Source organism: Calonectris borealis, chromosome 6 (assembly GCF_964195595.1).
Source record: "Calonectris borealis chromosome 6, bCalBor7.hap1.2, whole genome shotgun sequence".
Classification (NCBI taxonomy): domain Eukaryota; kingdom Metazoa; phylum Chordata; class Aves; order Procellariiformes; family Procellariidae; genus Calonectris; species Calonectris borealis.
Genome location: NC_134317.1, coordinates 35,734,587 through 35,878,765, shown reverse-complemented (window position 1 = coordinate 35,878,765; position 144,179 = coordinate 35,734,587). Strand labels below are relative to the sequence as shown.

The 144,179-nt window shown below is 38.2% G+C and overlaps 2 protein-coding genes across 3 annotated transcripts; one reads left to right on the top strand and one right to left on the bottom strand.

Annotated features, from left to right (window-relative positions):
• The first annotated feature begins 11,322 nt into the window (after nt 1-11,322).
• Nucleotides 11,323-64,499, top strand: COL3A1 (collagen type III alpha 1 chain). 2 transcript variants are annotated; one of them, XM_075153682.1, is made up of 51 exons: nt 11,323-11,537; nt 29,551-29,756; nt 31,637-31,675; nt 32,256-32,372; nt 34,557-34,628; nt 37,927-37,992; nt 38,586-38,639; nt 38,861-38,914; nt 39,658-39,711; nt 39,869-39,922; nt 40,367-40,420; nt 40,915-40,959; nt 41,163-41,216; nt 42,206-42,250; nt 42,979-43,032; nt 43,530-43,628; nt 43,751-43,795; nt 43,918-44,016; nt 44,796-44,849; nt 44,985-45,092; nt 46,323-46,376; nt 46,505-46,603; nt 47,756-47,809; nt 48,225-48,323; nt 48,479-48,532; nt 48,666-48,719; nt 49,268-49,321; nt 49,687-49,740; nt 49,939-49,983; nt 50,075-50,173; nt 50,274-50,381; nt 50,957-51,010; nt 52,017-52,070; nt 52,175-52,228; nt 52,837-52,890; nt 53,229-53,336; nt 53,510-53,563; nt 54,087-54,140; nt 55,538-55,699; nt 55,832-55,939; nt 56,742-56,849; nt 57,279-57,332; nt 57,519-57,626; nt 58,261-58,297; nt 58,435-58,532; nt 59,799-59,852; nt 60,103-60,210; nt 60,877-61,156; nt 61,663-61,850; nt 62,039-62,281; nt 63,325-64,499. In XM_075153682.1, the coding sequence occupies exons 1-51, from the start codon at nt 11,459-11,461 to the stop codon at nt 63,469-63,471; spliced, it is 4,353 nt and encodes a 1,450-aa protein (XP_075009783.1). In that variant the 5' UTR covers nt 11,323-11,458; the 3' UTR covers nt 63,472-64,499. The 2 variants fall into 2 exon arrangements, with proteins under 2 accessions (XP_075009783.1, XP_075009782.1); XM_075153681.1 differs by having other exon boundaries at nt 58,261-58,314; nt 58,425-58,532.
• Nucleotides 64,500-71,515: 7,016 nt separating this feature from the next.
• On the bottom strand, nt 71,516-122,066 carry COL5A2 (collagen type V alpha 2 chain). Its single transcript, XM_075153899.1, has 51 exons — nt 121,996-122,066; nt 121,423-121,476; nt 120,552-120,654; nt 117,609-117,719; nt 115,806-115,883; nt 113,678-113,722; nt 113,091-113,144; nt 112,427-112,480; nt 110,906-110,959; nt 108,466-108,519; nt 107,676-107,729; nt 106,419-106,463; nt 105,139-105,192; nt 104,226-104,270; nt 101,058-101,111; nt 99,365-99,463; nt 98,837-98,881; nt 98,632-98,730; nt 98,140-98,193; nt 96,965-97,072; nt 96,420-96,473; nt 95,600-95,698; nt 94,855-94,908; nt 94,252-94,350; nt 94,089-94,142; nt 93,937-93,990; nt 93,386-93,439; nt 92,758-92,811; nt 92,392-92,436; nt 91,843-91,941; nt 90,870-90,977; nt 90,696-90,749; nt 88,868-88,921; nt 88,695-88,748; nt 87,619-87,672; nt 86,682-86,789; nt 86,521-86,574; nt 86,275-86,328; nt 85,040-85,201; nt 84,815-84,922; nt 83,731-83,838; nt 83,521-83,574; nt 83,086-83,193; nt 82,930-82,983; nt 81,507-81,614; nt 80,506-80,559; nt 79,695-79,802; nt 77,414-77,705; nt 76,314-76,501; nt 74,134-74,358; nt 71,516-73,255 (listed from the first exon to the last, which is right to left on the bottom strand). Exons 1-51 carry the CDS (start codon nt 122,064-122,066, stop codon nt 73,109-73,111), a joined length of 4,257 nt encoding a protein of 1,418 aa, XP_075010000.1. The 3' UTR covers nt 71,516-73,108.
• Nucleotides 122,067-144,179: the final 22,113 nt, after the last annotated feature.

Below are 144,179 nucleotides of genomic sequence, written 5' to 3'. Positions count from 1 at the left end.
GTGCAAAGTGTCTAGATTGTGCCTTGCTGGCTGACTGTGGGATTGCTTTATAGCTCTCCGGGGACAGGGGGTGAGGGGTTTGGAGAGCAAGCCCTTCAGCTATCACAGGTCTGAATAGCTCATCTTAAACCTCATTGTTGGAGTTTTTCCTTTTGTCCAACTTGACTCCAGATGTTAGTGGTGCTCTTTGTTAATCAAATTATGTGTAATTAGAGTGAGAACCAGATCAGAAGCTCCAAAAAAGAAAATTAAGTGAGTGAAATGGCCATTTTCCAAATGCTGTTGGGAGCCTTATCTTTATAGAGGTGGCCACAGATTCCTACTGTTGGAAACAGGGGTCCTATATGTAGTCCCAATGGTATAGGGGTCCTATTTCTATCTCCTAGTAGATGCTCTCCTGAGACAAATTGATACTAATTTTTTAAAAAATCTTTTTTGTGCCTGGCAAGGCACAATTTGAATGGGTTTGAACTTGGATTCCCAAGGAGATCAATCCAGCCTAGATACGTAAGTGTAACTTTTGGGAAGTCAAAAATGCTTCAACAGTAAGGAATGTGGTAAGTCTTTCTGTATTGACACCATAGGATTGTGATGTTTATACTATGTTTGACGTATTCAAGGATCTGGCTTATGTGTTATTCAGCTCATTGAAAAGAATACACTGCATTTAAAAATTGCAGAACACAGTCTCTTCTCATTTTCTTCTACATCCAACATAATTTCCCACAGCCATTCCTGAAGTGGTGGGAATAACTCCACAGTGAGAGATTATTATTTCTTTCATGTGCCATTTTTGCCTGACTCTTCCACAGAAAAAGAAAATAGAGCAAGATTCTTGCTTGTTTATGCTTTCTTTCCATTGTTCAGTTCATTAAAAAGACCTTGATGTGTCTATAAATGTCATACTCATATCTACTTTAACACTTGCATAATGAGCATCTCTATGTTTTGGACTTCTGATTTATTCTAAAAAGAATCTTCAAAATTTCCTTTCAGCTTGAAACCTATCAGAATATCAGATCTCGATACCAGTTCCAGAAAGAACCAGATGCAGTGTTTGTTTTTGGGAAGGACTAATAGCTATTTTTCCCTTTTGAGGGGTTATTATCTCTGCACGAATAGATTAAAACTGGCTTGCTCATTGTACTCCAAAATGGCCAATACACTAGGTCCAAAGGAAAAATAATGCACATTGTTAGATTGATAACATTAGAAGTTATTCAAGGTCAAATTCTTTGAATTCTTATGGTTTTAATTATTTTTTACTCTTTGCCTAGCAGAAATTGCAATCGACACTACTTGTGTACTTTTACAAGTACCACATTAGACATATCTCATGAATATTAAAGTATTGCTGCTGACAGCTTTGCAGCTTTCCAAAGATACTGATGAGGTGAATTTCCCTGTCATTTATTTGAAAACAGTGTTTCAATAAGGTTTTTAAAGAAAAGCTCTGAAAAGACACCTCATTCTAACTTGGAAAAGTTTTAAAAAAAAAAAATAGAAAAGACCCCATTTCTCCCTCCTCCCGTGCTTGCATAGAGATGTTTGATTTAAATATATGTTGTTTTTCACCTACATGACCTTTTATTCACAGGTTAACAAAAAAGAGTATGACCAAAATCCAGTGTCAAAATTTTGAATGCTGTCTGTTCATCTTCATTAGAAAGTTGCTTTAAGCTAAAATTCGAAAACCCTCTGATCGCTAAAATGATGGTGCCATAACATGCACACACCTTGTACTACAGGGCATAGCTAAGTAAGCTTGTTCATACTGTTCTTTATCATGAGCCTATGGCGAGCATGTTGAATAATGCCTGTGTGCTCCAACTCTAACTCTTTGCAGAGTCGTGTTCAGATCGTATGTCACTTTGTATAGCTCGCCATCTTACTGGATGGCAAATTCTCCGGGGTCAGGGTAGCTACCTCAGCACAAACAAAAATAATGCTGTAACTGGTGTTTTATTTGTATCATAATGTCATCTGCAGTGAGGGGTAGGTACACTCAGGCTTTACTATGATATATTTTGTGAGATTTTATTTTAAATGGGAGGAACTGACATTCAAAACTTTTTTATGTTAACATTCCCAGGCATCAGTTTTTAGACTATACAATGTAGTTGTTATAAATTCTTACCCAATGTATCATGGAACTTCCATTTTCTTGACGTTTCCTGATGATTTGTGCCCTTGCAGTTGGTTCTGTCGAAGCGCATGACCCCCTGCAGCAGGCAGGAGTCTGGTGTGGCAGGAGGGGGTATCCATCTCGGAGGCAGCTGCTAACATGGAAAGCAGGGGCAGCTCTAACTTGGAGGACAGTCAGGATCTTCTATCCCAGTAGAAATTCATAAACTTTTCTGTGGTCTTTCTTTGTCACTAGGTTTTAACAGTGACATGCAGTAGTGGCATAGCACACACACACTTTTCACCATTTTACAACAGAAGGTGACTATGAAATAGTACAAAGGTCTCGCAACAATGCTGTATCGTGTGACAACCCATTGCAACATGTGGCAAATTCGTTGCTTTTTTTTCCGCTAACATTTCAAGGTGCTGTTGTTCATTCCTGCACCCGTGCAGCAGCCCTCAGTGGGTCTTTCGCTTTCCAGCCCCCAATCCCAGAGTCAGGCACATTGCCACCTGGCTGTGCATGTGAAGGGTGCGTAAGAGAAAGCTGCACGGCTGTTTAAAAGGGAATGATCTTTTTTTCTGTTTTGCGAGGTGGAACAAGTAAATATGCTTGTCAGTATTTTTTTCATAATTAATAACCTACAGGGTGCTTGTTTTGTATCATATTGTTCTTCGAAATCTATGTCGCAGCCAGGCAATGTGCATGCACGCACCTGTAGAAGGCTACTATAAAACTTCATCTTGAGGTCGCCCCAGGCTACAAAGCAATAGAGCAGACACTGATAGAAAGCATCAGGCAAGATCCTTCTTTTTTTGTTGTTTCCCTAAGGCAGTGACCTTGCATCATGAAAATGGAAGGGACTCTCCTTCCTGAGAAGAACAGGCGTGGGGCAAAAAATCAATTACCATTTGTAAGGAATTTTTTTTAATCAGTCAGTGAAATCTGTTAGTTTGTTGATAGCTTTTGTATTGCAATGCCTGATGTAGCTTGGAACATAAACATTAACAGCAGTACAGCTCTATGTAGGTTGTACTCATGCAAATTTTGAGAGATGTTAACTGTTATAAGAATGTTAATTAAATGCATCCTCAGAAATTTGTTCTACACTCTGCATGTATTTATGAAATGTCCGAAATGTCTTTTTTTCTTCAGAAGTGCAGCCAAAAGTGTAGAAAGTCTGAATTTGGTGATCTGCACTATCTGGACATTGGTAGAGGACTAACGAGTCAGTAGCATAAAGCTTCAAAAGGATTTACTGTTTCACTCGCTGGTGGCACAACTCTCGTTCCAAAGGTACAAAGAGTTTGATGGGAACGCCAGTTATGTTTCTGAGGATTAATTGTGAGTGTCATTTGGCTGGCGAGGACCAAATCTGAGCGACATGACAACCTCCATAAACTGTAATTCATTAAATGTGGCACTGGATCAGGACCAGACTCTGCTCATACCTTTATTTTGCATTTTTAGAAAATATTCTCCCTTCTTTATGTTGTAGTTTCCCATTTGTTTAACGTAAAGATGACACTTGATAAAGTTCTCAGAGATCTAGAGATGGTATATGTAAAGCAATTAGTCATTTTGAAATTTCATTACTCTTCCAAAGGAAAATCTTTCCTCCACTTTCTGAGTAGTTAAAATGGTCTTGGGTGATATCTTGGGAGAGGGAAAAATAACAGTATGCGGTGGTTTTGTTCACAATGGCAAAACATAAAGAGGCACAGTAAGGCATCTTATGGGAAAGATAGTACAATAACAACACTGACCTCCTAACCTTTATAAATTAGGAAGTGCAATTTCTAAATCAAAAACAGCACTAGAAGCTCTGGGAATGGAAACAGGCTTAATTCTCTGTTGTGCAAAGAACCCGAGATTTCCATAACAGCAGGTCAGATTTTCAGTCCTGTGTACGTGTCTGCTTGTTTCATAAATGCCTGACAGCTGTGTGTTCTGCTGGCCTTGGGAAGAAGCAGAAGCCAGTGGGGGAGGTGCGGGGTGGGTGGCTGGGGATTGGCGCTCTTTTCATGCCAACGAGATGCAGAGTTGCCCAGGAGAGGGGGGATTTGAATGCTCCTCAGTTCCCACTGGGGGATGTCTTTGCAGTCGAGACCCTCCTCTCCTACAATGCCTATTGAATTGGCTGAACACTGCTACTGCAGTAAACAACGTACTGCTACCATCGGAAAGAATGACCCAGACCGGATCTATAATCTTAAAATAAATACTAATCAGATATAGTGGCATTCACTGAGAGATTCTTTCCACTGCTGCTTCTTTTAATTTTCTGCATGCAAGATTTCTTCGATAGTGTGGGTCCTGGAGCTTGACTGATCTCTAGCAAGAGTTTGGTGGAATATCCCTTTGAGGATGGGGAGTTCAGCTGGGGCTGGGAAGGGGGGGTTACATGTATTTTCACTTAAAGGCATACTCTTAATTCTTTGCTCTTAAATCATGATTATGGGACTCTTCTGTAATCACAATATTAGCCTTGTAGTCTTGTTTTTCAGTATACTCATACCAGGCTATTCACTGTTCTGCCATTTGAAAAAAGGATGTTTAATACTTTAAAATGTGGATTTAATTAATGGGAGAAGACATTTTTCTGAATTTTCCATGTGTGTAGAAAATGATCTGCTGAGAAGAATACATTCTTATATTAAGGAGTAAGAAGATTTCACACCTCAAAGCTGTTTATTAAAAAAAATGTTGTTATATTGTTCCAATTAAAAAAATATTTTTTTTCTATTATATTTATTTCCACTTTTCCATGAGACACAATTGTTAGGAAAGGAGATAGAAAGCATCTCTTGTCTTTAGGAAACAAAGAGTAAATGGATCTCGAATGAGGCATAACATTTTTTGGATTCACAGAATAGTTTAAATCCAATTAATTAGCATAAGTGTTTCAAGTAAAAATACAAAAATAATTATATTATTACCACTCTTTGTGCCACAGAGTTTGCAGAGATGAAGAAGAATGAATGTGTGATATTTTCATTTTGTTTTCCAGATGATTCTTCCTAACTATTTAACTTGGTCACCAGAGCCCACCACAACTTTGTTGTTACTACTTCGGGGTGGTTTTCTGGTATCTTTTTACTCAGAGGATCTAACAAAACTTTCCCAGACTTGCTGTTATAGCCCAAAGAGTTCTTACCAACATACAGTTGATATGTTTGAACTAGGGTTTTCTGTTCTGTAATTAAAACAAAACCTGCAAGCCCATATAGAGCTTAGCCATAAAATGAGTTCAGATCAGTAGTGTAACTACATACCTATTTATAATCTTTTTTTTTATATCTTCTTTATCTGCCATTATACCTGATGTTATTAGTACAGACTTTGAGGCTCTCAAATACCAGGTGGTGATTTAATAACAGGATTCATCTTGAAAGGAAAGGTACTTTTAAAGCTACCTTTGAAAAGCAGAACAGATCAACCCATATATCTAAACTAAGGTCTCGAGTTGTTCTTTTATGCATGACATTGGACAGATTAATTTGTAAGTGCCGCCACTTTCCAATAGCAGATGTATTATGGGCTCTATGACAATATTCTAGAGTTAACAGCATAGAAAAGAATGTGACAAGAGATCATGGATCAGAAGAAATCCCATAAAATAGATGTCGAGAGAATCCTTGCAGTCAGCCTCCCAGGCCACCCACCCACCGGCGCGAGCAGCAGCAGGGCTGGCCCCAGCGTGGTACACATCCCCTCCTTCCAGAAAAGCAGCTGGACGCTGTTTCTCCGTTCTAGGAAATCAGTGTGCTCTTTGGGACACATGGAGCACTTACAGTCCAGAAAAGAACGTCATACCTGCCTCATACCGTCAGCCAGTGAAAACTGGTCTGACACTACAGAAGACTGCTCTTTCTTTTTTTTTTCAGACTGGGATTTCATTTTTAGTGGAAAACTCTTGTATTGCCATGTTCTGTGACCTACTTGCACGTCTCCAGTGGGCTTCACTTAGAATAGTTTTTTTTTCAAAAATTCAATTGTTTTGCCTTGGTAATTTCTTTTGCTTCCAATTATGTTAACACAGATCAAGAGTTAAAACATCTAATCCTGTGTTCTTCTGTTTTCTGTTTTTTCTAAAGGATGAGTCATATGAGTATGGATGGCCTTTTGTTATTCTTTAGTAAACTCAAACAAGAATATTTATTCCCTCATTAGAAAAACAATAAATCAGCAAACAGAAAAATGTGAAACAATAATTTTTAAAAAATGTTGGCTGTATCTTACAGTTATTGTTCAATTTTTTATTTTAAAAAGACAAAAAAAAATTTCATAAAATGGGCTGGATTTCTAGTGCTGAAGCCTAAAACCGGGAACCTTTCTATGCTGAGGTCCCATATGAACCAATGAAGTACAGTACTCTTGAGCCCTTCTGGGAACTACGCGTACTGTCTGGAGCAACAGTGATTTGAGCAGAGACAACAGAGACAGCAACTGGTCCCTGAGCAGAGCCAACAGAATGACTGTTTTGCATGATGCACTCCCACTTTCTACAAAACCCCCGTGGTAGAAAGGATAACCTACTTTTTTTTACGATAATTCATTCTCTGACTGCTGTTCTGATGGATTTAACAGGGTTTTGTTACTTAGAGATATAGCAAAACATGATTTTTTGTGATTGTGTAAAACTAAATATAGACACAAATTAACAACCAAGTTTCTTCTTAAATTTATAAATATTTTCTGCCATTTTATGTTATTTTGATGTCCAACAACCACAAGTTGTAGAGCACAAAATTGTCTTTACAGGACGCTCTCCTGCCACAAAGTCTTGTAGCCATTTCTACTGTAACTACTTCCTTAGGTCGATAGGACTGTGGTATTTTTTTAAAAAGTGAAGGTCTGGGTTTTTTCAGTTATACAGTGGAAATCCTGAATTAGAGACAAGAAGAAAGGATTCCTTGCAAAGTAATTTTGACACCTCAGTGAAAAGGAGGAGCACCCTCACAAAGGCGTTGGGCCAATGTTCTAAATTAACAGATTCCATCATTGGCGACAAGAGTAGGTGCGTGTTCAGTACAGAAGAACCACGCCCTGGCCATAGATTTTGAATTCCCCAGCATTCAGTACACCCAAAGGTCATTAAACTGGTTTGGCTTGTGTCCCTCCTGCTGTGAAGAGAAAATGCTGTGGGTGCTGTCTGCTTCACCCTTATGCAGTCATAATGTTGGCTCTGCCTTAAGAGCCTTCACAGCTGTGCTGTAACACAGTTAGTTCCCAACATGACTCAGATGAAGGATTTTATTTAATCTGCACAGGACTTTTGCAAAAAAGAGAATTTTCATTTGTGAAAACCATTGAAGCTGTGCAAAGCTCAAAACAGAGCGCATGTGAACAAGAGGCTGCGTCTTCCCATTGTCTTAGGAAATAATTTCAGTGAAAATGGAAAGGTGGGAGACGAATGAAACTATTTTATTGACTTGGCCACCTTAATTCCTGTAATTGTCCGTTAAGACATCAGTCATAATTTGCATTACTTCTAGCTCATAAACAGGAATGGTTAAAGAAATGCATGGGTTATTTTTTGTTTAGTGGCTCTAGATTCAGCTTTTCTTGTAGGTCAAATGTTTTAAAAAAGTGGCCTTTAAGAGAAAACAATGTCATAGATGCATTTTAGCAACGTGTGTTGGTTGACTAAGTACAATCTGCGGCAAAAAAAGTTTCTTTACACTTACCTAAACGCAGCCTTTTTTTTTTCTTTCCTCCCTGTGCTTTTGGTCACTATTTGCACTATTTGCAGTGTTTTATTTCTGTGAAACTATACACCCCTTTTTAAATGTTGAGATTCTTACTATCATTAAAATCCACACAGAACAAAAAATAAATATCTTGTTCCTGACATAGGGGTAATTACAACAAAAACTGAAGGTTCTCGGTTCAGATTAAGCTCTCTTGGAAACAAGGGATAGCTGCCAGCCTGTTCTACAGGTCAGAACTTCGGGAACTTTTAAAGTAACACTTAGATCATTTGCTTAAGGACTGACCTTTTGGGGAGGTGGACCAGAGGTCACCTAATGCATATGGAAAAGCGTGTCTCTCATTTGTCTTTCTGAGGCAGAGTGTCACTAACCTCAAGAATCAAACATACACAAGGAATCCCAAATTGCAGGAGCAGCATGAATACTCCAGTCACCTCACTTAAAGGTTGGTCAGTAGTTTTGGTCTACACATCTTTCATGGTATCCGCAGTAAAGCGCAAATACGTTCAATAACTTTTACAAGTAATTATTCCATGTCCCCCCATGCAAAAATGCTTCGATTCTGATATGAGTACTTTTTTCCAGTTTAGTCCAGATGCCAAGATGTTACGTACCTGGGAAGGTGAGTGTTAACTAAGAGCTACTTACTAAATACTCCAAAACTGCCTGCAAGACTCAAGAATCAAGACAGCTAGGTTTCTAGGGGGCCTGTTTCTGCGCAGAGGAATTGTCCACGGATGTTCAAGGAAAGTTGTTGTGCCACAGTCTGTTCAGGCCAGGTAATTAAAACAAAACAAAATGGTGAACACCCAATCAAAAGGAATTGACTCATGATGGTAAATGGCAATTGCCTCGTGGTTTTACACTAGAATTATAAATTCAAATTCTACAACCACTGTCATGTGAAGGTAGCACTAATGAGAAATTCCAGTGTAGCTGAGCATTGCCATTCGTTATTTGCTGAACCACAGCAAATATACTGCAGAACCCAAGGAAGATAAGGTCCATAAGTTATTTTGTTTTTTACAGGATATAAGCATTAAGTGTTATTGGTTATGTTTCTATCCAGAAACCTCAGGATTCATTTCTGTACAAATTCAAGCACACAGATTTATGCTCCAAAGCCTATGGGAAATAGTAGGTCTCATGGATAAATCTGGGTTCATAATCTAGTTAGAGATAAGTTTAATAGCCAAAGTGAACAATCCAGAACTGTTCTTAGAATTTAAATTTTACTCAAACAATCAAGTGGTGTTCTGTAAAAACTGAAGGGAAGCGTTAGTGAAAATAAGGGAGTCACCAAGGGTGTTCTCTTTTTTTGAAAGGATAAACTTAAGAAATTGTCGTGGTTTCTCATACTAAATCCAAAACACAGCACTAGGATGAAATTTAACTCTATCCCAGCTGAAACCAGGACAGTATCAGAAATGTTTGTTGTGGTCAAAAGGGCTGAAAAATTTGTAGAATTCAGTATGAAAGTGGCTTTAAGTCAAAGACCGTGACCACATTTCTCTTATTTTTTCCTTGGCTGTTTAAATGTGAATGCTTACCATGTAACATTCATTAAGTTTCATGTAAATTAAACGATTACAGTGACAAACGTGGAGGCATTAATACAGAAAACAGAGTGGCAATAAAAAACTGATCTGTATGCGATTTTCATAAACGGTTAATTTAGTTTAATTCTCATTCCATAGCTGAGAATGGTTTGGATCCAGTGGTCTGTTTGTACATTTCTATTGAAGAGAGCCAAACAAATCAATCCAGGTATTATTAGATATTGTGGTTCTAATTTATATCCTGAGCATAACTCCAAAAGAGAAGAAAACCTTATAGGCCCGTGCATAAAATTTGAAGCATTTTGTCTTACATTCTAGGATAGCTCAACGGGAGGTGGTTATCTGTTTGTTGATTGTAGCTACTTGAAGTTTATAAACCAAATAACCTAACCTGTTAAATAATATGATACTGGATATGAAAACCAAAACTGTATGAAATAATTCCACCATCCCAACACAGACAATGTGGAAAATTCGGGGGTATTTAATTCATGCACAAAAGTGGTGTATAATTCCTTTGAAACATATCAAGCCATTCATACCTTATGAGCGTATAAGACACAGAAGAAACCTCAGGGTATGTTGAAAGTGGCATCAAATTATTTAAGATCTCTTCACACTTGCTTCAACCTCTTCCACGTCAGGTGACCCCAGCAGAAGAGGACCTTCCAGTTTAAGTGCAAATGTATTTCAGATAAATAGGTTTTGAAACGAGACCCAATACCTATCAGATTAAAAGGTAACCTCAAGCTGCTCTTATTTTGTTATGCATACAGAAATATGGGTCCCTTTTTTGGGATGACAGTTCATGACATTAATGAATTATTGATAGGAGGGATGGTTCCCTGGGTCTCTGTAATCTCAGCAAAACTTAAGAACAAATGAATGAGCACTCCTGCAGTTAATGACCTGACTCAAATTAATTGACTGAGAGTAGCAATTAGTTTGGTCATTGTTTTAGCAGAGATGCACACTGTGACAGCTTTCTGCAATCACTTTGGAGTCTCCCAAACTTGTGCTTAAAGCTACATTCTCAACAAAACTACATTTATAACAAAAACTGCTTAAGCCATCTTATTTGGAAAATAAGTGTGTGTGTTCTGATCTTATTCTCAGTGAAGTTTTGCATGGAATAAAGAAAGAACTAGGCTTAAAAGGCATTAGTAGTATCAAGATTTCTTTTTTTTTTTTTGTCTGCTATACCTTCTTTGAGGAGCAAACAGTAAAGCGAAAGGTGGTACTTGTTCTGCATTCTGTTCAAATGTTGTAATGGCAGCATCAAACTGAATTATTTGCGAAGTTTTAGTTTGGGAGTCTGGTGCTTCTGATTTGGGATCTTGTTTTCTTCACAATTTTTTTTTTATTTTGCTTTCTACCCAGGTCACACAAAATCATGGTGTGAGGCAGAGATGGTGAGAAAAGCTCTGGAACCAAAGTGTTGCAATTTTCAGGCCTCCCTTTCATTAACTCTGCTCATCAGCAGAAATACCCAGGTTTGCTCCTCCACTTCTGGGATTATTTCAGTTTGTGCAGCCACATCAGGTACTTACCTTTTATCTTTGTTAGGGAGCACTAAAAATTAAAAATCCTTTTTGGGCTGTACCCATTGACTCCTAATTAACATGAAAAAATGCTTTACCACAGAGGCTTTACCATAGGACTTCTTTTTCACATGCATATATCTCACTTACAGCGCACACTAACTATTCATATACAGTCTCAGTGTGCATTTCGTATGCACACAAAAGTTCCAGATGTGCTGTGTATCTTGTTTAGTTGACTTTATTCTTCTGTAAAGCCAAGAGAAATATTAATCATTCATTTACTGTTAGGGGATGGGTCGTCTTCTCATGTTTCAGTAAAGGGGGTGGAAAAGTAAAGTAAGCCAATTTTTTTCCTATTTAAGGCCAAAGCTGGGGAATGCTTGTGGCTGAGTTCTGTACATGGCCCGGTGCTGGAAGGGCAGGGAACAACCGATGTTGCTATTTTGAATAGATTTTTCTTCCCCCCCCCCATTTTTATTTTTGCACAGAGAGTCTCATGTCTAATATTTAGACATGATGAGCTTTGTGCAAAAAGTAACTTTGCTCATTCTTGCCGTGTTTCAACCCTCAGTTATTTTGGCACAACAAGACGGTGAGTAATTCAAGCTTCTTATGATTTAATGTTTTTATTTTATTTTTATTTTCACCAATGATTTTAATCGCTTGTAAGAAATGTGTATTCACAAATCTCACCAGAACACTTTTCCTTCACTAATTCAGCAGAGTCAGATAGTTAATGCTGAAGCTGAAAGCTGCAGGAGTTTTCATTACCATCCCAAAGGTTTCTCCTCGCTTTGCTTTCTTCTGCGGTTAAAAGGACTGTACAGTGCTGTCTGCCTTAGCTGCATTTGTTCTTGTTCTTACTTGTTTTCCTATTACAGACACTGGAGAGTTTTTAAACTATTTCTTTTAACTCTTGGAATAACATTTTAACTGTTAGCTCTGTGCAGCGTGGAAGTTATTTGTCACAAGCAATAAGTCTTTGCTTCCAGCTTTTTTATTTGGAGTTCTCCTTTGTACTTGTGTGTTTTCCACTGGCAGCGTGGGGGTTTGTTTAAACAATTTGCATGCGGAAAACAACCTTAAAATTCTAACGAATTTTGATGAAACAGTTTTTAAGAGTGATATATGAAAATATGTCAGCTTACGGGATTTTCACTTTGACATAAAGTAGGAGGGTAAATTAATTCCCTCAGCTGAAATATTTGAATTGTGCATCTGCAGGCTGTTTCAGTCCCTCACGAGACTGATTAGCAGCTGATGGTATCTGGGAGTCCATGCGAGTATATGCGTGCATGTTTACAGAGAGCGAGAACACCAAAACCCAAATGAACATGGAATTTAGAGGGATAAAAATTACTTTGTATACCATAATCCAACTTAGAGTGAAGATAAGTGTGGTATGAGTATTTAAGTTAAACAGATGACATTCCACAAGTACAGCTGACCTTTTTTGGATGTGCTGTGTTCCTGCTTGCCAGACATTGCCAGACCTTCCTCAAGATAAAACATTTTTCTTTCTTGTAACTAGAAAAGATCTGCAATGTATTTATTCCTGCATCAAGGCAACAAATAACTTTACAAATAACTTGATAAGCAGTAGCCAAATAAACTGTAGTGCAGTAAAGGAAAGCCAAATGCCTTTAAAACCACACCCTACCCTAGTCTGTATGATACAAATCATGAAAACAATTACTTTAGCCATTTCATGGCAAACCTATCTGCCGCAGCATACCTGGAAAGGCACCTCTGCAGAGGGGGTGACTGAGTCCACCAGCAGGCTGTTGGCAGTGGAGCAGCTGGAGCTCAGAGGGCTCTGTGCACGAGCAAATCAGGTAACATCATCTGCAACAGCAGCGTGCCCAAATACCAGCCTCCCTCACCTGGCACAGACACAGGCTAAGCCGTGTAAAGTATCTGAAAAAAACCCAAGGCATATAAAGATGTTCTGTAGAGAATAAACATCATATACTGTGAACTGATGCTTTTCTGTTTCTGCTTTTCCAGTATATAAACTGTCTCTTCAGTAATCCTCAGTGAAGAAAATATAAAATTTGAGCAAACGTATGCTGTGAGTTTTCTCTGCTTACAGCAGCAAATAATACACATGTTGCATATATTTAATATGCATTATGTATATTTTTTTATACATATATATATCTTTAGAGGGATAAGAACAAAGGAACCATCCAATATAAAAAGAAGGAACATCAGTTTTATTTCTCCCAATGAACAAATCCCCCCTGAGTGCCAGGTCTCTTTCCCTTGCTCTGGTCATATCCCTGGACATTTCTAAGGTGCAACACATATTTGACTCAAGAAATGGTAAATTTTGGGTAGAAGAACATATACAAATGAAGTGTGAGGGAGTATTTTCATTTCTCTGCCACATTCCTGTTTCATGGTGTAGTAACATTTCCTTACTGGGCTAACTTCCATACTACTTACAGGGATGAGGTTACACAGAGAGGCTGATAAAACACTGGTTATCCCTCAAAATATCGAATTCTGTCCTCTCTTTGGAATGTTCCTTTCCACACATTTGAATATGCTTTTCTCGCAGAAAATAATAATTGAAGGAGTTCATTATTAGCATCACCAATCCATGTGCAGGGCAGTGATGGACTGGGAAGCCAAATTTTCCACGATTCAAAAGAGAATTTCCAGACATGCTAAAATGCTCTGTCTTGTCAAGAAAAATGTTTATATGGTTAGTATCAAATGTAAGTCAATATAAAATTTTCCTTGGGAAAGCCTGCCAGGAGACAAGACTTGGCAAGATATTAAGGAAACTGCTCAGTATACACTAAGTTTAGGATAGTCAGATGTACCTCTGGGCTATGTGTTTCTTTGTCTTGCTGTAATAACTAGGAATGGAGATTCGAGTACAGCCTCAGGTTGAACTTCTTCAAAAGCTTGGGATCTGGATATTGTGGAACAAGTAATTTTCGGTGATTTCCATGAACAAAAGCTGTATGTCCTGGAAACCCACTAGGATGCTTTTAGCCTGCAAATGAAATCATCTTGACACAATTCAGATTTTCTGATGTATGTCAAGTTAGTGTAAGGCATTTGCAAGCCCTGACCCGTGTTCGAGATAAAATGCCTCCTAGTGGCTGACATGACATGAAGCTGGTGCTTCAGACGTGACAGATGATACAGATTCCAGCAATGTATATTCAGTTCCAGCATTTGAAGGCACCTTTACATCCTGCATATTAAACTACCAAAAAGTGTAAGAACTCTGAATGCTGCTTTAGGAAAGAAACCCATCCTCTGCCCAGCCAGCACAATTTGTGCAAGCATTTGCTAGTCTTACGGCTTACATTCATCCCATTTATCTTGAGTTTGTAGAGTCAATCAAGACAGCTACTTCCAGAAGACAGCATAAATTTTAGCTAGACAGACTGCAGGTATTTGGCAGTTTCCACCGACTACAAAGGAAGCACGTGCACAGCCTCGCTCACATCGGTGCCAAAAAGGAGGGAAGATGACTTTGGGCCTCTCTCAGCTGCATCTGAGATGGGTAAAGGACATCTCAGTCACCTGGAGTGTGACACTTCTCATATGTACACCCCATAGTCCTTGAGGAACCTCACTGAGATCATCAGGAAAACTCTACTGCTCTAAAAGCAGTGTGAGAGCAGAGCCAGAAACTCTGGATTATTATTCCAAATAATTTTTTTCTCTAATGTAATTTAGTGTTTTCCTTATAATGCAAGTATTATCTTGGATGTTTGGTCAGGAAGCTCATTTCTGAGGTAATGACTGAATCCTAAAATATCTCTGAGAAGACTTACTGACCTTTCATATTACTTTCAGTTGCAAATTACAGTTTTAAAATGAAATATAACCATTATAAGTACGTTTCAGGAGGCAGCATGCAAAGAACTCTTTATGCTGAGCACCCACTTCTGATCCCCCAGAAAAGAAGGATGATATTTTAGGAAAACTTGTAAACAGCTTGGTTTAGCCATTTTGCTTTCTTCTTTTATTAATTGGAAAGGATTAGATAGGTAATGAAGTAGGTGGGTACTGCACAGATGCAGAATATTTGTGAGACTGACAGACTGACATTTTTAGCACTTACCTATATGCAACATTGCACATATGCATTCTTCGTTGATAAATTAGCTACTTTAAGGGTAATGCTAATGACAGTCAAAATTATCTTTCCTCAAAGGTTTTGGTAACACAGAAAAGTCCCCCTCCAGAGTTTTGAAGGTAAAACCAGATGATGCATGTCTGTGTGCCAACAGATAATTGCACCATCATAAGTAACCTGGACTATGTGAAGGTATGAAAGATCAGGGGTCTGCTGCTCTTCTTCCATTTTTCCTGCTTTTCACCAAGCACACGGCAGGCAAGGTTATGCTTAGGAAAACTGAAACATTCCTTTCTGGTCTGGAAAAATCATGCTAAATGAAAGCCTGGGGAATCCACCCCCGCTAAACATTATATATATGTTCTTGGAAATATGACAAATTTCATAAACACATTTTAGATCACACATCCCTGGAAGACATTAGCCTTAGGAAAATGAGACCATTATATATCTCTTTCATTATTTTCCAGATTTGTTTTTGATTTGAGACCAAACCTACATAGACTGATTTTTTAAAAGAGGAGGTGGAGTTGGAAACATCCACTGCTTTATTACAGGGGGAAGAGGCAGAGGTAGAAGGGCGTTGTCTCTGGCACGAATATTACGGTTCATGCCTCAGTCAGAGTCATTACATTTGCTCCCTTCTTAGTGCTGCAGATTACAAGCAGATCCTATTTCCTCTTCCAACTCCTGCCGAAGTTTTGAGGTTTGTAACAGGCAGCCAGGTGTCACTTGCAAAATCTTAGCTGATGCCAGCCTTACACAACAGCCAGGTGTTTGTTTTAATTAATGCTATTCAAGAGAAAGGAAGGAGTGAATTACTATCACTTTTTTGTTTCACAGGCTGGCTGATAAACCAGAGTGACATGGATCTATTAGTCATTGTCCCAGTTATGTGCTAATGTTGTTCAAACCTCGTTTTAATCAGAAATGTGCAGAAAATGGGACGTACCTGGCTTCATAATTGGGAAAGTATGCTGTAGGTCAGTAACGGAAATGATGCAGACTGTCATTTAGCATTTTGGATTAAAAGCAATGTCTTCAGAGTTGAAAGGTTCAGCCTACCAGTAGGGGGAAACAATAACAAAGCATGCTTTCCCAGGCTAGCGGGCACCATGAAAACTATATTGCTCTTCGTGTGTTTATGGTAGGTTAGTAATCTGGAGAAGAGCACAAGCCACAGCTGCTGTAACAGTTGCAAGTTTTAATTTGTTGGTTTGAAGTAATAATTCGACAAAACCCACAGAAGTGGAAATTAGTGCAATGGTCCTGTCCATTAATACTCCAGATTATGCTGTTCTTTAGTCATGCTTGTTTAAGAAACTAGGCAAAAGATCTCAGCTAAGAAAAGGAAAACTGTTGGCAATGGCAAAGATATGTTGCTAACAAAATGGGTTTTTTTGGTCTTGAAGTAACTGGATTAAATTCCCACATCATTGCAGAAATTTAATGTGATGGAGCAAAATTCAATTCATTATTGGCAACACCCAAAAAAAAAAAACCCAACCTCAATCTTGAAAAGGGTATAATAAAATCTTTTCTGATTCACCATGACAACTGTTAGCTCATTCTCCTTGTGGTAGCTTGGTGAATTGTAGATTGCACAACTTTAACATGGTTTAGAGTTCAGTACCTTACACCTGTATGTCTACAAATGTTCTGATTTTGTTTTTAGGCAGATGATAAAAAACCGTCAATCCAAAATGGAACAGAAATTTTAGTGTCATCATTTTACCTACTGCAATACTTTACCAGCCTACCCGTCCTTCAACACAACCGTGATAATATATCCTGTACAGAAGGAGAACTGAGCACAACGCGATTCCTTCTCCAGGAGTCATGCAAGAAGTGTTGTTTTGCTCTGTAGCTTCAGATCAGGCTGTTGAGGGGAGTGTGGATGGGTGCAGAAGAATGCTGCAGCCCCTGGCCCTAAGCATGCTGTCCATCTCCAGCCCAGGGGACCCAGTGGATTCCACTGGAGAGAAGGCTGTTTGGGGCTGTGCTGCTTACAGAGGTGTTACCTCTGTTACAGAGATGCTGCAATGTGACTCACTGCAGTTGGCTTCTGATGGCCATGCTGTTATTAGATATGGGAGCCAGTGCTCTGGCTTAGTTACTGCTGCAGGACAGGTACTCTTCTATGGATTTTCTTTCTTCCATTGAATCTTTCGATGCACAGGGTTTGTGAAGCTTTACTTCCTGTCCTCTCCATGGCTTCCCTGACAAGAGATGCTTTGTCTCTGGAAAAATCTATAAGGAATTCCCACAGAATTTCCTGATCTTTCTCCATTCAGCAGAGTCAGACACTGTGTTTCAAGGAAATAAGATTTCCATATTTATGTGTAGGGACCATGCCATTAATATTTCTCACATTGCTTTGAGACTATATAACAATTTCAAAGATTAACCCTTACATTGCTCCTGACTGTGGCTGATGAACTGATAATGTCCACAGGCAGTAAAAAATTACATATTACAGGAGTCAGAAAGTCTCTTCTGTAAGTGTAACAGAGATAGAGAGGTGTGCATATTCTATCTTAAATGCTGAAAGGGTGCAAGGAGGAATGAGTTCCATCAGTGACTGCAGAGCAATACATCTTTCACACAGAGGCATAATAAATTACATTTTACATTTATATTTTCAAGCAGTCATTATTTTTTCTCATCTTGTATTTCATAGGGAAGGTTCTCTCCATTTTGCTTTGAGAAAACCTAACCTACTTCCAACCACTGTTTTTATTTATTTATTTTCACTTCAGAGCCAATCTTCTTGTCTCCGAGTTTGCAAAGTTGAAACCTCTGCCTGTTTCATGTCAAAATGACAATTGAAAACATGATATAACCCCCTCCAACAACAACCGTTTGTTGGCTTTAGTGTGGATAAACTTCAGCTCCAGGACTTCTGGCTTTGTTTAGTGAAAGTACAGCAGTAGAGATTCCTTTCAGATTAGCTAAGAGACTACTTCCATTTTCCCTCATTTACGTCAAACCCTTCATTTAAACATGAACTATCAGAATGAGAATGAAAACGGTACCACGGTACCTCTTTTAACAATGTCTGCGCATTTTTGTCTTGCTTTGATTCACACAAGTACTCCGTGAAGAAATGTGTGCCAGGGAGGGGAAAGCGTGCATAGGACATTGAACAGGAAGAATGTGATGATAATGGAAAGATATATATTTTAAGGCCAAATGTGTTTTGTTATTTTGAAAGCCTAGGCCTTCTCTTGCAGCTAAAGGGGCACCCAAATGACTCTCAAGAAATGGGGGATGTGACTCGTAGATTTAAGACTTTTGCCAAGTTTGTACCAGAATGGCCTTCAGCATAACATAAAGCAATGCACAGCCACAGGAGACCGATCCTTTTCTGCTGCCGGTTTTTTCTTTCAGTCACTATGCATCCCACCCTGGAGGGTGGCACAGGCACCTCTGCTCTCCTGCCAGGCAGCAAAAGATTTCCTTCCATGTGCAAAACTTCTGTGGGCTGCTATGGTGGCTTCAGGCACTGCTTTACTGCCAGCCCCAGCACTGCGAAGGGCAGCAGAATCGCAGGAACACCCCATGCACGTTTGCAGAAGTCGATATGAAAGGATGATCTGTGTCTGGAAACTACTTCCCACAGCAATTCAACACTGGCAGTTCTTGGAAAACTTCTGGACATAATTAGTTCCCACTGAAATTCCCTGCAATTCACGCCCAGTGACCAGTCGGTGCATTAGCAGGCTGTCTACTGCAAACATCCCTTTGCCTCTATTCTTTCCTTTTGTGCTTCTTCTTCTCTCTCTTTTCCTTCTTTCCATTTTCTTTTAGGAAAAGAGGCAAGAGCAAAACTGCAGCTTCTTTTTCAAACAGACATGAAAGAAACAATTGCTTACCCAAACACAGCTAATGGAAAATATGGGAAGCACCGCTCATTGTTCCTTTGATGTTCAGTGTAATAGCCATGCTGAGCATCAAAGGAGAATGAACTACATCCCCCATGCTTTCCTTCAGCTATAAGCAGCAAAAATAGAATTCATATTATCTTGGAAAACACTTCTATGTTCATGAGAGGCTCTTTTTAAAAAATATATATTTTTTTCTGTGTTTGGCTTTAAATCTACTGTATGGTGTTTGCTTGTTTCCCTACAGAGCAGTAGTCATTCTGTGCCAGCTGTTTAAGAGAAGAATGTCCTAGTGAAAGCAAACAATAGGCTGTGTAGTGGGAATTGCAAATCTTTGAAAAGAGTAATTGAAATCTGCTCAGACTTTTCGAAGATTCTTTGCACAATATTCTAAGCCTGTTGGTGGCTTAGTCGTTGGCAGGGTGGTCCTCTTTGTAGATCCCTCTTTTTTGTATGAACAGAATAGCATAAACATGGGGGGGGGTGGGGAAGAAAAAGGAAAGAAGAGAGGCATTCAAGTCCAACTGATTCTTTTCCTGTTAGAGTAGCTGAAGAGAGAAAGAACATTGTAAACTTCTTTCAGTGAAGAATCAAAAAAAAGTAAAGAGCCTCTTAATTTATCAGGTTTTCCCTGGCTCAGGCTCTTCCACTCATACCTTTTAAGGACTCCGGCAGATAAACTCTGGTGGATCTGGCTACGTCTGCTGAAGATGTTCTAGCCCTCTTCTGCTACGCGGAGCTGTTTTTCACCCTGTGCCAGCAGGTGCTGTTGCTGCACGGAGCAAGGAGAGCTAAATGTGTGCCAGGCTTCAGGCAGCCACTTCAGTAGCGATGCTTCTGACCTCTGATATTAATAAAAATCAGCTCTGTGCGTGCAGGCCCTTCACTGCCCCAAAATTTTCACCTGACAAGGGAATTAGTTAGGAAGATGCTTAGGTTTTCATGCTTGAAAAATAGGCATAGAACTTGATACTTAGAAGTGGCCCCAAAATTAAGAAAGTTGTCTGTGGTACCCTGAGAAAACCCTCACAATATTCACTTTAGTAGCCTTAGAAAGTTGACAATAAGAACATTGTATCTAGTGCACAAATAGCCATTTAATATCCACTATGAGGCAGATTAAGAAGAATTTCAAATACTGCCATCTGTATCCAACAAACTGTCCAAAATGGATGTGGGGTGAATTAGTACAAACTGGAATAAGGAGTGAATGAATACAAACTCTTTTGCAGATGAAACTAGGTTAATGGTGCTCTATGCATTCAGAATCTCCCCCCTGACCTTCTGAATTACAAATACCTTTAATTTATTGGCAGCCAAAGATATGATTCTTTTCTTTAGACAATACGCCAGAGTTCTTTATTCCATCACTGGAATATGAAATACAAGAACCAAACCCTTCATTTACTTCCAACTTCTGAAATTACAGGGAAATCAATAAAATTGTGCAGGGAGTTATGTTAGTGTAGAATCTGACCCCCTGCTGCTTTACTCATCTCTGATGTAAATTCACTATGGCCATGGAGTTATATTGGGGCTGACTTTGTCCAATGTATCTGAAAATATAAATGATATTGCCATATGTACTATACTGCATTGTAACATTTCCCATCTGTTTCAGTCTCAGGAGAGAAGCATTGAATCAAGCTGATTTCTTCCAAGGCAAACCACAGAAACAGCATTGCATAAAATTGTTAGCCCTCTCACTGAGCTAAGGGGAAAGAAAAGATCATGTCCCATGTGAAATTTTAATCACCTGATAAAAATTGTTTTAATAACAAAGTTAGGCAATGAAAAACAAAATAATACATTTTTTTTTCCCCACACAGCCTTTGGGTTTTATCTTGCGAGACGCTCAAAGTATCCTGAATTAATAGTTTTAGTTCAGTGTTTTACACAAGGTGCTATGTAGAGCAAGCTGTAACAATTATCAATTTCCAATGGTTCCCTTTCACTTAGTAGCTCAGAAGCTAAATCTCACCTTCGTGATGCTTTGGATCTGTCAGACTGGTTGTACTGTCTGGGAAACCTGCTTGTACACAATGACTTCTCCAGTTTTTCTTTATTCTTGCCAGGACAGGCCTACTGCAAGAAATGTTGCAAAGACCCCTCCAATGTTATAAACTATTTGTGGTCCTAGCTAAAATCAGAAACACAGAATTATATATGTCTTTGAGATATACCTTGGGAGTGATTTTTTTTTTGAAAGCTCTGACAAAATTTTGTTCTGGATTTTGGTAAATTTTTCCACTTCATCGATCCTAATAATGTAGAGCATGAAGCTATTTCTTTTCTTTAGAAATATGTTACACCAGCTTCTTATGGGACAAAATTGGAAGTGTTCAAGTGTTCAAAATTAAGATTACCTTGGCACTTGGACTCTTACTGTAGAAGTCTTCATTGACTGCCCAAGGATTGGGCAGGATCTACGTTTAAAGAAACTAATAAATCTATAAAATCATCAGTAATCACATCAGACCTTGAATTTATGTCAGTTTCTGCTTGGTTTAAGACTTAGACACAAGTCTTTGTGCCATTTGGCATCATTCATTCTAAAGACAAGGAGCACATTAAAATCAGATTACTGTAGACTAGTGAGAATTTATGCCAGCGCTACAACTAAATAGCCACAAATAAAGTGATTGCAGCCTGCTGCTTATTTTTAGAGTGACACCAAATGACACAAAAGGTGATGTGCCAAAAAGTATTTTAATGTAAGAACAGAGGGGATGGAAAAATCTCATAGGCATTTTACCAATAATTGGAAGAGTGACTGAAAAATTATGCAATGGTCCCTCTAAAAGGCATTGAATGCACTGAATTAAGATGAAATTCTTACTTACTGTGTGTCCTGCAAACGGTTACCCTTATTAAAAGGTTTGATTCTGTCAGGCACTGAAGACCTTCAGTTCCCTCTGGAATAATTAAAAGTTTATGTTCCTTAGGTCCGATCCAAAGCCCAAAATCAAGGGAGATTCGGATCAGGCGCATTTACTCTTAATCAGGAATGAATGATACACGTTCTGCACATTATAGCAAAACAGGTCTATCTCTACTAAAAAGACAGAAGTATAAATATAATTGTCTGGGTTACAGAGTCAACGTATTGAGAGAGGACCTTGGAGAGGAAATCCCAGAATAACATCTCAATACAGTTGGTCATTCAGGAATATCTTCCTCCCTTACAAAAAAACAATTTAGGCCATGATGTTATCGAGGAATAGCTAACAATAAAAGTAGTATAACCATCTCTTGCATCCATCAGATGTTTTTCTCAAAATGACTTTTTTAAGTTCAGAAACAGGTATAACAATTCTCTGGGCAACCCCAAAAAAGAAGCAAGGCGACAGATATACAGCAGTCTGCTCTATCCCGCCCCTCGTATGACTCAGTTTGAAATGGCAGTTCTGCCAAAAACAACCCCACCAACTAAACAAACAAAAAACCCTCCTTGCACTTTGTTTTCCTATTAGCAGTTTTGAAACAAGAAAACTCTTCTGCCATTGTTTTTCATGCCGGACACCAGCTGAAGCCAGTGGGGCTGTTGTGTAACAATATCGCTGATGGGATATCGCTGGTCCCTATTTCAAAGCAGCACTTGTGTGGCAGGGTGACCTTTAGAAGTTGCATGAAGAGCATCATTCAAGGATGTCAACATGTGTGCCTGAATAGAGCAATTTGTGAAACATAAATGTTGAGTCAGAACAATGTGACAGATTCAGCCACTTTAGACCACATTACCTTTGAGAAGAACAATAGCCCTCTGAAGATAAAGGAGAAAAATTAGAGTTCTTAACATAAATCACACTTTGAAAGATTAGAAAAAAGCCAATAATCTTCAAGGAAAATAGAGGCGTTTGGTGTTTTACTTGGTAGCAAATAGGCCATAAGGATATTTTTTAATCCTGATATTTCTAAAATTTCTAAAAGCTGCAGAAAGGTTGCAGCATTTGGAGCTTATAAAGATGAAGGAAAGGGAAAAGCAATGATTTGTTTAAAATGCAAATACTTCTTTGTAGCAGTGCAGGCCTGCTTTTTTTTTTCTATTTTGTAATCTGAAAGACAGATTGGGTGGATCTCAGAGCAAGGACAGTTTGGCTACATGACATAATGATCCTTTGCCTGAGAATCCAGCCTCTTCTATACATTGCCAGTGAAACAGGGCATGTCTCCTTCCTGCAATACCTCTGACAGACAAGTGCAGTATTATGATTAACCAGCATTCTTTTATGCTGCTTTCTCTTTCTTGCTCTGCATCTGAGTAAAGAGGAAAATGTCTGGGACTGGCGCAGTGGCAGAACTGTTCAAACATCAGCTTTTTTGGCAGACAAGCGTCCCTAGAAGCAAGAAAGCTTCGGTTGCAGTCTGAAAGCACAGGATGTAACTGTCCTTTTTGGTGTGAAACTTGGGAAATCTGTGAGCCATTCAGTCATACTCCCTTTCCATTCCACCAGATAGCAGTTCTTCCTGCCACAGGACACGGAGCAGGAAAGGATTTTTAAGATGGACCTGCTCTGATTTTTCACAGCCTGCATTTAAGTGTTTTGTCAGTTGAGGTGTCATTCCTGATACCTCCAATCACATGGTGGACAAGCCTTACAAAATACTACGTCAGTACCATTAAATCTGAAAATGTCCTAATAGGTAGGTGTGCCCAAATTGGCCCTTATGTCCTCATGCACCATGTGAAATGGATTCAATTAATTAGCTGGTTGTTTTAACAATTAGCTGGAATTGTCTTAACTATTCCAGCTGAGAGAATGTCTGTAGGCCTTGCAGTTGAAAAAAAAATCTTGTTAAATCATTTCTTTTCTTATATTTCCACCTCTTTTCCTGACTCCTATGAAACAGACACTATTTCAGACTTTTCAAGTACTCAGCACTTACCTGACAGGAGAACATGCAGACAAACAAGGCCATTCTGGCTCAGCAAGCCAATTAGTTCATTATGAGAGTCCGTCTGTTTCCATTACTGATCATGGGATGGAATGAGTATGTTTGATTTTCTTATAAACATCATCGTAATTCCAGACAGGGAGCCCAAGCCATTTGCTTCGAGGTAGACGCTGTGGCATTCTTTTCTGCTCAGTAAATGGAAAGCAGAGATGCTGCAGACGCTGGGATGGATTCCTGCATCTACTCCAGTGTAGGGGAGAATTCTAGCATTTCCTTTGAAAATGAACAATATATCTCCTTTCTATTTTGTCCTTTGGTTAAACAATGTATAAAACAGTGCTGGAATACACAATAAATAGATGTATTTACTATAGAAGAAATGTAAAAACACTTTTTGAAGTAGCCATCCTGTAAAGCAAATGACCAAGACCAGGTCAGAGTAAGGAAGCACAGGCTTTGTACAGTTAAAAGTCCATAAAAAGCAACAGAAAGACCCCTCTTAGCTTCAGCAGACTTTGGATCCAGCCAAAGTTAGAGGCAAGGCCTCCTTCATCTCAGTGCTTTACCCTTTACCAGATTCACTTTAAATAACAGCAAAAACTGTTTGCTTGACTCATTGTGTTTGTGATCAGATTCTCGCAGATCAAAGCTCCTCGGTTTTGCTTCCCAAGCCATCATTGAGCGGCTGCTGGGGGATCGTGAGTCACTTCTGTGTGGACTATTGCCCTTTCTGAGGCAGAACCAGACAAGTTCAAGATGTTCTTTAATTTCTAACCATTTAGTCACATCTCTGCAAATGGGATATGTGAGTCTGCTACTAATGCAATAGCTGGACATTTGCTTTGTCCAAAGTGGAAAAGCCTGTGGCTTTTGAGGATACTATTAGGAGATTTTTTCCTTTTGCCATATGAATGTGGTTAAGTCATGATCATGGTGCTTGCACAAATGCAAAGCCAAAACCAACTACAAAACAGGTCAGCTTCTCAGGTCATAGCACTAGATAAAAAATTCCCATTCACCTCACTGGAATGGGGATTATGTCCCTATGACATGTCATCCTTCGGGCGTACAATGACCGTATTTGTTTTCCCCTGTACACATTTGGGCTCTTTTACGTACCATACTTACAGGTCCTTTGAGACTAAATGGTGATTTTCCTTTCAGCTTTCCCTATTGGTCTGCTTACATACAGCTGCTAGTCTGCTTAGAAAATGGGAAATAATTCAAAACCAGCATATGATGAAGATTATGCTGCCTCTTTTTTTCTTTTCTTCACTTTTTAGGCTGGCCCAGGGAAATGCTACTCACAGCAAAATCCTTAAAAATGTGAATGCTAAGTAAACAGCATAAATGCAAAGTTATTCAGGCTTTCAAATATTAAACTTTAATGTTTTGTACAATGACTCAAAGACTGACACAGCTTCCAACAAACCATTGCAATAACTGCCATAGAAGTGAAGTGCTGTATAGCCACCGTATTTAGGGCTTTGGGAAGAACAATAAGATTTTGCATTGCCATAGGCGAATGCTGTTGAATATTTTTATAAATCTTAGGCTAATATGTATGTTTAGGAATCAATAATAAAAGCTGGCTAAGGCAAGTATGTGACTGTTTTACTGCAAGTCTAGAAGTAGGCAAGTCAGCTTTTTTATAACCTTATTATTCCTATACGTTACTTGCCAGTGCTTTAGCACAAATCAGCTTTCCAAAGGATTTTGGAGCTAATGGTTAATCTTTATGAGCAATGCAAAATGCATTATGTCATAACATGCTGACACACAGATCTACATCTGAGCACAGAGGGGGTGTCTTGAACAGACTAAGTCTTCCCAGATGTAAGTTTCCTTTGGAAACCTATTTAATACTTTCATTCTGCCAAAGGCCACAACGATTTTCATTGCAGCTCTCCTAGCTTATTTCTTAATTCATTTAACAATGTCCAGAAAGTTAGAAGCAAATATGAATGTCATTATATCCAGATGTCTTCGATTTTTTGTCTCTTTTCTTTCTGTTAAATGGTGCCATCTACTGTAGAATAACTGAATGACAACCTTGTAAAAATGCAGCGAAATCTGCTTTATTTCCTTACTACTGTGAAATTATGTCAGTCGTTTTGTGACACATTTTAAACTTCCATGATTTTCATTGATATTGTTAACTAAAACATGGAAAGGTGAGTATTCTCAGTGTGAAAAATTGGTCACTGAGAAAAGCCTCTGATTCAGAGAAGAGCAGAGGTCTTCAAAACAGAATCTTTTCTAGCCAGCAGTGCAAAAATATGGGAAAGATGGCCCTTTTCTGCTCCCCATTCGATCTGTCCTCTTCACTGTAAGGCAGCAGGATCACATCTCTGGAAATAACAAAACAACAAAACAAATCAATGAAGTTGAAGTAAGGATGAAGAAAAAATTAAGATGTGGAAATGCAAATTCTTGGATATGAATTTCCTAGTGAATAAGAACCTTGCTGTCTTAAACACATAGTTAAAAAAGAAATTTGTGGTTTTGAAAGGTTAAGAGAGTGATACCAAGAGCTGAAAATCTGAATATTAAAAATAGTCAAACACATCTCATGGGTACAGAACTGTGTGTGCGCTATGCATTTTTTTATGCGTATGCAATTCCTATACCTGTACGTTACATGTGCACACAGTAACGGTATTAATTCTTTTAGATCTGTATCGTAGTATTTTTATTTAACAGTTATGTATAAACTATGTTTTGCCCTAAACTAAAGAAAAATGATCTCTTCCCTTCCTCATTATGTTTGTAAATGAGAAGGACATTTTAACCTGTGGAGCTGGGAAGTGCTTAAGCAGAGTGACAGCTGAGGACATTGCTCTCAGATGCAGTGGATCTATGCCCACCCATGCTCTCTGGGGTATATCCAGCCAGCTCCTTTTAGATGGATAACAAGCTCTAACCTCCCCAGTAGCTTTGATGGTGTTCTGCCTCCTACAGTATACTGCTTTCTAGGTCTTCTTGTATACAGCGAACCACTTGTACACTGAGCTGCTCAGCTTTTGCCACTTTATAATTCAGGTTTTTTCATGAGTCATTAGAGAGACTATAAAAAAATTTCATTCATAACACTGCACTTCTCATTTTTAAAATACATTTCAGCCTTCCTGTTTGTCAGGAAACATTTGTCATTACTCTTGTCAAGGCTGGGCAGTTTGGTTTTTTCCTAAGTGCCCGCAGTGAAATCCTGGTTTCTTAAAGGAGGAAAATGGTTCTCACAGAAACAGTCAGCAATTAATTAAGCAGAGAATCAGCTTATTTACCTGGGATTCACTGACATGATTCTGTGGCGTGAGAGCTGGGAAACCAAGTAACTTCTTTAGAAACTAAATCTAGCTTGGCAGACTAAGAAAGGATGTCTAGATCCTCTGCAGAGGTAGTGGCTGTTAGCGGTGTCCTTTGAAGCAGCATCTGATGCCGTGACCCTGTGTCATGGTGTGTGTGAGGAAGATGCCGTCCTGGAAATTAGCAGTTCTTCTCCACCTCTCTTGTGCAGGATCTGAGGTTTCTGGTGAGGTCCAAAAGGTGGAGAAGCGAAGGGAAAAGGAAAAAGTTAATTTCTAAGTAGTAGAAAATGTCTGAGGGGGATTAGTTTTCATATGCCAATGGAATGTTTTAGATTTTAAGATTTTTTGTGTTGTCAAAGGAAGGTAAAATACTGGCTCCCAGCCTGATATCAGGCACAGAAAAAAATACTGGCTTGAAAATGCCTGAAAAGGATTTTTTGACGCTTTTTGCATCTTCTTGTTCTAATCAAGCTGGTGGTCAAAGCCAACTCTTAACCATAAGTAGTGTCAGCCTTGACAAGTCAGCATTTTCCTGTTTGCTTCTTTTATAATTGAAGTGCAGAAATAACATGAGTTGGTGTACACAGAAAGCCTGTAGTGGGGTTGAAATTGGGAAAAGAAACCTCCTGTCCCATGCAGTGCCCTGCTCTGATATCCCCCTCTGGTTCTCCACTCAGTGAGCCAGGAGGTCTTGGTTGTATTCCCCATTGCCCCAACAGCGCTCATACAAGGAGGTGATGAATTTCATGGGTGATACAGAGGAAAAAGTCAGGGTAACACGGGCGAGGAAAAGCAGCTGAGTGAGACACTGGGAAGGGAGCAGAGTCTGAAAAACTAAGGTCAGTTGAGTGTGTGGCAGTAAAGAAGGTGAACCGTTCAGGTACAACAGACAAGAGGATTCAGGGAAGATGAAAAGGGAAGTTACATGTTATGGGAAAGCTGAAACCCAATAGAGAAAAAGGGGACTGAAGCAGAAGAAGCATGAGAAGAGAGGAAACGCATCCAAGAGTGTACCATGCCAAAGAGCATGGGCGTGGGTGTGGAAACAGATACCCACAAATACAGAGAGAAAGAAAAACAAAGAATGTAAAGAGAAAAAATAGGCCAGTGTGCTAAAAAAGTAGTGGAAAAGAGGAAAAACAGAGATGAAGGATGCCGCATGTGAGAAAAGAAAAAGGGACTGCATAACCCATAGGGATGGACTGCACTATAAATTTGGACTCAGTCTCATACTGCATAATTATGACCATTATGACCATTATGACCATCTGAATTTGATGGCATTCAGAATTTTCTGTCTGGAGCCAGTGGTAATTTTAATGTCAGAACTTTGAATTACATCTTTCGGCACTTTGTTTCCTTTTTGAAGGGTGATGCATAGTAGGTAACTTATTCTGATATTAAAGTTTTAAGGATGATGTAGGTACACAAATAGTTCTTTCTCCAGAATTTTGTGTTTGTAAACGGAATTATTTTGAATTATTCATGGAAAAAAATCTTATTCCATTATTGAAGACTTTCACTGATACTTATATTTGCAATCTGAGACTTCTAATAACTTCTACAAAAGTTACAAGGAACTTGTCTAACTTTGTAATGTTATATTCATATTGATTGCTTAAATGACCAGGCTTTCTGGATTTTGTTTCTCTAAGAAAATACAAACCCAAAATTTAAAGTTTGAAGCTGGTTTTCATCAGTTTCTTCAAATTCATTATCTACCACAAATTTGATCAGTAGAATAGCTTTTGGAAGGAATTCACAAAGCCATGAATATTACAAATGAACAATATTTTTTTCTGAAAATACAGGCACTTGCAACATTTGAGCAGGCCAGATGACACATTAATTGCAAACCATTTGGGCAATTAATGTGAGCATTCTTTTAGATCTATTGCATACGTTGGCTTTCAAAAAACATTTTGAAAACAGTTGGTGCTAGCTATTAATGCAAGATGCTAGCGACAAGAGTTCATGCTGGACAGACGGCTTATTCCGCATCCATGTGTAAGTGCTCATGTTGGCACATGGGGGCCAATGATACACTTGTTTGAGAGATTTGGCACGATTGCTTTTTAGCTGCAGCAGAGAATTCAATTGCTAATTACACAGTAACTCAGTCTGACACTGGAATTACTCAAGTCGGAAGATTATCACAGATTTAATTGGGCTTTGGATCAGCTCCAGGAGGTTTCCATTGATTTCTATTTATAGATTCAGAGCAGACTCTGCAATTAATGTAACAGATCCTCCCAGTGTCTGAAGACAAGTATTTAGCCTTTAACTTCACACGCATAAACTATATTACAATAGAAAACAAAACAGACTATCTAACAGCTTTCATATTATTCACCTTTGATTTGGAAAACACATTTGAAATAATACTGAACACTATTTTGTCTTTCTTTCCAGTCGCAGGATGTACCCATCTTGGGCAGGTTTATGCTGACAGGGATGTTTGGAAACCAGAGCCATGCCAAATCTGTGTGTGCGACTCGGGATCTGTTCTCTGCGATGATATCATCTGTGACGACCAGGAGCTGGACTGTCCCAACCCAGAGATTCCCTTTGGAGAGTGCTGTCCAGTTTGTCCACAAACAACGCCACAACCTACAAGAGTAAGTTTGTTCTCAATGTTGTTACTTTGGTGTTGCCGCCTTCTTGATCCATGTCAACCTCAATTCATTTTCTTTTAGGTGCTTTTAAACACTTTTCTTTTAAATGCTAAGCTTGTCACTTTCTGACTCTAGGCAAATACTTAGGATGGGCAAATTTTGCCAAATCAAGTAAAAAAACAGCTTGAACTTTCACAGAGTTTTATCTTTTTTGTTAAATTCAAGAATATGTCTCTATCAGAGAATTAGTACCAAATCTGATAAATACTTGTTAGTCCTTTCGGCTATGCAGCTGAAAGCATGAAGTCCTTCAGCCCAGTTTCATGTAGGCAGCAGGCACAGATAAATAGTAGAAAGGGACAGAAGGCAACAATTAGCCATTACATTTTTCATTTTACGGAGAAGCATAGGAATAATGCAGACAGCTTATTTGTTGACTGCATGCTCAATCTATATCCATGAAAATAATGCCAACACAGAGATAAAGAAAGTGAGACAATTTTCACAGCATACTGCAAGTCTGCATTTTTTATCAACTCAATTCTCCATCATCATAGAGTAAACTTCCTTTTGCAGAGTTATTGCTGACTTAGTGCCCTGTAAAGGAAAGGTGATTCAAGCCCTACATCCCTAATTTATCATCATCTTGTTTATAGATACCAACATTATCTAAATGGATTGCAGCAACTTAACCTCAGGAAAATCAAGAATGTTAGTGCATGTCAAGTCCCCTGCCTAAACCACTTCAGTGAGTGAGCCAGCTATACTGAGCTCTAAGATTATCTGAACACTTCATCCTTCATTGTTTAAGATCCATGAGATTCTGTTAAAGTATGTAGATTTCCACAGGCACATTGAAGATTCTTATCCAGAAGATAAGAGAGTGAAAGAGATGTGTATATCGAAGAGAAAGGGAGAAGATGTATTTCTGCAGCTCTATAGTATATCTACTTAAACATGAAATGTCATATACAAATACATCACCTAGTTTTCGTTGCACCATGCTAGTCCAACTGTACTGCTTCCAGGATTACCTGAGCTACTTCACTGAACAGTTTTAGGGGTGTAAACAAGTGGTACATACAAGCATGCTGGAGACTTAAGCACAGCTCCCTCTTGTTGAGTCTAGAGACTCTTTTATCAGTCTGGTAATCAGTTCCTGGTAATAAAGGACATGTGGACTACTTCCTCCAGCCTCTGTCTTCGATATATAAGAGTTTGGTCAGCCCACTGGAAGCTGTCCTGCTGATGGTGTCCTTGGATGGTGTATAGGGAAATGCCACCTTGAAAGATCCAAGATAGTTTCAGCTGAATATTCTTTGCTGCCAGTAGCAGCTGAATGCATTAAAACTGTTCTGAGGTATTAATGGAGAATCCAGATATTAACATGTAACTGAATTATTAATTGAAAAATAAATAAATTGGAGGAGTAGATCTGAGAAATTAAAATTAGCTACATTATCACACTTAACATGCTGGACTGAGAAGGATAGAAGAAAACTGGCCCTTACAGCTTTCCACAGTGGACTTCTGTCCCCATTGTACTCAGTGGCAAAGCTCTACTGACTTCATTAGTGCCATGCTTTTGCCTACAGGAGAGGTGTAGCTTTATGGATGAACCGTGAACATGCAGATGAAAGACTGACTGAAAACCCCACAGCTTTTAAATATACTGAATAAGAATAAATTTAATTCATTTGATAAAACTATATTCCAATATTTAAATGTGTTTTCCTCTTGTTTTTATATATATATATATTTATATATTTATATTTATATTTTTATCTATCTATCTATCCATCTATATATTTTAAATATATATTCAGTTTTTGGTTTTATTTTGATTTTCTTTCTTAATTTAATTACTTTTCCTTTTTTTCTAGACTCCTGGAGTAGTCAGCCAAGGCCCCAAAGGAGACCCTGTAAGTGCAGCTTTTTCTTTTTTCCAAGGAAACGAACAAAATCAAGAGCAATTCCTATAGTGCTATATATCCCATTCAAGCTGCTGAGATATCCAGCTTTCATTGATGTCTGCACTGTCTGCAGGACTGTGCCATATATGTATTTTGAAGTAGCCCTTTAGCTTCAACAAAACTCTCAAAAATTTAAACTGGAAAAACAGAGAGACAGAGTTTAGTCCAAACTGTATTACATTTGTTATTTTTTGTTATATTTCTTTCCAGTAGGAAAAAAAAGTCAATGGACTCCACTAGCAGTATTAATTTTAGATTCAGGATTTGACCTGTTTAATATTTCTAGTGTGTTTGATCAAATATCAGCTGCAATAAGGCTCCAGCAACTAAGAAGTGTTTCCATGTGTGAATTTTGTCTACTGTCTATGTCTTTCCTCAATGTTCAGTTGTGGTCTTAGTTATGTTTAATAGAGAAATAGAAACCACAATCACACAGACTTTGTTACAAATAGAAGGATTTGTCCTGCGATGCCCTTGCAGTTGGAGGCAAGTGCCAATGTCTGTATCTGCTCTGTTTGTGTCTTTGCAGGGTTCTCCTGGGGTTCCAGGCAGAAATGGTGCCCCTGGCCCTCCAGGACAGCCGGGGAGTCCTGGAGCTCCTGGCCCCCCTGGCATCTGCCAGTCGTGTCCCAGTATAAGCGGAGGCGTAAGTCATCATTATGTTCAGCTTCTACTTTGTTGCTCATAAGCATACAAAGCAATACTGTAGGCACCTAGCCCTTGCACCTTCACACGTTCTTTGCTTTCAGTGGCAGCTGTCTCTCATTTGTGCTTTTGAAAAACACAGCCGAGTGGCAGCTGTCTCTCATTTGTGCTTTTGAAAAACACAGCCGAGTGGTAGGTGGGGTTGTTTTGGGGTTTTGTCCACAAAATTTGGCTGGAGTGCAATTAAATCTCTGCCTTATCTTATTTTTTAAAACTTCTGGAGCCAGATCTGATGAAGGACTTACATAACTCAGAAATAATCTCACCAGAAAGAAAGTGTGCAGGAGGAAGTATGTGCCCTCAAGCTTAATGGTTAGGGAACTCTCTTACTTCCCTATATTTTACCTAATGCATGTTTAATAAAGAAACATTCTCAGGAGACTAGACCGAAACACAGGTCCTCTGCTTGCCGGGAAGTGCCATGTAAGTACTATTTGCCGTGCTCCCTCTTTATTTCTGGCCTACTGAACCTTGAATTCTCTTCTGAAGAGTTGGGCAGACTCAGCAAGACAGCTAATTTTAACTAAAGTTTCTGTGCAGTTGGATTTGTTAAGGGAGCTGAGCCACAGCTAGTGCTTTAAGAGATGACATTGTCTCCCATGCAATTGAGCAAGCCTGGCTTTACAAGGTGGGATTGCTTTAGGACAAAATTGTTAAAAATCATGTGTTAAAACAATTGCTACTTTCAAACATAGGCCACTGTTTATAGCTTCCATGTACGCTTCCCACTCCCAGGTAAGCCAAAAACTGAGGAAAGATGTCGTGGTTTTACTTAATTCTGAAAGGGATTGCATCTGAAGGACTGAGCTTCTGGGAGAGGTAGCCATGGATCGGTTAACCAGTCTCAATGGACATCACAATAACATACCAAGAGAGCTACTGGGTTTGGGTTGGCAGATGCAGACACGGGAGAGGATGATAGGCTGAATTAGTCACTCACTCCAATGCTGTGTCAAAGATGTGCTGTTGAATCTTGACGAGAGGGTTGATATTGGTAGCACAGGAGTCGTCTTGTACCTGGTCCTTGTACCTTGTACCCAGCGAAGGAGCTGGGTCCACAGTGGTTTTGGTTATCAGGCAGAACACTGCATGTATTCAACCTTTCCTGCTCAACGATCTATGTGCCGTTAATGCATAAATTGCATTAATGCCGTATTATTCAACTAAGTTTGCTAACATCTGCATAATAAAATCAACGTATGCCAATTAAGAGGGAATTCCTTGAAAAACTGTAGAATTTATAGTTTTCTTTTTTTAAAACAGCATTTTATGTAAATGGGTGTGTCAAAGATGCTATCTGCTCTCAGAAAGGCCCACAGTGCCTGTTTTCACTCCATGCCTTGGACTGACCTTCCATTTGTTTCAAGATAAATTGTCAAAAGCATTGAGGCTTGGCTGCTTGGGCTCAAAAGCGATGATCATATCTGAATTTTTTGGAGTGACAGTGAATGGGAAGAGAGAAAGGGAAATATGGAAAATGGCATTAGGAGAAAAGTGTAACATTCAATTTTCTGAGATGTGTAAGTTCCCATGCATGAGGTAAAAAAAAAATTATTTGTAATTCAGGAAAGGACACACTTATACGTAGATAAGAGATTTTTTGCTACAAAATACTCTGAAATGAGACATTTATTAATCACCGGTAAAAGAAATGAGGAGACTAATAATAAACTGTTAAACTGTTACATTCTTTAGTGCAACAGAGAATGTTTCATCAACTTCCTTGAGTGATAACTAAAGCCAACAGAAAAGAGGCTGATAAAGAAAATGGGAGAAAAAGCTTAAAAGGAGTCAAACAAGAATGAGAAAAGGAGAGGGAAAGATAATTTTTTGGCTCAGCTGAGGCCCAGCTGTCAAGTTGAAAACTGGATGCGCACAGTGTAGGGAGCTAACGTTACCATGACCACAAAAGAAAGGTATTGGCTAGGCTTCTCTTATGGATGATTTAAAAATATGGCAGCTATATGTCAAACAAGTACTACTCAATAGATACAAATGAGTTATTTTCATGCATTTGCCATACCAGTGTAAGAAAAGACTTATTTGATTTGTAGCAATCACCTTTTTTTTTTCTTTTTTTTTTCTTTTTTATTTTCCTTTCTGTTTTTCTCTATTTCTTTTACAGAGTTTTTCTCCACAGTATGACTCCTATGATGTGAAGGCCGGTGCAGTTGGTATCGGTTACCCACAGCCCATTGTAAGATGATGTAGCCTTTTTTCTGTCCTTTTTTTTATAAAGAACAAATTTTCTGCTTGTAGATTATACCTTGGATGTGTATGTATCCTGATTTTAATTTAACAAGAAATGTTTTAATTTAATTGTTGCCTGCAAGTGGAATGCGAAGTAAGACAGCCGTTTGCTTGGCAATATTATTCTAGAAAGTAGCTATGGATTATCTGGGGTTTTTGCATTTTCTCTCTCTTTCTTCCTTTTTTTACCTTCTTTTTCCTAATCTCTCTCTGATTCACTTTCTTACACTACTTAAAATTTATCCCTTTCTCTCGTGCATACCCTCCTCATTTATCTACTTTGGTATTCTTCTACTGATTGCCTCCCTCCCTTCCACCACTTTTTTACCTCTTCCACTGTCTCTAATCTTTCTTTATCCATTCAGCAGCATTCTGTCTTTACTTACTTTATTTTATACCCTGTATAAAATAAATTTAAATGTTGCACCTCATGATTTTCCTTTTAGGCACTGGGATTTAGAGATATTCACCACCAATGACACGGAGTGTTCTTGATTCAGGCAATCTCCTATATAGAAGATGTGGTGAATTGCTATTATTTGAAATTGGCTGCTGCTTCATTAGGCATAATCATTATTTTCAGTTCAATGCTGCATGACAAGATTTGGGTATCACATGTTGTAACATATCGAGGCAGTTCCAAGCAAACATTATTTCTCAGGGTTCCATCAGATCATCTTGTGAAATAAATTTTACGAATCATGACAGCTGTTTTTCCTGAAATATAGTTCATTATTTCCTCACCTTTATTTTAATCTGTTTATTTCTACCTCATTCATTTGCTAATATGATCATCTATGCATTGGTCTTCTTCAACCATCTGTTTTTGTATTTGTTTATTCATTTATTCATATTCAGCTCCTCACAGTTTTTGCCCACAGTTTATCATATCATCTACATTTTGCTACTTGATGTCGTAATATGGGATGTGCTGAACCAGGCAGATAACCGAGATACCTTTCAGTTAACAAACATGGTTACTCCTCTCTATTTTGGCATTTTTCCCTGAGGTGCTTAGTGATTTCTTGTGCTCTGATCCCTGGACTTGGGTTAAAAAAAGATAATTTAATTGCACACCCTAGAAGGTCTTCAGGCAGAATTGTCTGTATGCTTTCAGATCATATGTTCTTTTATATTGCATCATGCAATGCATGACGGCAAAGCCAGTAACAGAGCAGTTACAGGCAGATGTGACTAAACTCACTAGAACTAAATAACGTTTATCACTAACATTACATAGATTAATTTATTTATTAATTTATAAATTTAATTTATCAATTTTCAATGTAAACTCTCAATTTAAATAAGTATCCAAACTGAAATGATTTGGCAGAGTAATAAAATAAAAAATGCCAGCTACAGCACCAATATTTGTCGTTGGGTGGTTACCATGCCTGGCATCTCCTCAGTCACACATCTCTCCACTACTGTCTTTCCGGTGGCTTTCCACTGCTTGTAGACTGATTCTGTACTTTACATCTCTTTTTCTTCTTTCTAAAGTTTCTCTTTACTTGCTCATATAATCTCCACATATTGCCTTTGTCTCTTCCCACCGGTGCACTTATTCTAACTAAAACATGCTCATTTGTTCACAGTCTGATGATGCTGGCAGCAAGCAAATGCCAAACCTAACTATCAGTTTATCTCCTCAGTGTGCACCTTGAAAAAAACGTCTTGTTTGTTTGTAGCCATAAGTCTGATGGATTGATTGCAATTGATGAGTTGATGGTTCCAAGTCATGCTAACTCCAAACTTATTTTGTACCAAATGAGTTCTAAAAATTAACAGTGAGGGACTGCTCGTTGTATTCACACATTGAAGGCAACCCGATTTACCCAGACACTAACTGCTCTGCCACTTGGTGTACTTCTTGTCTTAGAAAATAACAAATATTACAATGATTCTCTTTTTTAGACAAAAGACAATCTGTGAACTAATATTAACATAGTACATGTGTAGTATAGTAGTATACTATACTACGTATACCAGTATAGTATAGCTATACTATTAATTTTGTATTATCAAAATTATGTTCCTGTAACATCTATAATACATGACCTATTCTGACACCATACAACAATATCCCATGAAACACATTATGTGCAATATAATGCACATAGTGCAAGCTATGGAATATACTGCCAGTACTGTAGCACACAGTGATTCTCATGTAATTCATATACTTCAATTGTTTTGGCGGTATCAAACCCATGAAGAGTTTAATTTAACAAAAGCTTTTTTTGAAGAACCACATATAGCTGCAATAAACCACTGTGCTAATTTTCACAGGTTTTCTGTTTTGCAGTATCAAATACTTTTGTGGTTGTTGCTACAGGAAGCAGAAATATTAGCACTCTTCCCAAATTGAGAATTTCCTTAATAATATTTTACTCCCTTTCTACCAGCTAAAATAAGGAAGAGTATTACTGATTTGAGTTAAAACATACGTATATTGAGATTTCATCCTCTGAGTTCTTTGGTTAGCCCAGACATCATTTATTTTTTATGCCTTAGAACTATTAAGGTTCAGAAAAGATTTCAGTGGTGAAAATGCTTGCCTTACTGACAAGTAACAAAAATATGGTCTTAATTCAGCATACCTTTGAGTCCTAAGAAGTCTAGGGTCATAAACAGAGTTTATCATACAAAGTTCTTCTAATGGGTTGTGTATGTATGTGTAGCATAGCTCCTGAATGCAGGTGAGAAATTTCAAAATTGGTTTTAGAAAGCAAAATCTGGCATCAACAGACTAGCAAGCAAGTTTATTAGTACACTTTGGCTCCACCACTGAAGATGTAGGGTTAGGCTAATTAAGCTCAGTTAAATGGCAGAGAAGCTGAAGCTTGTTTACTCTTTTCAACAAATTAAGAGTTCCAGTTTTCTATCCTGCCAGTTTAGGTAGCTGAAAAGCTAAGCTGCGAGCATCCTTCTGGGGGTCTAGAGAAGTGGAATTGTGACTGAAAAGAAAAAATTACAGCTTTGAAAATACCTTGTGGAGTATGTTAGCTAAGGCTGCAAAGAGAAACCTTTTCTGAAGGGACTGTAGGTACTAGACAATGTTTTTAACAATGTGTATATATACCGCTTTGTCTTTTTTACTGCACCAAGTGCATGTCACCGTGGATTTTTCTCTGTACTAATACGTAAAAATTTATTTCACAGTTATTGGTGACTCTTGCAACTACATTAAGCTTTAATAGCTATATTACATTAATATAATGACTGTTTTTTAATCTACACTGTAGAGTGGCTTTCCAGGACCCCCTGGCCCCAGTGGCCCCCCTGGCCCACCTGGTCATGCAGGTCCCCCTGTAAGTAAAATTAACCTTTTCATTATCATCTCATTCTTTTATATGAGCCTCTAATTTTCTCTGTCATAAATATTAGGTACATTTTCAACTTATTAAATCTATGCTGAAGAATTTTATGGATAAATGTCATCTTCTATTAATTGAGCTGTACCATCTATGCACCACCAAGACTCAATGGCTGAGTGCTTGCTTAAGTCCGTGTGTTCCCCTGCACTTTCTGCAATTCTGTGGGGTGTCAGCTAAGGTCGTCTTAAGACATGCCACTGCCTATCATCCTCTGTTAACATTCCCAAATGTTTATTCATACAAAAATTTTACAGGAGATAAAGGAAAGTGGGAATCCTAATACACGTTCCATGAACACACAAAGGGTCTGAGTTTTTTGATGTACATCTCCTTTTAGAGGAGTAGTTTTAATTCTGTTTTCATGGAGGTGTATTCTGCCTCGTTCTGCTAATTTCACCTTTCGTCATTTGGTGACAGTTCTGCCTAACGTTTTCCTTATGATTATGAGATTATTATAAAATATAGTAGCACCATGGAATGATGCATTTAACTGTTCACATCTTAACTGATTTTTTGCTGCATTATAGGGCTCTGCTGGATACCAAGGTTCCCCTGGTGAACCAGGACAACCTGGCCCTCCTGTACGTATACATTACCTATCACTATAGATGTTAAAGGCATGATCTTACAAGCGTGAATGATCGTTGTCATCACTGGAGTGGATTGCAATTTTACAGTTCATCCTGTCTGTTTACTATCATGTATGTCAAACGAACAAGTATTTTATGACACCTAATGCATTTTTGGTTTGAAAGAGATTTAATATTTATTATTATAGTTAATATTAATTATTTCTCTACAGGGACCTCCAGGCCCTGTTGGAATGATAGGCCCAGTTGGTCCACCAGGAAAAGATGTAAGTTCACTATTATTCATCCAATGATTAATAAATGAGAAGAAAGAAAGTTCATTAAATGGTAAGATAGCAGAGCACATTGATACATTTAAGAATTTTTAACCTCTCCCTATTTCTCAATTTGACAACATGACTGTAAGAAACTAGATTTGGCTTATGTTAAGTATAAATGTCCATTCCAAAAAAGTTTCAATTTTAGCAGGTAATTTGATTGACACAATTTAAAAAACCAAACCAAAACAAAAAACCTAAGCATGAAATACCCGTTTTTGATCTGGTGCAAAATAAATTAGCAGTTATAAAGAAAAGCAGACCGTAGTGGTAGTTGTCTGCTCCCTTCAAGTCTTGTTTTGACAGTTAAGGCTGTTAAAACCATTTTTTGTGTCCCAGCTGGGAGTCTGAATAGGTATAGTATAAGGCAAGACAATCAGCTGAAGTTTTTGTCCATTTTCAGTGTTTCACCATGAAAAATGAGTTTTCTGTGGTCATCTTTTCCTAAAAGTTGGCCAGAAATAAATTAGATGTTAACCAAAATCTTGTTAAAAATTGAGTTTATAAATTCTGGCAACTGTTTTTCAGAAGGAAGTCATATACTGAACCATCACCCTGCTATATTTTCCCCATTGTATCTGGTGGAAGTTTCACCTGCTTATTCTGACTTGCCTTCATCTGCTAGGACTAGTTCTTTGCCAGTAACTGAAGCAATAGCAAAGCAATCAAAAAAATTTACTTTCTTTCAATAGGGAGAACCAGGAAGACCAGGCAGAAATGGAGACCGTGGAATCCCTGGATTACCGGTATGGCAAAGCCCCCAATAACAATGGTCTTCTAATCAATGGTTTTGTTTTCCTATTTTAAGTTAGTCAAGTGAACATGACACACAATAAACATTGGCTTGTGCCCTTCAAACTGTAAGTATGGGATTTACTCATCTTTCTATATTTGTGTGTTTAGGGTCACAAGGGACACCCTGGAATGCCTGGGATGCCGGGGATGAAAGGTTCACGAGTAAGTATTGAGTATATTGAGTATAAATGAGTCTGTTACTCTACTTGAATTATGGTGTTGCACTGTTGTGCTTTTTCAGTCATCAACTCCCAGCTAAAGAGACTGAATCATACAATTAAAGATCAATTTCTGGACAATGTAATCTGACCTTCCATAACAAAGACTCTTAAATTTTATCTTGTTACCTCAATTGTAGAGCTCCATCCTGAATGCTGGGCTGAAGCATGCTTTCCAGAAAAACATCCTCTCTTAACTGATGGCCATGGAGAGATGGAGGATTCATAATTTTCTTTCAAAAAGTGTTCCAATAGATGATAGCACTCATTATTAAAAATATGCCCCTTTATATGAGTTTGTTTTGAAGCTTAATATTTTGCCAAGAGGAATCAAGTTTTCCAGAAAGCAAAAGGAATACTGTTCTGATATGATTTTCCTTTCCCACAGGGTTTTGATGGAAAAGATGGTGCCAGAGGTGACAGCGGTGCTCCTGGTCCAAAGGTAAAAAACTATAGTGTCATCTTTGTAGTAGGTAGAGTAATACCCTCCATCATTTATGTAGCTGTGCTTTGCATATTATGCAATTATAAAAATCCATTAAACATTAAAGAAACTCATTGAATATCTCCATGAAAAGAATGAGAATCATTCCAAAGGAGTTAGACTTTCTGAACCACATCATGTCCTGGTTTTCCAGCCATAACAAAGATGAGATTCCAAAATGAAAGGACATGCCTGGATCATCTGACTTTATTGCATAATATTAAAGGACCAAGTCTTCCTGATTTTTCTTTTCTGTTTAAATATTTTGTTCTGGCACTTGTATAGACTTCTCAGACCTCACAGACCTCAGTTCGTGCTGAGAACACTCAGCACCACACAGAAAGGGGCAATGGATTGGGCTGTTTCATTTCTGTGTCTCTTCTCCTTGAATAAATCAAAAAATTTTCTCAAAGTTCATTCTGTCATTGTTTGGTGTTTTCTTTACATAACAGGGTGAAACTGGTCTTCCTGGAGCAAATGGATCACCAGGCCAACCGGTAAATATGTGTATCCTGTAGTATTTAAAGGAAAGTGCCAGTGGCACTTCCTGGTTAACTGAGTTACTCATCTTTCTTTTAACTTTAATTACCCACCGCATGCATTGAACATTACTGAGATATGCAAATAAGAGCAATGTCTTTTTGCTTGGCCATATTATTTTGGAAGCCACTTAATAGACTTATTTTCCTATGTTTTCTAGGGACCAAGAGGTCCAGCTGGTGAAAGAGGAAGACCTGGGAATCCTGGTGGCCCTGTAAGAAATTGCAGCTGTTCTTATCCAGAAGCAGCACATATTTTGTTTCGATATGTTGAGAATTCCCTGTTTCATAGATTTACCTTAAAACAGTTGTAATGCAAAGGATTAGAAAACTATATAGCATCTGTAAAATCATACATGAAAGCTTTTCAGTCCCCAATTAAAGAGGTGACACTTCTAACTCACATTATTATCACCATCTTATTATCTATTTCCTTTTTCAATTAATAGATTACACGTTGAGGGAGAGTTCAGTGTTTCAGCATAAGCTCAGGTTCAGCCAAGAGGAATAGGGAGGAGGGGTGGAAGCAAAGGGCAACAGCAGAAGGCAAAGAGAGGGAAAAATGCAATCTCAGAAGTAACTTGCAGGAAAAAGATAAAATTACTCTTTGACCGAGATTAGGGGATATATTCTTTGCTCTGAAGGAAGTCATAGTTCATAGCATCCAACACCATCAACAAAGCACAGCTAAAGTATAATAACCAGCAACTCATTTGTACAAACAACATACATTACCCAAGCAGCGGAGCTGGTCTAACATGTCTACAAGACAGGCAACAGGATTTAAATTATACCACTGTTTGCTAGGTTTTTGGAGTGAAATTTTAGTCTTTTATGTGAATTAGAAGTAACTGTTATTTTGAAATATACAACATCTATTGCAATCTTATTTATTTAACCTTAAGAACTGGCCACACAGATGATGTTACAGCTTTGTAACTGTTATTTCCTTAAGAAATCAAATAAGAATACATTTTTGTGTCTTGCTGTTTCATTGTTACAGTACAGTTCACATAAAGTGACTTCAATAATATTTAGTTAATTATTATTTTAGAATTTCACAGTTGAGGAATCCTTGGGTCTTGGTCAACTCAGTGGGAATATACAGACACAAAAAGATGGTCTGTGAGTCATGGGCATTAAAGCATGTGGGTTCTGTGTCCAGGGTAGTATTCTGTACCCAATACCTCTCTTCTTTCCGTAGGGTGCCAATGGCAAAGATGGATCTCCAGGAGCAGCAGGCACACCTGTAAGAAGACTTAGACATGTTTGACTTTAAGTATTTGTGTTGCTCAAGTCTAGTTACTTCTAGCAGATGTTCCACAGTGCCGGCAAACCCAAAACGGGGGGTGCACTGGTTTAAGAATGAGCTTTTTATTGAATTATATTTCATAACTGTGTTGGTTAAGATACTTGAAGCATTCAGTGAAGTAGGAAAGCTTTAACACTGTAAATCAGAAAATGCATAAATCCAAAACCAAACTGTTCTCAGAGAACATATAGATGGATGGAATTGCTGATCTCTGTGCAGATCAAATTTTGAATGGTCTTATCAAATACATTATTTAGCTGTCTGAGGTGGGCAAAAGCTTTTCCTTTCCACCTGCCTAGAAACCTGAACATGTCCACTTGTATGTGTACGAGCTATTGGCTTCTTTTTCTCCTACACCTTTTTTTATAATTACAACAAGTTTTGAACATTTTTTATAACTTCATCTCTTTTAATGATAGATTTCATGTTTTTTAAATTTACAATACAGAAATTTAGCTTAGTGTAAAAGTCAGGGTAACTAAGATGTAGGTGTGATATTTTAGGACTAGCCAAACTTCATCTTCTACAGCATGATTTATATTTGCTATTTTTGCCAGGTGTTTCCTTACTCAGAGACAAATCTCATAATCAGACCTTTTTTGACTTAAGATTAATTCCATATGGCTTTTACCTCTTGTATTAATAGTATTTCTTATGCTTTTAAGGGTCCCCCAGGTCCCCCTGGAACTGCAGGATTTCCAGGCTCTCCAGGTTTTAAGGTATTCAGCTAAAGATTCATACTAATATAGGATTTGGTCCGTTCTGTAGTTAGCCAGCTTATGCCACTATATGTCTTTATTTTATGAGTCCTCCTTTTTCTGGCTGCTGTTACAGTGTTTGCAAGCCTAGAACTGATGTGTTTTCATATGCAGCATGAGACAAACCCTATCCTCATTATCTTCACGAATACCCACCCCAAAACACCATTAAGTGGTAGACCCAATGCTTTATGTTGCATTACGGGAGAGGCTCAGGTGACCTTCCCACAATAGGGGAGCTGTGCAGCATGTGCTGGCTGGAGTGCATTGGTACCTTGTGCCTCAGCAATGGGGTCACCGTGCTGATTTGTCTCTTCACTCAGATGATGATGGCGTAAGCTTCTTCCCAAATCACACAATGATGCCACAGGAGAGGAAGAAGCCATGAAGCTAATAGTTGTTGCCCTGGAGATGAGACTAAAATGCATTCATTTTCCCCTTTTACTGTTTTTCTGTAGGGTGAAGCTGGTCCTCCTGGTCCTGCTGGTTCTAGTGGTAGTCCTGGAGAGAGAGGGGAACCTGGTCCTCAGGGCAGTGCTGGGCCACCCGGGCCACAGGTACGTAAATGCCCCATGGGAACTGAGAAGTGTTCTGCCACTTGCTCTTCACAAAGCCCTACATGTCCTTTGGTTTAGTCCTAGGTTAGCAGCATCAGTTATTTATAAATTTATTTTTTCAGGGTCCTCCTGGAAGAGCTGGAAGCCCTGGCAACAAGGGTGAAATGGTGGGTACTTGTCATATCGCTGTCTTTTGCTGCACTGTGTTGATGAGGGTCGCTGTTTGGACTGGGCAGAGTCCAACAATGCCGTGCTCTCTTCACCCTCGTCTGCTGTTCACTCTCTACAGGGGCCTTCTGGTATTCCCGGTGCTCCTGGTCTGCCAGGAGGCCGTGGTCTTCCCGGTCCTCCGGGTACAAGTGGAAATCCTGGAGCAAAAGGCACTCCGGTGAGTTACTAATATTCATTACACTGGTTGTACAAACAAATATGATGGAAGTAGTTCTGATACTATTAAAAAACCACATTGCATTTGTCCTATTCACTTAAGATCTAATAAATTATTTTATAATAATAATAGGCAATTATTTTTATAAATATATAATATATTTCTCTTTCACACATTACTACATATAAACACATGCTACATATAAAAATTATACATAAATATGATAATAATATTTATTTGCTTTCCTAAGTTATCTATCAAACCAGAAACACAAACCAGAAAAATAGCTTGTCTAAAATGGCTACCTTAGACAAAATTTGTTATTTTAAAATCCTAATTTCACCTGTTCAAGTTCCCACGGGCTGACTCTACAGTCCGCTACACCTAGTGACTTGTACTTTCTCTTATATTGTCATTTACCCCAGTATGCTCTTGCCTGATAGAGCATAGTAGTTCACGTAGTTCTTTTAGTGAACACGTAGCTCTTTCTCAAAGTAACACTTAAGGACTTCAAGTAAAAGTCACAACGATGTCTCAAATAGCTCAAAAAAGGACATAAAATTTTACTCACTGGTGTTTAAGATCGTATCACTTCTTCCCTTTACTGGATTTTTAAGGAGCGCCACGCATTCCACATCCTGGTTCAACTAGTGTCTGCTAATTTGTTTGCAGAATGTAAAATAATAAAAATAAGTCAATAATTTGAAAGATATCACATCTATTTCTAGAATAATACCCTGTTGCAATCCATCATTTTAATGGGATTTTCTCCTGTTTAGGGAGAACCTGGTAAGAATGGTGCAAAGGGAGATCCAGGCCCAAAAGGCGAGCGTGTAAGTGATTTTAAAACGCATTCAGAGACTTCTTCCAAGGAAGTCTGAACCCTGAATCATTACCCATATAAAACACAGGGTTTTCTTTTGGAGACTTCTAACTTCACTGGTGGGCTTTTTTTTTGTTGTTGCCAGGGTGAAAATGGCACCCCAGGTGCTCCTGGACCTCCTGGTGAGGAAGGCAAAAGAGGTGCAAATGGTGAACCCGGCCAGAATGGCGTACCTGGTACACCTGGAGAAAGGGTAAGGTGCTGTAGGTGACCATGCACTCTAGGTACATTTTGAGTTAATACGGAGACAGCAAAATCTGGTGTTCAAAATACTTTGAGGAGAAATTTGGCTCCATATTTGTTCTCAGCAAATTCCAGATGTGAAACTGGGTTACGAAACTGGGTTACAAAACTGGGGAGAATTCTTATCATCTAGTTCCTCATCTGAATTCCAGCAGTTGGATCTATCTCAGTCCGAAAAAAATTAATTTCTTTCTTTTTTGGTATTGAAGAAGCAGTGATCTTATATACCTGGCAGTTGTATCGAAAGCTTTGTGCTGAAAAGCAATCATAAACTGAGAGAACTACACAGGGATTGGAAAAAAAATAATTATACAAATTTCAAAATTACTTCTCAGTTAACAAAAATGTACAATCACAAAATTTCAGCTCTTGAAAGTGAAATTAATGCAAATTCTTCTACATTCAGGATATGTGTTTATGTCAACATCTGTATTTTCAATAGATCTTAAATATCGATATTGTCAATAACAACGGTATTGCCAGGATGTCTTCTATGTTTTAATATCTTTATTGCCAACAGTTTTTTAGCTAGTAGATCCAATAACTTTCCAAAGAGCATTCTCACAAAGGAATTCTTGAATTGATTTATTCAACAAAATAAATAGCAACACCCTTACAAATTTTAGATTTCTGTTCACATCTGAATCAAAGGAAATAGTACTGATCTATTAATAACTAATTTAATAATTGTTTGTAGTATTTGGTGAAGCTATGAGGAAACTAAAGATGCACAGTGAGCAAATTAATCATATTAAGTATATAAATGGGGCAGCAAATTAAATTTTATAATTCAAATTTCTTGTAAGGAATGAAGACAGTAGTAAATATAAATATTGAAATAATACAATAGACCTCTTTTCAGTATTGAATTAGAAAAAAAAATTGATCAAGACTGAATGTGTTGTTTTATTTTTGATATGAATTTAGAAAATTCATGAGTAAAGTAACTAATGCAGGGCTCGTTTAAAAAAAAGTGGAGGACTGGCTATGATTTCAACAGGGCGGTTATATCCAAAGAGAAAATAATTCTGTAGACTTGCCACAGTGAAATGTCATTTCCATGTGTGTGTTTCATTAATTTGCGTAATAATATGTCTAAGGGTAAATAGTTTAGAAAAAACAGTTGCCATTACCTAAGTTATATTGCCTATGATCCATATTTTGTTCCTTTATTTGCTAGGGCTCCCCCGGTTTCCGTGGCTTACCCGGTACCAATGGACTTCCAGGTGAAAAGGTATGAGTCTTCCTCTACAAAAAAAACAAACTCAAACTTCTGTGGAATCTGTGTGGATTTGAATGGACAATTTCAGATTCAAAATGATGCCGATTTCCTTGCTGTGAATTTCAACATCTCTTTTTTAGGGTCCTGCAGGTGAACGTGGTAGCCCAGGTGCTCCTGGCCCAAGTGGACCCGCAGGAGAGCGTGGACAAGATGGAGGCCCAGGTCTTCCTGGAATGAGAGTAAGACAGGACGTCTCCAAGAAAATGGGATAAACTCTATTAGAGATGCCTCATCTGAGCTGATACAACAGAGAAGTCCAATTAGAAAAATTTTCCAGTGATGTTATTAATTCCTTTAATTAGAATACATATGTTCATAGTGTAATAGATAACTATGCAGAGACAGGGAGTCTCTGACAAGTGAATGAGAAAGCTTATATGAAGCTGAACATGGTCCCCAGTCCCTGGAGTATGCCATGCACTGTCATGAAATACAGCTTTAGTGTGATTTAGCATTGGATTATTTTCTGTATTGTCCATGTACATTTTAGCAAATTTTGTAATTTATTATAAATTGTATTATGTTTGTTATATTTAATAGTTATTTGAGTTATTGTATTTAAATATTTTACATTTGAATCATTATTTAAATAAGCTTAAATTCAAAATTTAAATAATTAAATTATACATTATTTCATATATTTGAATACTTAAGTATTTAATTTATTATATTTATTGCTTATTTGCAATTAATGCAAATAAACTGTTGGTCAGATTTTCATAGTACATATCAAGAAGATTTTCAGAGATAACCTATTGTGTAATATATACAGAATGTAATAAGATTCTGTGAGCTATACTAAGAATTAGCAACTGCTGATAACAAGTACATTGAAATTCTAAAGTCAGCCTTACTGCAGGCTTCTGGGAGCTAAACAAGATTTTATCGGAAATGAAAATGAATTATTTAAAAGATAACAAAAGTAATATTTAAAAATTTTAAACAAGTTAACTAAAAATGTTATAAATTGGGTTGCTTCTAAGTATGGGGACATAGTTAAAATTGTTTCATTCCTTGATTTTTACCATCTGAAATGAGTTTTCTTCCCAAATAATGAAAGAATACAATTTTTGTGCACGTTGATTAATGTCTGATGCCTTGATTAAATACAATGAATCTCAGAGAAAGTGATAAACTCGTAACAAAGGAATTTGTTAGCTTTCTCCAATTTTTCCCCTTAATGGGAGGGGGGGAATGGGAGGAGTTTTAATCTTTATTAAAGTGGTTAAAACCAAGCAAGTAGTTTTAAATATATTTTATATTTATGTATTGTAACTTAATACCACACATTTTAAATTGAAGAATTACACTTTTTTTTTCTTCATTTGTAGGGTTTGCCTGGAATTCCAGGAAGCCCTGGAAGTGATGGGAAACCTGGCCCTCCGGTATGTACATTGTGCATATATTTTATACTAGTCCTCCTACTGACCTTACCCTCATCCCACAGTATCTACATGACAGGTTGTTACCATAGTCAGACTAATTGTCTCTTTTTTTGTTGTTTTAATTACCAGAGCTCTTTAGATGCTGACCATAGTCAGATTAATTGTCTCTTTTTTTGTTGTTTTAATTACCAGAGCTCTTTAGATGCTGTCTTGTTATAATAACATTCTGTAAATCTTGTCATTTAAAACTATTTAAAATACAGAGTATACAGAAGCTTAGTTGAAAAACACATAGTAAGTTTTTAATGTCTTCTCTAGCCTTATCTCACCTTGACTCACTATTCAATGAGTCATGGATATTCATTTATTTCACCTAACAGATACCATGTCTCCATTTCTTTTTTGCTTATCCCAGGGTAATCAAGGTGAATCTGGCCGTTCTGGTCCCCCTGGCCCTCCAGGCCCACGTGGCCAGCCAGGTGTAATGGGTTTCCCAGGTCCTAAGGGCAATGAGGTGAGTGGGATTGCTCCACTTCTCCTGGGCTTATGCTTGATGCGTCAAATGTTAAACTAAGTGGCTCCATAGTGGAGGTAGCTGGTGCTGCAGCTTTAAGTTACTGTATACTGACCAGAACAGGTACTTTAAATGTGATTTTTGTCTTTTGTAAGGGTGCACCAGGTAAGAATGGAGAAAGAGGCCCTGGTGGACCGCCTGGAACACCTGTAAGTTTCATTAACATTTTGTTTAATAATATAATTAATTTAATAATGACATAATATTAATTAATAATAATTTGGTGAGTCTTATAAAAGTTATATCAACCCATAACCATAGCCTAACTTTGTCTTTGTATAGGGTCCTGCTGGCAAGAATGGTGATGTTGGCCTCCCGGGTCCTCCTGGACCTACTGTAAGTGTGGTCCCGTAAGAGGCAATTATCGGTTATTGCCAAGGTGGTCTGGCATCTACAGATAGAGACTGTGAATTTACGGGAAGGAAAATATTTTTCATGATATAAAGAAGTCTCCTTTTATGAAGACAAATAAAAGAGCTCTTCTTTGCCATTATTTTAATACATTAGTATTCAAAACTTTGTTAGGAAAAACCTGAGTTAGGAGAAACTTATACCTGGTATAAGTTGAAATGAAAAGTCAATTTAGAGCTCTTGGGGATCTACCACCTTTTCAAATTAAAGCATATTATTGCTCCCTTTAACATTTATCAGAGTTAGCATTTCAGACTAGTATCAAGTATAAATGTGTCTGCTGAATTACATCTAACGGTTGGAGTGAAAAGAGAAAATACCAGAACACCAAGATAAATTAGTCTTCGGGATTGTGCAATGTCATCATCAGATCATGATAAGGAGGCATAGATTAAAGATACTGCGGAGGTATTTATATGTTGAAATGTTTTCAGATAATTTCTTCTTTTTTTCCCTCGTTTGTTTGGTTCTAGGGTGCTTCTGGGGAGAGAGGAGAACCAGGACCATCAGGTGCACCTGGCCTCCAGGTGCTGTGTGTTTATTGTTTATTGGTTTCTGATTCTTTTTAATAGAGTAACTAACACACACACTCAAAAAAAAAAAAAAAAGAGGCATCTCCACATTTTCATTAGGGTGTATGTCACCATATTTTGAAGTAAGACAGATCAACCACTTGACAAAAGTTATTGCTTAGTATTTCATAGTTGCAAACCAGATGGCTAGCTCAGTAGATTATGCCACATAAAACCTGTAGCTATCAAATTAGCACCTCCTACTTTGTAAAGGATTGGAATGAGTTGGGTACACATCTTCGTGTCAAAAAAATTTGCTAGATAGGAAAATGCATAATTTATCTATGTAACAGAGATGATAATACTGTTCCTTCATATAGGGATTGCCTGGTGGACCAGGACCAGCTGGAGAGAATGGAAAGCCTGGAGAACCAGTAAGAAGTAGTTCCTTTTTTAAAAAAAAATGAAAAATATATGAAAAGCTCTTCCTAGATTACCTTTCCAAATTCAGATAGCTATCAGCACTCTGCAGAGCAGAGAAGACTGCTTTAAGTGATAATAGGGTGCCAACCACAATGCAGATTTACTAAGTAAAACACATGGATAACTTGCATTTATTTTCTCATAAACAGGGGCCAAAAGGTGATATTGGAGGACCCGGATTCCCAGGCCCTAAGGTAAATCATACAGCAACGATTCCATAATTACATTAAGGAATTAATGAACTATGAGCCTGACAACAAAGAATAACACATTTCTTTGACACAGGGTGAAAATGGTATCCCAGGTGAACGTGGTGCACAGGGTCCTCCAGGACCTCCTGGAACAAGAGGTGGGCCAGGTCCTGCTGGCTCAGAAGGTGCCAAGGTACCCACAGACTTGCTTGCTTCCTGCTATTATTTGCATCATTCAGGTTCATATTCTTTTTTTTAATCTTTTCTAATAATTACTTTTTGTTACTCTTTAGGGTCCTGCTGGACCCCCTGGTGCCCCTGGAGGCACAGGGCTGCCTGGCTTACAGGGAATGCCAGGAGAAAGGGGAGCTTCTGGAAGTCCTGGACCAAAAGGGGATAAGGTAACACACCCATATACACCCACACACGCTCTCTGCCAATTTTATGCTAACTCAGTGTTAGCTTCCCACGAGGCACTGGGTTTGTTCACGTCTTCACTTTTGGCCTGATTTCAGAGGTACTGACTGTGTAGCAGTATTGTTGATTTAGCAGTGAGATATGGGTCCTGTATGTTAAAAAATATAGGATTTTTCACCTGGTTTAATATATGCTAGATATTTTGCTGTGTTAGATCTCTTGGGGGAGGGGTATGTCAAAACAGTTCTAATGACGCTAATAAACAATGAGAATAGTTCATACCATGGGCAAACAGTTTGACATAGACTCCATTTTGAATCAATTTGGGGGTGGGTGGAGGGTCCATCAAAACATTCAGTATCTGATGTTGAATACTGGGCAGAATGTCATCCCCAATTTTAGATTTGTATGATCACAATAAGGAAATCTGGTTATTGAGATACCCTCAGTATGACATCCTCGCCTCAGTAATGTTTTAAGTCTTCTTTCCCCCCCCGCCTTATGCTCATCTTATGCTTGCTTTTTGCTTATGCTTTTTACGTCTTGCTATGCTTGCTAGGGAGAACCTGGTGGCAAAGGTGCTGATGGTATTCCTGGTGCAAGAGGAGAGAGAGTGAGTAGTCTTTAAACATCTAGCAGTTTATCAATTAGCTTCACATAGTCTACACTTAGAACATCAGTAAGCTTACAGTGAATAAATACTGTCTAGGAGAGGTAAAGTAGTAATCCCATTGTATGTCACTCCGGCAGTGCAAATCTAGTTTCGTAAACTAAATTAGACTTAATACCAGTTTTTGTGATTACAGCTGCTTGGATAGATATAATAGAATTTTTTACAAGCAGAAGATTACAATTGACTGGGACAATGTTTTGGAGGGAAAGCACCACTACAAAAGTAGAGAAAATGTTACTAGCTTCCTAAGTTTAGCTGACTGATGAGGAAAATGCTGGTTATAATGAAGCACAAAAAGACATCATGATAGAAAGTGTTCTCATACAGAATACTTCTACACGTTACTATATATAATATATTTATACATCTATATAGCATATACACATAAAAGACACTTGAAATATATACATATATCTAATGAGTGCAGGCAAGCAGTATACACATCAAAATAATGAGGGATGAGAAATACAAAAATGCAGGTTGTATGAGTTGGAGGAAATATAAAAAATGTATTTCAAACCATCAGGTACGCATTAAATTCTCAAGAAACAAAAAAGTCGGGGAGCTAGTCAAGAGATGTTGAACATATGCTGAAGAAATATGGACCAATCATCTATATGAAAAGTTAGGGCAATGGATAACTTCTATTGTCTACCATTGAAAGAGATCTATTAAATTCAGGTGATTTTCTATTAGGTTTAGATGGTGGGGGAAAAAAAAAAAAGGAGGATAAATCAATTGGAGATCTCTCACATCGCAAAATGGTGTGATCTCGGAATGTCTCTCCAAAATGTAGTGTGCAACAACACACTGGCATTGTAGACTTACTTCCATTTAAACATCTTTAGCAATCTGTTTACACGGAAACATAAATGCTATTGATCAAAATAAAGGAATTAACATTGTCATATTTTGATACAAAATATATTATTTTCTAATTGTTTAGGGTAATGTAGGTCCCATCGGTCCTCCTGGTCCTGCCGGCCCACCTGGAGATAAGGTAAAGCATCCTCTGTAACGATGTTTAATACTGTAAACAGTCACACGGATGGCTGTCTCATGGGAAGAAGAAAAACACTTAGTAATCATTCTTGTTCCTTACAGGGGGAGACTGGTCCAGCAGGTGCCCCAGGTCCAGTGGGTTCCCGTGGTGGTCCTGTAAGTGATGATAGTACTTTTCTTCTAAAGTATAACTTTACCATGGCTCCTCTAGCCTAGTATAGATATCAGTGTTGCACCTACCCTATCAGGAACACATGTGACTTGAGTTCAATAAACTAAGCACATACGGCTCCTGTTGACTCTTGGGATTTACAGGTGCTAAGGACTTCAGAAAATCAGTGCTTTCAACAGTGTAAAGGGGTCAGAGGGCTGCAGTGACAGGTCAGGGCAAGAGTGTGAGCAATAGTTGTTTCCATCTTGTCTTACAGCTAAGTAAACTTTTTAAAATACTCTTATGCTTATATTTATATTTTAGATTGATAAAGCAGCACATTTGAATCTCAGTTGGATCTGGGGAACACCATGGATTGTGCTTATACAGCTGTATAAACCCTATATATACAGTTTGTCACACTTTAGACAATTATCAGATAATTCCTGAACAGTTATTTTTAAAGCTCAGGAGCAACTGTTGTTTTGGGTTTTTTTCCCTCCAAAGGCTGATAAGACAAAGAAACTTCAGCAGTATTCATGGGAGTGTTCTCTAACTTGTCAGAAAGATAGGCTTCACTTTATATCTTCCACTACTGACATGTTTTCTACAGGGTGAACGAGGAGAACAAGGTCTTCCTGGACCTGCTGGCTTCCCTGGAGCTCCAGTAAGTATAAATACTTAAAAGCAATTGAATGTGATAGTCAAGTTTTTAGTTTCTCTAAGTTCATCCACATCTTAGAAAGGCTTGCTGTAACCCCTTTAATATACATACCTGCTACATACATTTGATTCATTTGCTACTCTTTCTGTACTCAGTCACACATAGAGGAAAATTTCTTCATCCTTCCCTTCCTGTATTGGTAGACCAATAGAGTTCAAATGCATTCACATTTAATTTAATCTTTAAATTCCCTTCAGAAAAGTTTCTGGATAGAGTTTCTTATCACAGTGATATCATCTGCATATTTTGAGTCGTAAAATAACAATATAATTTTTCTACAGGGACAAAATGGGGAACCTGGTGGGAAAGGAGAAAGAGGCCCACCTGGTCTAAGAGGAGAGGCTGGACCCCCTGGAGCTGCAGGTCCACAAGGTGGTCCTGGTGCACCAGTAAGTTTTTGCTGCTCCTTATTGCTGCAAAGACAGGTTTCTTCAGTTCTCCCTTGGCCTTAAGGTGGCTGGGCCCAAGTGCAAGCATTTGAACGGCCTGAAACTTAATGACACTTCCTATAATTTCTATCTATCTACCAAATCATTTGCTTTATCTGATTCCTTCCATGTAGGGTCCACCGGGTCCGCAAGGAACAAAAGGAGAACGTGGATCTCCTGGAGGCCCAGTGAGTATCTCTTTGACCTTAGCCACTGACAAATGACTCCATGTATTACAACAAACATGATGTAAATATAAAACAAGAACTTCGGTGACTTTAATATCTGCAGTTCAAGAATAATTAAAGTGTTCCAGAAGGAGTAGTTAAAGTTGAGGTGTTTAGTGATCTGGATTACATTGATTTTAATCTGGATTACATTGATTTTAATCTGGATTACATTTATTTTAATGAAAGTAAGGTGCCAAAATAGCTTTGACTCAAAGCTATAAAATGGCTTATCTCAACAGGTATTAGATTTACATGCCATCTATGCCAAGTTTCTCAGAGCTCATTAGCTCACCTTTGAGGTACATATGGGACCTCCCCTTGAAGAACAAAAGAAAAAAAAAAGAAAAAAAATGTTCACTTAATTCCGGTTTTAAGCAAAACAACTAAATATAATTCAAAGTCAGCTGCTGTATAAAAATCAATTTATTCATGTTTTTCCAATTTTCAGAAAATATCAACTAAAAGTATTGATTTCTTATAGGGTGCTGCCGGTTTCCCTGGTGGTCGTGGTCCACCTGGTCCCCCTGGTAACAATGTAAGTTGTCTTATCCCCCTTTTATTCTTACTGAGTGGATATATTTAGACATATATTAATATATTAAACTATATTAAGCTGTGTGTACCTTGACATGAACATAAGTAAAAGCATCTTGAATATGATGTTTGGACTTAGGGAAAAACTTCTGCAAAATAGAGTTTACTCTCCTCTTATTTCATATGGAATAGCAATTCATTCACTTACTGTCTTGATACTTCTTCTTCTATCATGGTTTGCTTTCCAAAGACCATCAAAGTTAGTGGAGTCCTTCTCCTGGATCAGGTCTTTGAGTATTTCTGTTGTTGGCAGGCATCCTGTTTTCTCTCTTGATCTTTTATGATGCGAGAAATATTCAATTCAGGATCTTGAATTGGTATGCATTTTCAAAACTACATTTAGTAGATCACTGTTGAGAATTTTTTTTAGCTGCCTGTAGAATGGAATGGCATAAGATTTAATTATCTTGGGACAGAGGAGTTTGGAAAGATTCTTGTGGCAAATTTTCTTTCTTATGATGTGGCCTACATCTGAAGTTGAATCTACCAGTCTGCAGTGTCCTGTTATAAAAATATATGCTGATGCACCAGCTAATTCCAAGATTTCATACAATATCTGTGTGTGAAGAAAAGCTGTTTCATAATATCCTTGCATATTCAAAATGCACCTACTTTTAACTTGCATAGTAAAAATCAGATTCTGATTTCTGATTCTTTAAAAATTAAGGAAATACAGAGAATACAATGGATTTACCCATTTAAAAATCAAAATTATAAGTTATCCTTTGTTGTATGGTAACTGAGATATAAAGTAAGAAAACGATTATATTTGAATAAACATGTTTATTTTCTGTGTTATAGTTACAGACAGATGCAAATTAGAATATTGCTGAATAAAAAGTAGGATTTTTATTTAAGGTACTATTAAAGTCAACGTAATTCTTTCCATTGATTGGCTGAGCTAAGCGTTTTAATGAAAGACATTTCATTCTGCACGTGTCCAAGACACTACCTTAAAGGTACCTGCAATGAGTGATTCAAGAAATCGGCGGGGTCTGGAACTATTTCAAATTTCCGTGGCAGGGCCCTGGGTAAGGAACGTGTATCCTGTGCCGGATGCATTACAAACACTGGGCATCCAAACGGTGCAGGTGTTGTATTATGCAAACCGTATGTCCAGACAGTAGGGAGAAAAAAATCAGGTTTGAAAGTGGTATGCGAAAGGATTCTCTTTACAAGACCAGATCAGATTTGGGTGCATAGAGGTTGGACCCTAAATCCACTTTCAGGCAATGAATCAAGTCTGGCTGGCTTTCATGAGGAAGGATCAACACCAGTAAGCGTGTGCTACTGTTTCAGATAACACAGCTCACACTCTTCTCTTAAAATTCCTTTTAGGGTAGTCCAGGTCCCCCTGGTAACGCAGGGCCTGCAGGCAAGGATGGGCCTCCCGGACCTCCTGGTAGCGCTGGTTCTCCTGGCAGTACAGGACCTGCTGGAACAAGAGGTGAGCCCGGCTCACCAGGCGAAAAAGGGCCACCAGGCGCACGAGGAGAAAGGGTAAGTACATGTCCAGCCAGGGACCGGGACCATTACACTAATTGACAGGGATTATGTTTGTCAAGAATAAGAAGCCACCTACTGAACGTTGAAGATCCTCAGTATTGACTGATCTGACCTTTTCCTAAACAGGGGGCACCAGGAGAACCAGGTCCTCAAGGCATCGTTGGTGGCCGGGGTAACACAGGCTTGCCAGGTCTGCGTGGCCCAAGTGGCCCACCCGGTATGGCGGGTGCCAAGGTGAGAGTGCATTCACTGCAGCAGTAGCCCCAAAGCTAATGCAACAACTGTAATCCAGCTGCTAAAAATAGCTTTGTGTTACAAAAAGCAATGAATGTGTTGCATATTTAGTGCAGAGACTACAGAATCTACAGTTATTTTTGTTTACATCCATAAGATCAGGCTTTAAAATGTCCGGTAACAAACAACTGTGGGATGTGAGGTTGTCTTTAATCTCTATTCCCAAGAGTCCTGGATCAGCTTATCTAGAAGTATATGACCAGCTTTACCCATTTAAGGAGGGCAATGGGCTATAAACTCCCCTTGAGACAAGAACTGAGTCATAGTTTCACCTACTGCAAGTTGTTTATCTTTGCTTAACTCTCAGTATGTTTCTTGCTTAAATATTATGACCCAAACGGGAAAATATTTTCACCTCCCTCCAGAAAAGGTGGTGTGAAGCTTGGTTTGTATTTTATCACTAATATTGTGATAGAACAGCAACTTTTTTAACTGCTTTGGCTATTGTTTTTGGGCACATAAAAAGAGACATACCCATTTATTATTTCTTAGTTGACAAAGCAATAAGGAACGCTCCTTGGGTTCAATGGCCTTGCATGAATATTACTAGCGATGAAAAGAAATCAGTTTGGCCAAGTTTTTATCTTTCTAATTTTGAGTATTCACAATCACCAAAGTCACACTGGCCCTTCACTTTATTAGGTCTCCTTCATAATCACTGCATATTTAATTAAAGATACATAATATGATGGTATTTCATAAGTACATTATCTGCAATGAAATCCTTTCCCTTTTTGTTCAGGGTGAAGATGGTAAACCAGGCACCAATGGTATCCCAGGAGAACGCGGTGCTCCTGGTCCACAAGGTCCTATTGGACAAAGAGGCTTACCTGGAGAGCCTGGCAGAGATGTGAGTGGATGTGTTAGACCTTCCTGCTAGCTTGTGAATTACAAACAGGAGACTCGGGGAACAAATATGCTTTAAGGTTCACAAAGCCTCCCTCAAGTGCCAGATGCACAGGGGTCTGGACAGATGACATCCTCATCTAAGGTGGTATGGCCTGCTGTCTTTGCTATACCTTTTTACTACCTGTGGACCATGTCTCTTTCTCACTTGGAACTGAACAAGAGACTGGTCTGCCTGTACGCCTACAAAATAATGCAGGTCTGATAGATTTTTTTTTTTTTTTTTTTTTTTTTTTTAATGGGCGCCTCTGCCTCCAGGAACTCTTCCTTCTTGAAAACTTTCTCTTTCTTTGATCAGCATTATTTAAGCTTACTAGAAAACAAGCTGTCTATTCATCCAGCTTATGAACAAACTGTACCACTTTTTTTCTAGGGTAACCCTGGCTCAGATGGCTTGCCTGGACGTGATGGATCCCCAGGAGGCAAAGTAAGGAATCACCAATATCCTTAGGTTGCCAAATAAATGTTATGTAGAGATTACAATATACGTAGCTAGTTCTGTGCTGTATGTAACTTGTTCCTTGAATCTCTTATGCTCCACTGAGTATACTCTTTACATTGTAGTTCTGTAAAACATGAAATTTCTTATCCTGTCAACTGTGACTATCTGCAGGGTGACCGTGGTGAAAGTGGCTCTCCTGGCTCTCCGGGACCTCCTGGTCACCCTGGACCTGCAGGTAACGTTGGTGCACCTGGAAAAGCTGGTGAAAGAGGATTTCAGGTAAGACCAAAGTAAATAGCTTACTGCTTATTTACATAGCTTTCCTATGCAAAGTCCATTTCATGCTGTAATAAAGTGGAAGTTCAGAAGAGTCGTACATTTGTTACTGTCATAGTTTCTTAGCATTGAGGACCTCTTTTATAGAATATCCAGTGGAAAGACATCACAGTTTATGTTCCTCATAACTGTATATAAATTGAGCTCAAAATCCACATACTCCTTAGGATGCCAAAAAGCACATCATCCCACCAGACCCTATCTTAATTTCCATCCCATCTGGTGCTCATGCAGCACAAGCGATGTTATTTATTTAAACTATGGGAGTAACTTTGGAAGTCTTCAAGTTATTTCTGAGAAGTGCTGACACCAGCACAGCTGGAGCACTGAGCACCTCACAAAATGAAGAAAGGGTCCAGTGCACGTGGTATGTATCAGTACCTACAAGCAGCTGAGTAAGACTAACATTGGTAGAAAAAGGAACTGACCAAAATTTTTCCTGATTATGTAGTGGGTGTAGAGCTTACCCTTGTTTCCAAACAGCTGCTGGCTTTGAACATACCACTTATCTGGAAATAAAAAAGTGGTCTAGTCAACTCCAGGTGATCCATGCCGTCTTATTCTTATTGTGTCACAGGGTCCACCTGGCCCTCCTGGCTCTGCTGGTCCTGCTGGTGCTCGAGGTCCTGCTGTAAGTCATATTTAAAGTATTTGTGATATCATACATTCACTATTTCCTGTTATTTGGGCATTTTTCTTATTTCTTTATATATTCCTTTTATTGCAAATCTACTCTTAAAGGGTCCTCAAGGTCCTCGTGGTGATAAAGGTGAAACTGGTGAAAGAGGCAGCAATGGCATAAAGGGTCATAGAGGATTTCCTGGTTCCCCTGGTCTCCCTGGTCCTCCTGTGAGTATTTTGCATTGGATTGGGAATTACAGCTGTTCTTAGTTCCTGTGATTTGGGTCCCAGGTAACTAGTTAGCCTTAACTAATTTACTGAGGAAAGAAAAATATAAAGAACCTGTGTAATTTGATTGTCAAATGTGTTCAAAAGTCCAGATTCCCTGAATCAACCTGAAATAAGTGTTAATGAAGAACTGGAAGAAGCTGCTAGGAGCTAAAGCTGGGTTTGCTAAAATCCCTTTCACCTACATGTCTGCCTTTGCCTGGAACAAACACTTTTTCCATTCATTTATATAGGCGATTTCTGATTAAATTGTAAAAGATAGAAATAGGGGTTGAAATATTTGTCTATTAGGAATCTATGCTAGACAGACATCTAAATCCATGAAAAAGCTACTCAGTCTGAAGACCTCTCTTCTGTCATGCATCTTTTGCAGTAATTAATAGTAGAGCAAAATGGGCACAAAACTGTAAACTTTGTAAACTACTGAATTGTAAACATGTATTACCATTTTGAACAGTTCTTAATGGCTAGAAGAATTGAAGAGTAATAGACAGGCATGCCCTAGGTATTTATGACAAGTAAAAATTTTAAGAGGGATTTATACTGAAAAGAACTATTAATAGCACTTATGATACAAGTGAGAATCAAGGAACCAAAACTCACCTAGTTAATCTACCAATGATGGCAAAAAGATGGAAGTGTTAACTATAAATGCCACCAATACTAACCTATTTAACAACACAATATAACCTGTTGTCTCACTTATAACATGAGTAAAACAAAGTCTGATAAGTTCTTATTTACACTATGACAGCGAGATGATTAATCATTTTTAAACATATGGCTTAGTTCTTTGTGGTGCATACATAGAGCAAATTTTTTAATGCATTTGAAAATATGAGTGTTTGTCAAATTATTTAAATAACTTTACTGGTAATATGATTTTATGGTAATATGCAGCAATTTGAGCCTATAGCTATGTATTCTTATGAATACAAGATTTCATTCAAAGCCCGTTGATGTCGGTTGGCTTTCTTGCATTTTGGATGATATTGCATCACTAATATTTTTTTCATATAGAGAACATCTGATAATTTTTTCTGGTTAAAGAATGGCAACCATTCTTTCTCATATCTGACATAGGCTTTTTATAAGGATGTGTTTCATATAATCTTAAAGATGTTTCAATGTCTCTATTTAAGGTACATCCAGCTAGATACAAAATATTACTGGGAGCTGTATGACTTACTTATCTTTTCTTCGTAGGGTCCCTTGGGTCCACAAGGAGCAATTGGAAGTCCAGGAGCTTCAGGTGCAAGGGTAAGAAAAATTACTTACTTATGTATAACTGGAAGGAAGATTCAGACTGTTTGTTTAAAAAAAAAAAAAAACAAAACAAAAAAAACCAAAACAAAACAAAAAAATTTGCCCATCTTAACAGGCAACAACTGAAGAAAGACACCTGATAAATCAAACAGAAATGTTTGAAATCTCTCACAAAGTATTTCTGAGTTTGAGATTATCTGGTAAACTATTTTGACCATATTATTTGTGTTCAACATTGTTCTAGGGTCCCCCGGGAGCAGCTGGACCACCTGGAAAAGATGGTACAAGTGGCTATCCAGGTCCAATTGGTCCTCCTGGGCCTCGTGGTAACAGAGGTGAAAGTGGCCCTGCAGTAAGTACATTGTGCACACTCAAACAGACAAATCTTCAGGAATTATTCATGAAACATATGGTGCTCTCCCATTTAAATATTTCCCTCAGAAAATTCTGTACTTCATGGTCAGAGTTTGTGGTAGCAGGTATCTAGCTGTCAAGGCTAAATCCAAAAAAATACAGATCACTTGTAGTTCAGTGTAACTGTTGGTGCAGTGGGCGTTGTGTTAGTCTCAGATAATCACCGGCTTTTCTGTGTACAACAGGAAGGCAGGATCTCCTCCTCACTTCAAAGCACAGACTCCCTTTGTGTCTTGGAAGCTATGAAGCGGGTTTCCTAGACTCCTCTAGAGAGGCCAGCACTGCAAAGGTCACTGGCGTAGTCACTTCTCCTAAAGCCGAGAAATGGTTATTCTCTGGATTTTGGTGGAAAGGGTTCCTTCTCCTTCTCAAAGCCCAGACAGAAAAGGACAGTCACAGCTTGACAAAATTAGGAAAAGAAAATTTTAGGAAAATAAAGGCCTGGAAAGTCTAACAGATGTTTATACATAACAAATGCCATTATTTAAAGAATAAGTAATTTAAATGTTTATGTGAGAATTCTCATTTTTTAAGATTAGGGCCCACACAGACTTTTAGTTTTAACCTGTGATCTCTACTCAGCGCTGTGTTCACTATTTATTAGGGTCCACCAGGCCAGCCTGGTCTTCCTGGTCCTTCTGGTCCTCCTGGTCCATGTTGTGGTGGTGCGGCTGCCCTGGGTGCTGGTGAAAAAGGTCCAGTGGGCTATGGATATGAATATCGAGATGAGCCAAAAGAAAATGATATCAATCTGGGTGACATCATATCTTCAATGAAATCAATTAACAACCAGATTGAAAACATCATTAGTCCTGATGGGTCAAGGAAGAATCCAGCTCGTAACTGTAGAGATCTGAAATTCTGCCATCCTGAGCTCAAGAGTGGTATGTTAGGTTTTTATTTTCACCAATGGTAGCAGATCTTGTTTTTTTTTTTTTTTCATGAATGCTATTGTCTTTGAGTATTTAAATGCAGAGATCTGCTATAAAAATGTGATTTGTTTTTTTTAAACAAATGTCATGATAAAGATGATAAATGTAATGCTAATTTTAAACTTTAATTTACTATGCATTTACACAGTATATACACTGACTTCAACTCCACTCTTTACACGCTTACAAGTGAACATTTGATTAAATAATTTTATGGAAAAAAAAAACCATGACAAATATAAGTTCTATATTTACTTCAAATGTCAGTCATATTACAGTATTCACATGAACTCAGTATATTTTTATATCATCTTATTTTCTGTGGCATCTCTTCTGTCAAAATTAATATGCTTCCTAATTTGGCTCAGGAATCTGGCATAGAAATAAGCTTCACCACCATGCAGTCAGATTCTTCTCCAAATGTATTAAGCCCCTTAACATGGTTTTTTTACCTCTAGGAGAGTACTGGATTGATCCTAACCAAGGCTGCAAGATGGATGCTATTAAAGTATACTGTAATATGGAAACTGGTGAAACATGCCTCAATGCTAACCCCAGCACTGTGCCAAGGAAAAACTGGTGGACCAGTGAAAGCAGTGGAAGGAAACACGTTTGGTTTGGAGAATCTATGAATGGAGGCTTCCAGGTAAGAAATCACCACAGTTAACAGCCCAAAAGGTAGTACACATACTGTACTCACATACATCACAACGAACTAATAAATAATCCTGTAATTAAACTAAGCTAAACATTTAGTGTGTGCAATGATAACTATATGGACTGTCCCTAGACATGATTAAACAAAAACTGTTGCTTATGTGTTGCACTATGCAGTTCAGCTATGGAGATCCTGAGCTTCCAGAGGATGTCTCAGAAGTTCAGCTGGCCTTCCTTCGCATCCTCTCCAGCCGTGCCTCCCAGAACATCACCTACCACTGCAAGAACAGCATTGCCTACATGGATCAAGCCAGTGGAAATGTTAAAAAAGCTCTGAAACTGATGAGCTCTATGGAAAGTGAGCTCAAGGCTGAAGGAAACAGCAAATTCACATATGCTGTTCTGGAAGATGGCTGTACTGTAAGTAAACAAGACTTTAGTATGGTAGTTTAATAAATAATTGCCTCTAGAGGACTAGGCCCATAATAAAGGAAGAGAGAGCTTTGCATGACCTAGGTAAGGAAGGGACACGTTACACCTAATCGAGGAAATTTAGATTCTGTACACCAGAAGTGTCACTCCCGTAGCAACTGTAGAAAGTGACTTGCACTCCCATTTAAATCTGTGCTTTACAGGTATATCTCTTTGTTTTAGAGTCAGAGTCAGTGAAGTCACAGTGGCCAAGTTTTGATCCATTCCATGTCAACTCTAGGAGTAGCAGGAATCGTCTTAGTCATACAAGAAAAATCAAGGCTAGCTGATTCAAGCCATGGCCTATGATTATGGGAAGGGGCAAACACGGTCATTTCGCAGATGCAGCGTTGCTTCACTGTGCCTTGCTCACTGCAGCAGGAAGTACTGGAGAGGAGCAGTAACATCGACGAGCATGCTGGTCTATGAGCATCTGCAGCCTTTTCAGTAACAAATGCAAAACACCGTAACACCATCCACAACTTCTCCCTCCTGCTGTTTAGGGTCCCAAGAGCACAACAAACCTGCCATTTAAGGATGCATGAACACATCTACTTTGCAGCCACTTTGTGGCCATTTCTTTAAAATGAACATGAAGAGCTACCTCATTACTGCTGTCACTTTTTCCTGAGGCCAAAACTGCTTTCCAAACAGAGTAGCCATTTGTACCACCTCCCAGCACGCAGAGCACATTTCAGTCCTAAGTCAGAGTGCTAGCACCACTCCTGAGTACTCTACTGTCCATCAGGGATCCCGCAAGGTCTATAGCTCCACAAGACCTTGCATAAAAGGTCCAGAAGTGAAGAACGTCTATCTACATGTTCATTTCTACAGAGACTGCAACCAGTTTTCATGATGTTGAGGGACACATTAATACGGAAAGAGAAAGTATGAAATCCAGTAAACTGTAGGATAACTTTCATAAAGCCCAACGCTGCTTTCTCTAACATGTTGTATTTGTTTTTTTTTTTTTTCTCTTTTTAACTTCACAGAAACACACTGGTGAATGGGGTAGAACAGTCTTTGAATACAGAACACGCAAGACAATGAGGTTGCCTGTGGTTGATATTGCACCCATAGATATTGGTGGTCCTGATCAGGAATTTGGCGTGGACATTGGCCCGGTCTGCTTCTTATAAAACAAAGATCCTGCTCTTTCTGAAACCCCAGCAAACAGATTCGCACTCCAACTGTGCTCCTTTGTTTTAGCCTTGTCATCTAGTACAGGTGACCATCTGTATCCCAGTTATTTATTAACAAAATTTCTGGGGGAAAAATCAATTTGATATCAAGGGTTATTTTTTTTCGCTATTACACAAAGTACAGTAAAAATGCTTTTTTTGCTCTATTTTTTTTACCAAATTCCATCTTCAAAACATGTCTCCGTGGTGCTATAATACAACTTCAACACTTAATAAAACAACACTGTGTTCTATTAGTTGAATGTTAGCCAATTTACAAAGCACTGATTGCTCCCAGTACCAAAGTTTACCCTTCTTTCTAAGATGCAGTCCATAAAGCTAGAAAGACCTCCCTGTTTCAACTACCTCAACATGGACAGAAACTGGGATGTGTCTGATGAGTCATACCAAAAATCAATCAAACAAATTAATCAAAACACATTGGACCCATTGTGGTGGGATCATTTGGTACAAAATTGTCTATTTCTGTACTGATTGGCTGTGAAAAAGTACAGTGTATTTTAAGAGTTTAATACCTTAATGTCAGTAGTCACCGTAATTTTATTGTTGGATTGTATTCTGTTATCAAAGGTGCTTCTCTACTTTCCTGTCATTGCTGGTCAAGACCACTAAAATTAGGGAAGTGTAAAAGACTAATATGATGGTGCTAATGTATTTTTCACTCCTAACTCTGCAAGTCAGGGTTATTGACTTGCTTTAAAAAAAAAAAAAAAAAAAGTAAAGGATTTAAAGCAATTGTAAATGTCTCCTGTCAAAGATCGTCATTGGCATGTCATAGTTGAGAACTTTCTCCCTTCACTCTGTAAAAGTCAATAAAGATGCAAAATTGTGAACTTCTGTCACGTTAACACATTTATAGTGTTGAAGGTTAACCATCTTTGTAAGCTTTTATATGGTTGTTGGTCTATTCCTTACAGAGACACATAATAGAATATCTTAATAAAACTCCTTGTTGTTTCATAAAACTGACTTTTTTTTTTTTTTTACTATTTGTGTCTCTTTCTTCAAACAAATTAATAAGGCAGGACACAACTCTGGTACCACTTTAACTGATTTTTCCAAGATAATTTGTTTGAAGGAAGATTTGGTAATCCTAAGGGATGCAGTTTATGGCATCACACTGTGAAATTTTCTTTCTTACTTTTTCCACTCCTCTCCAGCCAGTGGCTCATATTTTCAAGCATGGTGAGCTTCTCCATCAGCATGGATTCATCTCTGACAGCAAGATCCAAAACAGCGCCCATGGTGTCAGTTTGGAGAAAATATAAGAGCTTAATCCTCCCTCCCCCTAAAAAAACCTGCGTCAGTCTAAATAAATAGGCAGTCATAGGCTACTATAATTTCAGATAGCAGCTTAAATAAATGGCCTAAGGGTCTCCTACAGCGCAGGCTAGAGGCACTAGCAGTTTGATGAAGCTGACAATCTAAGCATCTTGATATTTTTTACGGCCATTGGAGGTGCACAACTAAGTCATCCCCAGACCTCAGCAAAAAATTCCAGGCGATGCAATTACCATAGTAGATTGGTGGTGCCTGAGCTTCAGGCCAGAAGAAGGAAATTAGCTGCACACCAGAATCCAGGCCCATAAAACTTCTCCCGGAGGTAGGTGCTGATAGATACTACTCAGTCTTTCCCATGAAGGAAGTCACAGAGCCTGCCCCCACATCATAACCACACCGCCACGTGTTGCTCCACAGCCCAGGGTCATTAAGGACCCTCTACAACAAGGTCAGACAACAAAAATTTGGGAGAAAAAAATTCAGATTCTTAAAGGTTCTCATTGATGATTATGGATCGTGCATCCTCTGAGAATAGTTTCTGGATTGGACCAAGATAAAAAACTAGGCAGAGAAATGCTGTTTTTTAAGAAACCTCACCAGATTTGAGTCTGAGCCAAGACACTGCCCTGCTCTGGCATCATGGAATTTGGACGTGCCCACACAGTAGCAGAATAGTGAGGATCTGGGGAAACCTTAACAGCACAAATACAGTGTCAACACGGGCATGACTGTACTTAATCCAACATAAGAGAATAGTGCCAACAATTCATAAAAAATACTGGCTTTCACAGGAAACCTCCTCATTTTATGGTGAAAATAGCTACCATTTATGGAAGATGAGAATTACATATACGTAATAATATTAATCTGACATAAATTACATGGTAGGAAGTCTTTTGACTGGAGTTGAAATTTTATGAAAACAGCTGGTAAGAATGCTGGCTGGTTGAAAAATGCGTTGGAAAAGCCTGTTCTTAATCTGCATGGCAAAAAAAAAAATAGCCCCTGTAATCTCCAGGGCTACTATGGCTAGGTGAATGACTGGTAGCAATTATTCAACCTTAAAACTGAAGGTTTGGGGGCTTTTTTCTAAAGAAAACATAGTCATCGTCTTTGATTAATAATTTCTACTAATGAAAGGTGATTACTGGAACGTTTGCAGAAAACGCAAAGAAATAGCCAAGACCACCATAAAATAATTTACTTGATCCAAATACCTTCATTTTTTTCAGAGGGTCACTTATTAAGCCACCATGATTCTGATACTTCTGTACTTTTATAGAAAGGTCTTTGAGATAATAGACATATGAAACAGATCAGGGTAATAAACAAGAATTAGCTTAGAAGATAAGGCTAGCCTTTGGAAGATTTAGATTCTAATCCTATTTTTTTACTCTGATTTACTCTGTCAGCCTGCAAAAGGCTCTAGCTTTTATTTTACATGGGAAATATAATAAAAAAAAAAATCTTACCTGAAACTTTTAGGGTAGCAGCACCATTACTCACTGTTATAGAGTAGCACATCATGTTCATAGACTACAGCACTTCTGGGAATAACCTCCTTTTGTACAGCTAACTAATAGAGGTCTTTCAAGGCTGTATGGAAACACCAACACCTGCTTTCAAGCTCTAAGATAAGTTGATTTTTAGGCACATATTCAAGTGCCTCTTCCTTTGGCATATAAATTTAAAGTTGTATTGGAGAAAAGAAAAAAAAATAATACTGTAGTCTACATAGCTGAAAGAGAGGCATGAAGTTGAAAGAGAGGCACGAACAAACAAGAAAAGAAGTTGCCCACACAGTAGTGAGATGGATATAAGAAATTTCTCATCCTGATCCGCAGCTTCTTACTTAGTCCTTAGTTACACCAGTTGATATTCATACACTTCATAGCACCACATTACTATGGCTCTTCGGGGAAAACAAGAAAAGAAACAAAACAAAACAAAAACCTAAAAAACTGTGCCTCAAAGAGTTTCCCAGATCGTACCAACAGCTTTAAGAGATCACTAATTTAAGTTTTAATATTCATTGGAATTTCACCTGTCTAATTAATTGCAGGTTATCACCTAAAGGTGTAGCTCTTTCGCAGGACAACAGAGCTTTTTTTCTGGTGAATGTGGACTCTCTGACTATTGTCTGTGGCATGGGGACTATTTTAACACCTAATTCCTACATTCTTTATGGAAATTATGTTTAAAAACCCCAGAACACTACAACAATCCAGCAAACCTTTCTCTAACAGAAAAACTTTGCTATCTGATTAGACCTTAGTTTTAAACAATTCATAAACACCTATGAATTACTCACTTACACAGCCTTACCTCCCTTTGGGCAATAGGTAAGGCATCCATGGCCATCATATCTAGCAGCTGCGTGGCTCCAGGCACTGCTTTAAAAACCCCGCAAGCACCCTTTGACAACCCTTGGTGGGTGCAGTGTGAGAAATCACTGCAGAAGCAGCCTGGCTTCAGCAATCCTCCCCGCTGGAGGTAACCACCTAGGGACAGCTACTGGCAAGAGATGAGCCATTCAATGAGTTTGTGTCTCTGCAGCTCTTCACCTCCGTGGGAAGTTTGCAGCTCGAACCGGGCCAGGGCAAACAATTGCTTAGAATGGGGTCATGATGGTTTCTGAATTTGAATAGCTGCTAGGAATTTCTTCTGGAAGCTGGCTAATTATCAACAACTTTCCTTGCTAAAAAAAGGAAGATAGACATTTAAATAAGCAGCAGTGTAATTTGAACCCTCACTTTGTTGTGTCATCAGCTAAGTAGTCTTAAGCCTCTATTTGCAGGCAGTAACTTGAAGGAAGAGATGTCTACCAGAATTTTGAATTTATAAAGGGTAAAGATCTCAACACACACTTTGCCATGCTATGGCTGTCCCGATAGCTTTAGTAGAGAAATTTCTTTTCTAGTGTTCCTTGTCAGCTACACGTTATTTATACAGGCTGGAAAATGTGTTATTTTGGAGGACGGGTTATTATTTATGATGGTAACACAGCTTCACTGCAGTCACCCAATTAGAATATATTTCTTATTACAGATAAAATACCCATTTCAACCAAGACTGAAACCTTAATGGCTCTTTCAAAAAATCATATCTGTTTCTTGTAACCAGGAAAGAAGTCACACCTGGTAGGCTCTGATTTTTAAATGAAGTGCCTCTCTTCTGGAAATGTGAGTAATGAGGGACTTATTGCACAAATCTTAAGCTACAGTAATGTACGAAATACGCATTATGATTTACCATTTTAATTCAACATGTGCTTGTAATCAGATGTCCTTGATTATATCTTGTTATACTCTTAAAGAAAAGCTGTAGGAACCTAGATTTAAAGTATTAGAAGAGAAAGATGCTTTGCAGGAGGTCTTAGGATTCAGGAGATGAAGAGATGCTTACTGTGTTTCTGCCTACCTGTTTACTGGGAGGAGATGAGATATAGTTCACCCTACACTGAGGGATTGCTGTTCCAGGATGAATGAAGTCCACCAGAACAAAATCCTGGTGGTCTTGTCTTCCCACCTGTTCTTTGTCTTGCAATAGCTTCAGCCTAGAGGATGTCTTCTGGAAGCATTGCCTGTAACCCATACACTGCTGCTTTCGCATCACAGCAGCCACTCCTGCTTGTGAAATCTCCTTCTTTAGAAGGCCACTGGTCATTATCTTTTCTTTTTTTTGCTATAAGTTGTCCCTGGCAAAGCTATGCCTATCCAAACTTTCTCTCTGCCAGAGGAGGTTCATGAGACAACCTGCATGACCTCCTTTCAGTATACCCTTAGCCATGGACATCTCTGGATTAAGGGTCAAAACTTAAGTTTTGTTGCTCTATCCATGCTGGATCCATGTCCACATCCACCGAGAACGCAGACATTAAAAGATCACTCTTGGAGGCACTGGAGATGTTCCTGTTTCAGTGGGGTCTTGTGAACGTTCCTATCATAACTCACGTTTCCGCTTTGCTATCTTTGTTTTAGTAACTCCAGGATACCTGAAAAAGTCTACTCATTCCTCCGTTCGGTTTGGAAGCATCTGCAAAGCAGAGATTAAGATTCCTATCAGGAAATGGCTGAATTGATATGGCAGCAGGAAATACTTTTGACTTACTCTGATTTTTGTGTAGAATGACACAGCATGTTCTTCAGAGGGCAGAGGCTCCTAAATTACAGTAACAGCTCCTACAATTGTCACGATCTTCTGTCAATGTTGTGTTTCTTTGTCACAGGGAAGATTGCTCCCTACCAAACACGTAAAAATCTTTTGCTGAATTTTCTAGAATTGTAATAACGTTCTTTTGTTATAATTGGTTGGTTTTGTATCAGATTTTTCACTCAGTTGACTGAGCAGTTCAGTGATGCTTTGTCAGACATGAACTTGCATGGTTTTTTCTGCACAAACACTCCTAAATACGGCTGCAGTCTTGTCTGGAGGATGGATAGTAATACCTCAACTGAGGAACTAATTTTGCAATAGAAACTTTTGATAGTGCACCATTCTCTGATATTGAGAACACAACAGATCATAATGATTATGAAATGTTATTTAGAGAAACCTTAAGCCTAAGAACTTATAGAAAGATGGTTTCTTACTCTAACGGCAAGGCAATAAAAATGTGCAAGAAATTAACAGGTGGGGGATGGAAGAAAAAAATGACTCTTCCAGCATCTGGCTCAAACTAGTGTTGCCTGATACCTTAATACTTTTCCAGACCTTCTCCCAGCAAATGATGAAACATACAATCCTGACAGCACAATAGATACATTAGCAACCAAGCTCCCTGAATTTTCTCCTATGTTGTATAAATCTATAAAGCATTTCAGTTTTAATCTTTGCATCACTCTGCTCAGGTCCTCCTCAACACTGTCCAATATGCCCAATATGCATGACAGTGATGATACAAGCACCTTCAGAACAAACGTTGCAAATTCAGATGAATTGGTTAAAATCACATTACAAAAGAATCCAAATGTCTTTCTCTAAATGTTCAAGCTAAACTACTGCATCATCAACTCCACCACTGATGTAAACATAGAGTAAGTGCCAAATTATGAGCAGTGAGTAACAGAATTTTTCCTTCTAGATGAGATTTTAGCGAACAGTTGCCACACAACCATTGCACTGCTGGTTTTAAGAAACGGAGAGAGGTGTTAGCTACTGGCTGTCCTGGGGTTCATTTCTCACTGAGGACAGGTCAGTTATGGAAAACAATAGCAATAACCAACTCTTATAACCTGAATTTAATTTAAATGCAGTCTCTGGTATTCTGTTATCATAACCACTATAAAGTGCCTTTTCTACCATTTCTGAGGCCATTTGCAATAAACACAGAACTGCCCTAAATGTCATAAATAGCTGATATTTACTTAATGCTACTTTATAAATTAATTGACCTTTTGCAAATTACTAGCTCGTTCACTCTAGGTTCATGAAATTAAAGCTGTATTTACATGAGGCTATGCCACATTGCCTGGATAAGAGGTAAGGCAGTTTAAAGCAGTGAAATTCCGCCCCCACCCCCTTTGTTGTTTTTTTTTTGTTGGCTTGGAAAGATTCTACAATACTTTAAGGAATGCTTAAACAGGGAAAGAGATGTAATATGCATGTATGCTATAAACATAGTTAGTCAAGAGAAGAAAAAAAGCATGTCCAACCACTCGCATTACAAAGGCTCCTCAGTTAACTCCTCAGATTTCCTGAGAGCTCACACTTCAAGTGAGACTTTGCTTCAGTGATCGTCCAGCAATGGTTTTTACAGAATATTACCGTAGAGTGCTTTCTACTTAAAGCTCTTTTTCAGTGTTTAAGGCACCTGGTTGAGGAAATACTGCACTCTTCATACGGAGATTGAGAGGCAAAGAGAGACTTGATAAGAAAAAAAAAAGTATCCTTCATAATGAAATACTCTTCTCCTTCAACAACCTCACAAAACATTTATACTAATTATGGATTATAATACTCTGCTGATGAAAATCAGATATTAAAAACAACTTTCAAACATGCATCTATACTCCAAATGTTATTTATTTTGTGCATCTGGATAAATGTTCTGTAGAGGTATGATCACAGCCACCGGATATCTACCTTTGCATGAACGTGTTGGAGCAAGCCATTACACCTCAGATTACTCAGTGAAAGTAACGTTATCTAAAAATTCTCAACGATACAATATGATAAGCTAACTCCTGAGTCACATATTTATAGAAATTATTTCACGCTAGTAAAAAGAAATCATAGAGTTCCTGCTTGGGTAATAAAAGCAAACAGATAACGTCAGTGTGAACCTGTCAACTTCCCTGTTCCCAGTCCCTACTGACCCTGTATGGACAACCTGGAAAATTGCAAAGCTCCTACCCTTTCAGAAGGAGGAAAGGAATGTAAGTTCTTGCCTTGCTGCAATGCAACTTTATGACTTGTCCAGAAACTGTTTTCTATCAGCGATCACTTACATTAACACTGGGAATTGGCTAAGTCACATTTTATTCAGTCTTGAATAAAAATTCTCTCTCTCTGGAGTCTCACACAACTCTAGTTAGGTAGCTTTAATAGGACTGCTGGCGATTACTTCATACAAATTGACACCTGTCCTGTAAAAACTGGCACAGAGGGCATTATTCAAAATACCTTTATATTCCTATGTGTAAAATACTTCAGGAGAATGCATTGCAAATGAGTTATTCAAATAGCAACAAAACAAAAGTAAATACTGCTATTTTTAATTTCCTGGAAATGAACTGATATGGGATACACTGGAAGGAATTCTACAAAAAGGAAACCACTTACATAGCGAGAAGCATGTATTTAATTAAATGCTTTGCAAAGATACATGAATAAAGCTATGTGCATGACTTTCTTTAGGGATGGCCCCAGCTGTTTATTTATTTTTTTTAAAGGAACAAACAAAAAACGTGGAGAGCACAGATGCAATAAAGAAACAAAAAAACTAAGTAAGTTTGTACCCACATACTTTACAAAATAAAGCATGTCAGTGGCACAAAACATTCTATATACTGTATGACCAACAAATAAATGCACTGTAACATTGTTCTCTCAAACACCATAAGCCTAACAGCTAAGCTCTGAAAATGACATTGATGGTAGGAGTCTTTATTTCACCAGCCTTCTACAGAGTCATTTAGCACCATCACTTTTTTGTTGGTTTTGCCCTGCCTATCTCCTTTCTCGAAATAACAACAGAAGCATAGCACCTTTTAATATCTAAAATAAAAACAGGAATATTAAATGCATCCCAAATTCCAGAGATGAGGTAGCTCATGCTAAGAAATGATGGAACTTTCTTGCCTTGACAACTCAAGGCCAGTAAGTCAAATTAATGGTGATGCATGTCTGGATGTCAGCTAAAAACAATTGATTTCTAAACTTTCTTTCTCTTTATTAGCAATTGGTCTGGTATACATGTGAATGATTTGCAACATACATAAATTGGCACCATATATAAGACATCTGTATGGTTTGATATGTAATGGCTTCTTAGATGGGCAAGTATTGGGAAATCAACAAGTATTGGGTTTAAGATGTATTTTGAAGATTAAGGATAATTTAATAGAATTACACAGATACATTGTGAGAAGTGAAGTCTGGCCTTAAAATTTAAGATATGGGACACCCCTACTGAAAGCTCATATTTACCCCAGTAGTATTTTTACTTCATAAATTAATCATGGCTATCGAATACTCTTCTGAGCAGACTATTACATAGGAAAGTGCAGGAAAGACAATGCCAAATTAAGATGATCTTATCTGAAGAGATTTTCTTCTACAAAAGACACAGATTTCTGATAACGACTATCATACTGGCAACCACAGGAAGACAAACTGGGGTTGAGGGAGTAGGTATGATTGAAATATAGCCAACGGTTCACAAAAGTGCTCTACTTTTCTGTTATTCAGTATGCATCCAAGCAAAAGAAATAATCTTTAGAGCTTTACATAGTCCCACATTAAAGCTATCTATTTTGAATACCTGTAAATTTCAAAATAATTTGAAACAAAAGCGAGGAAAAAGATTCATATTACTTTTAAAAGGTGGTCATCAATCCTCTTAAAATCATACTGTTGTACTAAAAAGTTGGTTTCATTCATTTAAAACGGAAGGTTTGTAAGTAAAATAAATATTCAAAAGGAGGCCGGGCATTTAAAAAGAACCGTATATACAATGCTGATCCAATATCAGCCATTACTTCAAGAGTCTCAGGATTAACTTCAATCAGTCTAAGTTCATGTGTTTAATTGCTGCTGTTGCTGGGTAGCGTGTTAATTTCCCCCCTTCCTCTTACACAAAGCAAACTGGCCCAATTTCAATTCCAAATTCCTGGTCAGTACTGCCAATGTCCACCGGTGCAATATCTATGATAGGTAAGCGTGCCACATTCTGCGTTCTGTACTCAAAGACAGTCCTGCCCACGTTCCCATTACGTTTCTGGAGGGGGAAAAAAAAAAAAAAAAAAAAAAAGAAAAACTTAGGCCAGAGCCCATGTCAGAAACAGCCTGAATTCCAGCTGGTGGGTCAGTTGACTGATAGTTCAGAGAGATCTCACTGTACCTTCACTGAGCAACACACCCCCGCCCGTACTGCACCTTGGTTACTTTAAAATGTATATATCTTGCTTTTACACTGATGAACAGACCTGTCAGATTGACACGGCAGGACTTCCCCCTCAAGCTGGACTGATTTTTCTTTATGTTACAAAATTCTTCTCAATACGCGCCTGCACACATATTCTTGGGCTATGTTACTTTAAAGCACAGAGAGCACTCCAATTCATTTCAAGTGCAAAATTAATTTTAGAAATATTTTGCCAGTATCTTGGGCGTGGCTGAGAATGCTAATGAACATGAAGAATTTACTACTTGCTGGTTTTTATGCCCACTAAGAATTTTTGGGGGAAACATTTTCCTTTCCAACTCAGTCAGTCATAGTACCAATGAGCTTCCTCCAGCAATAATCTTACCCATCTGGTAGACAAATGCTTGAGGTTATCTGACCTCTTTGTGTGATTCCACACAGAGGTACACAAATACTGGAAAGTGAAAAATGGCAAGATATGTATCTCAGTACGCTCACTAGTAACTAGTAATTTGTAAATATCCTCTAAATAGTGCAGACTTCTATTATGTGAAGCTAGAATTGTAGTAAAATACCTACTTGATCAGTTACTTCTACAATTCATGGTGAAATCCTGTAGCATTTTAATTACCCCATTCTATGGATTTTTTTCTAAATCAAGAAGGAACTGAAACCATTAGAAGACAAAAGTCCTTTTTCTCTGTAACAAACGACAAAACCCCCAAACTTACAGAACAGCTGTCATGCAGAACAGTGTATCTGAATCGGCTGTTTCCCTCCGCTTTGATCTCCAGGTCATTGGCCCCTTTCAGAATCACAGCTTTTTTCAGGTTCTTAGTCTGGTCATCCATATACCCAACACTGTTTTTACAAAGGTAAGTGATATTCTGGGAAGCTTCCTTTGATAGGAGGCGCAGGAATGTCATCTGAGTGACAGCTGTATCCCCGTACACAAACTGTGAAGATAAAGAAACAAATCAACATATATTACATGAAAATTCATTAAGAGTTCATGAATTTTAGGAACATCTGTCATTATCGTAACCCTTTCCAGACGTGACTAGCAGGAGCCCTACTACACAATATCTAAGAATGGTTTCTTTTGTAATTTGCTGCCAGTTGAGGACAAAGAAATGTAGGCATCCTGGAACAAGGATCATTTTGCAGAATTTTGACTGTAAAGCTCTGCAGCGGAACAACTGAAAGGCAGTTGGGTCTCCACAGATATGCCAAGTTTTGGAATGAATTCTGCCTTCTTTCAAAAAGGGATTCAGTAGGAGCTAAACCTTATGTATGAAATAGTGCATTAGAGCAACCTCAAACTAGATAAGAAACGTCAAGCACAGAAAACCCTTTTATAGTGTACCTGCTATATTGCAACGTTAGCAGCTTGTTTTCTATAGGCTTTGTATTGTATTTAGAAGCATCACAGCCAGAAAATTTGACTATATAAAGATAACTATAGATTTGCATATGGACTTTATCAACTAATTAACTTACACAGAAGTTTGAAAAATATTTTACAATGTGCCACTGTTTTTATAAAAAACAGAAGCAATTTTTCTCCCGATAACAAAAATTCTAAAATTCCCGAGATATTTTCCCTACCTGTGCAGGTTTCATTTTATTCATGCTTTGTGAATCATTGTTTAAAAAAAAAAAAAAGTCATGAATGACTGAAAATGTACACATTTCTCTGAAACTGGTGAATAAAAAAGAAAATCTTATGCACTGACACTGTCGGTTTTTACAAAATGTATCTCAGACATATTTATTGTTTAGAATCTGTAAAGAGTGCATATGACTATTACACAGATGATACTGTTAGTTATCAAATCTGATAACTAACTGATAGTGAAAACATCTGAAAGTGTTTTCAAAAATGAAATATTTTTTTATAGTATTCCTGAAGAGAATTTCTTCCTCCAAAAAACATCTGACTTACAAAAACCCTACGTGTAGCTCTGCAGGCAGCTAAATGTCAACTGTGACATCTTGGGTCATGGCAAGTTCTCCTGAATTTAATAATAAGTGAAAGCATCTCAATAAAAGCAATCAATATCACATCTGTTCTCAATATCACATCTGTTCTCAATTGTTGAAGTTCTGAACTGTCATCAGGAATCCAATTGATAACAGCACTATTATTTTTACACACCAAATACTCATTTTAAAGATATTTAATTACTTCCTATGAAATAACAATTGAAAATATTTTCTGTGCTTTTGATTTGATGAACTAGGAATAAAAATGACAAAAGCATGTTAATTAATTATATACTTTGCATAGCATAGACTTCTGTTATTTGGCAGGATCATTAAGCCTACTTTTAGAAGCTACCATGGAGGGAAAACCTGACAGAAAGCTAAGAGTGGAATTTTTGTCTGCCTGGAGACTGATGTATTCGGCATGGAGCATTCTGACACATATGATAACAATCGTACTTTTTTTAAAAACACAGTAGCTGAGAGGATTTATAAAGTAAGCTTTGTATTTTTTAGCAGTAAAGAGCTTTCCGAAAAAAACAGTAGAATTCAATTAAAACGGCAGTGATTTAAATCATATGTTAGGGTAAAAGTACACTTTTTAAGGGCAAGGATAGTGAATGACTGAAGTAGACTGCTACAGAAGTTGAAGTTTTTGGGATCAAGAGAAATAAGTCTCTTCCAGCACTGGTATATTTATAGCCAATCGTGCCTTAGATGCACTTGCATTGTTTCTCCCAGCTCTTTCCTATAATTACTCTATGATAACAACCAATTGAATATAAACCAGTCAATCAATAATTATTATGTTCTGACTGTAGCAGAATCTGCTCAGAATAGCAGATGAAGTTCTAAACCTGAAGGAAGCAAGTTTCACAGAAGTCGATTCTTGCATTAAATATATTTAATGTATTTAATATATTACCTGTGATCCCCTGTTCATATCAAGGCCATACCAAATGGGCTTTACGTCAGATGACCTGCTGGCCCACCATGTTTTACGTGGTATAGTAGATGGGTTTGCAGAAATACAGGTCTCTCCAGTTTCCATGTTGCAATATACTTTTATAGCATCTTCAACACACCCCTGGTTAGGATCAATCCAATATTCACCTATAAAGAACATGTGATTCCGTTACATTATCAAGATTCTTGAAATAACTGGGGAGATATAAGCAAAAGTATGTCATGACAGTACAAAACACAAGGAAAACAGGCATATGTTTCACATAATCTGATGCATGTTTTGATGTGTGTGTCAGGTATACACTATAATGTTACTTCAAGATAAAAGCTGATCAGTATTTCCAGTATTTCAAAACTGGGGAATGCAGACTTGAAAGTTGTTTAAGGTTAAGGTTGTCTAAATCTATTGCAAAGCTCTTGGACACTGCAAGTGCATCAAGAACACACAAGGGCTAGAAGACAGTTTTCCCTACATATGAGAAATCAATGGCAGCCCCTCCTAACGTTGATGTTGGACGCAAACTTTCAGGAAACAGGGAAAAAGCTTGTAAGGCCTGCCACAAATTATCTCTACCTTCCTGTTCTGAGTTATCACTGATAATCCATATAAATTAGGAAAAGTCCTAACTGGCATTACCACCTATGAATTGCCATTATGGAGCAGCAGAGAATTCTGGACGGAAAGCACTCACAGGTTATCAGCCCACAGGCAATGTTTTGAGCTAATAGCAATTAAGCAAACATTCACAACTAGTGTACCAACCTAGCTCTGTCATCAGATAAGCGGTACTCCATGGTAAAAACACTTTTCAGAAGTAGTGTTCCATGGAAGTATAAAATATTTCAGATTTTAAAATACATCTGAATAAATATTGAATAAATGAATATGGGATACAGTAGAATATACACTTCATTGGCAAGAAGTTTTCAAGCTCCTAGTGTGAATGTCAGTTTAAGCCACCAAAATCTGTACTACACATTTTTTCCAGTGACCAAGTATCTACTGGAAATAAGACAGAATCATATGGCACATACAGGAGATGGTGTGTTTATACGCACCGCTTTTCTTGGATGGGTGGCACAGCTTCAGGTCATCACAAGTCCGTGCTGGGTGTTTCTTTGAACCATCTGGGCTGCGCATAGTCTCAATCTGGCTGCTCAGCGACTTCAGTGTGGCATGGACTCCTGGGTCTGTTTTATTATGGTCATCTGGGGCTGCTTCATCTTCAGTAAACTCTGGTAGTGGATCTGCCATAGCATCATCATAGTGTCCCATAATGTCACCAATGGCAGCAGAGAGATGGCCTGGAGGTCCTGGAGGGCCAGGAGGGCCAGGATCACCTGGTGGACCCTAAGGTTAAAAAAAAAAAAAAAAAAGGCAATAGAGGCACAGCAGAGTGAATACTATGCAAAATGATAGCAAAGCCAGCCACTGAAAAAGCAAAACTTCACAGCCAGTCACCCTAATGCACAGTGAAAATTCAGATACAGATAAACAATTCACATTTCCAGGAACAGGGATAAGGGCTTAGAACTGCATGTGAGGTATTCTCTCTGCTTCATGCCCTCTCTGCCTGTCTTAATACCTTGCTCAACTTTTTCTTACTCCTGATTTCAAACTTAACAGCTGGAAAAAGTCATCAAGGAACGGCCGCCTCATTCTATTTTTTTAAGCCATCTGTCCCTCCTTGTTCAAAACCCTGCCTAATAACTTTATTTCTTAAAATTCCCAACAGCTGTAAGCGATTTTTAGAGCAATCTAAAATTCCTGCTTCCCCTGAGTCACCTCAGGCACATTTTCAATTAGTAAAGCCTGGACGGAAAATTTGGCACTAGAAATATCTTTACATTTATCCTGCACAGTGCTGAGCTTTCTGGCCACAGGTATGTGAGACAGAATCTGCAGATTCTGTAGAGCAGGTGTTTTCCTGATTAAGTATGTTTTCCTGAATGAAGGGTTGTGAGGTCCTTCTGTCAACCTGAATTGTGACACTTGGGGAGGTAACTGAGTCTTGAGACAGAATATATCTGTTAATAAACGTATCTCCACCTGCAGGCTCTGCCAGCTCTTCCATGGCAGCAGAAAGTCTGTAACATGCCTTCATTGTAAGTTTAATGCTCTGGTGCATCAGATGGTATATCAGAATGTGGCATTTCGTTTGAGAGTAATTACTTCAGAATTCACAACTAGTCATCCAAATGTTTACTACAGAGGACACACCCAAACTAATACGTGCTGCATCTGACAAATGAAATCTTCCAATTTACAGTTGCAGCAAGCCACCATGGAAAGCAAAACTAAAGTTACTGGTATGCGGTATTTCTTGTTCTGTCTCATTACACAGATGAAGGATTTGGATACACATTATATTCTTATGTTTTCCCATAGACTATCCATTCAAGTGTTGGTGCCTCAGCAGAAGTGGAGATACCCATAACTGGCAGAAATTCAAATGAAACAGGGTGAATATTAGCACACGATAAACACAGGAAGCACCATGTCTTACAAGACAGAAAAACCGCAGAAACTGCCTTCTCTGACTTGCTCATTATTTTATTCTATGTTTATTCCACCTTTTCCACTTCTTCCCCAAAATAAGCAATATTCATTCATGTAATCATCTAGATGACCCTTTTCTCAAATCCCTCTAATTTTCTAACTTATCTTTCCTGGGATAGCGTAACTTACATTTTATGACTTAGGGTATCGCGAATTGGTAAACGTGGAATATGCCTGGGGCGTTTAGCAAAGGTTTAGGACTTTTTCCAAAATGGTCAAACTATTTTTCATTTTTCATGCGAATCAGCTCACGGTTGATGTCTGTAAGCTTCAGATCAGGCTGACGGTCAGCTGAGCTGAGTGTTAGAATTTGGGCTGAAGGATTTCCTTAACGCAAGGCATGATGAAGTATGCTGCTGGCAATCAGTCACGTGGCTGTTCGAATTCAGTGCCACCTTTGTGGGACTATTGACTTTGAACTACTGCTGGTTCCAGATACGCCAACTGACCTATGCTTAGACCTGAGGTTTTAGGACCCAACTTGCCAAATGGCCATGTTGAACTGCAGATCCAGCAGGATCCAGTGAGCTAACTGCAGAAGTAGCCCCAGGTTGGCCTAAGGAGAGCACAGGTGGATGAGACTGCGATCGTCACAGGTCCGGAAGATGAAAACGAGTAAGAAATGAGCCCTTTCGATACACAGTTACCCTGGCTATTTGTTGGAGAAACTGTATCAAAACTTACCATTTGTCTTGAGCTCATGGATGTTTGATGCAATGGACTGTAAAAAATCTCATTATTTGAAGATAACCTTTTCCCTCCATATTCCCATCAACTTACCTCAGGTCCAGCTTCTCCTACACTCCCTCTAACACCAGGAGGCCCGATTGGCCCAAGTGGACCGGGACTTCCATCTTTGCCAGAAGGACCAACTGGACCTGGAGGACCCTAGAAAATATAAAAGAAAGAAGGAATGTATTTTAGTATTTAATAACAGAGTTATACAAAACAGCCCTTGACAAGCAATATCTTTTCAGGAAGCAATCATATTATTTGTGTCTATTACCAAACTTTTAAAAATCACCCTTTTTCTTCTTCTCTAAAAGTAAGAAGGCAGTTTCAGTGCTGTTCTTCTGAAGTCAATCATCTCAGCCAATATACCTTGGATATTTTTCCCTAAACCATTTAGGCGGGTTCAACTCCAGGTGCTACGCAGACTGGAGTAGCTGCTGTACACCCCAGATGTATACAGACTCAGAGATATACTGTCACTTGGGAACATCCAAGGGAGTCATATTCCTCCTTCACTTTTGCGTGAATGACATACATGGGGATATGAAAGGCAGAGCAGCAATTAGCAGAGCTGCCACATATATGGCTTTGCATCAGCTGCAGCAAAAGTGTCTGTAAAAAGAGACTGTAGCCCTGTAGGTATTCTGAACTGACCTTTTTATCTAGCTATAAACTACACTTATGTCAAAGCTTTACTGTATTAAACAAGGTAATGTCTCTCAGCAAAAGATAGTGGGGTAATCACCACATGATACTGAATTCAATAAAAGCCAGTGAAATAAAAGTGAAGCAGAACTAGAAGTCTGATTGTGGAAAAAACCAAGCAAGAAAAATCTTAAATCTGAAACATTATACTCACTCGAGGACCAAATGGGCCTGGAATGCCAGGACTGCCCTGTTCACCAATAGGACCCTAAACAGAAGAAATTATTGTATCATTGTGACATTTAAAGCATATTCCTTTAGTCTTAAAGAATTAGTGTGTGATATACACAATTCTGTATGAATAGGATGTCGCGAATGAGTGCGCTACCACATAGGATTATAATATACATGAACAATGGGTAGTACCTTTCCCTCTTACGATTCATTTTCATTCTATTTGTCACAAAGACAGAGTAACAACTGTAATCACAATTTAGAATAATAGAATTTACTGGTGTTTGGCTATATATAAATTTGTTTCTGCAGAAAAGCCTTGCTTTCATAACATTTAGAATCAGATTGGCTTACAAAAGAGTAACTAACTGACAGCGCTCTTATGAAGTGGAAAGATGATTTGGTGTTGGGTTTTTTTTGTTGACTCTTTTCCTGCATGTTGAAACTTCCAGCTCTTGCACAGGATCAGTGAACAAATGTAAAAAAAATTAAGTTTTCCATGGCATTTCCATTCAATTGCTGCTGAAATAATGAAATCATCTCACAAATATTAGCGAGAGATACTATCACAGTCCTCGCGGGATTTTGCATTTGATTCCTTGACTGTAAAGAGTTCACACACTGGCAAAAAGCATTTCACACTCTAATGTGCTTATCTGAAACTATCAACTTTTATTATCATCTTCTGCAGTCACAGACTGTCAGTGATCGGTCACTGCAGGACTGGCACAAATGGAACAAGAGTAGGAGAACACATATCCTGCAAAGCACAGGTTTACCTCATCATGCAATAGTATTGTAAAATTGCATTAAAAATACTAGCAAGTACAGACAGCCAGGCCACTCAGCCTGGCCACTTTTCCACCTGTGGGAAAAAAAATAACTCACGTTTGCTTTTTTTCCCATTTTAAATAACTATGTACCTGATACATTATTTAACTACCAAGGAAATAAAATTACAGTAAAAACAGAACAACTTACAGGAGGACCAGGAAGACCTTGAAGCCCAGTGAAACCCCTGTGTCCTTTCTGGCCCCTATCGCCTCGATCTCCATTGTCACCTTTGTCACCACGAGGTCCCTGGGGCCCCTGTAAATATCAGTGATGAAATGTAAAATTCTGAACTGGAAAAAAAAGCCCCTAACCTCAAAAACCCCTCATTTGCTTTTAGACACTGCATTCAGACCTCCTTCACGTCTAAAGCTAGAAAGAAGGTGATGCTGGAGCAGCTCCAAGAGTCTTAATTTTTTACCAAAGAATAAGTAAATAATTACAGAAAACTGTGTTGTGCTTAATTATAGTTGTGGTAAATTTAATCTATTTAACTTCATAACACAGTAAAAAAAACCCTGTAATAATGATACTAAATAATCTACATAACAAATTTTTTAAGATTGAGAAATTTCTTTGCCTTACTGGATATTGCAAATGATTTTTGTAGAGGAGATTGAAATATTGTGGATCTCTCACAGACTCATAATGATAAAACATATTTTCAGTATGAAATCGTCCATGTTGCATCTTTACTTCTCACAGCTCTCTTCACCTTCACTATGATTAAAGTACAACTGAAGTTACATTCCCAAACTCCAGACAACAACGTTCAGGCTTCCCAGTACAAATAGCTTGGTTCTATTACTGTCACAATTTCATTCTTGGTATTTTTGATACTTTCAAACTTTTCATACTAATTCAAGATTCATTAGAAAAAATGGCTTCTGCTTTCAATTCCGTATTTCTCAGCCCAAATTGCGTGCTAAATTTCTCAATGCCAGATTCCAAATAGTTTATCAATGACATCGTTATCACTAACTACTCAATAAACTTACCCTGTCTCTCATATGACATCTGCTTAGGGACAGAACAACATTCTTTTGAATTTCCCAAGTTTGCAATTAATTGTTTGTTCCAAGCTTGGATTGTAACAGCGTTATGTAACACAAAAAGATGGGGTTTGTTTGTTTTTCCATTTGGACTGAAGTCAGTCTCTCTTGACTTTAATAAGGCAGTTCCATGGGAACAGGTGATTTTGTTATATTTCTGCCATTTTTATCTAAAAATCTGCCTTTTTGTTCTTCACCCCTTATTTGAATTGTCAAACACAGACTCTAGCCATTTGTTAACTCAGGTCCTACCATCATCCGGACAGCAACATGCTCCAAATAAAGAGGCTTCCAAAGCATTTGTCATTTCTCTGCAAAGTATTTTTTAAAAAAGTGTAGAAATACCAGTGTGTTCAAACAGATTTGTATAGCTTTGCAGCTCAGAAGACTACCTGCATCCACTTGCAGTCAGAACACTAAAACTTGAAGCCCTGTTCAGCATTCTAATTTGGGCTCAGTTTCTCCTACACTTTCCTATAAAAAGTATCTCAGATAAAACTCAGTGACCGTGGAGAACTTACAGGCAAACCTCTTTTTCCTGCACGACCTGGGGGACCCATCGGACCTCGAGAACCCTACAAAGGTTGCATACAGAAGATATGTGAAGTAATGCACAAAAGCATACACAATAGTTTTTTGATAAACAAAGTTTAAAAAAGAAAAAAAGTCTCACTTACAGTTTCACCTCTTTGACCTGCATCTCCTGGAGGGCCAACAGGACCTGGAGTTCCTGGACCCCCTGGGGAACCTGGTAAGCCTGCAGGGCCAGGTTCACCACGATCACCCTGCAAAACATAATTTCAACATTATTTATCTAAAGAGGACTGGATGGACTACACCAAAGCAACAGGACTCTAGCATTGCTAATCTATTTTCTAGCAATTACAATCTACAAAGATATTCCTTCTGTAAGACCTCAAGTCTGAGTTTGTGGAGGCAGGTGTTCTTAACCAGGTTTCCCCAACTTTGAGAGTTACTACTTATTCAAAGCCGTGATACACTTTCAGAACAAGTTCTCAATTCAAATTAACTGACTGAAGAGAAAATCTAAAATAAGTCAATAATAAAAGGGAGATTTCCAGAAGTGACTTAAGAAAAAAATATATTCTTACACGTTCTCCAACAGCTCCATCTCGTCCAGGAGTACCATCATTACCAGCAGGTCCCTAGAGTTATCAAATAAAAATAGGGTTATTGATTAGCTCTGTAATCTGCATTTCTGTAAGAAGAACTAGAAAGTTGTTCTCCACCTCTAACTTCAAGTCGAGGAGAATAACCACTAGACTGGCTTTTTTTGCATGTTACGAGGCTCTAATACTTACTTCTGGACCAGCTTCACCTACAGGTCCAGTGGCACCTGACTGACCAATAGGTCCTGGGGGACCTTTATCACCAGGTGGCCCCGTGGGACCTTGTTTTCCTGGTGTACCCTAAAAAAGATGAGAAATACCATATAAAAATTTTAATCACAAAACAAAGAAAGCACAAAAAACCTGCTGCCTGCAAAGTACTACTCATTAATCCAGTCTGAAGTACCATCAACATTTGTAAATTCCAAAACCTGATAATTAATGAAAGTGTTCTGATATATTGTGAATATGTATGTAATATACCGTGTATTTTTAAGCAGTTTAATTGTGTTAGTTGCTTCTGAATAGGCTTTTATTGACTAGAAGCTGCACTTGGAGTTATTCTATCTAGTACCACAGACTCCTTTGATATATCAATATGTCTGATGGCATTATCTGCATTACGTAAGGTCTTTTTGACTCTGGAAAAATGTAATGCAGTTTGAAATAAGTAACATCTTTTTTTTTTTTTTGTCTGACTCAACACCAACAAATCTTGTTAGCCTGGAATAATTTCTGGCCAACTTTAACTATAAATTGACTTTATGGATCCAGTGGTAATGGCAGATCCTCCTTTTACTAATACTCTATTCAATGACTTGATCTCCTGGATCATTGGGCTTTCCAATAACCATCTATAAATCCTACATGAAAGCACAGACAGCACAAATGGCCATTTTGAAGACTGTAGTTCACAATTTATGAAATAGCAGTTACAGAATATTTACTCACATTCAAGTGACCTTTGGGCACCTAAATGAAGAGTCAGGGGTTGTTTTTTTCAAGGATCTAGTTTTAAGTCAAATAGGAACATTTTAGCCAGAAGTCTTAATGCTATTACCCACTTACTCTTAATTCAGGTTCAGATCTTCCGTTATGGCAGAAACAAAATCTCCCACCTCAGGCATTTGCATGTTATTTACTATTCTCTCTATATTTGTTCCTACAATTGGAGTTCTCCAACTTTCTCCTCGTGCTACGGGGCACTACGCTCTCAATCCCACAAAGATGATGAGAATGCCCAAGCTGGTGGCCTATTGACGTGGTCGTTACTTACTGCAGGACCCGGCAGCCCTGGCATGCCTCTTTCCCCTCGCTGTCCTGGCATACCAACAATACCTCTTTGACCAGTAGTTCCTGCTGGACCAGGGGGGCCATCTGGGCCCTGAAATCCACAAAGGATAAAACGTTACTATCATCTCAGTAGCAATAAGTATAAGTAACAATGACACCCAGCCTAGAGTTGGTCTAGGGAGAATTAGTAACATCAACCAGGACATACTGGCTGCCCGTCTTCTCCTGCGTCGCCCTTGTCTCCAGGACCACCAGGAGGCCCAGCTGGCCCTCGGTCTCCCACACGGCCATGAGAACCGGGATCACCACGAAGACCTGGGGGACCTTCTTTTCCTGGCTCACCAATAGGCCCAGCAGGCCCTGGAGCTCCCTAAGAAGATTAAAACACATCATTACATTGGATCAGGACAGTACTTTTCTGTTCAGGACAATTAAATTCTAAGAACTGTGTTTTGATTAACTATAAATACGCATACTCTAAGGAAGGCCCGAGTGAAGAGCTATTATCATCTTATCTATAAATGAGACGAAATAAACATCTCATCAAATTATGTCCAACTTCTACCCTCTCCCCCTCAATTTGCAATTCCAAACTCCCTCCCTTTAAAAGACACTCTTTTTTTTGTTTCTCTCTTTTTTTCTTTTCCTTTTTTTACCTCAGGTGTACAGCTACTGCTAGAAAACTCACCCTTGCCCATTCTTTCCAAGATCATCAAGCTGAAGTCCATATTCAAATTTTTCATTCACGTGGTACAAATTAGTGTTTTAATGGACCTTTGTTCATTTCTCAAATACTTTTACAAGACTTCACATGTATATTATGTTTTCCATAAACTTCACCTTTTGATAAACTCACAACAACTGCACGTTATTTTTCTCATCAAAACATTAAAAGACATATGAAGAGTGTGACACAGTTCTCTGTGTGGAGTTGAATGCTCACTTGTTGATCCACAGCTAATTTTTTTTTTTTTTAGTGTTTCTGAAAATGTTTTGACATAAGAGATTTTATGGTTTGGTTTTGTTTTAATTTATTTTAATGGATCTTATGAGTATCTCCACTGACAAGATAGCCCAGCAGAGGCCTCAGTCACCATTGAAGAGACAAAAAAGTAAAAAGTACAGGAAGATATAGGTTGTTGTTATGTTCCTGTAAGCAATTAAGTCATTAGAGCAGCTTGAACAGCTCAAAACCTGCTGAACCCAGTGAGAAGTCGTGCACTAATTTGTACACACTGACACTGGATCAAGCCCAAGAATAATGAGTTTTATTTAATGAAGTCGGATGTAAGTAGGCAGTCACAGAGGTCAGTGCTGACAAGCTGTTTTCTCTATAGCGTGAGGCCATAAACATTGCTTCACCTTTCCTGCTTTATTTAGTCTTCAGGTTTTCAACAACCAGTTTATAAAACACACCTATTAGGACTACGACAATTGACTTACAGTAGGTCCTGGAGGCCCAACTCTTCCAGCAGATCCTGGGAATCCAGTAGCACCCTAAAAAACATTTTAATGCCAACTTTATTGAGAGAAATACAGCACTGGTTACCTTAAATGTTCTCAGCTGAATTAGTGAGCAAATGTTATAATTACAGACTGTGAAAAACAAGCTGAGGTGAGGAAACACATTACATAAAATTTCAGTATTAGATTATCTGCAGTCAGGTCATAAAAATAAGATCTACTTACAGGTGGACCCTGAGTTCCTCTACCACCTTTCAGACCAGGAACACCTGGAGGACCCTAAGAGGAAAGGAGAAAGAGAAGGGTGATAGTGAACACCCAGAACATTTTAAATAAGCAAGATCAGCCTATGCCACTGGTTCTCTGACGATGCTATTTATACTTACTGGTGGACCAGGAGACCCAGCAAGACCCTGTGGTCCTGGAGATCCAGCATCTCCTTTCTGTCCAGGTTCTCCAGGTTCACCTTTTACTCCTGGCTGACCATCAGGGCCCTATAAGAAATAATATTTAGAAGAGACATCAGGTCAGAGAATACCAAATCTTTCCAGCCTAACAAAGTCATTTTGTAGGGAATTTCTAGAAGGCAAAAAATAACAGGAGAACAAATCAGCCCAGAAAACACTGCACTTGCTTAACGGTTCAGTTCAAAAGAACTGCAACGGTTCAGCACAGTCTTTAGAAGATCACAGATGAGATTTTCTGAACAGTCTGTGAAGTCAGTATTTCCACTTAAAATATTTTCTTATCTAGCTCACATTTTTCTTTTCTTTAGATATTTTATTTTCCTCAGCAGCTATTACATACCTAAAAGCAAAAGGGACTGAACAAACATTGTCTTTTCTAGTCTTTTTTTTCCCACCAAGGGAAGCAGGTGCCTGACTCTTTGTGAAAGGTATGAAACAGAATATTTAGGCTGTGGGAAAGTTTAGGGTATTCACTGGAAAACTCACAAACCTTCCATTTGGTCCATCAGCTCATTCCAGCCTTCATTACTCATGGAGCAAATCTTTGCTACCTTCAGTAGATGACACTTTATAACTTGCCTCATTTTAATCTCAAAGGAGCAACATAGCGTATTCATGAAAATATGAAATCTGGTGAACAATTACATAATCTTATCAACAAAACCACTTTTCAACTGTCTAGGGTATTTATTGGCCCTTTTCTTTACTTGATATACTGATGGGAAAAAGAAACAACTCTTTTCACAACAAAAATGTGAGTCACGTTCCAGAATACTGCAGTATTATTCATAATGAAGGAAACTAAGTATGTCAAAGCATGACTAAAGGAAACTCATTAGTGTTACAAAACACATACCGGAGGACCAGCAAAACCAACAGCGCCAGTTGGGCCATTTTCTCCTCGGGAACCCTGGTCAGAAAAAATAGAATAATTGTATTTAACAATTCATAACAGTTAAATATACAAGAAAGGATGTTAACTATTTACTGCTGTAAGTGTGATTATACTTTTGCTCTATTAATCAAAATCAAATGATCTTTGAATCACAAAATAAACAACATTAATTATGATGTTAAGATCTGCCATTTGTTCAAGACTATATTTAAACTTTCAGAGTTTAGAGATGGAAGGCATGAGCAAGCACTAAAACCACAGTAGGAGAAATTCTGCTCACAACCACTTCCAGAGATAGCACAATTAGCCAATGAGCACACACTTTATGTAACCTACTCTTCCAATCAGATAGACTGGGAAAAAAAACAGTAGTTCAAAGATGTATTCTTCTACAAGGTCAGAATAGGCTATGAGCTGCTTCAACTGAGCTTTCCACACAACATTTGTTTGGAAAAGAAGGAGTTGAAGACTGCCAAGCTCCAGCACTCCCTAGAGGGGTGGAAGCTGTTCCAATTTATACTGAAAATAAGATTGTTCTGATTTATGACAGAGACATAATCAATCCCAAGCAGTATGAAGGATCTAGAAGGGCTGAGCCTCCAATTCCCTAATCAAAGTCTACCCTTAAAATCCTTACAATCACAAATAGACGGAAGATGACAAGAGTTAACATAACTAGATGAACTAAGGTATACATCTGCATTTTGTCCATCTAAATATTTTTACACGAACAGTAGTATCTGGTATGGGCATGCTTTTAAAAACTTTTAAACAATTAAAAGTGGTGGCATACTTTCAGGAGTGAGGTAAATGAGGGTATAACTCCCTGTAAAGTTTGCCCTAAAACAAGTATAGGACAGAGGAAAAAAATCTGCTAATAGTTTTGCAAGTGCAAGACAGAACTACAGATCTTGGCTATAAAGGAAGGGGAAGAAAAAGATGAAAATATATCAGCAAATGAGACAAATGCCTGGAGTTTGGATCAGTGTTAGATATTGTTAACTTATGCCAGGCAAAAACCAAACATGTTTACTTACAGGGTTTCCACGGGAGCCAGGAGGACCAACTAGACCTCGAGGACCTGGTTCACCCTTAAAATGAAATTACAGGTTATTATTTCCCAATTAACTTATTTGATGAGTAGCAAAAGTGCCAATAAAGTGTGATAATACTAAGAAACTTCAGTAGGGAATGGAATAAAAATCTTTACCTTTTCACCAGTGGGACCTGCTGGACCCGTTGGGCCTATTGGACCAGGGAGACCCTTTTGAACAAATTAAGATGAAAGGAAGTTAGAGAAGTGATGCTTCAAAACAGTTAGTTTGAAACCTATCATGTGTTACTTCCATATGCTTTTTCATTCCTTTAAATTCCTCTCCTTTATCTTTGAAAACTTGCTGGGTCTTCTTCATCTAAAATTGACTTGCATTTCCTCTCCCAGTTACCAAAATCCCACATCTCAAAAGACCTGCTTTCCTTCATTCCCTCTTTCCTCACTAACTTCATCTTTTCCTTTATGTAGTGTTTATGAATAAGGCCAATGATAAAAAAAAAATGCCCTGGCTTTATTTTGCTTTCTCAGGAGGAAATTAAGTCCTTTTTCCCCACTTGCACAGAATCTGTCTTTCTTTTCTGCTAGTATTTAACTGCTTAAATTAATTTTAAAGGGTCCATCATTACTTTTGAAGATTCATTTATATCTTGCAAACTCCTCAAAAGTGTCCTTTTTCTCTTCATGGGGCAGTTAGGCAATTAGGTTGCAAATTCTCCATCCACATAATGATCCCACAGCACTAACTATTATTACCTTCTTGAATATTTAGATATTCCAATTACAATCCTCTTTCATTAGAAGCAGAGTACCACAAACTTGCACCAAGTTTGTCTTGAACAAAATTCCCCCTCCCACAAAAAAATTGCACTGGAACTTAGTTCAAACTGTAGAGAAATACAAAAAAACCAAGGCATTAACAAAGGATACTGCAACACCATCAATGCTGTAGTGGTAGGTAGCAGAGATATCTGCAGACACCTGGCTTTAGAACAGGGATGTACATTTAGCTCACTATTACTTTAGCTGTTCATGAGTTACTGTAAGCTATAAACGTGCCTTATAAGGACTAAGAACTGTTCTGTAGCTTTGGATAATATCTGACTTACATTACTAATTCCAGCTCACAGCTGGTAATTTTAAGTTAGTGCTCCAACAACCTTTTCCTCTTTAACTATAAATTTAGTCCAGTCAGGATCCTCATCTTTTGCACGTCCCTCAGATTTCCAAATGCCTAGCAGCTCGTACTCCAACTGGTTTGCAAAACCCAAGAATCTCAGATATATGTGGTTCATGTAAAAAGTAACTCCGGTAACTTCTGGGAAGAAAATATTGTCAGTGCATACATACAGTGCAAACCCAGTGCATTTGGGATTATTGGACGATTGGTCTCTGCAGAAGAGTGTGGGCAACATGTCTTGAACATGTCTTGAGCAGACTAGCCATATTGTTTATGCACAGGAGATTCAAAGCTTTCCAGAAGTGTCAGTGACTTACTGTCCATATGAGGCTTAGTACATTTACAGGAATTTTCACCTGTGAAACAGACTGTGGGTATCTCAGTTGAAACAATAAGGAGGTATCTGCCTTAGTCTAAGGGTCAGAGCTGGAATGTCTGCTTTTGGCTATTGATCTCTGCCTGTCTCTTTTTTCACATTTTTACTATAGTCAGCTTAGCTGAATCCCAAATCAACACGCTACTTCTGGGAATCCTTTCCATTGACATCTTAACTCCTACTATTGATGATACAAAACAGGGCTTGGAACACAGACATTCCAAAACATTGTGCACAGCAGTCTTGAAAAACTTGAACATTTGGAGGATAGGAGTAATGAGAATGACTATCAACCCATGATATCGCCAAGTTGGGTAGTGTTTACCTCTATGAGCTGAGTAGTGTTTACCTCTATGAGCTGAGTACTCCTAGCACAATAAACAATCTGCTGTGTGAAGAGTAGGTCTAAAAAGAGTGATAGATTTACTTACTCTTGCCCCATCGTTGCCAGCTGTACCTTCAGCTCCTTTCTCACCTATGCCGCCCTATGGAAAATACCCGGAAAGTCTCAGTTACGACACTGAATGCTGAGTAGTTCATACCCTGGAATAATTAATTAAGAGACAGGTGATTCTACTCCGGAGAACAGAAATAAACAGACTTACTCTATCACCCTTGGGGCCAGGCGTTCCAGCGATCCCTCTTTCTCCAGGCATACCTTGAAGACCAGGTGGGCCAGGATCACCAGGCGTCCCACTAGGGCCTGGGCTTCCCTGAAGCGAATAAAGAACAAGTTGTTACTATTCATCTGAGAAGTATCTTTGTCTCTAGGCTGCAGAACACACTGTGCCTGTGTTGAAGTCTCTGGGGTACAGTTTTAAGTAATAATTTTCTCTTAAATTTGGACTTTATTCATGTCCAAATACTTTTCTTTTCCCATTGTGTTACTCAGGAAGTTCAGTTGTAATACCGCAGTCCTTCCAAATACATTAGTATTTACTCGGTGCGTATTGGGGATGAGAACAGGCAAAAAAAGAAGCTTGAGCATCTTTCTACCTTGACCTTGATGCCACTGGGTTTATTACACAAAGTAGCTACAGGTAGAAGTTAACAGGGGCAGAGATGCTTTGTTTATTTATTCTTTGCTTCTCACAGCTCGTGTCTATTACAGGTCCCACATTACTAGAGGCACTCCCTACTTGGGGTGACCTTCCTAAGCCTAATTAAATCAATTGCAGGTGAAAGAAAGGCATGCAGTTTTCAGCATTTTCTTTTAAACACTCAACCCTGCCAACTGCCTTTGTGTAAACTGACATGGTTCTTAAAGCATTGCTAGAGGGTTTTCTGCAGTTCAGAAATGGCTTTCCCAGTTCCACTGAGAAACACAGAAAAAATTTAAACTTCAGACCTATATAAATTAATACAAAACGTGATTTCTCAACATTTAAGAATCCTGCAAGTTATTAATATTGTTATACTGGAGTAACTTATATGTCCTCCTAGAACCCTTATATAAACAAGATACCTTTCATGAAAATATATCCCTTTTATAATAAAAAAGCTGTCTCTTATGTTCATGCAAATAAGCAGAATTATACATTACATCACTGCAGCAACACAAATGTCCATTCAGCTTACCTTTGGACCATCAGGACCATGACCTCCAGCCATACCCTTTTCACCCTGGAGTCCTGATGCACCTGGTTCTCCCCTTTCCCCTGGATTGCCACGTTCTCCCTACAAAATAGAAAATTATTACTTATTTAGAAGTCAGGGTACAGTTCTGGCAGACAAAATCCTAAATACACCGAAAGTGCAGCACTGCTATTTGAACAAAGAGCCTGTGAACAAATTCTAGAAGAACTGATCAAATAAAAAACAGCTTTATGCTTTTATTGTTAAAGGTAGGGGAAATAGTATGTTGCTCAGCAAACTAAAAACTGTCATTTCACAGCTGTAAACCAAATCATTTAGCAGCTAGCACTCAACACCACTTCACGAGCTACAAAACCATTAAAGGTGGTAGGTTTTACAGAAACAACCTTAAAACGTATCCATGTTTACAACCATTTTATTGGTAGGAAAAAATGCAAATATTCACTTTAGCTGTTAAAGTCCACATTATATATCAACTTTCAACCTCAGAGAACAGTTATGAATGTTTAAACTCTCAAAGAAAATACTTACCCTAGGGCCCAACGGACCAACAGCTCCAGGATCTCCAGGCACACCCTAAGCAGAACAGAACTCACTATTAGAATGAAAGCATTGTTCATAGTCTTATAGTTATGGAAATTAGAGATAAACATTTACATTTCCAAAGTACTGTGAATGTAGATGGCTAGTTCTGAATATTATCTTGTCCATGACAAGAGGAGATAGTCCAACTCAGCCCAAGAAGATGGTAATTATTTTATCCAAAAGCAGTTCTCAAACAGCTTGCTGTCTACATCAGTACATATTTTAGAACAGAGTGGGAAATTAAATTACAAAGAGAAGAAAAGGTAAAACTATTTTATGAAGTGAATTCTTGTTAAATTACACAGAAATTACCTGATCACCTGGCTTTCCTCCCTCACCTGGAGGACCTGGTGGCCCAGGCAAGCCCTGTAAAAAGGTAAATAAAATGGTTACTAACATGATAGAAAGTTATGTAAATCCAGATTTAACTAAGACACCAAGAATATGAATTTAGTATTATACTCAGTACAGAAGTATGCCCTCAGAAATCCCCAAGCAAAATAGTTACATGAATATTGCACCAAAGTGTTTTCTCCCCTCTAAATGAAATGGCAGCCCTTCTTTAACATTTGTAGGACATATGCATACCAGCCCTAAAAATAAAGTTCTTTCTAAACACAGATTGACTTGACTTAATTAATAATTCCTTATCAAAACAATTCTTTTGCTCCATATTTGGAACATCTTTGGAAAATGTCCAAGTTAAAACTGAAAAACAACAAAGGTTTTCTCAAGGAATACAGAGCTGGTATTTAAGCCTTTGCCAGTTCTGTTTAGTGCACAGCTGATCTGAAAGCTAAGTATCACTAATTATTCTGAACATCATTGCCTTAGTTCTGCAGCTGTGTTTTGTTATACATCACTTGATTGAATTTCTCCAATTTAAGGTGATAAGGACATGGGTGTTTATTTTTGCTTTAAAAAAAATGAATGCACATACCTGAAACCCTGTAGGACCTGGAGGGCCTTGTTCTCCTCTTTCTCCTGCCAGACCCTACACAAAAGAAAGTAACAAGTGTACAGCAGAGGAACATAGGCAGGCTTCACAATTTTTCTTCTCTCTGAATACGTATATTTTCAACTATGTATTTGTTTAGTATACATTTTTACTTACCCCAGGCCAAGATATACCCTATCTAAAAGATGTAATAAGATGTATCTTATTTCTTTAAGATACGGCCCCAAAAATTCTGTGCTGACAGGAAAACACTCAGTTCCATTGAAACTAAGGAAGCTAGAAAAATGAACTATGAGAAAATTTTGCTCCTTGCATTATTTTTTGTAATGGTCAGTAAAAGGAATTAGACTACTAATATATATATTTTTTCAATGCAAACTTTCCATTTTTCTAGAAAAATTTTTTCTTTAAGTGTTTTGGGGATTTTTTTGTTTGGAATCAACAAGCATGAAGATGGATAAAAATAGAAGCAGAAAGAGTAACGAATGGATGGAGTGACTGGCAAGCAGGCAGAGTGGTAAAAGTTGACTTACTGGTGGACCAACAGGACCGGAAGGACCAACTTCACCATCTTTACCAGGGGCTCCCTAAATTAAAATTACATAGGAAGAAGTCTTGTATAGTGAACATATATAAGAGAAAAGCATAATTATCTGTAATCACTGCAAATAACAGTCATACTCACTCGCTGTCCTGGGACACCTGCATTGCCTGCTTCTCCAGGTTTTCCAGGATCACCCTAATTTGCAGAAATAAAAATGACTATTTTTAGATACTGTTTTCATCCATTAAAATATATGCAAATTTTTAAAGTTAAACAGATCTTGGGTACCAGGTGCCATACTCACACTACTACCCTTTGGCCCAGGAAGGCCCATGCTGCCTGGCTGGCCTCTGATTCCTATTGAACCTGCTGGACCTGGACGTCCATCTTCTCCAGGAGCACCCTACAGAGATAAAGCATTTTCCACATTAAATTATAAATATATTTATTCATATGAACCTATTTACCCCTGGAAAATGTTTGTATATATAAAAAAATGACATTAACCTGGTTTGGTGCTACAGTTATCAGTCAAAATGTCTTTAAAGCAGACATAGCTTTAGCCATACTGTTGGATTTAACCAAATACTATGCAATTATTATCATTGAGCCATTATGTACAAATACTTTATTGTTTCCTTAAAGAGACAGTTAGAAAAGATATTTAGTTCAAAATGGCTTAAAAATATTGCAGCAGCTGCTAAACAACAGACACTGCTACACAGACAAAACTAAAGGAACATTATCTGCACTAATTTTGGAGTCGGGAATCTAAAGTGAACAGTTAAAAGATAAGATGAACGTTCAGAAATCAAGAAAACTCAAGCTAATAAAAGTAATTTCTCTGAGCTGGGACCTTCGAATGACTGTGACATTAACTGAAAGGACTGATTTTTGTGTCACTTACCAAGGGGCCAAGTTTTCCTTCAGGGCCTTGAACACCTGGATTTCCTGTCAAGCCCTAAAAGCGGGAATAATATTGGTCTTAAGGTTGTGCATATAATTCTAGAACAATAGAGAAATGTAAATAAATCCAAAAGATATGCTCAGTTACTACCACAGTACAAACTTCTCTGTATCAAAGGTCTTCATCCTCATCTCCACTTTACAGCTTCATCCCCCACTGTCTTTGATCTTGCCTTTTCCTATTCTCCCTTTTCTTGCTGTTACACCTCTTGAGCTTCTCACAGGCTCATCTTTATTTCTGCCAACATTACCCAGTGATCTGTATCACATCTTATGCTTGCTGCTCCCTTTCTCTCCTTTTGTGATATTCCAAATTCTCCTCAAACACTTTTCCTGAAAAAAATCTCTAGATGACATGCACCACTCAACTATGTAAGTTATCAATCACCCATTTAATTTGGCCTTCAATTCATGTTATCTGTGGCAACTGTGCTTTACAACCACACTTCCTTCAGTTGCATTAGCTGGTCTCAATCAGGGCTATTTCTCCTTTTTCGAAGACAAATGGAACCTGTGTTCCTTACATCAGCGGGAAAAAAGACAGATATTTTGGCCTTTACCCTTTAAGTAGCCCCACTGAAACAAGTCTGTCCTTGTATAACAGCTTCTTAATTCTGCAAAGTTCATTGTTGCCTTTTGAAAATGAAAAACACCATGGTTTATAGATTCTGCTATTAGTTCCTTACCCTTGCACCCGGGAGGCCAGGTTCACCAGGGCGCCCAGGATCTCCCTGACCTCCTTTAGGACCAGAAGAACCTGCTGGACCACGCTCTCCTTGAGCACCCTAGAAAGATACCAATGGGCTACTAGTTAACAGGTAGAACAGTGACAGTAAGAGAAGGTTAAATAAAACAGGTATCTTCTATTAAGAATCTATTTTTGCAAACAGAGTTCCAAATCATTAATACTTTTATTATTATTACTTTTTTTTCCCAAATGATTACTTAAAAATTGTCTCTTACATAAAGCAAATTTATATAAGTATTTTAGAATCCCTGTATTTTTACCAAGAAGGTAGGAATTTACAGAAACACTAGACAAATACATATATGAGTCACTTCCCTGGAAGCATTATAGCAGTTAGGAAAGCCAAAGACAGATAAGTCCATCTGTTCAAGGGACAAGTCTAGGAAAACTATACCACACACAAAGAAAAGGCAATTTTTCAAATAATTACCTACTATAGAGGAATACATAAAGCAATATAGTAGTAGAACAGGTTAATGTCTCTTATCTATTCACATTTCAGCATGAGGGAGCATTAAGTCAGAGACAAGCAAGCAAAGCTGAACATCACAGGAATTGAAAGTGACTTTTCCCAAAAAAATTCAGCCCCCTTTTTGGCATTTGTCAATTCCTTTTGATCCTGCTTCCAGTGATTTTGAGGATCTGCCTATTTGCCAAGAAGCAGACATTTTTAATGGAACACTTTCTTTCTACATATCTGTATGTATGAAAATTTTAAAAATGACCCGATGAAAGATGGACACTTTAATGTCATTTACCTTTGGTCCAGGCAAGCCATCAGAACCTGGAAAACCACGGTTACCAGGAGCACCCTAGGAAAATCCATAGATACAAGATGATTATCTTAATTTTTACATAACTTAATGCAAATAAAATACTAGATTTATGTTTTGGGGATTCAGTTTATTTCCTTACAACTTTCCTTACAACTTTCGATACTTTAAACTTGTCTTTTTTTACCACTTGGAGTGATAAAAATACCAGTTTCATTCACGCATGCTGAACAGCTCCTTCTATGTGAACATCTTGAAAGCAAGATGACCATTTGTATAGGGTTAAGCAAAAAATCTGCAGATTAGCTCGTCATATCTCCACCATTTCTCCTCCCATTACTATCCTGTGCACTGAATCCACAAATGAAAATATCCTGTGCAAAAAATAATGCACAGTATTAACTACTGTTAATAAAATAAAGTTTGACTACACCCACAACGAAGCTGTAAGAAAATTCATGATTAGGTCAAGAGGTTTTTCAGCTTAGCAGTGCATCTCTCAAGACATATTATTCCTTCAGATTGCTTACCCTCTCTCCCACAGGACCTGGTGGACCTACTGACCCTGGATCACCTCGAGGACCTCTTTTCCCTTCTTCACCTATAGGGCCAATGGGACCCTGGGGACCTTGTGGGCCCTAGTGAAAGTAAAATGCTTGTAAAAAATCATTGTTAAGCTCAACACTTCTCAGGTATATTGAAACAGACTATCTTCTAAACATCATAAATATTTTTCCAAATAAAGAAGAAAAAAAAATAGTTAGGTTTTGAATCAGTTAAAAAATGCAGCTTTTCAGCATCAGCCTTTCTCTTTTATAATGCTTATTAGCTAATGTTTCAGTAGGAAGGGCACTATGAATAAACTGTAATTCTACAGTTCGGTTGTACAGTGCTTCTTATAATCACCTATTTGCTCAGATACAATAAATTTGTATTTATTATTATCAGTTGGACAAGCTGCAAAGGATTCAAAATTCAGTGTGACTCTAGCAGAAATTCTCAAAGGAGAAGACAGTCAGAGGTAAGGAAACCATTACTTCATCGGTACATTTTTGTCAGTTATTACATGATCATTTAACTAGTGAGAAAAAAAATTAAAGATTGGTTAACAAGTCAAACTGACTCCAACGCTGCAGAATCACTTTTCTTCCAAAATTCACATGGTTACAGCATGGAATTAGCATGTTCTCAAATAATCTTTCACAAATATTAGCTGTGGGCTAAACAGCTATTCATACCATAAATGTACAAACATTTGTATTATTTTAATATATAAATAAAATATAATTAATATATACATAACTGCATAAGTATAAAATGTATTAAATGTAAGTTTAAAATAAAAAGGACTTTTTTATTATGATTAAATGTTCAGAATCATGCGGATCCATTTCATACGAGATGAAGAAATTATAATACACTCATTCTGTGTGCTACACAAACCTCAGTAGATGCACTAATTGGTTTTTCTGTCCTTGAGCCCTGTAAGGCCTATATTGGGTAAGTGATTTATAACATCAAAGAACCTGCTTCACCATTCGTTGTTAGTACTGTCTAGCCAGGTTCACTGTGGTTTGTCTTCCACAACAATTACTCTCGTGATTATGAGCATCCAGAGTGTCTTGAAAATTGTAAGAATCTATTCAAAATACTCATACAAGCCTTTGTGATTCCTTTTCATCTTACAAAGCATATGGAGACTTACAGGTTCACCTTTGGGTCCTGCTTCTCCCTTGAAACCTGGGACACCAGGGTCTCCCTGAAAACAAATACATGAATAACAACCACTAGGTTAAAACTCTGCATAAATCATTTGACCATTTTGTATTATGCTATGAAACAGAAAAACATTTCCTAATTTAGTAACTAGTTGTAGGCAATATAACAGCATGCTTAAAATGGTTTGTCTTTCCCCTTGGTGTGCTTGGTTATTATGTTGTTATCAAGATAAAAACTTAAACGAGACAATTTCAGGAGATAACTGTTACTGTTTGTCCAAGTTTATATAGACACTCTTCTTTTTTAGATCTTTAAGAAAGCAAGATCGGTATTTTGGACACACAGAAGATTTTCAGCATACTCACTAGCATGCTTTTAATTTATTTAAAGGAACTCCACTGCTAATCACTGTTTTAGTTTCACAGAGTGACACGTTTGCAAGACATTACAATTTCCACAGAGACAAAGGCATCATTACCGGCTGGCCTCGAATACCAGGTGGGCCAGTACTGCCTTGTGGTCCTGGGGAACCGGATGGACCTGATAAACCCGGCGGGCCTCCGGTGCCTGGAGATCCCTACAAATAGAAAGGACAGCAAGCACAGTAAGGAAACTTAATAAAAATAAGGAAATAAAATATATCCACTTACACAATTTCTTCAACAGGTGATACGATTACTTACAGTAGGGCCCTTAGCACCTGGGGAACCATCTGTTCCTTCGGTACCCTAAAGATAACATTTTAATTAACATTAATTTTAATTAACATTCATTTTAATGAAGAGGGTATCGATAACAAAAGCAGAAGATCATAGTCATTGTATCTTTACAAGACCAGACAATAAAGGCTATTAAATAAATACAGCAACATATGATCTACTTGTGCAAATCCTAATATGGGTTACAAAGCATGCAAGTTAATGTGACTTTTAATCTTTAAGATCGTATGTTTAAGGTTAAGCTTTAAAGTACTTCTAGGATTGAGACTTTATCAAGCTGTGTAACTTTCAGTTTTCCAAGTTGTTTTAATTAAATAATGAAAAGTTATTTTCAACAAAATAAGCACAAAACAAATGAATGAGACCTTTCCTTTCCTGGGAAAAACGTAATTTGAGCAAAACTCAGTGTCTATCAAGTGGAGTATTAAAATTCCCTATAAACAGGCAACATGTGCCAGCTGAGCACTGAGGAACTCAATATAATGTACTTACAGGAAGACCTTGTGATCCAGCTGGGCCCTGTGGACCTGTTTCACCCCTTTGTCCTTGAGGACCTTCAGGACCACGAGGACCCGTTGGACCTGCTTCACCCTAAGATTTCACATGAGGAAACAACTGGAGATTATTTTGCTCTAAAAAGCAGCGCTACAAAGTACCTAAGGAGGAATACTAAGTTTATAAGAGAAAAATAATTCAGGTTTTGAAATAGTTTATTATCCTTAAAATATATTTTTGCTTACCTAATTCTGCTTCTACTACTTCTATGTGAATGTAAACTTTAAAAGTACAAGCAGAATTTTTCCTCAATCTATACAAGGACAAGGAAACTTTCTACAGAGAAGCAGCCAGTGGCCCAAATCAGATCAAATATTTTAGATAGACATCTCTCTCTAAAATCCCATGTATGTATCTGTAATTTGACAACTTTATTTTTTTTTAGCTTCGTTAACAACTAAGGTTTAAGATTTAGAAATGATAACACATCTGGAGTTTTTTTGCACAGCACAGATTAACTCACTGTTGCAGCATACATAAATATAAAATCCCTATAAGATTGGACTGGGTGCTCCAATAAAAAAATTCCTCCTGGCATCTCCTTTGAATTTTGGAATTGATGGCTGTTAATATCACATCTTCAGAACTGAAGTCCACATCTTCATTGTACAATCTGCTTAGCTTTTATGAGTTCAAAGCAGCTATTCCAATTTTACATCATCTGATGATCAAACTTGAAGGTAGCTCCTCCTTTGCAAAAGCTTTCACTGATTCATCATGTGACAGCTTCTCCAAACATTTATTTAGGTATTAAGTAGTGCTTAGCTGTACCAAAATATTTAATGACATGCACTAAAAGGTCTATCATTTAATTGTATACATTATGTTAATACTCTTATTAAGACTTGTTTCCAAAAAACTGTTTCATGAATGTTGCCAGCTTCACAACAACACAAAACATCTGCTGAACTTGGCTACCTGACTAATTGAAAGTTTCTTCTTGTATAATTTTTTCCTATCATGTTTTAGGAGTGTAAAGGAACAGAGGAGCAAGTATAAGAAGTATAAGGAGCTGCATGAGTTGTCTTTTCTATCTTTGCAGACATATTCTCAAGGCTAGGAAAAAAAAAAATCAGCACTTCCTTGAAAAACAGAGGAAAGTCCCACAAAGACAGCGCTGCCGGGAATGAAAGTTTTCCATTTCAGCCCAATCACACATAGCCACAAAAGGTGGTAATCATCATTTGCTCTATTGTGATGAACTGTGGTATATCTCTGTTGGGGTTCAGGCCTTTGCCTTACCGGTCTAGGTCATCTCAAAAAGTGTTCTCGGCGGAAACTGGAAGTTTCAGCACTAGAAGGTACTGCTTCCATACTGCCTTAGACTAGTCCTCACAACTTAACTTGTAATAATGCATCTTGTTATTCTTTGAAGGACAAGATTCCTGAGGCGCAGCATGACAGTCATCTTATAATCACTCCTTAACTCAAGCAAAAGTGAAAGCAAAGAAAGTATCCTAACTGTGGTGAATTGCAATTGCTTCATTTGGCTTCTGAAGTCTATCTTCTGTCTCAAGGTCTTGACTAAGATTGATTTCACAGCAGCTCTGAACTCGGTGTAGTCTAGTACACATTTTTTAATTCTGTGTTGTTAGACATATTAAAAAGATATTTTTATTTTAATTTTTACCTTTACACCAGGAGCACCTGGAAAACCTGGAGAACCTGTTATGCCAAGTGGGCCCTGTAAAAGACAGACACACAAAGCTGTAATTCTGCAGTTTAGATCACACAGATTTGTACCTAATCATTGGGTAAACATGGTTCTGGGATTAAATGTATTTTTTAGTCATAAAACATTTGTTCATAACAAAACCAAAATAACTATAAATATTGTTTTTCTAAGTGATACATATACATTTTATGGAATTGTGGTGCAGTATTTTAATAATGTATTTACTGACTTCAGCAAAGTTAGAGCTCTTGATTCAGCTATTAACGCACAAATTGCAATGTACACAGTTGACAATTATTATAGCAACTGTTTTTCAATTTTAGTTTTTAACAAAATATTATATCCTCTTTTTATATCTATGCTACTGTGGTATGGTAATGAAAAGATCAGATATTTGTTAAGTGATCACAATTTGTCCTACAGAATGTAGCAAAAGAGAGTTTCAATTCTTTTAAACTTAAAATAGTAATCTAGAAAAAAGAGAAATACAAGGCACAATCTACATTGAAACAATTGGGTTGCTAGACAAGATTTTTGAGGCAAGCAACACGGCAAGTGAAAATATAATTAAAGGCTACGCAACTACATGCCCTGCTTCCTACTCTTCTGCCCCATTGAGAGTCCCAAATTCACAGCCAAATTTGTTTGCAAGCTTTAAAACACAGATTTTGTATCAAATTTTCAAGGCTATATAGAGAAAAACGTACAGCAGAGACAGTTTACTGCTTGGATCTTTGTTCAGAGATAGGCCGGTATTTCTGGAAAAGGAAGTGGAGGAAAGGCTGGGTTATGCCACACAACGCTGTGCTGAGGTACCTCTTCAGCTCCCGAGACCAGTATAGCTCTTCCCAAATAGCATTATATCTTGAGATAGTCGATGCTGTATTTAAGAAGGGCTGACAGCTTGGGCAGACTGTAGCATTGATGTGGCTACACTGTTTCTGGTTCTAGAGCCAAATTCTTGATGCGTTGTGCGGCAGAGTGTGGGCGCACCACGTGTGGCTACGAGGACATGAAGTTTGGGCAGGGGTGCAGACAGCTGGGGCTGCATTACATGGCAGACTGTCCAAACTCACTAGAAAGCAAACTTCAAGCGTATACACTTCAATATAACTGTAAGGTATGACACAAACCTTGTTTTGCTAAACAGAAAGACTTCCAATTAAGGGCTTTAGAGTAAATTTTTAAACTGTTTCCATTTTCATAGTGCCTCCTGTGCTGAACAAGACATTCAACAGAAGATCCTTCTACTGTATTATAAACTCTCTGGATGGCGGCACACAGTGGTTATAAATATTCACTACAACACTGTTCCCAGATGATTCCTCTTTATCTTTTCCTGATTTTCTCTCTTTTTGTAAAATATGATACATACTGTGAAAAAATGTTCTATGTAATAAGGCTCTGCTGACAAACTTAATGAGAACAATCTGTCCCTCTGAGCATTAATTACAGACAACATTTCTGCCATGACCTTGCACTGGATTTCTACAGAACTGATGTAACAGCTCACTAAGTATATTTTTTGAAAACCCATGTCCCAGTTTATTGGATCACAAATACATGTCTGCCAAATCTTTCTCTTATTGCAGGAAGAATTCCAGAATTACAGTGTACCACTGCACTGACCCAAATAACAATGCATTTCATTAACACTTCCTCCAATGAGAAACATATGCATTAAGGACCAGTATCTCCCTTGTGACACTACATGGGATTTTACCAAAAATGTTAGCCAACCAATTGTCATGTCCAGTGAAGCTGAGCTCATATTTTATGCCAAAGAAAAATTTCAAGCTTCATGTAGAATTTCATAGCTCGGGACCCAGCTTTTTTTAACTTTATAATTTGTTTTCAATACTAAAAAATCTTTTCATTGTTTGAAAGTTTCTTCTAACGAGTTACCCTTCTTTCATAATACACTAAATAATTGAGTTTTGCAGCTTTTAGACAATTACACCCCTTTTTGAGCTTCTATTACAGCTTCTACTACATTACTTCTTAATGAAGTTTTTAATAAAACAGTCTGTTCATTAAGATGACACAGGTAAATGAATTTTTCTCAGGACTTATATCACTATTAAATAAAGAGTATACACAGAATGAAATTTTAATTGCAGGCAGGTGTGTTTTGGGATTTTGAGGGGTTTTTTTTTCTTTTTTTTTTTTTTTTTTAAGTTGAACGTCACAAAGTTGTAAAGGTTCAGGCTGGCTACATCAACAGGCAGAAACTGTCAACAACATTCTAGAAGTAATGTTTTGAAAAAAAGCAAACAAAAGAGAATACCGCATCTTTAAAGTGGAAGCTGGCCTTGCATAAATAGGATGAAATCATCATAAGTTTTCATTTGCAAAAGCAACACATAATTAACTGTATGTATGTGAATATTCCCACTGGCTTCCTAATACTTGTGTGAATTCACTCAGATGCATTTTGCAAATGCGCTGTGAGATGGGGTTGTAGGATTGAAACCATCACCCTTTGATACACCAACATCCACAGTTTAAACCACCACAGTCGTCTTCAGCCCTGCTGCCATTGTGTGAGAACTTCTACAGTCATGCATACCTGGCTTTCTCAGTTTGGCAGACATTCACACGTAGGCTTCTGGTTCTTCAGTTCAATGTATGACTGTCCATGATTAAAAGCCTATCTTTTACATGTTTTGTAGTGGATCAATTGCAAGTAGCGAGTTCTGCTATCAGTGAGTGGCATTTCTTCTTGCTGAGAATGAGTACAACCTCATTTGCCAGCTTTGTATGTGAAGGAAGATAAAATGCAATTATAAACTGCTTTATATTGCAGTGCATATCTTTAAGACACTTATCTCCCTACAATATGGATCCCATTTCATAAAAGCAGCAAAGCGTCACCTCTCCAGGGAAGACGCCACTTCTCTGCAAATTAAAGCCTTTAGATGAAGCGAACAGCAGAGTATAATTTCTCAGAGGACAGCCCTAAAGCTAAAATGAGTAGAACTAGGAATCACTCACAGATAATTCCAGGTGCACTTAACTGTTACCAGCAACTGCCAACAATTTTTTTGCGCTGCTTTTGGTAGTGTCAAAAGGCAAGTGGGAAATAGAAGGTGAAAAAACCAGGTGATTAAGAAAGAAACTTACCATTGGCCCTGGCTTCCCAGGCATACCATGCTGGCCACGTCCACCCTAGACATGAAAACAGACAAGATAGAATATTTATAAGAACTCTAACTAATTTATCTATTTATTTATTTATTGTTAGCATTTGTGATAACAGCCATACATACTAAAGCGATCAAAGAAATGCTGGATTGCAGAGCCCTCCAATCACTGGCATGGAAAACTTCTGGAAGAAATTATGCTCCCCTTCAAGTTAATGGATTTCTCTATTTTCAGAGAGGCCAATATTTTGACAGTGTCATTGTATGGAGCACATAACATAAATGGAGCACATAAAAGTCATGGGGAGAAATGCCAGAAAAAACAATACTTGACACTGGACATAAAGCAATAGAAAGAAATTTCTACTCAAATATGATCTCATGTCACGCTAATCCCTCTTTTTGCTGAAAAGCAAAATATTTTTTAAGATGACAGCTTTATTACCTGGAATTAAATTATAAGACTCAATTTAAATCAAAAGTCTAAACTTTCATTTTGAACCCTTTTCCAGACAAAATCAATACATATTATTTCTAGTTCAGTAATTTTTGGTGCAAATAGCCTCTCAAGAGAAATTTCACAGAAACAAAGACGACACTTTTGTGTCACAGAAAAAAGCGTTGTGAGGGTATTTGGCCTTGTGGGCAGCTCTGGTATGAGAAATTACCCTATAGCTAGCATTCTCCTTTTAAAACTGTTTTTGACTTTTGAAATTTATAGTAAAGGTCTCACCCTACAAAACTCTGCTCAGCCCTAACTTTCTCAAGCTGCAGCAGAACTCACCACAGAAGTGACTAGCAGTCACATGAATAAACACTTTTAGGCTTAGGGATTTAAATTTAAGTAAAACAAGGGAAGAATTACAAGGAGAGAAAAGGAAGATCCTACTTACAGGGGCACCCTGTGGTCCAATTCGACCTCTTTCTCCTGGCATTCCTCTAGGTCCCTTGAAGAACGAATAAAAAGTGCGTTATTTAGGAGCTTATCGTGGCAGAATAATAAAAAGGGGAAAACATAGTTCACTTGATTTTTTTCTCCCCATAGTGGAGAGAACACATGCTACCCCCTCTTTTTTTTTTTCTTTTTCTTTGCTTTTTAGCCTTCTTTTTTTAACATACTTGACTTTTCCTTTGCTTCAAATAAGTTTTGCACCGCATCGCTCTTCAGCGATTTTATGCTCAGTCTTCTTTACTTGCTTTTAACAAGAACATGATTAGGTTCTACAGGCACGATAAGGACGGAAGATGCGAACAACAGTTACAGAACCCAGTTTTTTTTTTTCCTCCTGCAGGTGTAGCTTATCTTGTCCTATAGCAGGAAAGAAGTAGCAGCTTACATAAATCCTTGCAGCCTCACAGGCTTGCCCAGTGGAAATTTAACAGAGTGTAATTTCTCTTTTCCTGTTCCAACAGTATTTCCACTTTCAGACACATTAGAATAAGTTCTGTACATACTCACCAGGGTCAATAATGCAATCTCATTTACTACGTCTCATTCACAAACTAGGTTCCACTTCAGGGATACTACATTCTGCATGACACAAGATAGTGCTTCGCAGAGAGATGTCATTATCGGATATCAGAAAGGTGCTTTACTTCCAGAAGCATTGCTGAGAGTTGATTTTTGGCATGTTACACTGCTCACAAGTATTCAGTTGTCCAAAACCACATCTGAATGAAAACTACTCTGAGAAAAAGTTTCTCCATTTCACTTCCATGTCATGCATGCTTATCCTCACCATAACCTCCAAAACCCTCTGTCCATGGTTTTCTTAGCTAGCGCATTTCTGACCTAAATTATTCCATTTCTACCTCAGAGCAACCTAAACCAGTTTTTCTCATGTTGAAATCACTCCACATGAAGCATCAACATGTAAAAAAAAATTTAGTCACCCTACACTTACAGGAACAGGTAAACAATCACAAAACCTACATTCAGGTTTCTGTTCAGCTTTCTCATTTATCGTTATTATCTATGGCTGTGAATTGCGAAGGATAACAGCTTATAGTGGACCAAATTTGCTGTTTGTGTAATAGAAAACAAAGCCTTAATTAAGAGTAAGTTCAGCTTCATGACATCAAGTACAGATATCAAAACCTTAAAATTCCTATTGGCAATAGCATTTACAATCTCAAAGCCACTTCTGTAATATCCAATGCACGTGACACTCACTAGAGGACCCGTTGCACCCATGGCACCTGTTGGTCCGGATTCTCCCTAAAAATGGAAATGAAATGCCACAATTAGAGAAAACGGCTTAGAGGAAAATGGAGTTACATGTTTCCTCCCTGTCGTCCATGCTTCTGTTAGGCCTGAGAGGCAGATTTGCACAGTCACCTGTGCATCGAGGGCGCTGTTTCCCATGCTGATGGGAAATGCCGTATTTACACATTCTCAGTGAAGCAGATTTAACTCCCGCCTGTTCTAGCTAACAGCCCGCACCCCCGCTGCACTGTTTCCAACAAGTCTCCTGCAGTCTTTGCCTCCACAGAAAGTGGTAGGCAATCTCAGGAAAGAAATCTTTTCCTACACAAACTCTCTTTAACTACTGATTTCACAATTAAATTTAGATTTTGGAAGATTCACTTCCTTTACTACGTTCTTAATCTAAAGGAATAGTTCTGTGCCACCTGTGATTCCTGCCTATACTGGGCCAAAAATGTTTCAGTATCAGCACTGATCAATGCAGAAAAGCCTGAAAAAAAGTGTTCTATGCTCTTGAAGGATTGTCTCCAGCTGGCTATCCTCTGTTACCACTGCTTTGAGCTGAAGTTGTAAGGGTGCTGCAGTACCAGCAAGGGTCAAAAAAAAAAGAGAATAAAATTGTTAGGTGAAAAATAGTCAGTCTGATAAAATATATTCTCTCTCCTCTCCAATGTTTCAAGCCAATCTCTAGTATGGTAATCCAAAAGAGGAGAGACAGTTTCCGTTATGCATTGCTTTAGTTTAGTTTAGTTTAGTTTAGTTTAGTATATTATACAAAAAATGTCAGAAAACTTTTTTCCTCTCTCAGCTTGGTCACATAAAGCCAACAAGAACCACAAACTGGCCAAGTGGAAAATTGCAAGATGTGCATGGGCTCTTTGTTAACAGACTTTGTTGTCTTCAGTATTACCTAGGTGAGACAGACAGACCACAGTCAATTCACCCAGTGATACCTTACAGGCCTAAAACTGAGCCCCAGCTGAAATGGTGACTGGCACTATTGAACTCTCTTCCTGTATAAAGCCCAGACATGTCATTGTATAGCAGTTTATACGGATCAAAAACACAGTAAAAATGGACAATTCCACGTAGCGTCTCCACTCCATACAAGTAGCACTGGCACGAGAGGGTACAAAGCTGCGTTCAAAAGATCTACTCTCTCTCATTATTTTGGCATTATAGAAAACATGCTTAAGCATTTAGTTCTTTGGGCCATGAAAATACCTTTGCTCCAGCTGCTCCAATTTCACCTTTTGGACCATCAAGTCCTTTCAATCCCTGTAAGAGTTATAAAAATATGGAGAAATTATATTTATATATAAGTACACACACAGAGCATTCCTACTATTATTGTTAAAATAACTTGATACTAAAGTGTTAAGAATGGATTTGAGGTGGCAAGAGCAAGAAAGGGAAAAAAAAAAAAAAGAAGAAAAAAACCAGATGGAATAAAGTTTTTAAACATTTCCTAAATGGAAACCATTTGTACAAGCTACATTTCCTTGGATTTGCTTTCCTTTTTAAAACAAGAACATTTAAAAAAAATCCTAAAACAACAAGGAGAAGGCTCTGAGCCATAGGAAACCTATTTATTCCTCCCAGAAGTAAAATTCTGGCCGGAAAACTTGGTTATTTGTAATCACTCCATGTTGCAAACATATCCACCTCTCAAGTTCCCCACCCTAATGCAAGACGTGCCAACAAAGTGAGAGAACTGTCAGGTTTGTGCCTCCTGAAGCTTGGCAGGGCTCATGCAAGCTCCTTCCAGATTCCCAGATCATTGGAAAATACAGTGAAGAAAGCACTAGAGAATATAATACAGAGGTCAGCTTAAAGGGGAATAGTGTTGATTTTCTGCAAGGCCCTCTTTCTCTCAAATGCCAGCGATTCTGCTGCAATTGGCAGGACTAAAGTGTAGTCAAATTCACCACTAATACAAAAGAAGTTGAGTACCTTTATACTGAAACTGCCTGGAACCATCATCTATAAGGAGAGGGAAAATCGTGTTTCTTACCCTGTGACCCTTGAGACCTGGGAGACCAGGAGCACCAGGAAAGCCTCGAGGCCCCTAAGTAGGAAAAAGAAAAAACAAATAAAATCCTTATTTCTGCAGACAAACCTAGCCATAACGCTGCTAACAGGGAAGAGGGTAGCAGCATTAATACTAATACTCCGAACACTCCTTCGTCGTGGTGACATAATACAGCATTTGAGTGGGTCACACATGATACAGCATAACGTGCTATGAAGTTAGACAGTCTCAGCTTATTTACATTTTTACTGATATTAAAAGCTTTATTGTTTATGTCGGTGTATGATCAAACCTCAAATAGAAGTAATGACTAGTGGTAGATCAAGTTTTGAAGCTTAATGTGAAGAAATCTTAATTAAACAGAGATCAAAACTCAGAGCTATCGTTCAAAATAAAATAGAAACTGAGACCAAACTGCAAACTGTACAAGTTCTTTCAGAATATGTCAGTCAAGTAGCATGACAAACAACTGCTATTAAAACACATTTAACAATTAAACCAGAGTTGTCTTGCACTTAGTTTCCTACAAGTTTCCCGATTTCTCTTTCAGGAAAGCCTAAGTAGTGGAAGGGATCTACATGCCTCCTCGTGTTAGAATATTGGTCACATGAATTCATAATGGAAATCACATTAACACCTTCATACTCTCAGATAACAACAATTCAAGCAAACTGTTTAAACATATCATTTCTTCCTCTGAACAAAGTTCTCAAAACAATTACAGTTCATACCTTTCAGCATAGCAAAAAATCATGAAGGTACATTACAGAAAATGAAGCATTATGAAGCAACACTGATATTCAGAGGAGTGAAAAAGAACATCTGAGATCTCAGCATTGGAGAGGAGAACTTCACATACAGACAAGCTGTTTCCTTGTTAGCATCAAGGAATGTAAGAAAGGTCTTTGTCTTCCTATAGTCAATTATATGGATAATGTTTGATCATAAAGTTCAGTGGGAAATTACTCCAGAGTCTGAGGACTCCTAAAGGGAAAATTACTTTATAAAGGTATGAAATTTCTGAAATTAATACATTAGATTGCTTGAAATTATTTATACTCAGTGAGTTTCTCAGTGAAGGATGATGTTGTTGTCATACAAGATCTTGCATGTAAATTTGAAATTGTATAAATTATGCTTGTTTAGACTGAATGTAGCCCATAAAAACTATTTATTTGGCCTGTGCTCAGTGGTATACGTATATCAGCTTATACAACCAGGGCGATCAAATGATGAAGCGCGCACATGGGACAAGTCACACAGCAAGAAGGCAAATCATGTACAAGGGGAAACAGCCATCGGGTATCTCCGTAGCAGTCTATGGGCCTTGTCATTGATCAAGACATGGCACGCTTCTCTGATAAACTATCGGGGTATTCAATGAGGTTCTCTACAGTGCTATGCAATTGCAGCACACTCTTAATGAGGTTTTTTGTGTGTATGTGCAGTTGCAGTATTTCTTTCCTTCATTACAAAGTCTTCCAAAAGATGTTTTTATTGAGTAAAACAGCTTGATCTGAACAGAACAATACTCCACAGACTACATTTGCCTCAAGCAGCTTACCAAACATTGTCTTTGATCCATAAAACTTAGGAGGAAAGCTTAGGAAACAACACTGCCTTGTTAAAAAAATAATTTCTCTCTCCAAGAGATCGTATCTCTCCTGTTGCTAACAAAATTGCCAGGCAAGAACCGGACACTTAAAAAGAAAAGGAGGCATCTTAAGAGATGATGTGTATCAGGTGGCTTCAGTTCTGGGATTTATCTGTCCCCTTTTCAGCCACACTACAGCTCCCTTCCAGGTACAGAAACTTGACTAATGAAGATATAATTCTCAATATGGGCCAAAAGTATATAAGATGATAAAATGACATCATCAGATATACCTGTTTTCTTTTATTTCTAGAGTAAACCATGACCAGTATCCTCTGCAGTACAAGTACATGTTATTTGGAAATCCTTTAACCACATTTGCATATTGAAAATATATATAAAAATAAATTATATACGACTACGATACAATCCCCTCTTCCCCTGCCCTCAGACTGACTGTCATAAAGGTGAACAGTGCCACCCCAACCTGACATCATTTTATAGTCTCTGAGCACTTCCTCACATGTTTGCGAATGACCGTGTGAAATACTGGGAAATGGAGGACAACGTGTACATACTGTCATCTGTTTTATGCATCTTTCATCTATGAAGCAGTTGAAACGTGCACCCGTGAAATGACTCTCAGGATTAACTGAAGGACTTTCGAATGATCTGTTTGGTTCTGAGCCTTCACACTGATCTGGATCATACGAGTAAGCTAACACAAGTACTTCAGAAATTGAATGGCAGAGCTTTGCACTCATTGAAAGAGATAGTGATGACATAAGTATGATTATTTTGCTAAAATGTAAATAATCATGCTCTTACCGGAGATCCTGGAAATCCAGTCTCACCGGATTGTCCTGGTCTACCAGGTTCACCCTAAGGAAAGAAAAAAAAAGGAACACATGAAAATAGCAAATGTGAAAATCAACTTCTCTTATCATTCTTCCATTCAAACAAATGAGGACATTCCCATAAGTATTATATATCTCTTCTCTTTACTGTAACAATTTCAGTGATATAAAACAACTGCACACATGACTAACAATGTGCATTAGACACATTAACTTAAAAAAGGTTTTTAACAAAGAATTGTGGGAACTGAAGACTGAGTCCAAAATGCATCTCAGCATCACAAGATGGCACTGCAATGTAGTTTTCTTGCGAATTCATGAGGCAACCTTTTGTCATCCTCATGCAAAGAATCAAATTTAATTTTCCATCAGAACAGCAATCTAAAACTGCCCGCATTGTAGCTTGTTACTTCTCCTTCTCTTCAAATGTTTTAAAACGTGTATAATTCCATTCTAGGTCAGTGACTATTTTCTGTGTCATGCCATAGGAAAGAAAATATGGTAGAACCAAATAAGCATGTTTTGAAGATTATTCAAAGTCCTCCAGAATCACAACCAAACATTCCTTTATATGCATCAATCCGTTCAAATACATCCAGGACTCTGGGCTGCAGGAATATGAAAGGCTACAGAAAAACAGTTTCCGGACAGAGAGAAGGTAAAGTGTTTCACAAATGCAATTAAAGAAACCCATACATACATTGGAAGTGGAGGAAGTTCTTAGAGCAGTATCAAGATTTGGCTTCACTGCACTGAGAGTTAACTGTTTCCAAAGATTCTTATAACTCTTCGTACAGTTTAATAAGAAAGCAGCTGTTACACAAGCTATGGTAATTTTTGTACTAAAATATCCAGCATCTGCAGTTTTCAACTTATTTCCAAGTTATAAATGATAATTCAGATGGATTTAGCATGCTTTGCTAGCAAATAATATATGACTACCTGTAACTTCTTAGGCTATTGTTGTGCAGTACATATACACTTATGCCACATGTATAATACATACCTCTTACATATATGTGTACATGCATGGATAAAGTTATAAAATCAGTTATGAAAACAATAAATTATTTAGAAGTTAAAAAACTTTATTGTCCAGATCCAGGTGAATGATATCATTACAGTTCTTCCAACCCATCATGCGATCCCAAAGAGAGGAGACGCCTCCAACTGCCCCCTCCTAACTGTGGTATATTATTAGATTTGATTTCAAGAAAGACACCTCAGTTGAAGAACTGGCTGAGGCAAGAAATAATAAAGAGCCAGTGCTTAAATCTTAGGTATGATGGCGACATGTAAGGAAAAGATAGGAGGGTTTTGAAAAGGGTTACTAAGATTTATAGTTATGACACTGCACTTAATGAGGAGTATGATTACAAAGAAAAGTAAATAGATAAAAGTACAGGCACATCTGCTGGTTAGTCACTGTCTCAAAGATGCCAATATTTGTTTTATTAAAAATAAAACAAGATACAGAGAGTAACAAACTTACATCTTCACCAGGTTTGCCTGGAGGTCCCTCTGGTCCACGAGAACCAACTGGACCCTAAGAAATAAATATATTTGTTGAGAAGTCAATTTAGCCATCACTAAAATATCTATTTGCTCCATTTCAGTCTGGTTTTATAAAAACAGATGTAGAAAAAGGATGATTTTATGCCTAAGCACACTTGCTTAATTTTGTAGTGTTCTTTCTAACCATCCCGCCCCTAAGAAACCTGCTTTATGTTATATAAAAATATGGAATGGATTCTTTAGGAGAAAAAAAATACATTAAAAGTCACAGTTGTTGTTCCAAATCTCTGGCTCTTGCTTTTATTTTTGAATCATTTTATCGCCTCCGAAAAATAAATATTCTCATCATCCTTTGTGTAAGGTACACTACCAGGTATGGTTTAACCAGTGCTTAACCATCCTCAGGTCTGTGCTGGAAAAGGAATAATGATTGTTTATACTACAATCATTATTATGCATGTTCAAAACAATTCAAATTCACTGATTCAGGACAACATGCTTTGAACACCACGACTCTTGACTTAAGTTACTTAATAGCTTCAGCTGAGAGAACACACAAAAAAAAATCTGTTCTGAAGTAAGGAGGTATAATACATTGCTTGCAATTTTATTGTAGAAATGTTTGTATTTATTGGTCTTACCATAGGTCCTGGATCCCCAGGTTCACCAGGTGGGCCTGTGGGACCAGCACCACCCTAAAATTAACCAAAGATGAATACAGTTACAAATTCCAAAAAGTAAAAATATAAGAATATAAATTAAAATCCGTGATCAGGAAAATCACAGCCCATGGGACAGTCTGGATTCTAATTCAGAACCAGCTCACATTGCAAAATGAGTGAAAGTTGGATACTAAAGTCCCTTAAGCTTTGGGCAAGTCCTGTGCCATATACAAACCCCACTGGAAACTTAACACCATGCCAATACTGAAATCAGAACAGTCACCGTTTTCATTGCTGTTCCCTCATTAAAAAAATGTGCGTTCGGCTAAAACCTTGTTAAAGATCTAATAAATTGTTCTTTCTGAGTTAATTTTTGAGTATAGAGTACATCTGGAGCAGAGCTCTTGAGAGCAGTAAGTTTAGATTCATCTCTGCATGAAGATGCATTCATCCTTCCGTCACTGAAGATGGACATTACCTCAGAGGTGCACACACACACCAGTTACTATGTGCTTTGCCTTCACCTCTGGCCAATTATCTCAAATCCCCTGAGGTGAAGTACTTACTTGTTTTCCTTGGAGACCTTGAGGACCTCTTGGACCCACTGGACCCTATCAAAAACATAACTCGTTACACACTTAAAAACACCTTTCTGCAAGCAACATTCATCCTACAAAGACAGCAAAATGGCTTGATAGTGACCTCCAAGATAACGTTTCTATGGTCAAACCCTCGGAAAGGCTTTTACTCGGGAGACTGATGTTATGAAATACAAAAGTACATAGAATGGAAATCTTCAAATTCAAAAAGTTACAACAGTGTAAATTCATTAGCAGCTGAAAATATGGGGTTGGTTGCTTTCTGGAACCTCGCAGTCTCTGGCATCACTCAGAATAACCGGGTTGCCTGCCTCCACTGAAAAAAATGTAGTAACAGAATGGAGTTGGGGGGAATAGGCTTCCCTTGAAGGGAATCTCATTACTCAGATTAATCTCATAATGGAATCAATGACAAAATAAATTCATGCTGCTGTTCTCAGCTGTGAGCAGCAACAAGCGGCAACGGAAGGACATATTTTCATGAATCATACAAACCACTAAAACAGCTTCCAAACGGTTGTGGTTTGTTACAGAAAATTCAGATTTCCCCTTAAAAAGTTTCATGGGATTTTTAGGAAAAATCTCGTGCTTAATTGTAACTTATACCATGAAGTAAACATAATCTTGTCTGAAAGTAATTCTCTTGCTTCTAGCAATACAAAAATATCTATAGCAGACAATAACTTGCATTTTGACAGAGGTTCGAGATTTATGTCTTTTACACAAAATTCATTAATTTTTACTAATTTTTATGAAGCAAATGTAGAAGAGTTAGTAATAGGCCATTTAAAAATTCTGATCACCTTTAAAAACAAAACAAAAAACAATGGTTCTGTCAGTTACTCAGTTTACAAAGAAAGGAAAAAAGCATATTACAGAACATGATGAATCAATCCAAAGACAGTGAGTGAGTGCCAACTGATTTTAATAGACTTTGTGTAAGGCCTTAGAGAGACCTAGATATAGAAAAAATAGCTTAAAAGAGATATTAATATTAAAACAAATCATATTTGAGAATGACAAAAGAAGAGGCAGTACAAGAGATGCAAAGTCTCAAGACAATTGAGTGAAAGGATTAAGCAAAGGGATGGAGGGCAACCAAGTAAGTAGGACAGATTTGTGGAACAAATCATTGTATGTGCCCACAGCAAATTCACGGAAGAGAGACATTCATAAAAAAAGGAAAGTTCTTTGAAGAAATCACCACAAAAGTTAATATGAAGGCAAAACATCAGATTATCTTTAGAACGTTTCAAAATGTATTGAAACTGAGTTTGAAGGTTACTGGTGGGGACTTGGAGGGATAAGATTTAAGCAGGCAAACTCATGGACAGTGCAATCAAAGGATGGTTTCCTTAAGAATGCAGGTTAAAAATTACAGCAAAGAGGGTAACAGTATCTTCACGATATCACAATGTGATAAATACATGTAGTGAAAAGAGATAATACCCAAAAACAACCCCAAGAGTTCTAGCAGAGACAGCTTAGGGTGGTGAAACAGCTTTCACAGATGGTAAAAAATTTCAGCGTTACCATTAAGTCCCCAGTGCACTAAAAGTAAAGGGCATATCTAAACAGTGAGAGATGCCAATGATAACTGGACCCTGTGGAGAAGTAGAATGTCTGTCTTAAAATAATAAAGCCCAGCTTTCAGTTAACAGCTGGTTTCAGAAATAATTTTTTAAATTACTACCAAAAATAACTATCTTTGATGTCACAATGTGAAAAGAAGCCTTCAAAGTTACATGTTTGTTTATTCTGCTTTGCGTTACACCTGACACTTTTCAGTTACTCTGCAGTGACTCAAGATACGAGAAAATCAGGAGCTGTTTTTTTTCCTGTACCTTGCTGTTAGTAGCTGCCATATTTCAGAAGGAGGGAAGGAAGACAACAAGAAGGCTAGAGGTGGGGGAAAAAAGCTTTCACTTTAACAGAAGAGTATTTTTTCCAGGTACTGTGCAAAACTGCACTAGAACATACTGTACGCCCAGGTTCTAGAGGCATAGGAAGTTGAAGAGGATGAATTCCCCTTTGAGATTTTGCACATGCACTCCAATTCCACCCTGTTCTACATACAGGGCTAATCTGGTCTTACCACTGCACCAGGCATCATTCCCATCTGACTACCAAGTCCAGATTTCTCATCCAGTCCTGCCATCTGAGCTGAAAATGGCTGAAAAAAAAAGATGGGATTTTAGCTGTCAGTCATTTTGATGGTTCATAAGGCAAAAATCCATGTAACTGCATCTTCATTATTTACATGGGTTTTGCAGCGCTAACAACTAAATTCTTGTTTTAATCATTAAAATAAAAGTTGTCTTTCCTGTAAATTTGAGGTGGTTTAAGGCTTCAAAGACCAGTCGAATGCATCATATTGTCTGCTCACTATTCTGACTCTACCTCCACTTTAATATTAAACAAATGGGAAAATGACCTAAAAAGAATAAAGCCTCCCATAAAATTAATTGGGTTTCTTTCACTACTTTCAAATTTAAATCACACCTAAACTTCACCTGCAATATTCCTTCATGTCTTCTAAGCCTTTCTTTTGTTTTCACTTACTGTGCTTCAAGTTCAGAAATATCTTAAGGTAAATGGAAATGTAGCTGATTTTATGATTGCAAATTAGAATTTTTTAAGCATGTTGCCCTTATCTAGCAAAGTTGAAGGCCACTGCTGTTCAGGCCAATTCACAGAGACAAATGAGTTAGAGCAGGGAGAACCTTCAGTGCCCTCCTTCTTCTGCTGAAATCAACAGTTTTATTTTGCTTCGTTCAGAGGCAGACCCTCACTGGTGGCAGGCCAGAGCTTACAGTGGCTGAGAAGGAGCAACAGCACAAATGTGCACTCAAGTCGTCTCAGATTTACAGTTTGTTCTGCATCAGATTGGTCCTCAAACACATTTTCCACAAGGCTGGAGATTGCCTAACTTCAGAGACAGGAATACAAACCGAAAATGTCTTAGATCTCTGGCCACACCTATTCTTTCATATTTTCTGTGGAAATCTATGAAGGATGGTGGTCTAACACCCATCCTGGTGCTTCTGTGATTCTAAGGGATTCCTCTGCACTGAAGATACTTACTTGGGCTGAATCTGCTGGATTCAGGACTATTTGGAAAGGTAGTTAAGTCAAGAAATGCTGCCCAAACTTGCAAGCCTTTGGCTGAATATTTCAGCTTATTGTCAATATAACCCCATTGTTTTCAGTAACGTTGCAGGAACAACGTTCCTGAGTGAGAAATGAAAACAGATATCTTCCAAACGGCAATAAATGTGTAACTGAATATACTTGAGAAATTCAAATATGTATTTAATTATCAATCATAATTAGAATTCCATAGAATTGGGGCGGGGGGAGGAAGTCTTGCAGGACACCCTGCCTGTATCTATGGCTGGTTAGCACTGCTTTTCACAAACAATCCCTTATTTAATCTTCTCAGTGTTGGTCTGAACAATTCCAGCAAGAAGTATAATTAACCACATTTTAATTTCTCTCATTAGTTATTCTGTTATTGATAATTCATCTTATTTTTTTGTTTTCTGTATTCCTAATTTGGTACACCAGTTTCCCTGTACTATTGCCCAGATCCCTTGGGTTTAAATCAGGTGGAAGTAACAGAACCCTGCTGAGGGTTTTAGATTTGGGCACCTTGGCTTTCCTACACGCTAAAACCCATTGTGAAAGGTGTGTCCTTTCCGAGGTTTCTCATGTTCAACTTGCCCCAATTTTTGGCAGAACTTGCACTGCCGCTAGCTGCTGTCCCTCATGACTGAGAGACAAGAACTGTGGGCACAGCATTCCATGTTCACTGAAGCAAAGAGGAGTTACTCTTTGGATCATGAGGATCTGGCCCAACACTCACTTTACTTTCTACTAAAGCAAGTGTAAAACTTACCCTGCTTAGTCCATCTGGTCCTGGGTGGGTAGGATGCCCTGGAGGACCAGGGTCACCAGGCTGGCCAGGGATACCAGGTTCACCGTCAATCCCTTGAGGACCCCGAGGACCCTAGAAACGAAATCAGAAATGCCAACAGTGGGCAAAGGTATTCATTAAAATCATTGCAACTGGCAAACAACTGTCTCATTTGTGATAAATCTGTATTTCTACAGAAAGATCTTCAAACAAACAACATCCCTCAAGACCTGTTCCTACCTTCAGATCGGAATCACTGGCTAAAATTAGTCACGAATCCAACACACAAGTAAACTGCAGTAATTTCTCTCACAAGCTCTTTTAGAAACTCAGGTTTCCTATCATTCCATACTAGAGTATACTATTGCTGAAAATCTATTTGGCTTTGCACACAATATAGAATATCAAGAATTTACTTCTAAAACACAGGTAACTCAGACTAGTGTACATACATACACATGCTTAGGAAACTCCAACATAAGGCTGGATTTTTACAGCCTCCTGTAAAAGAATGGTTTAGACAGCTCATGCTATTGCTGAATTCTCAACAGAGTTACACTGCCAAAAATGCAGAGTAACTCCCTGGCGTTGATGTTATCTCATGCTAGTATTTGCAGAATAGTCTGGGAGGCCATCCCGTTGCTCCCATTTTGATCACCCACTTCTGATTGCAAGATGAAACTGCATTCATCTCATCGTGTGTCAGAACTAAAATTAAATAAAGCAGCAGCTAATAAAACATTAGTGGAACAAAATCAATAGCAACAGGGCCAATAAAGATACACTTCAACCATAAACACAGACTTTAAAGTGCTTGTCACTACTGCTTCCTTCATTAGGAGAAAAATGCTTGACTATGGCGAGGAAAAATTTTATACTGTATAATGAGCTCTTCTACTTTAAGGATACTTAAACATAAAACTTTGGAAGCCTGGCTCAGTGAGTCATCTTTACAAACACAATTATAATCAGACAGATTACTTGTATTTCCATGAGATGAGGACTGTGTTTCCTTGCCGTCTGCGACACATTTCAGTGGAATTTATGTCTGAACTGGTATGGTTTGAACTAGTACGGTTCGCACGTTAAAGAAAAAGCATTCCCTTGGGAAAGGGCTACACTGGGATAGAATTGACAATAGGATTCCTGGAAAATCCCAGTGAATGAGCTCGTTCTCTTAATTCTCCATCTATCTTTATGGTCTGAAATTCCTATAAGCCTAGCAATCAGGGGAAAATCTTTTCCTTATCAGACATACACATACACACCCCCCCCTACTTGCAGAATGAGTTGTGAATAGATGCTACTCTGAAACAAATGAGAAGGTTTGTGCGTGTTGGATGGAAGCAGAAGGTTCTAGCAGAAGAATTTATTGTTTAATATTTCTATTATAAACAGAAGTACACACTGCCAAACCTAAAAATGTATACTGTCCAACACAGGAAAAGAATGAGTTATCGTCTTTTGTTTGTTCTCAAAATAAAAAGAAAACAAAGCTAAGCATTAGAGAAAAAAACAGTTGCCTATAAAGAATTAAGCAAGCATTAATACAACGACTACTGATTTCCAATATCCAAACCGAGACACCTTAACAAAATCTGACATAGAAAAAGGTCTTTTTTTTCGTTTCTTTTTAGAACAGGGTCTACTTTTTAGTCACCAAACCAATGTTGGGGTTTTTTTAAATAAAATCTTGATTATACTTCTATTTATTTTATATTCTTTATCTATTTATATGTATATGAAAAAAAGCTTTTTCATTTTCTTTCACCAGCTCAAGGTCAGTAAGGTTTAAAAAAAAAGGAAAAAAATTCAGAGAGAGGCCACGAGGTGGCACCGTTTAAACAGGCAACCGACTCATTCTGGCCCGTGGCTGCTGCTGTGCGGGAAACTGTGACAGGTTTCGCCTGGCGTGGAATAAAAGGAAAAGCAGATCATGGTGTATAAATCGAGTGTAAATCCATATTGAAACAAAACATATCAATGGTTCTGAGGATGCTCCAGCTTCTTTTCTGTCTTCAAAAGATTATTTGTAAACACCTGAAATTGTATCATGCTCCAAAACTCCCCCTCCCTAAATGCATTTTGCAAATGCAAACATACTATTCCCTAGCTGTTTCTCTCTCATTGTTACACTAACAAAGAATCTGAAGTAAAAAATATGCTAATACTCCTGAATTCACTTTACATCCCAGGGTCCTGCTTTTGTAAAAGGCAGAGATCCATAGCAAGGTTGAGTTCCTTCTCAGTAGGGTCAGTAGGAGCCCATAGAAAGAACAAATAAAAAAATCCAAAGACACAAACAAAAGACTTGGAAATGTGCTTAGTGGTTTTGTAATAGCAGCAGTCAGTAATGTATTTACCCAGACTAATTTTATAAAGGGTGTCTGTACAAGGTTACCTGCTCCATGAGGTATTTTGAACGAACTGCAAACAGTGCAGAGAGGTTTTCATAATATAAACGGCAGGTGTGAGCTAACTTTTGTTTTTCCGCAAGTATAAATAAAAACCCCTGCGCTAGCAGTCACTCTGTAACCAAAGCAGTGCTCTTTGGTCTCAGACCTACGTAGCTCTGACATACACACAGCTCACCAGAACCTTCGACGTAACATTTTCAAAGGAGCTGACTGGTTCCTAATCCCTTGATATTCCTTGAAAGCAGTATAATAACCTGTGTCAAAGGAACTCAAAACTATTTACAGCCTTTTGGTATTTTAGGTGCTTCTAGCCACCACTCTGAAGAGACATATAAGGGATGCATGGCACAGAATCAGAAATTATTTAGCATCTCATTGATAATACTGCAGATGAGGAAAGCACTTCAGACGTCTCTATAAACAGTCAAGATTCCTCTGCGCACCACAAGATTTCACAGTTACTTCCAGAATTCTTTTAAGCATCTTGATACTCATTCATCAGACAAACGTCTAATGGTGATCTAGAGAGCAGCAGTGGCCTGGCACCCATCTCAGAGTGGCTACACGCTGCTTTAGAAGTGTCGTTACCATCTATGGACAACAGGCACTCACTGGAGGAACAGCAGAAAGGAGTCAGTTTTAGGCCTATGCCTAAACTCAGTATTGGCTTGCTCTCTTGAGGGATAGGAAAATATCCACACAGAAATTACAATGATACAACTCTTTAAAATCTGCTTTTAGCAGCTTCGGCTCCTTGACCTAGCTTTTTCAACAGGAACGTGTCATCTTTGGTATTTTCAGCACTCCCTTTTGGCCTTTCTGTGGTTCTCCACATGCAGACACCGAAATTCCCTTATGCAGTCTTCATTTCCACTGAGCAATCTTGATTATATTATTCACCAGCATACCAACATATGTAGTCACATATTAACTCCTGCTAACTTCCTGAGCTTTGCCTTTCCTGAAATACTCTGAGCCCCACAGCTCACACTGCTTCTGGTGCACAGTTAGTAACCAGCAAAAAGTCAGGGAGTTCTTAAACAGGCGAACATGATGTTCCGGTTTTGTTGTTCTGTTGGCTTTTTTTTTTTTTTTAAATTCTGGAGAAAGCCGTACTCTCAGACACTACTTTGGGTAACTGTTGAGAAAGTATGGCTTTTAGTGGAAATACTGCTAAACCTCTGTCAATTATCTCAAAACATTCAGGTTTCAATCTACCCAGGGAATGGTGAGATAGAAATGTTTTTCTGTTTGTTACCTGATTCTTGGAAAATATGAGGAAAGTTCTGGTAACTCTAAAAGACATGGAGACTGTTTAAAGCCATCTAACCTTTTGAGGTTAGTCCAGTACTTGATTTCTGAGATATTTAATAACTTACAGGTCTTCCCTTTGGGCCTCGTTCTCCTCGTGGTCCTTGTGAGCCTGGAGGTCCCTAAAAGAAAGATTAGAAATATTAAGTACCTTTTAAACTAGCTAACTATTAATAAAACTCTGAAAATATGAAATGCAATGCTTATTTGAAAATTAGTTTGTGGGGTTTTTTGTTCACATGATCATAAAGAGAACAGCTACAGTCACCAAGTATTCAATATTTCTTCTCAATTGTACGTTGTCTGAAGGGAGTAGAATCAGGCTGCAGAGATCTACAAAACGGTTTCACCTCTCATGTGCTCCACAGGTTAATTTAGCAAAGGTTTTCTGAATGCTGGAGGCTCTTACTGCAGAGATGTACAGGTTTGAGACACCCTTCCTGCTAGCCCAGAACCGCGCTCTGCTTAGCCACAGCCGGGGAGCATACTGCATCTCCTTCGACTCCTGCTAGATCCCAGCTAGAAAAGCATTCCCCAGCATCAACCTCGCACAAAGCTCCTCAGACGTGCATGTACTACAAGCACGCATCCATTCCCTTCAAGCATGGGCTAGACCTGAGACTAGTAAAAAATCCCATAACCTTGTTGCCTCCTCAAATCCAGCAGCTTTGCAGGCAATACCCGCCTCAGGCACGGAAGAGTCCTCCTTCATATCATCCTCACGATACAAAACAGAAATGGCAGAAAGTGGAAAATGCTATCATCAGAGAAACAGAAGATCAAAAAATACTCACGGCTGGTCCCGGCCGGCCTCGTATTCCTGAAACCTAAAGAAGGCAATATGAATTAAATTTACCACACAACATTATGGCTATATTTGTCATGAGTACCCTACAGAAAATTAGTTAGTGAAAAGTAAATAGCGAATGAGAAAATTAAAGCACCAGGCAAGTTGTAAGGCTTGTTGTGGGGGGGGAAAAAACATTTCCACTGGTTATCTCTTTCCAGTTTGGAGTCTTTTTATAAGCAATATGAGTGAAATCTTGGAAGTATCATTGTTATTCTAAAAAAGATGAAATAAGCAAGTGAATTACAATGATTTAGGCTCAACTTATCGATTCTTTTAATTTGTCTTCATGCTAGAAAGGAATAATAAAGATAGAAAGTGACAATCTATTTCACCAGTTTTCTCAAGTGTCTCTACACTTTCCAAATACTAATTTACCAATATAGCTCCACAAAATTCTAAATATAAAAATAAAGATTATGACAGATTTAACTCAATAAGATTTTTTCCCAAACTGCAATTGACAGGAATTTCTAATGTTAGATATGTGAAATAGCATAATTAATTCCATTCCTTTCATTCCTAGGCTGTACATTTTTTTTGTATTTCCTTAATTACTGCAATTCTGCTTTAAAGCATTAAAATGTTCTAGGGGGTGCTGATAAATGAAGAAAAAAATGGACTTACAGGTGGCACTATTCCAGGTTCTCCTTTTTGTCCCTGTAGGAAAAAGATGCAAAAACATCAGATGGCAGAAAACAAGTGAAAGTGCAATTAACAGTACCAGTTTCACCAATACCATCCCTGTGACTGTGACAAATGCTAAGACTTCTCTAAGGATACAACTGAGACTAAATTAAAGTACCTACAATAGCTAATCCGTACTATTTTTAATTACTATGGACACTGATTAAATGAAGGCTATAAATTAACAGACTTTCTGTAACTGCATAACATACTGGCTGAAAGAAGAGTCAAACTAAAAAATCACCATGATATTTAAGTACTAGAAAACATGTTATAGTTCTGTTATTGGATTATTTGATTCATATGAAATACATAGCCCAGAGCAGCATTCAGACTCCATTTCTTCAAGGTATTAAATTAAAATTCATATTCTTAAATTTATGGACATAAAAAACCTGCATGCCCATCTGCGGCATAGGGACAGAATACAAAACGGTATCACATAGCTTCAGAGTGAAGGACACAGCATTTGCCAATTGACTTTTCTTTGAGCTGAATGTATTGACAATGATTACATGTTACATAAAATAACTGGGTTTAGACCTGTTGGTCGTAACCGTTTTATTAAGGAAAAAAGGAGGACTTTGTAAAGATAAAAAATTTCCTGCCTTGTTTATCAAGTAATAATAAGCTGGTTACAGTCCATTTATTTCCATAAACTACCTCTGCATAGAGAGCTACTCAGTTTTAGTGAGTATATATTCTTGATCGTCTAAAAAGTATTTCTATTATTTCTTGTAGCTGCTTACTATCTTAGAAGCACATTTACCAGAACGTATTTCAATTTCTTTTGTAAGACTAGATCTTCTTTTTGTTTAATTGCATACTACGAGAGATGCTGCCCACAGAAGTGTGGCTCTGTGCAAGAACACATCGCCCTCGTTCTTCATCAGGGCCCGGACCAAGCGTTCCCGTTGAACACTCAGGCTCCGGCAGACCCACCTCCTGCGGTAAAGGACCTTCACAAGTACTTGGGTAATGGTTGCCAGTGTTTTACTTAGCGTTGACTCGAACATGGCCGTGATGTTATGCAAGCTGCCTTGGGTGGCCTGAATTTTTACCACAGTGAAAGTAGAAAGGATGCCAAAAAACTGTTTTCAGCATGGTTTCATACATTTAAATACAGCTGAGGCGTATTTTTGTATTTGTGCAATCCTCCAGTGATTTATACAAAACCCCAGTTATTCATGGTCAAGTGTACAAAATAATGAAATACAACAGCAAATGTAAGAAACCCAAAATTCTTACTAAAACACTAGATCAAAGAGCACTGTAAAACATTGTTTAAAACTTGAATTTGTAAGTGTAACTTTACATTGGAGCTCATCACGTCAATGCTGTGGGGTACCAGCTAGAAGACAGAGTACTTTCGGGGTAAGTTTGCCTAGCAGTCACAGGTGTCACCTCCTGTAAATACACCTGACCTGGGGTACAGCCGTACACAAGACAGGCTGCAAAGCCGATGTGCCAGCCGCGTCTCGTACCTCAGTGTGTCATACCTCACTGGCTGCTCCAGCCTACGGGCAACAGCTACCTCGTGATTGATAGGGAATGAGGTCAAAGCTAACACAGGGACAGCTCGGCAGGGTGCAGTGACGCCTTGCACCACAATCCAGACGTGCCTCCTGCACAAAGTTTTAACAACTCCAGCAGGAACGGTTAGAGGGGTTGTGCTACCTACTGCACACTGGGCAGCTAAGTCTCAGCGGAAAACGAGCTGAAAGTTTTAATAGTTTGGCTTCTAATGACCTAGTGGTCCCTTTCCTCATTTTGTGGCACTGCTAGAGACGAAACAACCGAACTACTCAAACTGGAATTCCTTTTGTATAGGCAGCAGGGATTTTCAGTCAAGGGATTCTCTATATTAAGACAGGATTTTTGCCTGCATCCCAGCATTTTTTCCATGTAGACTGCAATCTCCCTAGCCACTAAGGAAGACCAAGAGGAAAGAATTAAGTGTTTTTAACAGAGCTTATATTTAATTTCTGTGAAGTGCTCCAAGGAGATGCAAAAGGTTCTTTTAACAGTTGTAATACATTTTTAAAAAATTGTAAAGGAAATCTTACCTTTCTTCCTCTACCTATTAAAAAGGACAAAAGAAGAAAAGAGAGGAAATTATTTTTTTTTACTCTGAGAGACAGAACACGGTAAGAGTTGAGTGAAGGTGTTACAGCTAGAGCCATCCCCGATCCTGGACGCACAGAAGATGGTGAATCACATACAGGGAGCTGGGGAAGTTCCCAGGGACACATATACTCCCTTGTTTAGGTGTGAGGAAACAGAATGGTTTGCAACGATGTCCCCTGATTCTCAGCCTTCTCCAGCATTGCACAGAATAAGAAAAAGCACTTAAGGAAAGCAGAATATCTTGTGGGGAAATGTCAGAAGCTGGCCTAATGATTGACAGTGAAATCAAAGGAAGTTTTATTACCGACTTCAGTACAAGCAATGTTGATGGATCCACAACATATTATATATTTCAAAAGATAGAGCTGACTGAGGGATTTTTGACCATTTCTTGTTTGAAAAGCACCTGCAATATCATGTGCCTGAATTCAGAGCCATATAGCCACACTCATACACACAAAAATCCTTCAGAGGAATGTTTTATTAATATCTTGAATAACAGTACAGAATTCTGGAATGTATCCATACTGCTTTTATATTTGTTGGGTGTACCTTGTTGGCGTTGGCCTAATGCCTCCCACAACACAGCAGGATGCACCATCTATTTATTAATGCTTGCCACATCTTGCTCCATTGCTCAATTACACAAGTCTACTACATGCTCTTTATCATTACTTTGTTCTATATTAAGCTAATCAACAGCAGTTATATATCCTGAAGAAATTGCTTTAATTATTATATATAGAATGTAGTTCAAATAATGCAATACACCGTATTAATGAGCATTTATTGCAAGTTAAGAGATTTTCTTTTAGGAAAGTTGAGGGGGGGTTGCTTCATCCAAGTCTCTCCAGGCGGAAGAAATGGACTGGAAAAGACGTAATCTTGAAGGCATATCACAGAAAGGATGCAAACAGGGAGTTAATAATACTTCGTGCTAATTTTTTTTCTTATGTCTCACAAAAGGATCACGCGGCCATGTTTCCACTTTGGGGAAACACTTTATACTGTTTACATTTTACTGTTTACATATAATGTTTACATTTATTCATCTATTGCAGGGGCCTCGAATTGAGAGTTTTATTAAAGCATGACTTATTTTGTTATATATAGTTATATCTCTCTCTATCTTAATATGTTTATTATATATATTTATCTTAATATATTTATCTTTCAGTTCCAGATGAACCACAAAAAGAAGCCAGAATTCAACCTCTTTGAACTATCAAGGTGGAATTCAGATCAACCTTTTAGTTATAAAGCCATTTGGGCCTATATCAGTTCATAGTCAGAAGAAAACTGTTTCCAGAGCCAGCTCAGGTGCAACCCAAGATGGAAGATAACTGCCAAGTATCTACTCTCTTCAGATTTAAACTTTCACCATGGAAGTACTATTAGAAATTTCAGTGTCATGAGGTTCCTATTTCTTTGGGCTGTCTCTCCTTTTAAAAAAGCGACCTGGAAAGCAATCTTACCAATGGTGGTGTCAAAATCGCGTGTTGTATGGGGACACACAGGACAGCACTCTCCTGGGGGCACCTGCGGGTTCTCACACTCCAGCACATCTTGACACTGAATTTCATCGCAAAGAATAGCTCCGTTGTCACAGACGCAAATTTGGCATGGTGAGGGCTTCCAAATATCCCTGTTCAGGTACATCTGGCCATTCTGAGTGCAGGCTATTTCTTCAACATCTTCTCCTGGATAGGAGAAAGAATATACAACACATTTTCCAACCGTGAAATCGAAGGACGAGTGGTCTGGACAAGGAAAAGAGCACAACTGGAGATGAGAAGCAGCATCATGTACATGAAGAAAACAGTCCACCAGCATAGCTGAAGTTTATATTAAGGACTTCTAAATATCAGTCATCTTAAATTGTCTTTCTTATTTTACCACCTTATTTCCTGATCAGAAAGAAGTCAAATAGTCTCATCATGGAGTGCACAAACCCACCACAGTATCAAATGAACATTGCCTCACATGGATGTCGTTCTGCTCAGTGGGGTACTAACTCTGCATTGAGGAACTGCTGCCGTGTGCCTGCTCTTTGGAACTGTTGTGCGCAGGGCGTTAGAGACGACTGGGGAGAAGAACCTGCGGGACTTCTGTACGAAACGGCATACGCTGCCTGCTCCCTGCTGCAGGTACCTTACACAGCCAGACTTACGGCAGTGTTGAAGAGACATGGCAGTGTTTGTTGAAAAGAAAAACTCATTTATTGGGGTCTTGGTGTAAGGTAATACCAACACGGAGAACCAAATCTTCCAAACAGGACAGTCAGCCACTGTCCAGTGGCAACAGCCATCTCCAGTGCAAGGGTTCTTGCAGCAGGTCTCCAGCTGAGTGCAGAGAGGCTCCTCACACCGCTCATTTTGCTCACAATCCAGCTGGTCATGGCCCTACATGATTACCCCAGCACACACATAAATTATGGCTATGGATATATATATATTAACTACATACAAAATACCTCTTAAATATTTTAACTGTATATGAAAGACTACCCTATGTGGCCATTTATATAGGAATAGCATTGACCAACTATATGCATATGTCCTATCTATGTACATATTTACACATTTGTATGGAGGTCATTCTATTTTAGCTAAGTTGCATACGTCATTTTTAACCTAATCCACTCCATTTACAGAAGGTTTACTTTCTTTCACAATACTATTACTTTTCTTTCTTCTCCTTGAATTCCGATTTAAAATTAATTTCTTACTAATTATTTAGAAATCCTTTCAGTATAGTTTTTGCTCTCTCCTCTCCAACCAATCTACTGTCACCAAGGCAGAACAACTTCCCTGGGTTGAATTCATAACTTAGAAATTTCAAAAATTTCCCCATTTGACTGATGGCAGCATTTAGAGGGACATAACCATCTGTTTAGGTACTGTTCTACCCATACTTAAGCCTATGCTTTTGTTTTCTTTCTACTCTGTAGGCAAATACTCCAAGTATTTGGATTTTTTTTTTAATCACGAGGTGAGTATATCTCGGTATCTCCCCCTAAAAATAAAATATGCCTGATAAAGAATTCAAAAATCAAGTAAAGTGGAAACTTTTCTTCGGGTATCCAACATTTTACAGAGTGCCCTATCAGCAAAAAAAAAAAGATTTTTTTCACTTTGGCCCAATGAATATTTCATCCTCTAAAGAACACAAGCGCCCACAAAAGCAATGAACTGTCCCCAGGCTGTCTCTAGACAATGGGTCACAAACCTGCAAACCAAGAACCCCAGTGCCAAGATGCCCTCCTCCGAGTCATACACAGCAAAGCTGTCACACACAGTCCAAAATTATTCTCCTACCTCTCTGATGCTGCAGAGAAGATTAATCTTACCTGGGTGGGACCTCCATCTGACCAGAAACCTTCCTATCAAAAATGTCTTTGAAACTGGACAATCCAGCTAAAACCATTATCTGAAAACTCCCAAACAGCCCTAATTTCTAACTGATACAAGACTGGGAATGGGGGCAATTTTTCAGAGAGAGAGAGATATATAGGACACATCCCACTAGTCAAAGATCACGACCATTTTTTTTTAAGAAAACCCGTTATTAGCGTAAAAATTAACATCTCTAAGCACAAGGACAGTTTCACTGTTCTATGCATTTCTGTCCTAATTTAAACCAGATGTAAACAGAAAATCACAAAGTGATAAATACGAACAGACTTGGGATTTCAGCTTCATGCCTTAACTCAAGTCCAGTTACTCCATCAATGTCAAAGCTTGGAGAAACAGAGCAGATGTGTCATTAACTGTTGCCTGCCATCACTAACTTCTGCAGCTTTGTAACAGAAACCGAAATCCAAATTTATACCAGGTCAACTCCTCTCTTCAATCGGTTTATGACACCCACTGACAAAATGACTCGAAGGGGTGCTGCAGAAGCTCAGGAGAAAATGTTTTCGGTGTGAAGTAAAGACATCAACCAAGTGTGCTCTACAGTCCATTTATGACACTGTGAGAATCATTTTCCAAACTGCAGAGCGTATTTTGGAAAGCACTCTTCTCGCTTCTCCCTTGTGTGCATGACATAACGTGCTGTCTGACATATTTAGCCTTTTCCCCCCAGATGTCTGGCATATGGTCTATGTCTTCCTTAATGTATCACCCGCAGAACTCGTCGTGCTGTTCAGAAGAGCAGCAGTTTGCATAAATGAAATTTCTAAGTTACTGAGCCCAAAGTCAGCATTCTGTCATAACTTCAAATAAACCACATAGCAACTGCTTTGGCAAATCAGAGCTGAGCCAGATGGTGACTAGCTTCTGCCTGTGTCCCGCTCGGCCGCGGGGAAAGAGGCAGACAAAGGCAGCGGAAAAAAGCACACACCAACTTCTGGAAGTGTACTAAGAAGTCTGCTTTCCTATCAGATCGCAGATATGCTGATAATAAAAAAAACCCCAAACAAAAAAACCCACCCCACAATACTGCCAGAAACCATATTTTCAATTTTAAATCTTTTGCTTATGTTTGGTGCTTCTAGTTTTCCTTTCTGCTGTGACTGCACTACTCTGAGAGAGTAATCTGAAAAGAGCAGCTATTTCAAAAAAGAGCAGCTACTTCAGAAAAAAGCAGCTACTTCAAAGCCAACTCATCCCACAAGCGCATTTTGACATTTTACTCTCGGGCCTGAACTGCAGGCATGTTATCCATCTACACCCAGAGCGGGAAAGGCGGCAAGGGAAATTGTTCCACCATTTCCTTCCTGGTTTGGAAATCTGCAGGTTTTTTTTAATTACAGAGACCAAGTCACAAACTCTTTATGTCGCATGTTCTTTCTACCTCTGCAGTTGTAACACAAGGTGCTGAATGGCTTGAGAAGCAGCTTTGGAAATTATTAATGTGGCAAAAGGATCTGCTAAGCCCATTAACCCATTCCTTTCTTACCAACAAAAAGTACAACTCTAATCGGCATTGGACCCAACTAGAGAATCTACAGGGTTGCAAATCCATTGAAGTCGGTGAAAATGAGTTGCAAAGCAGGCTGCAAATATAAAAGGCAAGGTAGAAGAAATACCCTATGATATATTTAAGGGCTCATTCACTCATGAGCTTGCACAAAGGACCTTAATGAAAGAGGATTTCAACTAAAAGCACAGCAAGTACAACGCAATTATTTTTCTGCTATATATTGATCTGGTGGAGTATCAGTTTTGCTGTAAGGAACTATTTCATCAGAAGTCAAACAGTCAGTTATAGCTAATGTACTAAATCATCATACTCGGAGACTACGCATCAACAGTTTGGAAGTAAAAATCATACCATGCGCTGACATACCCAGGCCCAGTTTTGTGACAACACTGAAACTGCACTAATTACTTGGGGGGGGGGGGGGGAAACCCCGATCCCAGCCACTAGATGGCTGTCAAAGCCCATCAGTCATCGCGAGCAAGTGTCAAAGAAGTTTACGCACAGTAAAGGCTTGGGAGGCACACCCTGCTTTGGGCATTTTATGCTGAGCTTGTTTTCCTTTCAAGTAAATGTTTCTCAAGGTTAATTCCACTTCTCAACAAGCCAACAACAGGACAAGTGTTTTAAAAGACAGCATATGAAACCATTTCAATCTTGCACCACCAGATATACATCATTTTGAAAGCAACACCTGGAAATTCACTGCTGCTTGGTTGCTGTTTAAAGTTACTCCACATTATTGTACCCTTATTGCTTTCATTGATTTCTTGTTCACATCTTGCATGTGAACAAGGAAAGTAAGGTCTAGGCATGGAACCAGGTAGAACAAAAAGAAAGAAAGAAGGAAAATGACACCATAAAAAGAGAAAATTAAGCTGGGGGGATGCGGGGCGGGGGGGGGGGAGAGTGGTAACACAGTGTCTTGAGCAAAAATATTTTAAAAGAAAAGGGTAAGAAGGGGGAGAAAAGAAAGACTACTCCACATGTACAAACAGGGAGGCTTGCAAAACCTGTCATCCTAAGGTCTTACTTTTCCTTACAGAAACGTCCCCAAAGCCCCAAACTATACTCTCCTGTTACCCGTCTCTGCTTATAGACAACCTAATATGTAAGCAGTCAACCACCACTACCTCAGTTGAAGAGATGGCAGGTATATGATGGAAGGGAATAGATCTCTCAATGCCCTACTTGGGAAAAAAATGGCCCAAGCAAATCTTGTAGATATATAGGTTTTCTGCAGACATTACCAACTTTGGTTCATATATGAAATGGTAAGGGAAAGAAACGGATTTGACAGCAAAGCAGCTCCATTTCACTGCATTTTTACTAGACCTACCAATGCGATAACTAAAGGAGCCTAAAGGCTAGTAGACCTACAGCAGAGGAGAACATAGTCTAACAAAGGCAGAAAAGATGATGACTGGTATTGAAAGCACAGACTGCCAGTTTTATGCTTTCTTCTGCTAAGAGGGACTTCTTGATGCATACTGTAATCAAACTCCAATGCTTTTACATTGCTTAACATAAAAAGACTGGAACAGAAAAGGTATGGTTATTTAACGAAAAAGGGTTGGAAACAAAACAGCTTGTGCAGGTAGCTTCTCTTCTTCTCTTTGTCATCCTGATGCTAGTTTGTGAAAAGTGTAAGGAAATATAAGATTACATAGATACAGGGTTTTTTAAGTTTAAAAAAATATCTACAACATGAAAAGCTGAGTTTCAGGTTATGAATTACAAAATTTAATCCTGCTGACTCACAAAGCAGAGGTGCAGAAGTAAATCAAAGTGAAAGATGATACGTGCTAACCGTTTTGCAGATGTACTGTTGTGCGTGTGTACAGACTGCCAAGAGAGGGACAAGAGGAGCTTGGTGTTAATAATCTTTGATTGTCAGCCTGTTGCAACAATAATATAGGGCTTGAGCCAGTTCCCATTAAATCAATGGAAAAAAACTCTCGTTTACTCCAATGAGAATCAGACTGCCTGTTTTGTTTATCCTTTGATAACTTTTTTTTTGAGTGATAATAAAGTATTATCTAAATTACTGTGCCATGCAAATTATAATGTAAACACTAATTATTTTGAAAATCAGATACTTTTCAGGAGTACTGATAAATACAAAACCTATTTTGCATTTGTTGCACAGAAACAATTCTTGTTAATAACGATTAACAAGACACAGTTTACAGTTACATACATAAGGATGAACCTGGAATGCCTTACCAATAAAAGACTGAACTGATTCACAATTCACTTAATATGAAATATTTGATTGTCAAAATGAAATCAAATTTGCCTTCAGACATTTCCATTCAGGATAAATCATACATCTCAGTGAACTTTAGATAACAGCTACAGTACAACAATGCACTTAAATCCAAGTAACTCGGCATTCTCTTGGAAACACTGACCACTAACAAGGTCTGTAACACATTGTTAGTTCACTAAGGGTTACAGAAGATGAATGTTCTCTCAGTGGCTTCAAATTCAGTTTAAGTCTCCCTGCACAGCCAAGAGAATAAGCAATGAATGACACGCACAGATTCATCAAGAGTATCATGCAGAGGATTTATTCACCACAGGACTGTCTAAAAGAATAACTAGCACAGACATCCATTGGTCTAAAATAAGATGACTTTCTCAAAGTCTGTGGCTCTGTGTTGTTTTATGCCAGCTGAAGGTCCGGATGAACATTTCATTTTGCATTTCCCGTATGGAAATATCCTAAGGAAATTAGACTTATGTGATCCTACTGGCTGCACTGTGACATCTGTGTCCCCAAGCCCATTTGATTCCAGTGGCTGGATTTCAGCCAAGTTTGATAGAGACCTTGTGAGAGATGAGAGACCAGGTCATTAAGATAATTGTGCTCCTGCAAATTTTGTGAACATACACAGTTAGGAGGAGAAGGGAGTTCCAAGTTAGTGCCCCACCAAGGCTCCCTTGTAAAACAAGTGGATCATGACAAATCCCTTTCATTATACCTTTAAACTGTGTGCCTATGCGCATTCCCAAAACACAAACCTGTAGGAAACCAGATTTCATCAGAACTGTTTCTTAGGAAAAGAGGTGGGTTTTTTAAATCCATCCTGCTTCCTGCTTAAAAATATCCTAGAGGATAATTTGCAAAGTTGACAATAAATAAGTGCTTTTAAAAGCATTCCACAGGTTAAAAGACGTTGAATGATGTTAATTCCAAATAAGTTTTCAATGTGATTGAGGGGGTCAACTCTCTAGACAAGGAGTTGCAACCCTTTGTGCCTTGTTTCAGAAGTAGAAAAGTCCCAGGGTGTTCTAAATGATGTAGATAATTTTAAAACATGTATTTTAGGACTGGAAAACTACAGACTCAACTGTTTTTCCTGCAGAGTCCACAAATAACATTAAGTATGAATAAATACTCCTAAGTATCAAGGTGCAAGTCAGCTCCAAGCAGAGACTTAATTATCTGTTGAAATTGCTATAGCAGTTAACCAAAGCCTTACTGAAGACATACACTTTGTGGCTGGCCAGTCACTTCTGGCTGGCACTAAGGGGAGGGAGTTCACCCTCTGAGATTCATCAACTGAGAAAATCCAACCTCCAAGCCCTAAACAACAGCCCAGAGGCAGAAAGCAACAGCAAAACAATACACCCTGACTCGGGAGAAGAGGTAATCTTCCAGGTAAAGGGCTCTCTGAGTGTGATCTGGCAACTGAGTTTTGTCTCTTCCAGAAAATTGTGCCAAAATAAATAATTCTGTTTTCCATTCAGCACTGTGATTCCAAATTTGGCTGAATAGGGAAAACTGAAAAGGAAAAACTATGCTTAGGATACCGTTAGACTCCTCTGAATTAATTTTAAATTAACCTCCAAAGTCTACAACTGCTTCTCCACTATTTCCTTAGCTGGATGGAAACAATACTAAGCTACATTTGGTTTGGTAGGCCATATTTCCCCAATTCACAGGTTCGTATATTTATGTCTCCATCAGTGCAAATAGGAGTTTTGCTTGCCTTTTTATGGATAAAGTTAATTTCCAACACAAAACAATCAAGAACAATGTTTTTATTACAAGATTCAACACGTGCTGGATACAAAGACAGAATATACTGGGATCCCTTCCAGTGAAAAGGATTTCTTTTGCTGGTCCCACAGCACTATATGTTTATTATACTGTTAATTCCCTAAGAGCGTCTGATGATGTTGTATCTGCATATTAACCTCCCTGTTCCTGAGCTACTGAACAAGACTCAACCCTTCTAAATACCCCATCTTATGCTACGGACAGGGCAGAGAACTGTGCAGCAGCGACACTTCGCTGAAAGAGTGGTCAGGCTGGTCCTTTCCTCTTGGTTCCTCCATAGTCTTGGATCTGCGTACTTCAAAAGCACTTAGTTAAACTAACTCACTAGAGTTATCCCACGAATGAGGTTGGATGTAAACTTGTTTTTACTTTGGTTACCTGCGTTTTTACTTTGAGTTCACAAGTAGGATGGCTGGACACGTTGCTTGGTGCCTGTAGGAGAATAGGGTGAAGGAGGGAGTTTGAAGAGCCTGATCTGCCAGCAGTGCTTATACAAATACTCTCAGATGACAGCAATCAAGCCTCAAACAGGAAATAAAATTACTTCCAAATGTCTAAGGCTGCGCATGGATTGTCATGGGGAGGCATTCAGGGCATGCCGGAGAAAACACTGTCACAGGTTTCAGCAGTTGGAGCAAATCAGTCAAAAGCTGAAGTCTGAAGCGGGGTGCCTGGTCTCTGCTGGAGCCCACACGACCACAAATGCCCTGCTTGGACTTTGTCGTTCAAGGTAGTTACAGTGAAGTCAGTTCTGCTATAACCACCTGTACCACGGTTTTCTTCCTGACTCAGGGCAGAAAAAGCCTAAAAAAGAGTGCTTATGGCCAATTATTATGTTTTATTATTTCAAAAGAGGCTTAAGGCAACAGAGATCATTTGTTTTTCTAAGCAAAGTGTTGGAGCACATTCTTGACTCTGGGATGACATTTTTAAGCGGAATCACTTTCATTTGCATGAAGATGGGCTGGTCCCACAGAAACAGCAGATTCTTCTGGTGGGGAGCTTGCAAAGAGAACGTGCTGCAGGAGCATTTCAGTCAGCCGAGGCAGAACAGGGCCAGGGCTCAGCTCTGCTGAACGCTCACAAGTTCGGCAATACAGGCACTGTCTTTAAAATTAAAACAGAATTAAAACTGCAATTAGCACATTTCCTAAAATGTAAGAGGCTTCATTCTGGAAGCAAACACACCCCGACGGTGGGAATTCTGCCCAACCTGCTGCTACTACAAATCAAAGCAAATCTTACTGGGGCATAAGGAACTGTGCCTAATGTATTTAAACTTAAGGCTAAAATAGCAAGATTACAATGAAAATGTAATATTCTCCTACTGTCTACTTTGGCTCAGTGTTCTGGAATCCGTGAATGTTTGATTTTGGTCTTTCCAAAATCCAGTCTTGGACTGCTGCGCATCAGTAAAAAATAATGCATTTTGGCTGTGAAGAAAATTCTCTCAGCTGCTTCCTTTGCCAGTATCTGCGAGACACGGTTTCCACTCACAGTACATTTGGATTCCTGTAGTAAATCTGTCGGCGATTCACAAGAAGCCATCTTGATTGTCCAGCCAGCCAGAAACCAATTGCCCAAACAACAAGCCGTGCAGCGTACGATTGCACTGTGTCAGCCAGGTTCCGAAATAACCATTTCTTGTTGGTCCCAGCACTGACCCTTGAGGAATGTCACCATTATCTAGCCACTAGCTGGACTTTGAACTGCCAACCATTGCTCTTTGAATTCGATAGCCCCACCAGGTTTTCATTCACTTTGTTGTCCACCCATTCAGTCCCATACTGAATATCGGACTGAATACTTCCCTAATTTGCCTAGGGATGCTATGGGAGATGGCATCAAAAGTCTTGCTAAATTAAAGGTAAACAGCATCCACTGCTCTTCCTTTGTTCACCAAGCCAATTATCTCATTGTAGAAGACAATCAGATTTTACCAATTCAATGGCAAATGGAAAATTCATTAAATATATAGCCCCTAACTGCAGTCTGACCTTCTCTTCTCTGCACCCATCCATCCAAACTCTTACAAGTTACACTGTTCTAGTTTCACATATGCTATAATACTCAAAGTCTAACTGATAAAATAACCATGCACTGCAAAAGAACTGTTTTGCCTTCCTTGTTTTGTAGGATTTAGCTCCTCTGAAGTCAGACAAAATGCATAAGGATGTCTTTTCTTATTACATCTAAGAGAAACACACTTGCTGCTGCCCAAACATCCTCATTCTTTGAAGCTATACACATCAAAGTTCAATAGAAACCTATCATTACACATTGCCTTTTCCATAAAGCCTTTCTACATTGCGGTTTGCAAAGTAGACTCATGTAATCCCCTAAATGCATCCTTGCTGGCTAATATCACCCTCTTTTTCAACTAAAAATAAAGATTTGTAATTAGTAAGAAAATTCAATTCCATAATTAAAAATCCTTGCATTCCAGCAGGCTCAGCATTTCAAACTGAAGCGAAAACTACCCAGTGTTTGGGTGGAGTAGGAAGGTATTGCTGGAAAGCTATACTCATAATATGCTGTTTGTACAGCAAAGCTATTCATTTGCTGAAACTCTGGGCCTCTGAGAAATTAAAGAAGAAGAATGGTAAGCAAGAAAGTCTGCAAAAATTCCAGGGACAAAGCCTCTGTTTCTTTTCTGCTACCATTACCTTTACCACACTTCAGACAGCTCAGTCAGCAACTTCTGGTTTCAAGATGACATGGAACAGCCCTCAGGGCATCCTCGCTGTTTTCTGCACAGCATCAGGGATGAAGGTTATAAAGGAGCAGCCTAGTTTTAAGTATAATGTAAAGTCAATCATGTGTGCATGCAGGAGGAAGAGACAGTGATTTAGGTGTGTTTCATGCCCAAGAGAGAGTTTAACTTCTACACAAGTTAAACTTATTTATTACTTATAGATGTAGGAGCAATGAGCAGTTTCCTTCTTTTGGTGCCTAAAAATAACAATGTCAGTAAGTAACAAGTGAGCAGAGTTCAGTTCATTTCAATAAAGGTTAGGAATGAGAAAATCCTTGAGACTGAATATAAAAGACAATTAGGACTCATCAGGAATGTTTCTACAATTTTTTTTTGGTTGGGAAGCATTGAATTACTAAAATACCAAGGAAGGTGCTTTTATTAGATACATCCACTTGAAAACTCTTCCTTTCATTTTCAGGATGTTTGAAATTACCTTTTTCAGTCAAGAAAACATTGGGGTTTGCTAGAGAGATCTTTATACCAAAAAAGCCTTGTAAAAAACATACTGAGGAAAAATGTTTTCATTGACCTGACCTGATTCTATCTTTTTCATCATTACTGAGTCATGAGACTTCTTCAAAGTTGCCTCAATTCATCCTGACTGGCTGGGGAAAACCCAGATATTTATAAGCGGCTTCCTCTCTGGCACAGGCTGGTGGTTGCATAGGGCAACTCCCAAGATGTCTTCAAGTAGACTCTCACATTTGCAGATCAACATACTTTAATTTAATTCCTACTAGAAGAATAGAGCTAGGCCAGGGGAAGAATATCCTTACTCCATTTTCAGTGTTGCATAACTTCATTAAATTTAAGAAGGAAGTTTAAACAAAACCCAGTTTCTTATTTTGTCTTTTTGCAACAGTGGGAAATGATAACATTAACCTTGTTAATGTTAATAAGGCATTCATGTTAATAAGGCATTGTAAGAAAAATCCAGTGTGAAAGAAGAATTAGAGATATCTTTGCCTATCTGGAGACTCTCTGTTGCTGCATTCTGCATTTGAATAAAGTTTATATTTCAATTTCATTTTTAGCTTGGCTTTAGTATTGTCCCACTTCTTGGTCCATATACATATTAAAAATGAGCATTAAAAAAGACATTGAATGTAGAAAAAAAAAAGTCAGCAAAGAAGAAATTCTATCCACCCTGTCATTTAGATGCATCATGTTGATAAATATTCTTTAAAAAGATACATGCCATCCATTATTTTGCTCTCCTGCAGGATTATGGTTTCTGGGACAGAGGAAATGAAAGGCTTTCCTGCAGGCTCTCCTGCTCTTATTCACTGGATATCCTTCCATACTTCAGGGATGAAGCATTATGAACTTTTGTCAGGCAAATAGTCCATACTAAAAAGGTTTTGAATGAATTAAAATTCAAGTAGGGATGCGTAGTTTAAAACAAACCAGCCATCACCTCCAGCTATTGTTTGCTTTGAACTTAAATCTACTTTCTATTTCCCTCAGTTCCTCCTTTCAAAACTACTTTATCATTTTTCAGATCTTTTTAATTTTATCCTACTATTGTTTCTTTGATATAAGCCTTTAAAAGCCCAAGAAGGCAGCATCCAAGTTACAAGAACATTTTTTTCCAAAGCAAAGCTCTACAAATACTGACATCTTTTTGCAGCAGTTAACTCTCACAGCAGAGTTAGGAGCTGCAATCAGGTGTAAATGCATAAAATACAGAAACGTTGTTTATTTTCCTTTTTGTAAAAGAATGAAAATCTGTGTGGGGTTGAGAGAGGCATCTATGCTTAAAGGGTGCAACTTAGATATTAGACTCGAGATAACTTTTAGGGAACAATTCAGGGTATGTGGGCACTCTAGTGTGACTATGCCCCATTGCTTCTGTAAATACTCAGTCTTTCATTGCACTCAGAAATCTGTATAAACAACATAGGGAACCCTGACTTACGATTGGGCTTTTATGTGACCAAACCTGGTTTGGTCTTTGAAGTGGAAATCACCAACTGGAAGCCAGGAATCCTGCACACCTCCTTTGACTCAGTTGAACAGTGAAAATATGTGTCTTAGTTTACCTATCTCCAAAATTAGATGATAGTAGTACATACCCAGCTGAAAAAAAAACACTGCTTTTTTTTATTATTATTTAGTCTTCAGTGCTATTAAATGATAAGCCTTTGGGGACAGAGCCACTGGCATCAATCAAAAGACACCCATTAATGTCAGTGGGCTTTAATCCCATGCAAAGCATTATTGTGTTACATTTAGAGGCACTCGGATTTCATGATGCATCACATCACCTCAGCTCCTTATAAACACCTTTTAGTACAGTTTTTTTCTCCCTAATGCAGTAGATCATTAGAAGTGATTATTTGTGGTACATGAAATGCATCACCAATCACATCTTTCACACAGTATTTAAGAATATAGTATTTAAGAATGCAATACAAGCAACAAATAAGAACAGCCCAATTACTTCTTTCAACCTTACAGTTTAGGACTTTTCATAAAGGACCTAAAGGTCCTCTTTAGGGCCCTGTGGGCTCTACTTGAATAGGGAATTATCGCAGGTTTTGCATTTAAACAATATTCTGTGATTGAAGAAGCAGCTTGGCATACAAACATGATACAAGTCCATTCACCAGCTCTCTCCAATATTTTTCAAGTGACTCCTTGGAGAAACTCAAATAATGTTTTGCTTGGTTCAGATAAACTCCAGCTTATCACAAGCTCACCTGAGCCTTTAAAGTTCTTACTTTTCCTCAAAGAGCACCTTCATTTCCTATCTTTTTAAACTTCCTACGTAATTTCATTTTCTGAACCACAAAACCCTTCCACTTCATCTTCTTTCTCCAAACCGAAAATTCCTCCTCTGAAACTCTTTCCCTAGGAAAAAAACATATCTTTCCTTTACTTCACCACTTTACATATCTTTGAGTGTTAACATCAAGAAGATACCTCAACATTAAAATTTCCCATTCAAGAACTGCTCAATAAAATTTTGTAAGCATCAGTAACTCCATAGCAAGAAATAATCCACAACATCTCATCCTATTAGAAAAAAAATCATTGCCACTCAACGATTTAGGAATAGTCAACCATTTGCCATTTTTTTACCATCAGTTTAGAAATAGGGATCCAGTTCAGCAAAGTACTAAATATGTTGGAACACGCTCTTGGTAACAACAGTAAAGTCCGATGCTCATTATGATCAAAAGGACAGAAGTGAGATCATTATCTTGGTTCTTCAAAGCCTGTAAGATATTTAAGTTCAAGTCCTTTAAGAGGTGGTTTTATTGCCTGAGTTATTACTCACATTTCTGTGTAAAGCAAGACTGGAACATCTATGTGCAAATTAATTGCATTAATTAATGTTTTGGTCTACCCGCCTATTGAAATCCAGTTAATCAATTAGGGATGTTATACTTCAGACTTAAAATAGCTTTTGAACGAACTCTAATCTTTTAGCTCCTTCAGAATATTACAGTCATCGAGAGTATCGCCAAAGGTACTCATATTTCTTACACTTGAAGAAAAAGGCTGGAAATACGGTGTTGCATTCTCAGCTGATTCAAAGGGTCACAGCTCTGAAAAAATCAGTGGACCTACAATGCACGAGCCACACAACTGATCTGCACATCCGCAGAGGCAAGATATGGACAACGAGCCAGACTGTATCGTAAGCGCAGTGAGACCAAGCTCTGCATCCCACGCCAGGCAGAACGGTCACGCATGTGTGCTGCACCCAGGCTCCCAGTGAACAGCCAGTACTCAAGGGCAACTCTCTGTCTTCAAGTGTAACGTAACTTCTGCCTTAAAGAAAACAGTGATCTAAAAGTGAACCGCTAACACACCAATGCATGTCTCCTTGGTAGAGTGCTTTGCTGCCTGGCTCTTTGCAAAAATTCATGTGAGAGTTCAGATTTTCAGTAATGTTGCAACATATACTAGATGCATGTAATAAAACAAATTTATTTTATACTCCTAGACCACCCGCAAGACTTTTCACATACCTTCAGCAGGCCTTCAGCACTGAGTTGGACACACGGTATGAATTAATTCTTCTCTACCTTTATTCACCAGGGCCTTATTCGAAGTTTAAGGCAAAATCCTTCAAGGCTTGCAGTCTCCTAACATCTACCTATTGTCATGAATCTGACTATTAAACGTGACAAAGACAACTGACAGAATTGCATTAAATGAGCAAAAGAGGAAAACAAACAAATTTTCACAGACTGAATATTCAGAACCTCACCCTCAGTTTGTGTGAACGGGTACAGCTGCACTGAAGTTAATGGATCAACATCATCACTGACAGACTCTCCCACTCTTCACAATCGCTCTTCAGCGCTGTCATCTGCTGCACCATTTTTTAAACAAGTGGATATGTAGCAATTTTAAGAGCTGCAGAATGAGACGCATGTCTAAGTGTGGTCCTCTGTGTTGTATCCCTGAAGAACTACCAAAACTGATGAACTGGGAGAATATAAAAAGGAATATAACTTTTTGCCTCTGACAATAAAATATGCATAAATTGATATGTTAGCTGCATGGTATCAAAAGGGAAAACTATCCTTCCTAAAGCTCATTCTTATCATGTCCGTAACCGCACTCCTGTATGTTACAGACATTGAAGAAGGGAGCAAAATATTTTCGTAGTGATAAGTTTGACATGAAAAGATAATAACCACCTTATTGGAAACAGATGGTTTACACTGCTATGCTATAGATAAAGTTATGTCAGCATTTCCATAAAGGGCCTCCCTGTTTCCAGCAGTTTTCAAGCTGGCAGGCAACATTTCTACATCAACTAACAAGATACAATCCCAGGAGTAACCTGGAAAAATTGGGGAAAAAGTCATTCTTGAGCTAACATTGAAAAAGAGAGAAGGGAGGTGTTTGTGGGGGCAGATTGACAGAGAAAGTGAGAGTATCCCAGCAGTTCACTGATTCCCACCAGAAACGACTCACTATGCAAGGTCATATCTCAGTCTGCTTCTGTGGATGTTCATGGTACAACTGCAGTGCCTTCACTGATGCAGAATCATAATGCACATCATCTCTATCATATACGGTCATATATGTACAAATACTGTGTCATATATGTACAAATATGCATATACAATATATATTTTTATGAATAGTTGTAAACCAAGGATAAGACCTGTTAGAAACTGACAATGACACAGATAAAATAGCTATTTGTGATAGATGGAAAAGATTAGGTCCTAAAAAAAAAAAACCACAAAAAACCACACGCAAAAAAAAAAACCCCAAAACCCCAAACTTTGTCCAATCAATGAGTCGACAGATTTCATTACTGCTGAAACAAACCCCAAATTAACAAACACCATTCAGATACATTTCAGAAAGCATTTAACTGTTTTGATCTAGTACTGATGATTATCTAAGATAATTTAATGCATGTACGCTAACTCTATCTATTGAAAATTAATGACTTTTTAAGACCTAAGTAGAAAGTAAATATAACAATGCTTCTCTTACCACTCAGTTCTGGATCCAACCCAGAATTTAACGTTATAGTTTAGACCCTTGTAATTTAACAATCACAAAAACATTTTTTAACTTCATTAAATTTGGATCAGGCTCTCCTTTGTATGCTTACACAATTCACCTTGACTAGCTCTCTGTTCTTCTTGTGCTAGAAGCTTTGGGGTATTCGAATTTCCTCCTATATTTGGACCACAAATCCTTTCTAGACAAGGAATTTGCTCACTGCTTGACAGGATACTTTTTGACAGGGTTTATTTGTGGTTGGTGGGGTGGTTTGGTTTTTTACTGTTGTGGAAGGCACTGAAAATGAATAATTAATTAAACACTGTCAACGTGACAGAATTAAATTTGTATCAGATGCTGTGAGCTACTGCAGTTACTCACATATATAAAACATGAGAATGTACAAAGTGCAACAAAGGTTACACCTACCTAAAGCTAGGTAATAGCTTTTTTTACATATATAAAAATATAAATATAAAAATATTAAATTAGGTATTACATAAATTTTATATATATATAAAATTAGATCAATTAAGTGTTTGGGAAATTCCCCAAAGAGGCAATTTTTAGAAACTTGAAGACGGTTACTTGGGTTTTGAGTGAACTAGTTATCAAGCTGAGCATTGAGCTCTGTGGCATTTTGGCAGGGGTGTAGCCTCCTGTACAATTCTGTGCTAGTCAGGGTGAACACAAGAAACTGATATAAATTTGTGTTTACTTTGGGGCACAGGGTGAATCTTCCCTGTTGATATACTGCAGGACAAATGGGGAAAAGTTTACTTCCAAGATGAGATGCGCCCCACTGTGCACAGCTGTAAACTGCTATATTACATAGAAATCACTATGATTTGATTTCAATACGATACTCATCAATTTAGAAATCCAGTAATTTAAAACTACTATGGAGTATATTTTGCAGTTCTTCTCATTTAATTTTCTTCTACCAGGAGCAAATATATGAGGTGAAAATGTGCCTTTCGTCAACATCAGGAGTAAGTCTGACTTAGTGCTAAAAACATATTATGCCAAAACAGAGACTATTCCTTGGGCACTACAAAGTATACCTTCATTTTTTTTAATTATCTAGTCATATTTCAGAAGACAGTGATTCTGTAGGCCTGTATCAACAAGGTTTGGGGACCCAAAATATCCTTTCAATGTATTAGAAGAACAATATAAGTTACATAGTTTGAAGGCTGACCCACATAGCACGGCTCTGCATGTTTGGCTGCACCCATTTTAACAAACAGAAAGTTATAAATAAATTGTGTTCGGAAGCAAACCTCACTTTGAGGCATTCCTTGGATATCAACACTTGAAGAATATAAACAGCCTTGTTGCTTCAGGGCCCCTTACACTCTTGATATTAAGCAGAGCAGCGTAGTTTACACTCAATACAGTCTACAATTCAAATATAACAACTTACAAAAGCACATAGCTCAGAGATTGCTTGTTGTACTTTATAGAATCTTTCCAACAAATCAGAAAGGTGACTGCTGAGTGAGATACAGTTATGGCATTAATAAAAGAGTAATAGTAAATAAATAAGAAAAGTCAATTCTAAAAAATAATCTCTAAAAAATAATCTTGCGTAGCTGCTGAGTATCTGGCCATTGAAACTAGTTAAAAATCTTAATATTCTCCAATTTTGAATACAAAACCCAGATCCACTCATTAGTTTCTATTTTTCCATTAGGAAACTACACAATCTCTAAATATGAAAAAAGATATTTTGTGGAGATCATTGTAAACGATCAAACTGAAATTATTATACTGTAAAAATCATTCTTAGACACTGGCATTTATTCATGCTACTATACAACCTCCCACAGAGATTAAAAGCTTTGGTTTGCTGTATATCAGCTCTGCAGACTATTAGAAATAGCCGTAGAAACCACCGTTCTCCACAACATACAGCATTTTGTAAATA

Coding starts and splice junctions, on each gene's coding strand:
- COL5A2 (XM_075153899.1), bottom strand. CDS start 122,066: ATGAAGGAGGACTCTTCCGTGCCTGAGGCGGGTATTGCCTGCAAAGCT. Junction 112,481..113,090: donor CTGGGGATCCAGGACCTATG/GTAAGACCAATA, acceptor TTTATTTCTTAG/GGTCCAGTTGGTTCTCGTGG. Junction 93,991..94,088: donor CAGGTGTCCCAGGACAGCGA/GTGAGTATGACT, acceptor ATTTTAATTTAG/GGAGCCCCTGGTAAAGATGG.
- COL3A1 (XM_075153681.1), top strand. CDS start 11,459: ATGATGAGCTTTGTGCAAAAAGTAACTTTGCTCATTCTTGCCGTGTTT. Junction 38,915..39,657: donor TTGGTCCACCAGGAAAAGAT/GTAAGTTCACTA, acceptor TTCTTTCAATAG/GGAGAACCAGGAAGACCAGG. Junction 55,940..56,741: donor CCGGTATGGCGGGTGCCAAG/GTGAGAGTGCAT, acceptor CTTTTTGTTCAG/GGTGAAGATGGTAAACCAGG.